This window comes from Ictidomys tridecemlineatus, chromosome 10 (genome assembly GCF_052094955.1).
Source record: "Ictidomys tridecemlineatus isolate mIctTri1 chromosome 10, mIctTri1.hap1, whole genome shotgun sequence".
In the NCBI taxonomy this organism is placed as follows: Eukaryota; Metazoa; Chordata; class Mammalia; order Rodentia; family Sciuridae; genus Ictidomys; species Ictidomys tridecemlineatus.
In genome coordinates this window covers 124674221-124806877 of record NC_135486.1, presented here as the reverse complement: position 1 = coordinate 124806877, position 132657 = coordinate 124674221, and the positions used below count along the sequence as shown (strand labels likewise).

Sequence of the window (132657 nt, the reverse complement as noted above, 5' to 3'; positions counted from 1 at the left end):
TTTTTCCTGTAAAGGTTTATGAGTTTAACAAGTACAGAAAATACAGTACTTTAACTTGAACTTAAAATGGTTACGATACGACATCTATTTATTTTTGGTACTGGGGATTGAACACAAGGGTGCTCTACCACTGAGCTACATCACAAAGTTTTTTTGTTTTGTTTTGTTTTGGTACCGGGGATTGAACCCAGGGGTGCTCAACCACTGAGCCACATCCCCAGCCCTTTTTATTTTGAGACAGGCTCTGGCTACATTGCTTAGGGCCTAAATCGCTGAGGCTGGCATAGAACTTGCAATCCTCCTGCCTCAGCCTCCTGAGTTTCTGGCATTATACGCATGAGCCACCAAGCCTGGCAGGGTTTTTTTATTTTTTATTTTGAGATGGCCTCACTTTGTTGCTAAGGCTCTCCCTGTGATCCTCCTACCTCAGCCTCCCAAGTTGCTGGGATTATAGGCATGTGCCACTGTGCCTGGTTTAGCAGGCCTATTTATAGGCAAATGTTCAAAATATTCACCATCCATCAGCTTCCATAGATTGTTGAAGAGTGATGAAACCTGAACTGATGAGTTCAAGTTCTCTGTACTTTGCCTTCTTGATCCCGTCTTTTCAATAAATGAGTACCCTCATACACTCTCTATTTTAGTTCTCTTATGTCATTTCCAGGCTAGTAAATGAGTCTCACATTCCTGCCGCCAGCCTCACTAAGCCAGGATCAGGCTCAGTCTTGATACCCAACTTCCCCCCGCCCCCCTGTAGCTGGTGTGATCATATGACATCACTAACACCCTCTGAAACAGCACAAATTATCACATTTCGTCTATATTTGTGAATGTCTTCATCAGCATTCCAATGTGTAAATGTTTGGCTGCAACACTCTGAAACTGAGTAACATCATAAAATGTTCTCATTCTTCCTAGCAGAAAATCTGATCTTCTGTTCTATCCATCAGGAGTTTTTATTGTTGTTTGTTTTGTTTTATGGGGGTTGGGGGTGGCGGTTGCTTGTTTCATTAAACATTTCTTCAGGGTTTCTTAATGTTCTGCCCTCCATAGTCTTCTCCCTCCACTCTTGTTCTTCACCCCTTCATTTCTGGCAAGTTTAGTGTGTCCCACTTTTGAAATTTCTCTTGTCTCCCTTTTATCTATCCAAACCAGCCCATGTCAATATTTTCATGGAGCTACTCCTTCTTTCTCTGAAGTTCTAAACAGCTTATTAGGAAGCAAACAATTTAGGCATAAACAAATTTGATGTCTCCATGTTTTACTTCAAATAAAGCTTACTTAAAAGAAAAAAGAAAAACTGGATTTGGATAGTGGTGCACATCTGTAATCCTAGCAGCTTGGGAGGCCAAGGCAGGAGGATAGCAAGTTGGAGGCTTAGTAATTTAATGAGGCACTGACTCAAAAGAAAAAATAAAAAGGCCTGGAGATGTAGCTCAGTGATGAAGCACCCTTGTGTTAAATCTTCAGCACAAAAACAAAAAAAGAAACTGGACTGCATTAGATTAAAGATGGTAGGTTAATCATATATAGTTCCTGCCCGAATCATAATAAAATGTCAGTGAGAAGATATGTCTAAGGCCACAACCCACAATAACCACAGAAAGGCAGACAAGACAATAGGAACATTATTTTTTTTAAGTCAGGTAGTAGATGAACATGTGGTAACTTATTTACTAGAACTAGTAAAGCAGAACCTTGAGCTGGCATTGGAAAAACTGAGACATCAACAGATATCTTCAGGTAAAAGATTAGAAAAACCTTCTCTAGTGAATGTGACCAACCCAAGAGGAAATACCCAAAGGCACTAACATCAGGAGCTCCCTGAGAGGCCTCCAGCTGGGACACCCTACAGCCCGGGCCACAGTGGATCCACCTTCCACAGGTGGAGATTTTTCAATCAGCTTCCAGTAGCCTCATGCTTAAGTGTTAATGGACCCGCAAGAGTCACCGGAGCCAGGCACAGAGGCGCACACCTGTAATCCCAATGGCTCAGGAGGCTGAGGCAGGAGGTCCACAAGTTCAAAGCCAGCCTCAGCAAAAGCAAGGCACTAAGCAACTCAGTGAGACCCTGTCTCTAAATAAAATACAAATGAAGGCTGGGGATGGGGCTCAGTGGCCAAGACCCCCTTAGTTCAATCCCTGGTACCAAAAGAAATAAAATTAATAAGAGTCACCAGACATTAGAGGAAAGCACCCAATGTCAAATTTCTATGTACAGTTTAACAAAATCTCAGTTTCATCCCCATCCCTCTGTTTGAGAGGTGGGGCTTAGTGAAAGGTCACTGGTAGCATTGCCACCAAAAGGGATTAATGCAGTTCTCTTGGGACATTGGGATCCTATTAGAGTGGATCTTGTTATGAAAATAGCAAGATTGGCTGGTCCCTGGTCTCTGTCTGGCTCCCCATCTTGCCACATGATCTCTCCTCTCATACAAGCTTCTGCCATTGTGGTGTCACCCACCATGAGGTCCTCACCAGAGGCTGAATAGATTGTGCTGCTGGACCTTGGCCTTTTGGCCACTAAAACTCAAAAAAAAAAAAAAAAAAAACTTTTCTTTGTAATATATCTACCATCAGAAAATGGATTAATATTTCAGCATGATGGGCCCATGCTTGTAGTCCTAGCACCGTGGGAGGCTAAGGCAGGAGGATCTCAAGTTTGAAGTCAGTCTTAGCAACTTAGCAAGGCCCTGTCTCAAAAAAATTTTTTTAAATAAATTAATTAAAAGGATGGAGAGTGAAGGGCTGGGGTTGTGGCTCAGTGGTAGAGCACTCGCCTCGCACATGTGAGGCCCCGGGTTCGATCCTCAGCACCACATAAAAATAAATAAGTGAAATAAAAGTGTTGTTTCCAACTACAACTAATGAATAAATATTTTTTTAAAAAAGGGATGGAGAATGAATATAGCTCAGGAGTAGAGCCCCTGGGTTCAACCCTCAGTACTGACTCACCTAATATTTTCATGGTTGTGACCAAAATATCTGACACAACAACTTAAAGGAGGAACGATTTATGTCGGCTCATGGTTTCAGAGACTTCAGTCCATGGCTGGCCACCTCCATTTCTCCAAGCCTGAGGTGAGGCAAAACGTCATGCTGGGCATGGAGTGGCAGAAGAAAGCCACCCAGCTCATGGCAACTGGGATTCAGAAAGAGAGAGAGAGGAGGGGGTCAGGGCGAAGGCACAGTCCTCCAGGGCACATCCCAGGGACCTGCTTCCTCCAATCACGCCCACCTGCTTACGGTTCCCACCTCCTCTCATGAGTTCATCCAAATCATTAATCCATCCAATGGATGAAGCCACTGATGAGGTTTCCTCCCTCTTAACCCAATCATTCTCTAAACATCCCACCTCTGGACATTGCTACTTGGGCACCAAGTCTTCAACACACAAGATTCTGGGGAACACTGCAGATCCCAACCGTAACAAGGAGACTCTTATGAAGACAACCATGCAGCAGGCCTAGAAAAGAACCATTCTAGAAGGAAGCAGGCCAGAAGGCTACAGAGAAGTGTCTTTAAAAAAATAAAACCATGCCAGGCACAGTGGTGCCAACCTGTAATTCCAGCGGCTACGGAAGCCGAGGCAGGAGGATCATGAGTTCAAGTCCAGCCTCAGCAAAAAGCAAGACTCTAAGCAACTCAGTGAGACCCTGTCTCTAAATAAAATACAAAAAAGGGCTGAGGATGTGGCTCAGTGGTCAAGTGCCCCTGATCTCAATCTGGTACCAAAAAATAAAAATAAAACCAGGGCTGGGGTTATAGCTCAGGGGTAAAGCACTTGCCTAGCATGTGTGGGGCACTAGGTTTGATTCTCAGCACATAAAAATAAAGGTCCATGAAAACTAAAAAATATATTTTAAAAAGAAAATAAAAGCAGCTAGGTGCAGTGGTACATGTCTATAAACCAGGAACTTGGGAGGCTGAGGCATGAGGATCACAAGTTCAAGGCCAGCCGCAGCAACTTAGTAAGGCCCTAAGCAACTTAGCAAGACCCTGACTCAAAATAAAAAAAAATGAAAAAGGGCTAGGGATGTGGCTCTGTGGTTAAGCACCCTTGGGTTCAATCCCCAGTAATTAAAAAAAAAAAAAAAAAAAAAAGCTTCAGCTTTCAAAATGACAATAGATACACACATGAAGCCTTGGATTCCAGCCCCAGCACTGCAACTCCCCTGACACACACACACACACACACACACACACACACACACACACACAGTAGAGAATGCTTGAAACCAAAAAATGAAGAAGTAACAGTATGAGCATGCTATTTAGAGATACAAGGGTAAGTACAAAAGAATCAGCTCAAGAGGTTGAATGCAGTGGCCTCTGGGGAACAGGAAATGGTGATAGGGGAGCCCATTTTTCATAATAAACCTCAGAGATTTCCTAACATGTGCATTTGTAAGTGTGAAAAAAACACAAATAAAACCCCAACTGAGATGAGAAATTTTCCCACTTTGATGTGTGAAGTATTTTCAGATGTGTATTTTTATATAAAAAGATATTTTGATGGATGAAAAGGAAAAAATTTTTTCCTAACACTGGCTTGGTAGCCTTCCAGGGCTCATACTTCACCTTTATAAACAATCATTTGTAAAGCCAGGGAAATTTTATTTTATTTTTGGTACAAGGGATTGAGCCCAGGAGCACTTAACTGCTGAGCCATGTCTCCAGCCCTTTTTATTTTTATTGAGACACAGTTTTACTGAGCTGCTTAGAGCCTTACTAAGTTGCTGAGGTTGGCCTCAAACTTTTTTTTGGGGGGGGGGGGTGGGTAACCAGGGATTGAACTCAGAGGCACTCAACCACTGAGCCATACCCCCAGCCCTATTTTGTATTTTATTTAAAGACAGGGTCACATTGAGTTGCTTAGCAACTCACTATTGCTGAGGCTGGCTTTGAACTTGTGATCCTCCTGTCTCAGCCTCCCAAGCAGCTGGGATTATAGGTGTGTGCCACCATACCTGACTCAGGCAATTTTAAAGTGGAGTCTTTTTTTTTTTTCTGAGAATTGAACCTGGGGGGCTCTTTACCCAGGTTCAATTGTACATCCCTAGTCCTTTTATTTTGAAACAGAGTGTTGCTAAGTTGCTGAGACTGTCTTGAATTTGTAATCCTCCTGCTTCAGCCTCCCAAATTGCTGAGATTACAGATGTGCACCATGTACTTAGTAAATATAATTTTTAAAAAAATATTTCTTAATTGTAGATGAACACAATACCTTTATGTATTTATATGGTGCTGAGAATCAAACCCAGGGCCTCACACATGCTAGGCAAGTGCTCTACCACTTAGCCACAATCTCAGCCAAATTTTTTAATGGCTTAAAGAAATAATCACAGGGCTGGGGTTTCAGCTCAGTGGTAGAGCACTTGCCTAGCACATGTGAAACACTGGGTTCAATCCTCAGTTCCACATAAAAAAGAAATAAACAAAGGCACTGTATTCATCTACAACTAAAAAATATTTTTAAAAAAATCAAGGGCTGGGATTGTGGCTCAGCGGTATAGCACTCACCTAGCATGGGCGAGACCCGGGTTCGATTCTCAGCACCACATAAAAATATAGGCATTGTGTTATGTCCATCTACGCCTAAAAAATAAATATTAAAAAAAAAGAAAAAATCATTTTGTTGAGCTTACTAACCTGTGGGACGACTGAACAATTCTGGGCCATAAGTTTTTTGACAGTCCTCCCATAAGAGATGGGGTCTGTGATGCATGCTTGAAATCCCAGCAGCTCAGGAGGCTAAAGCAGGAGGTTCAAGTGTTTAAAGCCAGCCTCAGCAACTCAGTGAGATCCTAAGCAACTCAGTGAGACCCTGTTTGTAAATAAAATACAAAAAAGCAGATCTGGGAGTGTGGTTCAGTGGGTAAACGTCCCTGGATTCATTCCCCAGTACAAAAAAAAAAAAAAAAAAAAAAGAGCAGGGAGAGATGGATACTGTTATTCCCTGCCCTTGACTCTGGGCTTCCATAAATGGAGTGTGGTACAAATGATGCTAAGTGACTTCCAAGGCTGGATCACAAAACACCTAGAAGTTTCCCCTGCTCACTAGACCACCTGTCCTGGAGTCTGGAACTCCCATATAAGCAGCCAACTACATGGCCACAATTCTACAGGTCAGAACATATACAGGCTCTGTGGTTGACAGAGCCCCTCTGATCTGGGCCCACCCTTCAGCCAACCCCAGTGCAGGTCACAGGCATGTGAGCAAAGAAGCCAGACTAGAACTGGAGCCCCCATTCCCAGCTGTCACTTACCCTTGTCTGTCCAATTGGCCCAGCTGACCTTAGAGCAGAGTATACCTTTTCTTGCTATGCCCTTTCTTTCTTCTTTTGGTGTGTGTGTGTGTGTGTGTGTGTGTGTGTGTGTGTGTGGTGCTGAGGATTGAACCCATGGCCTTGTGCATTCAAGTCAAGCACTCTACCAGCTGAGCTATATCCCCAGCCCTCTTGCTATGCCCTTTCTAAATCCCACCCACAGAATCAGTGGGCATTTAAAACAAGTTATTGTTGTTTCATACCATTTAATTTGGGGATAATATTTTTACATAGTAACAGATAACTGCTAAAGGAAAAAGCAGTTTGTAATTGTGGATTAGTGTACTCAGAGCAAACAAGAGAATGTCTCCGCTACTACCATGTAAATTAATCATAGGACGATAAGTTGATAATGCACAAATTAACCACTGGATGATAAATTAATGAACAACCATCTCATTGCATGTGCTGAATATTTATGTGCTCTAATATTGAACTAAAATATATCATTTTAGTTATCATTTCAAGAATATCTAATGAAGGGGGAGAAAACCACTTGTTTCCTTATTCCTTTTGAATCCTGTTGAAGAAGCAGCGGGAAGAGCATCTGAAGGCCCTGAAAGGCCTGCACAGGAAATGCTGGGATTAAAAATAAAAAAAAAATGTACCAAGAGCCACCTAAGCCAGGAACAAATGCAAAAGACTAGTATAAACCTATAAAAATAGTGTGCGGATGGCTGTAACTTGGAATGAGCTGAGATTACGAAACATGTTATCAACAAGAAGGGAGAAGGGCTTTGATAGCTATATTTGGAGCAAGAAGAAGGAAGAAATTGGCTCATTGCTTAGGGTAGATGGTGTAATATTAACAGATGACCAAGAGAAAGCAGAACCTCTCAGCTTGCATCTGGTTTGTCTTGTCTTTTCTCTCTGTTTCTTTCTCCTCCACCTCCTCCTCCTCTTTCTTTTTCTTTTTTATCTCTCCCTCCCCCCCTTCAGTACTGGGAATCAAATTCAGGTCATCACACTTACTAGGCAAGCACTCTACCACTAAGCTATGTCCCCAGTCTATTTGTTTGTTTGTTTGTTTATTTGTTTGTTTTGAAGCACGGTCTAAGTTGCTGAGGCTGACCTCAAACTTGAGATCTTCCTGCTTCAGCCTACTGATAGTTACAGGCACACCCCACCCCACCCATCCCAGGTTTTCTCTTGAAGCCCAAGATTGAAATGCTTCAATGTTGGAGTTAAGAGATGACCAAAACATCCAAAGAAGTAAAGAATAAGAGGACATCAACTCAACTAAAATGTTCTAGACCCCCGATCTGGATTTAGTCCATCCTCAAGAGCTTGAAAGAAACTGTACTTGTAGTTTTAGAACCATGGTAGACAACCTTTGAAATATTTTAGAAGGTTGGAGAAGTACTGGGGATTGGCAAATATTGTTCATGCTTTCAACAAATTCTGGAAAAAAAAGGAGTTTATAAAAGGATTTACCAATGATATCGGCATTAGTCTTCCTAACAAAATTCTAAGTCCCATATTCTTCAGATAATCTGTGAGCAACCCTGGGAACCACACATGCTAAATAAACCTCACTTCCTGTTTTCACAGCATCACAGTAGGATTACCACAACTGTTCAGATGACCTTTAGGTCTTGACTTGCTTTCTGCCTTGACGTGAAGGAAGAGCAAAGCCTTTCAGGAAAACTTTGCAGATGATACAAGAAACATGAGCACTGGAATAGTAATTTGGAGGGCTATGATAGTTTGAGCATTTATATTGATTAAAATAGCATACACAAAAATCTCAGAGTAAGGACTTATGAACATTCATTCACTCCTTCCTAAAAGCAAAGCAAAAAAAAAAAAAAAAAAGCACAAAAAATGGTCAGACCCAACTTTTTTAAAACTCTGGAAGTTAACCAAAGGCTTGTAGCAACTTGAGGAATACTTATTCAAGAAAAACAGCTGCATCTTGGTAAAAACAGGGAACTTTGTGACATTTAAAATTATCCCAGACCCATCCCTATTCTTCAGTTCTGTCGTAACCCTGGGGAAAAAAAAAAAAAAAAAAACCAGCCCACATTCTCAGTGTGACCTGGCAGCCACTAGAGGGAACAGGAAAGAGTTGGAGCTCTTTCAAATTTTTATTACAAAAAAATTGTCATTATTGCAGCTGTACTGAGGTCCCCTGGGAGGCCTCACCTGTAAGACTGTCCAGTTGACCTCACTTGGAGCATGCAGAGTGCAAAAAGCTCTCTCCTCGATGGGGATTTGTCAAAAACATTTACAGGCACCTGTTTTAATTTTGCAGCCACCTGAATTGGTGGTTAGGACAAAAAACAGACGAACCAAAAGGCTTCAAAGGAAAAAGTGGGGGAGGTAAGTTCTGAGATGACACTGTGGCGAGCTCTGGGGATTCACTTCTCAGCAAAACAAGTGAAACTGCTGAAGACGAACTTTTAAAAAAATAAACCAAATTTCTGGAATTGTCTTAATGGCATGTAACAAATGAAGATACACTTATTTTTAGAGAAAAATACTAAAAATCAGTTTTCAGGGAGATTCTGGGATTTGAAACAAGATCAACTCTCTCCTAAACTCCCTCTCCCACAGCTCAGCTTGGAGGAAGCTCCACCCTAAGTGGGTGGGGCCAAGAAACAGCCAGGCTCCTCCCCTCAGCTGTCAATCCAGGCTTACCACATCTCACCAGGAGCCCCAGGTTGCTTCCCTTCCTCTAACCCCAAACTAAAGAAGCTATATTTCTGGAGAGTATGGCAGAAAGGTAAAGATGCCTTTCCTTCTTCACCCAGGCACCTGACCCATAGGTTGGAGGTTCTACTTCAAGTGTGAGTCAGGCGTGCGGGGACCCTGATCACCTTCATCCAGTTTGCTTGTGGAGCAGAGATGCCTGGCTGGGAGAGGCAAGCCAGGAGAAGCTCTGTTCCAGGAGGTGCTCAGAGTGGTGACTCAGAGACTTTTCCCAAGGCCAGGATGTGGTGCACGCTTGTAATCCCAGCAATTTGGGAGGCCAAGGCAGGAGGATTATGAATTCAAGGATAGCCTTAGCTATTTAGTGAGACCCGGATGTGGTTCTGTGCTTCTAGGTTCAATCCCCAGTACCCAGGAGGAGGGGGAGGAAGGAGAGGAAGGAGGGAACAGAGAAGAAGGGGGGGAGGGTGTTGGGGAAGAGGAGATGGAGACCCAAGGCAAGCCCCAAAGGAACTGACTTTATTTGAAACATTGTGGGAAAGTTCACTGAGAAAACCAATGGTTCCTCTTATTTAAGAGCAATAAGACTAAACTATAGGCCACCTAACTCCCCAGAGAGAACCATGGCAGAGACAGCTAAGAAGAGCCATCTGGGGGTCAGAACAAACCTCAAAACCTCCCCTGGCCCAAATGTAATTGGACCAAACCACAGAGAAATATATGCCCCGAGGCATTGTCAAAAACAATACAGCAATCAGCCAATAATTAGTGGAGCCCAACAGGCCCTTTGCCAAGTGAAGCAAAAGCTTAATCCAGAAATTAGAGAAAGAGACAGTCCAAGGAGCAGCCAAAGACCTCATGTCGAGGGAAGCTGACTTACCTAAAATAGCCTACTCATAAAACAAAAAGCAGACAACAAGACAACCTCAAGATAGGGAGACAAAATGATACCTAAAATGCACTGTTTCTGACAAAAATTAGGAGACACGCAAAGATACAGGAACATGTGATTCATGCACAGGCGGAAAGAAATCAGACAAGAGAAACTGTAAGAGGGTCCAGATGTCAGACTTAACAGAGACTTGAGCATGCCCATGATGCATATGTTCAGGGAACTAAAGGAATCCCTTTTAAACAAATAAAAGGCGTGGTGATGGTGTTTCATCAAAGAGATAATATCAATAAAGAGATAGGAAAATATATATAGAGAGAGAGAAATTCTGGAGTTGAAAATATATTATCATGTGGGGCATAGTGGCACAAACCTGTAATCACAGAGGCTGGGGAGGCTGAGGCAAGAGGATCACAAGTTCAAGGCCAGGCTCAGCAATTTAGCAAAACCCTGTCTCAAAATAATTTTTTTTTTTTAAAAAAGGGCTGGGGATGTGGCTCAGTGGTTAAGAATCCCTGGTATCCAAAAAAAAAGAAAGAAAGAAAGAAAGAAAATACATTATCTTGGGCCAGGGGTGAAGCATGGTGATGGAGAACATGCCTAGTGAGCATGAGGCCCTGGAATTAATCCTTAGCACAGGAAGGAAGGAAGGAGAAAAGAAAGAAAAAAGGAAAAGCATATTATATAAGAAGAAAATTTTAATATAGTAACTGAACTGTTTATTTGAAATAGTAGAAGAAAAGTCAGGAAATTTGAAGGTGGATGGAGAGAGATTAGGCAATCCAGAGAAGACAGGGAGATCTGGGATACAGAGAAAGAGAAAAAGAAGGGAAGAAAGCAACATGAGTATTGAATCTGAAGTTTCAGATAAATTTTAGCAGGTAAGTGAATTCACAAATATATAAATCTTTGAAGAGATTAAGATCAACTTTAGGGCTGGGGATGTGGCTCAAGCGGTAGCGCACTCGCCTGGCATGCATGCAGCCCCAGTTCGATCCTCAGCACCACATACCAACAAAGATGTTGTATCTGCCGATAACTAAAAAATAAATATTAAAAAAAATTCTCTCTCTCTCTCTCTCTCTCTCTCTCTCTCTCTCTCTCTCTCTCTCTTTAAAAAATGTTAAAAAAAAAAAGATCAACTTTAGAGAAGGAATAAGATAGTCAACCAAGAAATCTTTTTTTTTTTTTCTATTTCTACATCCCCAGCCCTTTTTATTTTTTATTTTGAGACAGGTCTAATTGCTGAGTGAAGCTGGCCTCAAACTTGTGATCCTCTTACCTCAGCCTCCCAAGTAATCTTACATCCAACAAAACTATCTTTCACAAGAAGACATACGTTCTCAAAGGGCAGTGGACATAGCTCACTAGTAGAATGCTTGCCTAGCAATGCATGAATCCCTGAGTTTGATCCCTAGCAGAGGATGAAAGAGAAAGACAGACAGACATTCCCAGATAAACAAAAACTGAGAGAGCTCACTGCCAGCAGACCAGACTTATAAGAAATACTAAAATTAGTTCTTCAAGGTGAGAGCAAGAAATCCTAAATGGAAATCTGAATCCACTTGAAAAACAAAGAGCATCAATAAAGGTGATTATGTTGTACAAAAGACAATATAAATGTATATTTTTCTTTTCTTCCCTTAAATGATTTTAATGCAACTATAGGTGTATATAATAATTGTACATTCATATGTTTACATTATATATATTACATATATAATATATATACTTATATTGCTGAGTTTATAATATATATGAATATAATGCATTTGACAATGGCACAGGTGGGTGGGACCAAAGTATAGGAAGTAAACAAATGATTCAGATGGCAATAACTTGAACTACAGAAACAAATTATGAAAACCAGAAATTATGAGACAAATAAGAAAAAATATGTATAGACAATCACTCCTCCTTTTTTTCCCCTCAGTTTACAAACAGAAACTTAGCAGCTAGACATGATGAACCACACCTGTAATCCCAGTGGTTCAGAAAGCTGAGGCAGGAGGTTCACAAGTTCACAAGTTCAAGGCCAACCCCAGCAAGCTAGCAAGACCTAATATGTCAGGGCAGTTAACCAGAGGAAATGTCCACCAGACACTTGTTTACAGTATGAGAGCCATTCCTATTCACTAGGCTCTATGGACAGTGGCCCACACACAGCCCATGGATAGCTCACAACAGATGGCAATGACTTGAATCACAAATGATGAGACAAATAAGAAAAACTATGCATACTCAATCACTCCCCTTTTTTATCCCTCAGTTTACAGACAGAAACTTATCAGTCGAACATGGTGATCCACGCCTGTAATCCCAGTGATTCAGGAAGCTGAGGCAGGAGGATCACAAGTTCAAGGCCAGCCCCAGCAAGTTAGCAAGACGCTGCCTCAAAATAAAAACAAGAAAGGGCTGAGAATGTAGCTCGGGAGTAAAATACCCCTGGGTTCAATCGCTTCTACCACCAAAAAAATAAAACAAAAAATTAAAAACTAAAGCAACAATTATAACAATGTTATATATTCTGGGGCTTGTAACATGTAACAATATATGTAACAATAGCACAGAGCTGGGGAAGAGAGAAGGAGGGATATTCTACATCTCAATGGAATTAAGTTAGTATAAATTGGAAGTAGATTCTGAAATAGATAGATAACCCTAAAACACCTGTTAAAGAAATAACTAAAATATATTTTTAAAAATAATTAAGGGGCTAGGGCTGGGGCTCAGTGGTAGAGCGCTTGCCTAGCATGGGTTCAATCCTTAGCACCACATACAAAACTAAGCAAATACAATATAGGCATGCTGTCCATATACAACTACAAATTTTTTTAAACAACAATTTTTTAAAAAAATTTAAAAATGATAATTAAAAGAATTTAAAGGTTACACAAGAAAATATTCATTTAATGCAAAATAAAGCAGTAAAGGAGGAATAGAGAAACAAAAAACACCTGAGACATATAAAAATAAAACAAAAAAAGTGCTTATTAATCCAACCATATCAATAATATTACATGTAAATGGATTAAGCAATCAAAAAGCAAATATTGTCAGACTGGATAATCTACAGGGGACACACTTCAGTCTCAAAGATATAAATAGGTTGAAAGTAAAAGGAGGAAAAGTAAATATCATGCAAAAGCAACCCAAGAAAGTTGTGGTAGCACTACTAATATCAGCCAGGCATGGTGGCTCATGCCTGTAATCCCAGTGGCTCAGGAGGCTGAGGCAGGAGGATCTTGAGTTCAAAGCCAGCCACAGCAACAGTGAGACCCTGTTTCTAAATAAAATCAAAACAGGGCTCGGGATGTGGCTCAGTAGTTGAGTCCCTGAGTTCAATCCCGGTACCCCCCAAAAAATTACATAGATATAGATAGATAGATAGATAGATAAAATACTAATATCAGACAAACAGAGTTTTCAAATAAAAATATTACTACAGCCAAAGAAGGATGTTTTACAGTGATAGAAATGTCACTCTAACAGGGAGGGGAAAATGTAATTATGGGCTGGGGCTGGGACTCAGTGGCAAAGCACTTGCCTGGCAGGTGTGAGGCACTGGATTCGATCCTCAGCACCACATAAAAATAATAAAATAAAGGTATTGTGTCCATCTACAACTAAAAAATATTTTTTAAAATATAATTTTATGTACCTAACTATAGAACACCAAAATATGTGAAGCACAATCTGACAGAATTGTGTGGGGGTTGAAAATTCAATAATAGTAAGAGATTTCAATAGCCCACTTTTATTACTAGACAGAAGGACAAGGCAGTAAAAGAACAGGGAAACAGAAGACTTGGACAACAATGTCTACAAACTGGACCTAAGAGGCTTCCAGAGATTGCTCTACCCAACAATAGCAGATACATGTTCTTTCAAATTCTCAGGGAACGTTCTCCAGGACAGACCATATGCTAAGCCATAGTAAGCCTCAGTAAATTCAAAAGGATCAAAACCATATAAAGTATGGTTTTTAATCACAAGAAATAAAAATTGAAATTAATAATACAAAGAAATGTGGGGGATTCATGAGCATGTGGAAATTAAACAACACTATTAAATAACCAATGAGTCAAAAGGAAATCACAGTGTGGCTGTGCACTGCTGTAATCCCAGCAGCTTGGGAGGCTGAGGCAGGAGGATCGCAAATTCAAGGCCAACCTCAGCAACTTAGTGAAACACTATCCCAAAATAAAAAATTTAAAAAAAAAAATGAATAGGCTGGGGGTGTGGCTCAGTGGTAGAGTACCTCTGGGTTTCATTCCCAGTACCAGGAAAGAGAGAGAGAGAGAGAGAGAGAGAAAGAGAGAGAGAGGGAGGGAGGGAGGGAGGGAGGGAGGGAGAGAGAGAGAGAGAGAGAGAGAGAGAGAGAGAGAGAGAGAGAGACTGAGAGAGAAACAAGGAAGGGACTAGATAGACATCTCTCCAAAAAAGGTATTCAAATGGCCAATAAGCATACCCCTTCACATCTACTAGAAAGAATATAACAAAAAAGCCAGATAATAATAAGAGTTGATAGAGACTTAGGAAAATTGAAACTCCCATATTCTGCTGGTAGTAGTATAAAACAGTGCAGCTGGTATAGAAAATAGTTTGGCAGCTCCTTAAAAAATTAAACATAGAGTTAGCATACGATCCAGCAATTTCACTTGTAGATATACATCCGAGAGAACTCTAGATATATTTGCACAAAAATGCTTATACAAATGTTCATAACAGGATCTGGGTTTGTGGCTTAGTGGTAAAGGCTTGGCACGTGTGAGGCACTGGGTTCAATTATCTGCACCACATATAAATAAATAAATTAAACAAAGGCCCAACAACAACTTAAAAAAAAAAAAAACAACACAATGTTCCTAGCAGAGCCAGGTACAATGGTGCACACCCATAATTCCAGCAATTTGGAAAGCTGAGGTGGAAAAGTTGCAAGTCCCAGGCCAGCCTCAGCAATTAGGGTTTAATATGGTTTGCCCATGCAACAGGATATTGTTCCAATGTAAAAAGAAACAAAGTAGTGATAAATGTCACAACTGGGATTAACTCCACAAACATCATGTTAAGTGAAATAAGCCAGATTCAAAAGAATAGACAGAAGCAAATTAGTAGTGGTCAGAAGCTGAAGGACAGGGCGTGGGCAGTGACCACTGACAGGTATGTAAGTTAATTTAGGGAGTGATGAGGGGCTGAGGATGTGGCTCAAGCGGTAGCCCACTCGCCTGGTATGCGTGCGACCCGGGTTCGATCCTCAGCACCACATACCAACAAAGATGTTGTGTCCGCCGAGAACTGAAAAATAAATATTAAAAATTCTCTCTCTCTCTCTCTCTCTCTCTCTCCTCTCTCACTCTCTCTTTAAAAAAAAAATTTAGGGAGTGATGAAAATGTTCTGGAATTAGACAGTGGTGCTTATTGTACAGTCTTGTGAATGGCATATAAACTACTGATCTATTCATTTTAAATAGTGAATTTGGAAACTGGGGGTGTAGCTAAGTGGTAGAACATGTGCTTAGCATGCATGAGACCCTGAGTTCTATCCCCAGCACCAAATAAACAAGGGGTAAATTTTATGGTATGCAATTTATTTTTTATTATTATTTATTTATTCTAATTTGTTATACATGATGGCAGAATTCAATTCATTTCATTCATATATAGAGCACAATTTTTCAAGTCACTGATTGTACACAAAGTATGTTCACACCACTTGTGTCTTCATACATATACTTAGGGTAATGATGTTTAACTCATTCATGGTATGCAATTTATACCTCAATAAAAAAGATGATTTCAACAAATGAAGTATTAAGCCAGGCACAATGGCACGTGCCTATAATCCCAGCAACTCAGGAGTCCAAGACAGGAGGATCAAGAATTTAAAGCAAAAAAAAAAAAAAAAAAAAAAGAATTTAAAGCCAGGCTCAGCAACGGCGAGGCACTAAGCAACTCAGTGAGACCCTGTCTCTAAATAAAATACAAAATAGGGCTGGGGATGTGGCCCAGTGGTCGAGTGTCCCTGAGTTCAATCCCTGGTAAAGAAAAAAGAAAAGAAAAGAAAAGAGAAGAGAAGAAAAGAAAGAAAGAAAGAAATGAAGTATTAAGGTATGTGACATAGACGAATCTCAAAAATGTTATATTAATTGTAAAAATCAATCACAAACATTACATACCATATAAAATCTGGAAAAGCAAAATAGAGCTGAATATGGGCTAAAGTCTCCTACTTACAGCCTCTTTTTTTTTATTTAGTTATAGATGGATATAATATCTTTTTTTATTTATTTATGTGGTGCTGAGGATTGAATTCAGTGCCTTATACATGCAAGGCAAGCTCTCAACCACTGAGCAACAACCTCAGCCCTACAGCCTCTGTTTTAAAGTCAGACAGATGTGGTTTGAGTCCAAGACCTGAGGCTTATCAATTATATGGACTTTAGACAAAGGGAGATGAAGGGAAGGGATGGGAAATGGGAATATCAGACAGTAGAATGAATCAGACATAACTTTCCTGTGTTCATATATAAATACACAACCAGTGAAACTCCACATCATGTACAACCACAAAAATAGGAAGCTATACTACATACATGGAGTATGTATGTATAATACATGTATGTATGTATACATCCATGTATGTATAATACATCAAAATATATTCTACTGTCCTATATATCTAAAAAGAACTAATAAAAAAAACTTTTTTAAAAAAATATGTGGACTAGAGTGCAAGTCACTCAAATTTCCCACTTTAATTCCTTGTTAAAAGAGGATATCTATTTCATATTTAATTTAAAATTTAAAATTTCAAGTAAAGCCAGGTGTGGTGGCACATTCCTTTAATTCCAGCAGCCCAGGAGTCTGAGGCAAGAGGATCGCAAGTTTAAAATCAGTCCCAGCAACTTAGGGAGGCCCTAAGAAACTTCTTAGTGAGATCCTGTCTCAAAAATTTTAAAAAACCCTCATCTTCCAAGTACTGGCTTTTGAGTGGCGAATGGCCCAGTAACATGAGCTTATTCAGAAAGGGATTCCCATATGAAGGGTATGAAGACCATGCCATAAATATTCAATCCACCATGGAACAAAATACTACTTGATATTGAGGAGGTTTTAAAAGAAAAGACACCAGCTTTATGGCCTTCAAGAAATTGTACAATCTAGCCAGCTGCAGTGGGGCACACCAATAATCCCAGCGACTCAGGAAGCGGAGGCAGGAGGATTGCAAGTGTGAGGCCTGGAAAACTTAGCAAGACCCTATCTCAAAATTTAAAAAATAAAATAAAAAGGGCTAGGGGTACATCTCAGTGGTAAAGGACCCCAGGTTTAATCCCCAGTACCACACTCCCACAAAAAATACATTCTAATAGGGAGGGCAGAATGAGTACATAAGTAAATATAGTACAAATTTGCCGCTTGTCCTACAGCATGAAATAGGTGCAGAAATTGGGAGGATATCAGGAAATGCTTCAGGAGGAAGTGGCATTTGAGCTAATTCTACCAATGCAAAGGATTCCATTACTTGAGATGCTCCTGCAAAAGGAATCCAAAATAACAGAAACAGAATAATCAAAGGAGCAGAAACAGGAACCAGCATGATAGGCAAGCTCTTGAGCAGTGAGTCTGTTGGGCTACAGGAAAAGTTTCATCTAGGAAATGAGCCTGAAAAGATCTGGATCCAAGTCATTGGGCCTTGAATGATAATAAAGGAATTTGGACTTCATTTCATAGTCAACTGGAGGAATTAAAAGTTTCTAAACAGAAAAATGTTGTGACAGACACTACTATGTCATCTGACCAAGACTTTATGGGAACAATGTCCCAATTTTCCATGAGTCTGTAGAGGAAACCACCAAGCCCACACTGATCCAGATTCAAGGATTTGCCCAGGCTCCAAACAACTAGTAGCTAGGCAGAAATAAACCTGGGACTTTAGTTACAAGAAGACAGAGAGACAGAAGGAAAGAGTCAAAGAAAGAAGAGTTTTCCCCCTGCTGAGTTCCTGAAAAATAATCATGCATGGATCTGAAAGGTGCTGGCAGCCATCTTGTCAGAGAGAGAGGAGGGGCTACCTGAAAAGGAATCAGTTCAGAAAAGGAAGCTAAGAGAGACACCAAAGTCCTAAAGACATTGTTTGAATCCTTGAGGCCAACAGTGCCTTCATATTTACCCCTGACCTTTTCAGTAAATGAGCTGACAAATTTCCTTTCTTGTTTATGTCAATTTGAACTGGATCTTTGACCACTTGTTACTGAAAGATTCCTGCCTAGTACAAACCTAATCAGGGCTGTGGTTTAGGCTTGTCTGAGGAGACTGAAGGAGAGGAGTTGACTAATACTAATAGTACAAAGCTGGGCATGGTGATGTGTACCCATAGTTCCAAATACTCTGGAGGTTGAGGCAGGAGGAATTCAAGACCAGCCGAGCAACATAGCACGACCCCATCTCTAAAAAAAAAAAAAAAAAAAATTGATAAGGGGAAATGAAGTAGAAAAATTACAAGGAAACAGACAAAACCAAACTGAGGTATATTCTACAAAATAACTAGCTTGTAATCTTCAAAAGTGTCAAGTTCATAAACAATAAAAAAAAATAAAAAAAGATGAAGCCTATAACCCCAGTGACTCAGGAGGCTGAGGCAGAAGGATCAAAGTTCAAGACCAGCCTCAGTAACCCAGTAAGACCCTGTCTTGAAGTAAAAATTAAAAAGGGCTGTGGTGGTGGTGTATACCTGTAATCCCAGAAGCTCGGGCAGCTGAGGCAGGAGGATAGCAAGTTCAAAGTCAGCCTCAGCAATTGAGCAGGTCCTAAGCAACTTAGACCCTGTCTCTAAATAAAAAATAAAAATGGTTGGGGATGTAGCTCAGTGAGAAAGTGCCCCTGGGTTCAACCCCCAGTACCAAAAAAAACAAAAACAAAACCCTGTTACATTTTTCTTATAACACTTCTTCACATATTAGAGAATATAAGAAGACTGGGCGTGTATCTCAGTGGTAAAGCATGTGCAAGGACCTGGCTTTGAACCTCAGCACTGAAAAACAAAAAGTTATTCTTTCCTCCCCAAACTGTATTTTTCCTGCCTGAACTCTTTAGGTTAATATCACTATTATTCTCTTAGCATCATTCATTCTCTTCTTCAACCTGCCAGACCTCCAAATCATAAAAAGATAAGTAGTTTAAGATTTAGTCTAAGCCGGGAGCTAGGGAGGCCGAAGCAGGAGGTTTGCAAGTCCAAAGCCAACCTCAGCAAAAATTGAGGCACTAAGCAACTTAATGAGGCCCTGTCTCTAAATAAAATACAAAATAAGGCTGGGGATGTGGCTCAGTGGTTGAGTGCACCTGAGTTCAATTCCTAATACCACCCCCCTCAAAAAAAAAAAAAGAAAAGATTTAGTCTAAGTTTATCCAAATGACAAAGGAGAAGGGAGAAGGCCAAACAGGACCTGTTACAAAAACTTTGAAAAATGCAGTGAGCTGTGAGATAACGAACCACCTGGTGAAAAATTGATTCCCAAGACCCTTCCATCTCTAATTCATTAAGTGGCTGCTATTTCCCACTAAAAGGTGATAGCATCTGCTTCCTATGGCCACTGTGAGGATTATAGGAGGTAATGTACATAAAGTCACCTGGCACAGAATTGGTTGAATATGAAGTAGAAATCCCAATCCCCTAAGGAAATACCAACCTCAGCCACTAGAGGGAAATCTCGGTCACACTCCTTTAAAGAGGCCCTGGCAGCATGAGGTGGCAGGCTGCCTGCTCCGCGACATACCAGCCTTTCCCATGCCGGTAAACTCACTCCCACTCAGGAAGCCTGGCTCCAAGCTGAACTCCATGGTGCTTTCTCTGAGTCACTATATTCTCCCGCGGTTGCAAAATGATCTGGCAAAAATCCCTCAAGGGCTTTTACTGCTTACTGAGTAACATCTAAACTCTGCCAAAACCCAAGGCCTTCCTCAATCTGGCCCCAGCCTACCTCTCCAGCCTGATACTCCCCTAGATCTTTTTTTGTGCAGCTACTCTGGACAAATTACACTCTTGACTTTGTATCTCAGCATGTGCTGTTTCTTGTCTTTGATGCTCTTCCTCTATTCCAACCTCCTGCAACCTAATTTATCTTTCAGTGGTTCAAAGGCCACCTCCCCCAACCAGACACAATGGTGCATGCCCGTAATCCCAATGATTTGGGAGGCTGAGGCAGGAGGATCGAAAGTTCAAGGCCACCCTCAGCAATTTAAGGAGACCCTGTCTCAAAATAAAAAATAAAAAGGGCTGGGGATGGAGTTCAGTGGTAGAGCATTCCTGGGTTCAATCCCTAGTATCACACACACACACACACACACACAAAGCCACCTCCCCATTACCCTCCTCACTTCTCCAGAAAGAACAATCTTGCCTATCCCTGAATTCACATATTATGTATTTACTATATTCATTCATCTACCATTAACTTGATTTATATATGTGCATGTTAAATAGATTAGAAGCGCCATGAGTACGGAATCTGGTAGGTAATTTGTCCAGGGCCACACAGCAAATAAGTGGCAAAAATGAGATTTTAATCCAGGCAATCTATCTCCAGTGAGCTCTTCCTTTTAGCAATAAATCCACACTACAGTAGTCTTCATCAGCCATAGTGCCTAGCTCAGAGCTTGTTTATAGGGCCATTTAATGGTTTATGAAGTAGCCAGGTGCAGTGGCCAATGCCTGTCATCCCAGCCGCTTTCTTGGGAGGTTGAGGCAAGAGGATCGGGAGTTCAAAGCTAACCTCAGCAACTTAAAGAGGCTGAGGTTAGCAACTTAAGTAACTTAGTGAGACCTTGTCTCAAAATAAAATATAAAAAAGGGCTGAAGATGTGGCTCAGTGGTTGAGTGCCCGGGGGTTCAACACCCAGTACAAAAAAATAAGTTTATCAAGTGAATAACTAAAAACATCACTGATCTAATTAGTACTTTTTAAACCTTTAGTGAGTTATAAGCTACTGGGAATCAGCAACTCAGTCTCATTAATCTGAGTTAGAGTGCCTAGCCATGGATCTAATTATGAGCAATTTCAGAATCATAATTACTGTTCCATTTTGTCTCTTGATCTGTAATGCGTACAAGGACCTACTCCCAGCTTCCCAGGGAGAAAAAACAATGTGATTACTTACTAAAACAAGGATTTGTGTTAGTGAAGCTTCCAGCTCATGTCTTCATTGGGAAATGATGGGGATGGACTCGGTGGTCTCTGAGTTCCCCTTCTTCAGTTTGAACTATCTGATCCTGAGACAGTATGGAATTAGAAAGGGCCTCTATCTCTGTGTCAGAAAACATCATTTTGAGTCTCAGCTCTGTCACTATTACAGTGGCCTTACTCCAGTAAGTCAACCTAAATCTCAGATTTCCGGTCTATAAATCAATTCATTCATTCAAAAGAAGATTTTTAACATCGGAGTCCCAGGCACCACAGGTACAGTACCAAGACCATGAAAAAGACTAGGCCTCTGCTCTTGGCAGCCACAACAATCAGATGAGACCTGTATTGTTGGGTTGTCTAAGTTACAGAAAAAAAAAAAAAAAATGATGATCTTAATAGGACCCCAGTTTTGTCAAATCCAACACAAACTCTGAATCTTTTTTTTTTTTTTTTTAAAGACTGAGAGCATGTTTTAATTAAATGCAGCCAACATCGAAGCTTCTGCATTTCTCAGGTGAGGTGGGCTGGAATTCTGGCCTCCAGGCAAAAAGACAGAGGACCTGTGTGGCAGAGTGGTTGGCAAGATTAGGTTCCTTATCCCACTTCTGCAGGCCTCTTGTCCGAAATACACTAGGCTGGGAGTCCGGACCCCTGGGTTCACCAGCTCTCAGTAGAGCCGAGTGACTTCAAGTCATCAGCCACCCGCCAGGCTTGCATTGGCTCATCTACAAGAGGTCAGAAGCAGGTCTTCCAGGGCCACTGTGAAACAGGGATGAGGTCACTTATCACTAGAGCAGAGCTGGCTCAGGGAGGTAAACTACAAAGACCGTGTGGAACCGCTGGGCGGCTGCCCCTGGGGCTGCAGCCCTCGCTCCACAGGCCAGGCTCCGTCTGGTTCTGTCCTGGCTCCAGACACTTTCGCTGGGTGGCTCTGGCATAATCGACTGCCTCGCCATCTAGGGGAGGATGTGGATCGGCTCCCGGGCCGCCCGGCCGAGCCTCCCTCGCGTCCGAATGGAGCACAGAGAGCGGGAGGAGGACGCGGACCCGGGCACCGCGGCGGGAAAGCCGGGCGCGCGCGGGGCGGGTCGCGTGACGGCCGCGAGCCTGCGCGGGGGCGGGGGCGGGGGCGGGGCCTGGCGCGCGCGGCCCCGCGGGTGACAGGGCGGGCGGGAAGGGGCGGGGCCTCGGGCGGGGCCGCCGGGGAGGGAGGGGAGGAGTGGAGATGGCGGCGGCGGCGGCGGCTCAGGGGGGCGGGGGCGGGGAGCCCCGGGGAGCCGATGGGGTCGGCCCGGGGGTCCCGGGGGAAGTCGAGATCGTGAAGGGGCAGCCGTTCGACGTGGGCCCGCGCTACACGCAGCTGCAGTACATCGGCGAGGGCGCGTACGGCATGGTCAGGTGAGGGGGCGTTCCGGGGGAGGGGGCCTTATGGGGAGGGGGCTTCAAAGGAGGGGAAAAGCACGTCCCTGTGTTTTCTGGGACATGGAGGCTCCAGGCGTCCCGAAGAGACAGGGGACTCTGGGGGCTCGGGGAGTGTCCCAGGGAGGGGGCCTTGGAGTGCTTGGGGGGGGGACGTCGCCTACATCCCCCCTTGTAGGGGCTTGGAGGCTTTGAACCAGCTCTTCTATAATGAAGTGAGGGGCATCTAAGTGACGTGGGGGAGTTGTGAGCACCTTGGGGACCTTAGGGACACGAGATGAGGCTAAGAGCATAAGTATTGGTGAAGGGAGAGTGAAGGACCGTTTTTTGGGGGGAGAGATGCCTTGGGTTCTTGTAGTGAGGCTGGGCCAGGGAGTCTGGGAGAGAAGAGCAGGGCTCAGGGTGGGGCATGGCTTTGCACCCCCCCTCCATCCTGTCCCACCAGGGGCCTGATGAAGGATGAGGGTGTCAGCAGTGCCTTCCTGCATCTTTTGGTTGGGGTCTGTGACTTCTCCCTGCCAGGCTGTGTGCTCTAGGCCTTTTGTTCCTATGAGAACAGCTCTGCTGTCCAGCTATCCCACCCTGAAACCCACCCCTTCTTATCCTTTCTTTCTGCCCCCCACCAACTGCCTCCTCCTCCTCGCAGTTTTTGCCTCATCTATCTCCTCCACTCATCTCCCACCCCTGGACTACCTATCTAGAGTTGAGGGAGCCCAACTTGGGAAGGGCAGAGAAAGGGTCAGGGCAACTAGAATGGAAGCGGGTAGAGGAGAGGGGAAGTCAGTGAGTGGTCAGTCTCTTCCTCTGTTTGTGAAGTCACTGAAAGGCCGCCTGGCTGGTCCCCAGCTTTCTCCCTGGAGATCCCAGGCTTTCACAGCAGGAAGGAACCAGCATTGTTTATGATTTGGCCAGAGCCCTCTCCTGCTCCCTCGCCTCCCTGCCAAGGCTTGGGTGGGGCCACCAGGCCTGGATTCCCCCTTTGTAAGTCCAGCAACATCTCCCTGACCCCTTTTCAGCTCAGCTTATGACCATGTGCGCAAAACTCGAGTGGCCATCAAGAAGATCAGCCCCTTCGAGCATCAGACCTACTGCCAGCGCACACTACGAGAGATCCAGATCTTGCTGCGCTTCCGCCATGAGAATGTCATAGGCATCCGAGACATTCTTCGGGCACCTACACTGGAAGCCATGAGAGATGTGTATCCTTCACCTTGGCCAGCCTGGCCAGGCACAGCCTCAAAGCTGGGCTGGGGAACATTGGCTTTCTTTCTTTTTCCATCTTCCCTACCACCCTCCAAAACAAACCCAGCAAAAGAAACTTTTCAGCAGAGGAGAGGCCATAGAGCAGAAGAGGGCTCAGGTCACTCCTGGCCTGCTGTAGCCTGGCAGGGTGGCCTTGGACAAGTCCTTCTCTGCCCGCTGCCCCAGTGGGGTGGAGGGTGGCTGGGCAAGATGGTCTGTATGGAAGCTTTGTCTTCTGACATCTATAATTCTGTGATATGACCCAGCCTCTGCCCACAGTCAGTTCTTGCTTAACAGACTGATGATTCTTTCCAGTCTGGGTCCCCAGACTGGAAGGAAGGCAGTAGGAAAGAAAACTGCCTTTTCTGCTGGCCTACTCTGTGACAGGTACTGTGTGTGGCAAGTGTTTTGACAACTTTTATTCTATCTCCCAGCTGCCTTAGGAGACGGACCTTATTTATCAGTTCCATTTCAAAGATGAGGAAACTGAGGCCCCAAAAGCCTAGAATCAGGTGTTTCTGTTGCTGCCTTCTCCCCTCCCCCAGATGGGAACTGGTCCTTCTTTCCCTGAGACTTCCCTCTCAGAGCCCCACCTTAGTCACCTGTGGACTTGCACCTTGCCCTGGGAGCTACAGCCCAGCCTTTGTTACCCTCCCTCAGTATTGCCCAGCTAGTCTACTTCCTGCCTGGCTTGGTTGTTAGCAACTTGTAACACCCATCACCTCTTCCCCACCCACCCCTGCCAGTCCCAGGCCTCCACCCGAAAGTAAGGATTTGTTTCACAGCCTCTGCAGCCCTCTACCGTGTAGACAGAAAATCTCCACATCCCAGCTTGCTTTGTGACCTTGAGCAAGTCCCTGCATCTCTCTGGACCTCCCCATCTATAAAACAGCAGGATTGGTCTAGATGTTCTCTCTCAAAGAAAGTTCTGACTTATTCTTCCAAAGGCAAGCCAAGTGGCATTTATTTCTTTATTTATGTTTAATCTTTGTTTTATCTTCAAGTATAAAAGGACATTTACTCCTCCATCTTCTGATGTATGGCCAGGCACTCTTATTTGAGTAGGAGCACGCTGTTGGGAGTGTCTTCTCGTTTTTCTGGCACAAACCATTCCCATAAGGCAGGCATTTATTTTTAAGCAAACATTTATTGCATGCCAGATGGTGTTCATACATTATCTCATTTAACCCCCTCAACAGCCATGTGGCTCAGGCTTTTATATTAACAATAAGAGTTGATGTTTGCTGAGCACTTCCAGTGTGCCAAGCTATGGACTGACTGCTCTAGAGAGGTCATCTCCTCTAATCTTCACATCTACCTTCTAAAGAACAGTTACTTCCTCTAGCCAGGTAAGGAAACCAAGGCACAGACAGGCAAAGATCATAAAGCCAGCAAGAAGCAGAATGGGGATTTTGGACATCAGTGGGTTAATTCCTGAGCTGCTGCTCTTTACAGTTCAAGTTCTTCTGCCTCCTGCAGTTTATTAGTATCCTCACTTCCCCATTAGGGAAACTGAGGCCACAGAACAGAAATGCCTTGCTCAGGGTCACCAGCTGAGATGCAATAGAGGCTCTGAGCCTTGCCCAGCTGGTGAGTCCAAGGGGCCAAGGGTCCCCTGCAGGATGGGATGTGTGGCCTACTCACCAGAGCATGCTTTCCTTAACAAGTGCCTCCTGTCACCCCCCACCTGGGGGTCTCTGGAGCCATCCTCAGCTATATTGTGCAGGACCTGATGGAGACAGACCTGTACAAGTTGCTCAAAAGCCAGCAGCTGAGCAATGACCATATCTGCTACTTCCTCTACCAGATCCTGCGGGGCCTCAAGTATATCCACTCAGCCAATGTGCTCCACCGGGATCTAAAGCCCTCCAACCTGCTTATCAACACCACCTGCGACCTTAAGGTCAGAGGGCTGAGTGCCTTCCCTCCTCCCCTGGGGCTGCCAGGTGACCAGAAGCTTTGGAGCATGGCAGGCAAGGGAACAGCATAGATGAGGCGTAGCGGGGTGACTGCTTGGGCCGTGGCAGTCTCACACCCCAGCTTAATAGCCTGGGTTTGATTCCAGATCTGCGATTTTGGCCTGGCCAGGATTGCTGATCCTGAACATGACCACACTGGCTTTCTGACGGAGTATGTGGCGACACGCTGGTACCGGGCTCCAGAGATCATGCTTAACTCCAAGGTAGGAGAGCTCCTGACCTGTGAAGGGAAGCCCTGGAGCCATCTCTGACCCAGGCACTGGCCCCTGGCCCCTGTGACACAGGACACCTACCCTCTGGGCGTTGGCCTCCAGAAAGAGCAGAGTGGTTCCTCCAGGTCTCTGCACTCTGCCCTCTGCCTGGTATTTGGCCCAGACAACAGAACCTTGCTGAGGGCAGCCCAGGAGCCCACTACTTTCCCTCCCCAGGGCTACACCAAGTCCATCGACATCTGGTCTGTGGGCTGCATTCTGGCTGAGATGCTCTCCAATCGGCCCATCTTCCCCGGCAAGCACTACCTGGACCAGCTCAACCACATTCTGGGTGAGGGAGCCCTGGCTAGCTGAGGGGGATTAGCTTATCAGAAGTGAGATTTCTGGAGGGGTCGAGGTCAGAGGTGTCACAATGTGTGGAGTCCTTCCAGCATCTGACATTGTTACAGCAAGGTATCCCCATTTGACAGATGGGAAAAGCAAGGCTAAACCCAACACCCAAGAAAGTGTGGGAGCCAGGATTTGAACCTAGGGCTACATAAGTCTCAACCCCTTGCGCTTCTCCACCATACTGTTGGCTGGGAGGTGACTCTGAGGAGTTGGGGCAGGGGGGTGGGCTGGGGCTCTTGTCCTGCTTCCTTGGCCTGTTCATTCCCAGGAGAAGGAGGTTTCTCACCAAGACCCCCATCTTACCCACAGGTATCCTGGGCTCCCCTTCTCAAGAGGACCTGAATTGTATTATCAACATGAAAGCCCGAAACTACCTACAGTCTCTGCCCTCCAAGACCAAGGTGGCCTGGGCCAAGCTTTTTCCCAAGTCAGACTCAAAAGGTGAGAGAGACTCAGGTGCTGGAGTGGGCTAAAGCCTGGATGTGGAGAAGAGTGGGTGATCCCTACAGCTGTCTGAGTTGACAGGCTTCTGGGAACTGGGCAAAGTGATGCTTCTGGGAGCTCCTCCAGCCTTTCTTTTGACCCCTGCCTCCTGTGCTTCCTTAGCTCTTGACCTGCTGGACCGGATGTTAACCTTCAACCCCAACAAACGTATCACAGTGGAAGAAGCACTGGCTCACCCCTACTTGGAACAGTACTATGACCCCACGGATGAGGTGCGCCAGCCACCAGCAGCAGGGCAGGCAGGCAGGCGAGGGAATAGCTATCCCCTAGTGCCCGTGCTAAGCTTTACTGTCTTTGCTACCCCAGCCAGTAGCCGAGGAGCCGTTCACTTTTGACATGGAGCTGGATGATCTACCCAAGGAGAGGCTGAAAGAGCTCATCTTCCAGGAGACAGCCCGCTTCCAGCCAGGGGCCCCAGAGGCCCCATAACCTGGACAGATGTCCTTACCCCCTGGGGCCTGGTGAGTGGCCTCACTGCCCATACACAGCCTCACCTTAACACAAGGGTGCCCAGCATGCCTCAGAAAAGTCACAAATGTGCTTTACACTATGATCCATATGTATGGTGGTGACAGAAGGCCTATGAGGCCCACCAGTCCTTCGTGACCCAGCCCTGTTCTCCAACCCTATATGTTTCCCACTTGTTAACACCCAACCCAGAAACCACTTCAGACCCCCATAAGTCACTTGGCTCTGAGGAGCCAAGCCAGCCTTTGACGCTCCCTGTGTGGGCAAAGAAGCAAGTGATGCCATGATTGCTTTGGGAGGAGCCCCACAGCACCTGGCTATCCCAGATGCCAGGCTTCCTCACACCTGTTTCTCAGGTCAGCAATTACACACCTGAGGGGAATCTGCTGGGACTACCCCCACCCACACTGCACTCCTTCCCTCCTCCAGCCTCTTCCTTGGCCAGCTACGGCTGATGGAAGGAAGGCAGACACACCGGGGCCCAGGCCTCATCTCTTGCACTTAACAAAAACTGTGAGATGTCGTGCAAGACACCTTACCTCTCTATGCCTCAGTTCTCGGAGGCCATCTGATTATGAGAGCCAGCCCCGCAGAACCCTAACCACTGTACTGAGAGGTTAATGAGCACCCACTTACGCACTTAGCCCTAGCACCCTGTGATGGGTGCTGGTGGTATTCCCACCTGCAGACAGGGAAGCAGACACATTGCACCAGGTGTGAGGGTGAAATGGGAGGTGCCTGGGTCAGGGTGCACTGGGTTCTCTCCCAGCACTAACAGCTCTTTCCTGCCTGCTTCCTCCTCCAGGCCCTGCCTCCTGCCTGCCCCTTCCCCGCTGGACTGTTAGAAAATGGACACTGTGCTCAGCCCAGACCCCTGCAACCCAGGCCAAGGGTGGGCCTGGCTACCTTCTCTCCCTCTGCTGGGGTCTCCTGCTTCAGGCAGGCAGAGGTTCCCTCTTACCTCTATCCCTGTTCCCTTTCCCCACCCCACCCCACCCCATCCCACCCAGCCGTGGGCCTAAGGGGCTCAGTGGCCCTAGAGCAAATCTCTCTGCTGCTCTGCCTCCATCTTGCCCAGTCTCTGGAAGTTCTGGAATAGAAAGGCCCTGGCTGCCCCAGGATCTACCGAGGGGCAGGGGCACTAAGTAGGGCAAGCCCTGTCCCAGTCACCTCATTAAAACTCCACCCGTTTTCCCTGAAGGAACATTCCTAAGTCTCAAGGGCTAGTATCCCTGAGGAGCCAAGCCCAGGCCTAAACCCCCTCCCCCATCAAAGCTGCCACATTTAACGCCCTTGCTGCTTCTGTGTGTGGGTGAGTGGAACTGGAGGCGGGGGCACGTGGAGAGTCCCGTGCCCCTGCCCACCTCCCCGTGCCTGTATCTAATATATAAATATAGAGATGTGTTTATGGATCACCCTGGTCTGTCTGTGTGCGCCGCCGCCCTCTCCTAACCAGCACTGCCTGAAGACTGAGAGCTGCAACCCAGCTGCTTCCCAGCTGTGCCTTTACATGGCCCTGGTGACCTTTGGTACCAGTGGCCAGGGTTGAGGATGGGGTGGGTATAAGGAGCTCCAGACTCCTAGAAAGAGTGGGGTCCATTTTCCCCTTAGTCACTGTCCTCTCCCTCTCTAATGGCTTCCTGTCTAACTGGCTGGGGGGTGATTCGGGGGTGACTCAGGGGCACCCTACACACCCCCAGATTCTCTGGAAATGGCAAGGGCCAGTGTGTTGTGTACCCTGGCCACAAGTACCTATGAAAGGGGTACACTCGTAACAGACCCTGAGGTGTGGGGACATGTTATTCCCCTCCCGGCTAAGGACAGAGGGGTGCCTGGGGCTATAAGGCCTGGGCTGCCTGGACTCTTACCTCTACCCCAGCCCCAGGGAGCCCTGCAGCCTGGCTGCCTGCCAGCTACACAGCAGCAGGCTCAGCAAGTCCCAGGGGCGTGGTGTCGGCCAGTAGCAGAGCCGGCCTACACCAGCCAGGCAGGCAGCAAGGCTGCAGTCCATTGGGACAGCTGCAGTCCATTGGGACAGAGCATCGGGAAGGCAGACAGGAGTGTGGCCATGAGTCCTCTGCTGTACTATGCCCTGTCTGCCCTGGGCGGCTACATCACACTGTCCATCTTCTTCCTGCGCCGGCCCCGCCTGCTGCACACACCCCATGCCCCAGTCTTCTGTCCCCGCCTGGTGGCCCACCGAGGAGGTGAGCTGGGAGAAGAGCTGGCAGCTACTGGGGGTGGAGTGAAGCTAACAAGACAGGTGCCACCACAGTGGGCAGCACAGAGGGGCAGGATGCTGGAGGCAGGGCCAAGACTCTGGTAGGAAGAGAGCTGGGGCAGGGCCGAGCAGGGAATGGGGAAGGAGAGGCCAGCAAACCTGGGCTGGCGGTAGATGAGACTGAGGCCGAAAGAAGGCCAGCAACTGGGAAGGTGGCTGACAAGGTCGGGCCAGGACCAGGGACCCATCTCAGCCACCCCCCACAGGCTCTGGAGAGCTGCTGGAGAACACCATGGAGGCCATGAGGAAGTAAGTCCACCTCCCGGCCACGTGGCCACGTAAGGTTGTCACAGTTGTGTACTGTGGGACACCCAAGAGTGCCATTCCTGTCCTAATCTGGGTGTCTGGAGCCCCCTAGAGGTGTGCAGGTGTGCATAGGAGCAGATAGATCCCCCTTCTCACTTCTGTCCTGGCCTCCCCAGAGCCCTGAGATTCCTGCCATGAATTCTGCCCACATGTGCCCACACCTAGTGTGGCCTGTCCCTGTCCCTGCACCCCTCTGATCTTTGCTCCCATAGCGCCATGACCCAGCGAGCAGATCTCCTGGAACTCGATTGCCATCTGACAAGGGATGGTGTGGTGGTAGTGTCACACGACAAGAACCTGTCCCGCCAGTCAGGCCTAAATAAGGATGTGAGCAGCCTGGACTTTGAGGTAGGCCACGCCCCCACGCCCAGAGTTGCCATTTCTCCAGTGTGCACCCCTGACCACATGTTGCCTGTTCTCCCAGGAGCTGCCCCTCTACAAGGAGGAGCTGGAGGTTTACTTCTCACCAGGTGAGAGCAGGTGCTAGGCGAGCTGGGGCCACCTTCTTGGGTCCTCCTTGGACTCCTGCCCCCATCCCACCAATGCTTTTCTGATCCTGCTTCCCATGTCCTCATTTCTAGGCCACTTTGCCCATGGGTCAGACCGGCACATGGTGAGTCTGGAGGACATGTTCCAGAGGTTTCCACAGGTGCCCATGAGTGTGGAGATCAAGGAGAAGGATGAGGAGCTCATTTACAAGGTAAAAATGTAGTTGGGGTAGGGGCACAGCCCAGGCCCGAGAGAGAGACCTGGCTCTGTCATCCTCCCTCTCATCCTCCTAGATCGCAGACCTGGTGAGGCGCTTTGACCGCAATGACATCACCATCTGGGCCTCAGAGAAGAGCTCGATCATGAAGAAGTGCAAGGCTGCCGTGGGTCCCTCTTCTTCCCTGCTCCATGGCTCCTCCTCCCAGAAGCTGGAATCCAACCTACCCAGGAGGCTCTAAGCTGGAGGGGTCTGGGAAGCTCCTTAAAAACTTGAAAAGGGGACTCCTTAACAGGATTTGGAGAGGTGGGGCAGTGGGATTGTGAGCCCTGGACTAGTAGTTGCAATGAAGAGGGCACCTTCAGGCCTCCAGCATTGGCCAAGAGGTGATTAGGGCCTCCTGAGTGTCCAGCATAGTTCTCCTGCAGCCCATGCCTCCCCCCTGCTCCCCCAGAAGCAGATAGATCCCCTTCTCACTTCTGTCCTGGCCTCCCCAGAACCCTGAGATGCCACTGTCCTTCACGATAAGCCGAGGATTCTGGGTGCTGCTACTTTATTATCTGGGGGTGCTGCCCTTCATCCAGATCCCTGAGAAGTTCCTCTTTTGCTTCCTGCCAACCATCATCAACAGGTACCAGTGGTGGACCTGGGCCCCAGAAAAACAGGCCCCATTCAAGCCACATTTGCAACCCTGAACCCAGCTCAGAGTCTGCTATGGAGGAAGAGCCCCAAGCTCCTTTGATGGTTCCTTGGATACCATTCATTCATCCAAATTCATCCAAAATATTTCTGGACAGCCTTTTCTGGTCCTGTATCAGTTAAGCTAGTAAATAAGAATCATGGGTAGGTCAGGCCTTTAGTGAACTTATAGTCTGGTTTATTCAACATCTTGGTATTCAGATTCTCAGAAGGAAAAAGTAAGGAGCTTCCTCAGGCTGGAGTCAGGATTAACAAAGGAGCAATTGGGCATAGTGTCCAGAATTGGGTACTTCCCTGGCTCCCAGGCCTGGCCCCTCCCTTTGCTTTTTTTTTTTTTTTTTTTTTTTTTTAACCAGGGATTGAACTCAGGGGTGTTTAACCACATCCCCAACCCTTTTTGTGTTTTGAGACGGGGTCTTGCTGAGTTGCTTAAGGCTGAGTAAATTGCTGAGGCTGGCTTTGAACTCACAGTCCTCCTGCCTCAGCCTCCCCAGCCAGTGGGAATACAGGCCTGCACCACCACACCTGGTTTTTCCTTTGCTTTCTAACCACTCTGGTGGTTCCCCAGTGCTCTCTGCTACCTTCCAGTACGCTCAGCCAACCCCACAATCCCTTGCTACAAAGCTTTGTATATGTAACTTTTTATACAGGATTTGCAAAATGTTTCCACATCTTTTGGTGTATTTGATGCTTACTTTGCAATGCCTCTAGGAGGTATAGGAGTCATGGCCCCCATAGTATCCATAGAGAATCAGAGGCTCAGAGAGTTTGTCCAGGGTCACACAGCTGTAAGTACAGATCCCAGGTGCGTCCTAGGTCTTACTCCATAGCTTGCCTTGGAATGCTGTAACCCTCTAACTCTAAAGTCACCTCTGGAGTGGGATAATTATCGACAAGTAGCCAACCCATTAAGCACTATTTGGCCTCAAGAAGCTCACCAGATACCACCAGGAGGACCTCCAAGTGGGTTGTCCAGCTTTGGAATCCAGCTGTACCCCAGCCCTGGCATCAGTCCCACCACTGATTTGCTTCGTGACCTCCAGCAAATCCCTTTAGTTTGCTAAGGCTCAATTTCCTTGTCTATAAGACAGTAGAACTAGGCGTCATGGCACATGTCTGTGATCCCAGCAACTCAGGAGGCTAAGGCAAGAAGATTGCCAAGTTCAAGACCAACCTTAGCAAATTAGTGAAGCCCTAAGCAACTTAGCAAGACCCTGTCTCAAAATAAAAAATAAAGCTGGGCACAGTGGTACATGCCTGTAATTCCAGAGGCTTGGGAGGCTGAGGCAAGGAGACCATTAGTTCAAAGCCTGAGTGACTTAGTGAGGCCCTAAGCAACTTAGCATGACTCTGTCTCTTAAAAAATAAAAGAATTTTTTTAAAAAAGGATTGGGGATATGGCTCAGTGGTTAGGTGCCCCTGGGTTCAATCCCCATATCAAAAAAAAAAAAAAAGTGAGATGGGGGGCTTACCCTTGAAGCATGGATTTGGGGATCTGAGAGTAGCATCTTGCTGAACAATGGGTGATTATTCCTTTGGGCAACTGCAAAAGTTCTTCTGCAGGGACAGGGCTGTACCCCCATGACAGAGGGAGATCCAATGGGCTGACCCCATCCACCTTCTCTTCACAGGACCTACTTCCCATTTTCCTGCTCTGGGCTGAACAAGTTGGCAGCTGTGGTTTTAAAATGGTGAGATGGGCAAGAAGACTGGGTGGAATGTCCCAGTAACAACCTGCTACCACCCTCTCCTTTGTCCTGTCTCATCATCACCTTTGCCATGCCCCCATCCCCAGGATCATCATGAGAAAGAGTCTGATCCAACACTTGCAAGAGCGAGGGGTGCAGGTGAGAATATGAGCACCACTTTGGCACAGGCCTGGCATCAGGGTCCCAATCTCTGCTGCTGATGGTGGCATCACTTGGGCAAGCCATATTATCTCCAGAGTCTGTTTCTTTATCCACAAAATGGGGAGAATGGTATACATAACCCTCCTGGGTATGTAACTGCTACTAGGAGACGCACTGTGAAGATGATGCATGGGAAGATGACCATACTGTCCTGATCCCTGAGGATCAGCTTTAACCAGGTCACTTAATTAGCAAACCTTGTTGAGCACGTTCCAGACTGGGGATGAGAGCTTCCCATCAAGCGCAGGGGAAGGAAACAAGCAGGCCAAACCTGCTTTACATCACCTGTTGAAAAATGGAAGCAGAGGGCTGTGGGCTGTGAGATCTTGAAGAAGAGAGGTGTGAGCAGCCTAGGAAGTATGGGAGGAAGCTGGGTCTCAGGGAGCAGGAAGGCCTGCAGGTGTGAAGGGTGGAGAGGCAGAAGACCAGGCTGGCAGAGACACTGGGAAAGCTCCCAGGCCACAGCCTGGAGGAGGTGACCAAGAGTGGCCCAGGCTCAAGCAGGCCTGCTAAGCTCAGAAAGGAGTGTGGACTCCAGTCACAGGGAAGGGAAGCTTTGGGGGGTCTTCTAAGTAGAGAGGGCTGATCCAGTTTTGGTTTTCTGAGTTTTGCCTCCATATGAAGAAGATGTTGTGGCGGGGTGGAGTGGAAGCAAAGTATCATAGGAATCTGATGCTACTCTGGACAGGTCTCAGGCTTAGGTGGCAGTAATGGAGACAGGTAGAAGAGGACTTGGCTAGTGACTGGATGTGGGGTGAGTGAGGCCCTGGGATAACAAGGCTCTTTCTGATCAGCCCTCTTATGTCTCTGATCTTCACTACCTCTTTGTGAGTTTGGACCATCACCCTCGTTTGTCAAATTAAGAAATCAACAGCCAGGCACAGTGGTGCACGCCTGTAATCCCAGCAGCTAAAGAGGCTGAGGCAGGAAGATCACGAGTTCAAAGCCAGCCTCAGCAACAGCAAGGTGCTAAGCAACTCAGTGAGACCCTGTCTCTAAATAAAATACAAAAAATAGGACCGGGGATGTGGCTCAGTGATCAAGTCCCCCTGAGTTCAATCCCTAGTACAAAAAAAAAAAAAAATCAACAGCTGGGCATGGTGGCATGCACCTGTAATCTGAGTTACTTGGGAGTTCGAGGAAGAAGGATTGACAGTTGGTCAACCTGGACAATTTAGGAGACCCTGCTCAAAATAAAAAATTTAAAGAGCCAGTGATGTAGGTCAGTGGCAGAATGCCTCTGGGTTCAATCCCCAGTACCTAAAGAGAAGGAGGAGGAAGAAGAGGAGGAGGAGAGAGGAAAGGGAAGAGGAAGGAGAAAAGGAAGGAGGAGGACTAGAAAAGAAAAGGAGGGGGAGCAAGGAGGAGGGGAGGAGGGGGAGCAAGGAGGAGGGGGAGGAGGGGGAGCAAGGAGGAGGGGGAGGAGGGGGAGCAAGGAGGAGGGGGAGGAGGGGAGGAAGAGCAGGAGGAAAAGGAAGGAGGAGGACTAGAAAAGAAAAGGAGGGGGAGCAAGGAGGAGGGGGAGGAGGGGAGGAGGAAAAGGAAGAAGAAATCAAGATATTTAGTGACTTCCTTGGAATAAAAATGCTGTCTGCACCTGCCTTTAGACCCACAGAAAGGCAGGGAAGGTTCAACATCAAGGGAGGGGGCAGGCTGGAGGCCCTGGTGAGCTGCCAAGTGTTCAACAACTGGCTCCCTAAGAGGAAAGATTAAAAACCTGATTTGAATATTACTTTCTCTGATTTAAGTAATCTCACAATGGCCAATGTCAGGCTACCAATGCAAAGTCATTAAATGTAAAATTAAGAAGAGATGTGCAATAGCACACCATTGTACAGTAGTCCCATCTTATAGATTCGGCAGATACAGATGACCTCAAGAACACAGGAAACAGAGCTGGCTGTGTGGTCCACAGCTGTAATCCCAGTGACTTGGAAGGATTAGGCAGGAAGATCACAAATTCAAGGCCAGCCTTAGCTACTTAGCGAGATCTTTTCTCAAAAATAAAAAATAAGGCTGGGGATATAGCTTAGTTGGTAGAGTGCTTGCCTCACATGCACAAGGCCCTGGGTTCAATCCCTAGCACCACAAAAATAAATAAATAAATAAATAATTTTAAAAATAAAAAATAAAGCACTGAGGATATAGTCAGTGATAAAGCACCCCCGGTTTCTAACCCTAGGATCCCCCAAAAAAATAAAAGAACATAGGAAATAGTAAAATAATAAGTAGTAAGTATTGAGAATTGATTGCCTTTGTTTTAAATATTTTTTTTATTTGTGAACTTGTACAGTTTAGCTTTTAATAATGGCTATACTTAAGAACAAGTTTGCAAAATTCTTGAAAGTGAATCAGCTTCAGCACCACTGCTAGGCCATCTGCAGAGGAGAAGGAAAGCTCCTACCATAGACTCCAAGATATCAGTAGGGTGTAAGGGGAAGTGTGAGGCATAAGAGGAAGTTCTGTGTAAAGTTATTTGGAAACTAATAAACCCCTCCCTCCACATTCAGGTAGTGTTCTGGTGCCTTAATGAAGAGTCGGATTTTGAAGTGGCCTTCAGTCTGGGGGCTACTGGTGTCATAACAGATTATCCCACAGCCCTGAGGCGCTACCTGGACAACCATGGACCCGTGGCCCCAGCCTCCTAAGTCTGAGTTCCTCTCCTCTGTTTCTCTTCCTGAAAAATAAATATTTTCTTTTCACTCACATAGTGGTCCATGGAGTGAGGGGGTGGAGGATGGCTTCTGGAACACTGTCAAGACTGCAGAGAGGGACAGAGCCTGGGGCTGCAGCCTGGGGCCCTAACCAGCCCAGCCACTGGTTCCACTACATTCCAGACCCAGAGTAATGCCACACCCAGTGCCAGCTTGGCCCTCCACTCTCAAGAATGTCCCTTACAGGGTCAACTCGGGTGCCCTGGCCCCTGGCCATGGCTAATGGTTCCATTCTCCTTTAAGAGCCCCAAGCATACAGCAAGGCACTTGACTTCCCCCAAGTTTTGCCCCTGTGGGCCTCAACAGGCTGCAGAGGGTGAACATGGGTGAGTTCATAGGTCTGTCTGTACCGCCATCTTACCAAGTTCCCATGCCCAGGTCTCCTCCAGTCCTGAAACCTTATTCATTCAATGAAGGGAGACTCCCACTGCACAAACACTGAGTGTGAACAAGTCAAAGCAAGGCAGATACATGACTTAAACAGACATTTTCACTAGAGGCGCCCTAACCCAGCCTGAGGGGTAGGGGGCACCCCAGGAGGCTGCCTGGATGGAGGAGGTGAAGTTCATCAGTAGGACATGGCTTCTTCCAGGGCCTGTGCTCCCAGGAGCCCAACAGCAAAAGATAACTTTAGCTCTTCCCTTCTAAGACATAGTTCATCTCTTAGAAGTCTGTTCCTGGTGGTATGGCAAAGGCCATGGAGTCGGCCAAAGTAAGTTGTTTTGCCTCTTACCAGCTGATCAGCTCGAGAGAGATGCTAGACCTCTCTGGGCCACAGTCTCTGGTAAAAGGGAGACAATAGGAGAGACTGCCTTAAAGGATTGCTGCAGAGATTACGGGTGAGGCGCCGGCCGTGGAGAAACGCAGATATGACTATTATTTCCCGGGACCGGACGTGCTGATACTACCCTTCTCCTAACCCTGCGCAGGGTCAGGACCCTCAGATCCTTGCCTCTTCAAACACCGCGGGATGCCAAGGAGGTGACCAGGCCGTGGCCGCCGAGGGCCGCAGCCGCATTTCCGGGCCGGCAGCAGCCGGGAGCAGGGGGAAGGGCAGCGCAGGCCTGCGCCGGCCGCCGTGTGACGCGCCCCCTCATTTGCATGCGGCACGCCGATTGGCCACGGAGGCCGCCGGGACTGGAGGCCGGCCCCCTCCCCCTCCCGCCGCAGCCGCGGCAGCAGCTGGTCTCGGTGTAAACAAGTCGAGGCGGCTGCGAACCCGGGCCGGGGGGGACGGCGCCCACCAGGAGCGCCCCCCACTCCCAGGCCAGGCCACCCCGCGGACCGGGGCCCCGCGCGCCCAGGCGAGGTGAGGCCCGCACCATCAGGGCTGCGCGTCACCCCGCGCCCCCGCCCCGCCAGCGAGGACTGCCCCTTTCCCCCGGCGCCCGCCCCCCACCCCCCGCGCCCCAGGTGAGCCCCGGGGTCTCAGGTAAGGCTCCGCGATACAGGTAAGATTCCCTCGGTGGAGATGAGGTCTCAGCGCCCCCAGGTGAGAGCCCCTCCGCTATTAGGTAACCTCCACCTTCAGCAGGGCCTCCTGCCTCCTCCAGGTGAGGGACCTTCTCTCCAGGTGAACTCCCTGGACCCCAGAGTAGCCCCACCCGCAGTCCAAATGAAGTCTTAAGGATCTGCCAGTTCCTAACTCCCTGATCTGGGACTGACAGTCCATCCACTCTAAAGCCCCTTCCTCCAGCTTCAACTGCCAGGTCAACAGGGGTGAAGCTGGAAGCAGGTGGGTGACTCACCTTGAGCTCCTCCTAGCCTCAGTTTCCCTGCTGATGCAACCTGAGGCCTCCTCACTGAGTCAAAACTGAAACGACTCTGGTCCCTGGCGAGGCTGCTGGCTCTGGGGAAAGGAGAGAGCAGCCAAGTGTGACAGAGAGTCCCCATGGCTCTGGGCGTGCCTGCATGTGTGTGGCCTGGGTCCTGACAGCCCACCTACTCCCTCCCTGGCAGGCACTGGGCTCCCTCTGCTCCCCGTGGGCCGCTCCCCGCGTGGGGCCACTGCCCCTGGCCCCCGCCATGGTGCGGATTTCAAAGCCCAAGACGTTTCAGGCCTACTTGGATGATTGTCACCGGAGGTATAGCTGTGCCCACTGCCGCGCTCACCTGGCCAACCACGACGACCTCATCTCCAAGGTAACCAGGATACAGTTGAGGCTGGAATGGGAGGCTAGATGGGCTGTCTGGCAGCTCCCCACCAGTAACCCTGACCCCCTCCTCTCCCCTTCCCATCCTTTAGTCCTTCCAGGGCAGTCAGGGGCGTGCCTACCTCTTCAATTCTGTGTGAGTATCTGGCCCCCTCCTTTCTTTTTCCTGACCTCTGTTGTGACCTATGACCCCTGGTATCATGCTGAGACTCCCAGAGTCCCCTGGGTCAGGCAGGATACCGTGATCACCCCTCTCTTGGAATATAAGGCCAGATGCAGTGGATACAAGCTGGAGGAGGGCTCTGCGATGGTGGGACACTTCCTGAAACTGCCCCATGTCCCTGCAGGGTGAATGTGGGCTGCGGGCCAGCCGAGGAGCGGGTGCTGCTGACAGGCCTCCATGCTGTCGCTGACATCCACTGCGAGAACTGCAAGACCACTTTGGGCTGGAAATATGTGAGTCAGTTATTTTTGACCCCATGGTAACCTTTGACCTGACCTCACATCACCTGTTTCTCACAAGTGGTCAACTGGCAACTTTTCAGAGTGCATAGGCCCTCAGAGAGAAGCCAAACTGTCTTTTCAGCTCCTGACCATGTTTTCTTCTTTTGCATTCTACAGGCACTTGTAGAATTTTTCTCATAACCCACCCCTTCTTTCAAAGGCATCAGCATCTCTGTTTTAGAGATGAGGAAATAACCATTTCCTCATTTATTGAATGCTTATATACTGTGCACTTTTATGTGCCTGGCATATATTTCCCAGAGATGTTAGGTAATTTGCCCAAGACATAAAACTGATCAGAATAGGAATCAGAATCCTATTCGGTTCTTTTTTGTTCTTTCTTCTTAACTCCAAATCCTTGCCCACTGGCTTATATTATCATTCAGAAGATCAAAGAAGTTGCTCAAGACCCCAGAGCAACATGGAACTTGGGTCCACAGGCCTTCTCTTCCATTGCCACATTGCCACTGCTGCTGTCCAGGATCTGATTTCACTGCCCTGAGTCTCATTTCCTTATCTGACATTGGAGGATAAAGCCACCACCTGGCACCCAAGATTGTAACAGGGATCAGATTAGACGTAGCAAAGGAAGATGCTCTTGGGAATCTGTAAGGTACTCAATTGGGCAGGCATTGTTTGGAATTCCTCTGTGAAGTGAGTACCCCAGATAAAACAGACAGTCTGACCTGAGCAGTTCAGCTCTTGTCCCTGCCACACATTTGCTGTGTGTCTCTAGACAAGTGGCTTGGCTTCTCTGGACCTCTGAAAAATAAAGAGGTAGCCTAGGCTAAAGATTAAAAACTCAAGTTTTTGAGGCCAACCAGATAATGTGGATTTGCAAAAGGAATAACAGAGAGGAAGAGCAGGCTAGGATAAATGGGAGTAAGCATGTGCGCCTATAGTATATTAAAGTTTTGGGGATTTTGTTTGTTTGTTTGTTTTGAGGCACAGGGATCAAGCCTCTCACATTCTAAAGTTATTTTCATGAAATTCTGTTATCCAAATAAAACCATGTGTAGGCTGAAATGGCCCTCAAGCCACCAGTTTGCTTGAGGACTATGAAATCTTTTAAATATTTCCATGTCTTCTCTGTTGAGACTGTCAGTGCTTAAAAAGTACCCATGATTCAGAGTTCTGTCTACTTCTTATTAGTGAGGAACAGCTCTGTGTCTGTGGGCAGGTAGCTTGGCTTCTTTGGGACAGTTTCCTCATATGTAAAATGGAGCCAATCAGATCCATTCCCCAGCCCTGTGTCTATGGTAAAGCTCTTGCTTCCCGCCTCCTTTTTCAGGAGCAAGCCTTTGAGAGCAGCCAGAAGTACAAAGAGGGGAAGTACATCATTGAACTCAACCACATGATCAAAGACAACGGCTGGGACTGACCCCTGCTCCTGACGCATGTGGCTCCAGCCTGGCCTGGCCGCCAGGGGGCGCCACTGGCTTCCCTCCTCCTGAAGGGAGCTCTGGACCTTCAGGGCCCCGCAGAGGAAGAATCCAGCTCCTGTACATATATTTTATTGCATGCACTGTGACCTTGGGGGGAGATCAGAAGGGGGGACGACACCCCCGCATTTCCCTGCGATCTGGCTGGCTTGGATCTCGTTTTTAACCCCTTCCAGTCCCGCCTGCCCCATAGATATGGCCTGTGTGCTGCTCTCTTGGCCCCAGTACACCGTCTGCCCTGTGAACTTCTCCCACCGAGCCCCTCTTACCCCACGCACGTCTGTTCCCCTCGTTCTGTAGCGTTTGTATATAATAAAACAATGAAGTGGCGACAGCCCCAGGCTCACGTGGAATCCGGGAGGGGGAAACTGGAATAAAGACTCCTGCCCCTATAGACCTGTTCCGTTCCGGACCCCAACGGAGCATGGTTCAGGCATGGCCTTCCAAGCTGGTCTCCACTACCTGTGGGATCATTGAGCCCACACTGGCCCTAGGCCTTGACCTCGAGTGATCTACGTCGTCTTGCGTTAGTGCTTGGCCGCCGCCTAGAGGCAGGTCTCCTGGGAGGATGCCAAGCTGCCCGCTTCACCGCCCCCCTCGTCCAGCCTACAACTCCCAGAGGCCCCAGCGCAGTCTACTTATCTCCTTAACGCGCGCCTTCGCACAGAGTCTTCTGGGAAGTGTAGTTCCGAGTATGCCGAGGTTGGACCTTATGGGCAACCCTGCGCTAGAAGTCGAGACTGTAGAGCTACATGCGTCCCTCAACTTTTGAGACTTGGTGAAGGGTAGAGGTTTTTCAGAATGGGGACCAGGAAGGAATGGGTTCAGTTCTCTGCTATGGACTCGTCGAGGTCTCCAGTGTCCCACGTAATTATTAGCTCAGGCCGCTTCCCTCCAACCCGGCACTTTCCCTCCAATTACGCTCCTTTCCTCCAAGCCCAGTTCTCCCAAATGAGGGCGTGGAGATTACTAGCAAGAAAATCTGGGACGCCAGGGTCTGCCTCAGGACTAAGGGCTAGGTCCCAAGGTCCAGGCCCCGCCCCCCGTAGCTTGTCCCTAGCCGGGGCTCCCCCCGTGGGAACGGGGACCAGCTGTCCGGAAGCGCCAAACTGCGTCCCTGTCCGAGCCCTGGGGATCAATCAGGCCGAGGAGTTAATTATGTAATGAGGGGGCAGGGGGTCGGGGCTAATGAAGCCGCCCATGGGGGAGGGGAAGGGGAAGGTACAGGTATCCGGCCCCCTCTTGGACCCCTTCGAGGCCCCAGGGGTTTCCACTCCAGCCCACCTCCAGGGCCTCAAAGAGGGGAGGGGCTGTGATCCCGGGTCTGGAAGGGGCTGAGCTGTGAGCTATAAAGGGGCCATCTCTCAGCACCGGGGACTATAGGCAGCGTGACCTGAAGCCAGAGGGACTACAACATGTACCATCCACGAGAGTTGTACCCCTCCTTGGGGACCGGCTACCGTCTGGGCCCCCCCCAACCCGGTGGGGACTCCAGCTTCCCTCCTGTCCTGGCAGAGGGCTACCGCTACCCCGGTGAGCGGTGGGACTTGCTGCTGGTTAGGGGTTTTGGCGGCTGTGACCCTCGGCTGGTTTCTCATTCTCCCCACATCTCCAGATCTGGATACCCCTAAACTGGATTGCTTCCTGTCCGGGATTGAGGCTGGTCCCCGCACCCTAGCTGCAGCCCCACCTCTGCCCCTTCTGCCCCCTACCCTGGGTACTGAGCCAGCCCCACCAGCTGCAGAAGCCCTTCACTCCCTCCCTGGGGTCAGCCTGAGCCTGGAGAACCAGGAGCTGTGGAAGGAGTTCAGCGCTGTGGGGACAGAGATGATCATCACCAAAGCCGGCAGGTGAGGGCTGGCCAGATCAATTTCTTCTGGGGTCTCTTGGGAAAGATAGATCCTGGACACCAGACTGGGTTTGGGAGTTTCTTCAGGGCTGGAGTTCAGCCCAAGTTCAGAATTTGACTATGGCCTGGGGCATGAGTGAATGTGGATGGAATCAGGACTATGGCAAGTGTCAAGGGTCAATTTTGGAGTCTGTGGTTGGGTTTGGGGGCCAATCTATTAAGGGTCACAGATCAGTCTTAACCAAGGTCAGGAAGTCTGACTGGTTTATAGGTTAGTGTGTGGCCTAGATCAGGAGTGGGTCTGTGGCTGGAATCAGGATTTAGACTATGTCTGGGATCTATCAAGCTGGTGGCCAGTCTCAGGGAAACCTGGATCAGCTCCATGTTTAATTTGAATAGGAATCAATATGTGACTAGGTAAGGGCTGACCTCTGAGGCTCAAGTGGTCAGTGTGTGGCCTGTGACAAGATCTTTATCTGGACAGGAGCTCAGGCCCTAGCATGGTAAATCTTCTCCTCTCTGAAGGTAGGGTCTTATTTTTTCTGAAACAAATTAACAGCTGTAGGGACTGGTGATAGAGATCAGATAAGGAAACCAAGGTGGGGAGCATGAGACTCCTGACAATATTGCAGGGAGAAAAGTTAGCCACAACTCCTTCAGCAAGTAGGCTCTGTTTCTAAACTGCTTTGTGATCTGGTCAGATTACCTATTTCTCCATCTGTAAAATGGAATCAGTCTTCCAACTCTGATTCTGCCTTTGGGTTCTAATTCCACCTCCCTTGATGTTTCTCTGCCAGAACTGACTACCTGATGTTCCCTTACTGGTGCTAGGCCGGCCTCTGGCCAGTAGGTAGCTCCTGGCCTCTCCCTTCTCTTGCCTTGTGCAGGCGCATGTTTCCTGCTTGCCGAGTGTCAGTCACTGGCCTGGACCCTGAGGCCCGCTACCTGTTTCTTCTGGATGTGGTTCCAGTGGATGGGGCTCGCTACCGCTGGCAGGGCCGGCGCTGGGAGCCCAGCGGCAAGGCAGAGCCCCGCCTGCCTGATCGTGTCTATATTCACCCTGATTCTCCTGCCACTGGTGCCCACTGGATGCGGCAGCCTGTGTCCTTTCATCGTGTCAAGCTCACCAATAGCACATTGGACCCCCATGGCCACGTGAGGCCCAAGCTGGAACTCCAGGATAGGGGTTAGGGGTGGTGCTAGGTAGAAGCTAAGGCTGGGTCCCCAGACAAGGAATCACTCCCATTTCTTCCCTTCCAGCTGATCTTGCACTCCATGCACAAGTATCAGCCCCGCATACACCTTGTGCGGGCCGCCCAGCTTTGCAGCCAGCACTGGGGGGGTGTGGCCTCTTTTCGCTTCCCTGAGACCACGTTCATCTCTGTGACAGCCTACCAGAACCCACGGGTGAGTGACTCTGCTTGAGGGGGTAACAGCACCCTGCCCAGGCTGCAGGAGCTTTGACCTGGATTTGTGCCCCCAGATCACACAACTCAAGATTGCAGCCAATCCCTTTGCCAAAGGCTTCCGAGAGAATGGCAGAAACTGCAAGAGGTGAGCATTGTCCATTCGCCGATCTGTTCAACAATATTTATTAATTGCTCACTAATGTGCCCAGCATTGTGTCAGATGTCAGGAATGCAATGGTAAATAAAAACATTTATTCACTCATTGAGTCAATGAATATGCTTATTTAGCACCTGCTGTATGCCAGCCACTGTTCTAGGCATGGGGGACACATAAGTAAACAAAGCAAATCAAAGCCCGTGTCCTCATGATGCTGACAATGCTAATGGGTAAGTAAACAAAATAAATAAATAAAGTACGTTAGCATTATGTTCTAAAGAGAAATAAATCAGAGAAGGGATAGGAAGGCTGGGGTGAGGAGGTGGATAAATGGTCTAGGAAGGTCTCCCCAAGGAAAGAACATTTAAGAAAAGACCTGAAGGAAGTAGAGGAAGCTGTGTGGTAAGTGGGAAAAAGCATGCTTGGGAGTGGGAGCTGTGTGTGCAAGGGTCCTGAGGCAGGACATACCTACCATGTGAGTGGAGTGGAGTCGGTGAGAAGGCAAGTCAGGGAGGTGATGGGAAGCTAGGTTAGGCTCCATAGCAAGGACTTGGGCATCTGAGTACAGCCCTCTCCAGGTGGACCCCTACCCTCAAGGAGCTTACCCTCTGTCAGAAGAGATAGACATGACCCACAGGATCATTCCATCAAATGTAAAAGTGTGACTGTGATAAACAGCATGAGGAAGGGTCTGTGGCACTGTGGGAGGACAGGGAGGTCTTTCTTGAGGAAGTTTTGCTTGACCTAAGACAAAAGGGATGAGTTCAGTAGGCGAAGAGCGGGTAGGAGATGGCAGCTGATGGAGATTGGGGCAGAGGGAAATGGGCTGGGGTCAGGCCATGTCTTAGATTTGCAGCTTGGGAGAGTTTCCACTGATTCTAAAAACAGCAGGACACTGAAAGTTCAAGTGGGGAATAAATCAGTTCTGCTTTCTAATCCCTTAATTCTCTGGCCTTTAGTTTCTTCATCTGTAAAATGGGTATAATAATGGCACCTGCCTGATAGGGTCCCTGGGAGGGTGAAATGCCTGGCACCTGGTAAGTACTAATAGTGCCATCATCATCATTACTATCATCATCATTATCATCATCATCATCATCACCACTGTTCCTCAGGGAGCGGGATGCCCGTGTGAAGAGGAAACTTCGAGGCCCAGAGCCAGTAGCCACAGAGGCCTATGGGAGTGGAGGTGAGTTGTCCTAATAGTGATGGGGCCAGGCCTACAACACTGATCCTCCCTGGCCCAACCAGCCCCTTCTGTCTCCCCAGATACCCCAGGGGGTCCCTGTGACTCCACCCTGGGTGGGGACATGCGTGAGTCAGATCCAGAGCAGGCCTCAGCTCCCCAGGAAGCTGTTCCTGCCCCAGCTCCTCCATGTGGTGGCCCCAGTGCTGAGGCCTATCTCCTGCACCCTGCAGCTTTCCATGGGGCTCCCAATCACCTACCAACCAGGTGAGTGGGACAAGGACACAGGGTTGGAATGCTCCTTCCAGGTGTCCCTTCTCTCCTGTTCTGACAGCTGTCTTTCTACTTCAGGAACCCTACCTTCCCTGAGGCTCCAGACTCTGGGCGCCCAGCCCCCTACTCAGCTGCATTTTTGGAGCTGCAGCCTGGGCCCGGGGGCTCAGGGTACCCAGCAGCTCCACCCGGAGCATCCTTTGCTCCACACTTCCTTCAAGGGGGCCCCTTCCCCTTGCCATACCCAGGCCCTGGGGGATACCTGGATGTGGGTTCCAAACCAATGTACTGAGCCGTCGCCCCTCTGCCTCATCTTCCATCACAATCTCCAGTTCCCTTCCCCCAGCACTGTAGCCCCCTCATTCCACTGTCCCCATCCCCCACACCAAATGGCTGCCTTGGGCCTGTCCCCCACCCCACTTCACACCTTGATTTCACTCCCACCCCCTCTGGCTTCAAAGCCCAAGCCAGGCTGCTGGGAGTCCAGCTGGGGCCAGCTTCCCCTTCCCGGCTCTCACCTCCGTGTGAATGGAAGGAGGCTCTGCCTGGCCAAATGGGGACAGCCCAGCATCTCCACCTCCTGTGGCCCCACTTGCCACCACTGCAAGCCACACCAGTCTGTTCTCAGGACCAGAGTATTTTTGTTAATAAAACTCAAAAAGACATCAGTGCTCAGGAAACATTGGGCTTGTGGTGTTGGCCCTGGGCAGCGCTGGGCCAGTGAAGGCTTTGTGGGGTAACCCAGGCAGATCCAGAACTGCCTGTTTCCAGCTCTATGACCTTGTGCTCACGAATCAACCTGCTCTGGGCCACTTTCCTCTTTAGGAAAATCGAGGAAATCTGAATTTCCTAATACTAGCTGTTTTGAGAATTAAACAAGGCTGCTCCTTTACCTGGCATGGAGAAGGCCTCTGGGAGTGGTCACTGGAGGCTCTGGGCAAGTGGACTGACCGGAGAGCTGCCTTCCTGGCAGGATTAGGGCCAAGGAGCGAAAGTCCTGATGCCCACCCAGGTCCCAGGCCATCATCTCTGCTCACCCCCAATCAAAACTGACATAAACCCAACAACCATTTTTTTTCTTTTATTAGAATTTTTTTTCTTTTTTTCTCAAAACTTTTATCTAAAAACAAACAAACAAAAAAAAGGAAAAAAGAAAAACAAAAAATTACTGGAAACTTCATGGTTCAAGTGGGGAGAAAGGAGAGGAGGAGCATGGAGCTAAGGCTCCAAACCTCTCCAGAGAAAGTCCTCACCCTTGAAACGCCCTCTTGGGGGAAGAGCAGAGCTGGGGACAGCCCCTCCTTGCCCAGCCTCCGACTGGGGAGAGGGCAGAGTCACAGTGGTCCAAGGGCCAGAAAGGTTGGAGGGGGCAGGGCCGAAGGGTCACAGGAAGTAGTCGGCCACCGGCTTCTTGGAGGGGATGCCCCGTGTCTCCTGGGGAGCAGCCTCAAAGATGATAAAATCTTTCTGGAGATGCTCATCCAGCTCCAAGATGGCTGCCACATTGCCACAGCTGGAAATAAGGGGCAGCAGAGTTAGGAACGGGTCAGCCTAGGTTCCCCATCACCACCCCGACCTCCCGGTCCCACCAGCTCACCGGTAGCAGTAGTTGGGTGCTGACCACACAGTGAGCACGGTCTCATTGAAGTGCCACTTGTAACCTTCCATCACTAGTTGGTGGGCACGGCAGATCATATCAATGTCATTGGCTGCGTTGAACTGGGCCACCACGTCACTGCCAAACAGGTAGCCGGCTCCACGGGGGCTCACACCCCAGCCTGTTGTATCTGAGGCAAATAAGGTAGAGATGGGGAGAGGAGGTCCTCAAGGCTTCTCCGGTTGCCCACTGCCCCTTAAAGGTGAATATCCTGTCACCTTCCTCCAATCAACCAGAGTCCCGGGCAGCAAGATTACCCTGGAATATATATGTTCTAGGGGTTTCTGAGGGAGAGGACTGCAAATGTTGGAGCGGATAAGCTGGAGAAAGAATGCTGGGGTCTGGTTCCACCTCCTAATCACAGTGACCATTCAATGGACTGTCCAAACAGGTGTGCATGCAAGTGAGAGGAGGTGCTCGTGAGAGCCACCAGCAATATCAGTGCGAATAAGCACTGTCGTGGCCCAGGAGGAGTGAAAGGTCGGTCACCCTAGACCTGGCAGGGCAGTCTGAGTGGCAGTGACAAAGGGGAGGCTGGGCCCTTGGCTGGTACTCAAGAGTCCTGACTGTAACTCTCAGCTCTACTCCACAGCAGCAGGGACTTCCACAACATGAGGGGTCCTTGGGGAGCTTTCATTCTGAGGTCTGACCTATGAAGAAGCTGCTGTCAGGTCCTGAAGCCCCTTGCCATGCAGGGAGCCAGTGATTTTGTCCTAAACAGCCTTCTGACCATGACCCCCTCTCTGGGATCCAGCATACCCCCCTTGCTCCCCACGGAGGGTCCAGCCAGCCTACAGGTGGAGGACAGAAGGCAGTGTGGACCAGCCCTGCCCTGCTCCTCCCTAGACCCTTCCCGTCTAGCCTGTCCCGTCAAGGTCCTTGCTTTAACCAGTCTCAACTAATGAAGGTACCGCCAGACTAGCCCTGCCCCACCTGCCCACCCCTCACCTTCAGGGTCAGACCAGAGGAGGTCACACATGGGTCCATCATGTGGCACTTCCTGCTTTCGATCAATTGTCCGGATCTGGTCCAGAGTCTGGATGGAGGGGGAGAGGCCCCCGTGCACACAGAAGATCTAGAGAGGAGAGCGAGACCAGGAGGAAGAAGGCACAGGTCCAGAGTCTCCCCCATCACTCCCGCCCCAAGGAGTCTCGTGGCCAGCCTACCTTGCCATCGATGATGGCTGACAGGCTGAGGTAGTCAAAGATCTCAGTGCAGTAGCGCCACACAGTCACCGAACCATATTTGCGTAGGCACTCATCATAGAAGCCATAGACCTGCGTGATCTGCCGGCTCTCATGGTTGCCCCGGATCAGGGTGATGCGGTCAGGATAGCGAACCTAGGGGTGGCCACCAAACCAGGGCTGGGATCCAAGCTCTGTTTCTCCACACGTCTGACAGCCTCACTCTGTGTTCATAACCTTTGTCCTGGCCTAGACTCATGTCATTTCTTGCATAAATCATACAGTGTCATCTGCCTCACAAGTCCCTAGCTCCTCTTTCAGAGGAAGTAAACAGACCCCTCCCCACTTCAGCTACAAACCCAATGGCTACTCTTCTACCTGCCAGACCCGGGTCCTCCGTGATGCTCAAGGCTCTCTGGCCCCTCCATCTCTTTCCACCAATGGATACTATATCCAGCCATACTCAGTGACTGCCACCTTCTCAACAAAGCCAGCCTCTCTTTCTCCCCCAGTACTGCCCCATTAGCCTCACTGTCCAAGGCTGGGTCAGATGGCCCTGAGTCAAGGCAACAGCCCACCAAACAGAATCAGTCCAGAGCCAGCAGCACAGCTCCAAAGTGGAAAAATGACAGTGGCCAGGATACAGAAAGGCTGGCCTGAGATGGCCCAGGCATGGGCTCTAGAAGCCAGGGGCTCCCACCTTAAGTGCCAGGAGTAGAAGGAAGGTTTCAACACTGTAGAAGCCACGGTCCACAAAGTCCCCCATAAAGAGGTAGTTGGTCTCAGGGACATCGCCACCCACCTGTGGGGAGGAAGAAGGTTCTGCTTGGTCTTTTGGACCACTGCAGCGGCCCATGTTCCTATCCAGCTGAGGCCCTTCTTTCACAAAAGGTCCATCCAACTAGAAGCTTCCTGCTCCCCTTCATGCCACCAAAGGAAGGACTTCCCTGTCAATAAGTGGAGCCTCCAGTCACTCCCAGCTCACAAGCCCCAGTTTTCCCTACACTCACTCTGAATAGCTCCTTGAGGTCATAGAATTGTCCATGGATGTCGCCGCACACCTGAAAAGTATGAAGGTGGGTTGGCACTCACGCAGTGGTCAGAGGGATGGCCCCTCTGTTCCCAAAACACCTCATGCTTTCAAGAGACTCATGGCTCTTGAGGCTGCCACAACTCCAGGCTGGACATCTACTATTTGCCCAGAGTCAGCCTGCTGTAGTGTCACCTGCCATCCCACCCTGAGTGCCAACTGCCCCACTGGCAGGGGCCAGAACTGTTTTTTTTTTTCTTTTCCCAATGCTACTGACTGCTCCTGGAGGACTTGGCCCCTCCCTCCCTCCAAGTACCCAGAATAAGACTACAGATGCAGAGCCACAGAAATGTGACCAGAGTCACTCACCAAACTGGATTCCCTCTGCCCTAGCCAAGAGCATCCCAAACAAATCAAAATTCCCAAAACATGCATTTCTTAGAGTGGGGCACTCATGAAGAAAGGAGAGGAGACAGACACCGGGCTCCCTGGGACCCCAGAAATGAGGGGTGGACTTATGGTGTTTCAAAAGATCAAGCCAGGGCTTCAGGGACAGAGTATACTCACGGTGACTGGGGAGTCCACCCTCTGCACATTGCTCTCCTCTACCAAGATCTCTCTGGAGACAGGAGAAGACCAGGGTCACCACAGCCAGGACAGCCCAGCCCAATTCCTGACCTTTTTTTGGGGGGAGGGGAGGACATGAGGTGGTCCTTGAACCGCCAGGGGGCAGGAGTGAAGTGTTCAATTTCCCCAGGATCAGCTGACCATGGCCCTCCACTGTTCAACCCCTTCCAAAGCTCCCAGTTGCCAACAGGACAAAGTCCCAGCTCTCATCCCAGCATCCAAGCCTTTCCATGCAGACTGTGACTTCCAGCCTTGACTCCCCTGCTACTTCCTCTCAGGTATCCAGTACTTACTCCTGGGAGACAGAGCCCCTTGTTCCCTTAGAGTTCTCCCTAACTGTCCCATAACTGAAGTCTGATATCAGTCTACCAGTCCCAAGACCCTTCTCCCAGACTGTCCAAAGACAAGGGTGGCATCCCCGGCAGGTCAACCATCAGATGCACCTTCAAAGGGAGGATGCACTATTCCTACATTTTCAACATTTATTTCAATGTTGTCCATGGATGTCCCTGCACACCTGAGAAGGTGCGGACTTTACTTCTGGAAATGCAGTCTACTTCCACTTGAGGATGACATAAATCACTTTGGCAGTTATAGGTGCCACGCTTAAGTAGCACCTATATTTCCAAATTTTGCTCCTGTTAAGAGTAGCACTGAACACTGGGGCTCACACCACAGGCCACAATTGTTTATAAGGAGCTATGCACAGATGCCCCCCATCAGTCACCCTCAAAGGCAAGACAATGTTTCACAGAGAGGATATAAAAGCTGAAACATGGGAGGCTGCTGGGTGGGTGGCAGAAGCAAAGGTGGGATTTGAACCAGAGAAGCCTGGCTCCAGACCTTTTTTGTGTGGGGGGGGGAAGGGTTAAAGGAGGGGGCCTGACTCTTTTTATGGAGCTATTTTGATGGGGGGTGGCCCCAGGCTGCTCCTCCTCCACCCCACTGTTTCTGCTAGTCTCTTCCCACTAAGGGAGTTCCCCAGGTACAGGGAATGGGAGGATTCACATCTGTCCCTCAGGGGACTCTCTGAGCACAAGGCAGGTATGCCTTAGCTTTCTCGAACAGGAGGCGGCACTGACGGTGGTCCAGGAGGCCAGAAGAGCAACTGGGCTCTCCCACCTGTACTGAATCTTGGGATGAATATCCTTCCATAGCAACTGTTTATAATGACCCTTCCGAGAGACTGGGTGAGGGGGTTCTTTTCATTCTCATCTAATGGATAAACAAAGCAAGGCTTAAAGTGGCAGAGTCAAGGCCACAAAGCTGGAGAGTGGCTAAACTGGAACTTGGGAGCTCAATCTCATGAGAATTTATGCCAGCCTCTTCAACTAAACCCAAGACACACCTGAAACCCAGCAAGGTCAAATGCAGGAGTCTTCCTCTCTGCAAAACCATAACTCAGGGGCAGCACAGTACTGGTGCACTCAAGAAACAAGAACCAGGTTCTCTGACACCAGCTATCACTTGCAGCACATCATTATCCCTACAGTGACTCACAACTGTTCCCCATTATTTCCACAACTAACAAACCTTCTGTAAGTTCCTAATAATGTGCTAGGCCCTGTTCCTGGATAGGCAGAATCTCATTCAGGACTCACAATGACTCGAAAAACTTATAAAGTGACTTGACTATGGTCACACTGCTGAGATTCACACCGAAGAGTGCCCAATTCAAAAACTTTTCAGTTCAGACTACTGCAGACCTCTGTGGTTCCATGGGTTTAATTTTTTTTATGTACCCTCTCAGTAAGCTGAAGCATTTGAAACTACTGGCTTCAGCCAGTCTCTGATGGGTCCCCAGGCCATGGCCAAGTGCTAAAATTGGTCCCCATTCTGACTAAGCCTAAGATAACAGGGGCCACCTCAAACCTCAACCTAGTACCTTCTAGCTACATTTCAGTCTCAATTAAGCAGGGTCCTCCCACCCCTCAGTCCTCCAGAGCTCCCTGCTGCCTATCATAACCCATATCGAAATGTCTCTGCCTGGCTATCAATGATCATGGAGCACAGTCAAGGACCTGGACTCAAAACTCATTTCCTCTCGAACTTGCTAACTTACTGTGTGACAAAGTGTAAGATTAGATATCTACACTAAGGTTCAATTTGATCTTCTATAAAATAGAGTAAATGCTTCCTCCTGTCCTGCATATTCCATAGGGCTGCTGGAATGGAGACTGCACACATAAATTTGCTTATTCTGAAAACTCTAGCATGCTATCCCAGCATTAGCTATAATCATTACCACACTGATCCAAGTCCTGTGGGGAAGATAAAATTTATGGGGAAAAAAGGTTTAAGTTCCTAAAAATGTCAATCAGAATCGAGGGAAGGAGAACTGAAAACATCCTAGAGCTGGTTTGGTCAGGGAGATTTTCTTGTTTCTTCTTTCTTTTCTTTTTGAGATGGGGTCTCACTTTGTTGCCACGCTGACCTTGAACTCCTGGGCCCAAGCAAACCTCTGCCTCAGCCTCCTGAGTAGCTGGGATTATAGGTGGTGTGCACTCCTGCACCCAGCAAACAGATTTTCTTGAGCTGTCAAAAGAGTAAAGCTCCATACAGGCATTTTAAAAGGGGCCTAGTCTGTTTATCAATCCCACACAGGTCCTGTCTGACCGCTAAGAGTCTGTCTTGAGTGGAGAAGAGCCAAACAAATAATATCAGGGGCATAAATTTAGAACCCAGCTCTGTTACTTCCTCACTAGGTGATCTCAGTCAAGTCACTAGGCCTCTAACTGTGCCTTTCTGTTCTTATGTAAAATGGAGCAAATTAGATTCCAACCTTATAGGTTTGTTGGATGGGAGGATGATGGGGAACCAGGTTACTAGTGGATCTATTGTTCAATAAACAGGTAATTCTCCAGCTCTTCTATAATTCTCCAGTCAAATAGTTCGCTAAAGAAAGCAGGAAAACCGTCTCCTCAATTGCTGCCCACATATCTTTAGTCCTCTGCTCCTCTCATCCTACTTGGAATGCCTTTTCTCACTGGCCCTGCCCCTATCAGATAACCAAACTTATCTTTATCCTTTGTGCCCGTCTTCTCTTAGAAGCCTTTACTGATAGTTTCAGCCCATATGATTCTTGCCTTTTCAAATAGCAATAATACCACCTAGTGTTTGTCAAGCCATTTACACTGGACCAAAAGTTCACCTCAAGCACCAGTTCACTGAATGTAGCTTCACAACCATCTTACTAAGCATGATCATCTCCACTTTACAAATAAAGAAACTTGCCCTTGTGGGTGTACTGATGCATGCATGTAATCCCAGCAGCTTGGGAGGCTGAGGCAGGAGAATCACAAATTCAAAGCCAGCCTCAGCAAGTTAGCAAGGTCCTAAGCAACTCAGTGAGATTGTCTCAAAATAAAAAAAATTTAAAAAGGGCTGGAGATGTGGCTCAGTGGCTAAGTGCACCTTGGTTCAATCTCTGGTACGAAAAACAAAAATTAAAAAAAAAAAAAAACAACTTTTTTCCTTGAGGCACCAGATCACCAACATTTGTAAGAGGCAGAGTTCAGATTCAAACCTAGAGTCACCGCATTCCAAAACCTGGACCCTTAATCACTACATCATTCTACTTCCCATAGAACTCTTAAGTGGGTGTCCATCTAGATCATGCTTAATTCTACTCTGGCTTATTTACCTCCTAGATTAAGCATGAGACTGATCCAACTCCACCTTACTGCATATGGCCTGAAAAATGTCAGGACACAAAATAGCTTCAGACTCCATTCCACACTTCCTGGAAACTCTGAACATCAAAGTCTTCACTTGTAAAATGGGGACAAAAACACCTCTTTTAAAGGGTTGTTGTTGGGATTAAGATCATTTCATAAGTCAATGCCTTTAACTTCTGTTCTTGCAAACACTCCTTTTACACCTCTTTGTATTCTTTTCCTGAGCTCAGTCCCTTCAAGAAGCTGCTTCTGTTCTCCCCAATGTTGTTTCCCTGAGTTTTCTAAGTACTTTCCGTAACTCTCCTTTATTCCACTCAAAGCATAAAATCTAATATTTTCAAGTTTTTACCCACATCTACCTTCCCCTGGCAGAGTAGGTAGTTCCTGAAGGAAAGCGGACCTATTCTGCTCCTCTCGGAAAAGCTTCCAGCATGGGACAAGCCCAAAGTTCTGAGCTGGGTCTGCCCCAGGCCGGAACCCCTGGGTGGCAGCTTGGCTTCACTTTTCTGGGGCTCACCTGGCCTTAGCGCACAGGGCCTTGACTTCGCTCTCCTTGATGAGCTCGCAGCGCCGTAGCTGCTCGATCTGCCGGTCCAGGTCGCTGATCTCCGCCATGGCCCACCCCCCCGGCGCGGGTCAGAGTCGGGGCCACCGCCCCCTCCGCACCGCACAGGGGTCTCCTGGGAGAGAAGACCAGCCCGCGGATGAGTGTGTCCGTGCGGGGCACGGGGGGGGCGACTAGATTCTGGGGCTGGCCCCCCCGCCTCCCCTCACATCAGCCCCGGGATCCCCAGCGTCCCACCGCTCAGGCCGCACCCCCCCCACTAACTCCCGTCGAACCCCGCGGTCCCGCGCTAAGGACGGTGGCCTAGAGGGGCTTCAGACTATTACCGCCGCTGCGACTCTGGCTCGGGCTCTCGGACTCGCTTGCTTCCCTCCTTCCCTCCGCTTTGGGCCGCCGCCACCGCCGCTTCTACTTCCGGCCCCGCCGCGGAAGCAAAGGGAGGCCAGTTCCGGCGCGCGCCGGATGTGGCGTCATACACACGCCTCCCCTCTCCCTTGCCGCGCCCTGATCCCCACCGCTGGAGGCGGAGAATGGGAGAGCTGAAGGAAGTGGGCGGCTGCGGCTGCGGACTGGGCACCTGGGCGCTGCGAGGTGTTAGAGACGCAGACCAACCCCCTACCGTTACAGTAAGAAAACCAAGATGAAGCTGGGCTCTCGCTAGGCTGAATCACTTCATATTACAAATTTTTTGTTTACCCATTTCATCGTGCCTCCCCTTCTACAATCCTGGGGGCTGTTCGCTATTGCAGCTTCAGTGCTTAGGGTAAGTCTTGGCCCAGTAGACATTTATAAGTATTCAGTGAAGGAAGAAATCCCAACCCATGTCTCTTCCCACTGCCCCAGAGAAATCTTTGTCGGGGAGGAGCTCCAAAGTTTGGGGCAGAAAGGATCGCGCCCTTCCCGCTCTAAGCCTGTGCCTCAGTCAGCACGACGTCCCTATTCCAAAATCAACCCCTGACACCATTCTATTGCCTGAACATTTTATTCCTTTTTTAAGAGGAGGAAACTGATTCAGAGAAGTTAAGTAACTTGGTTGTGGTTGCAGAGCTAAAAATTTGGAATCCAGAAAAGCTGTGTTCTCAGTTCTAGGTGTTTTTTTTTTCTCCTTTTTTCCTTAACTGCTTCTGGAACTCACATTGTTATAAAGATTAAAAAGACCAACACTCTCCAAACTGGCATTAAAACTCCTCTGCTTCCCTAGTCTTTTGCTGCAGGAAGAGGTAACTATTGATCTTTAAACAGTCTTTCCAGTCCCCTTGCCTTTATACATCATGCTGTCCTTAGTGTCATCTTCTACTGACCTTGTTTTCACTTGCTTTACTTCAGATTTTGTTTCCTCAGTTGAGTGAGGCCAAGAAGAGAAATGGCTCAAAGTTTTGAAGAGATGGATTTTGTTTTTTTTGGCTGGGGGCGGTGGGGCGCGGGGACACAACAGGGAGTACTGAGGATCAGACCCAGGGACATACACGTTAGGCAAGTGCTTTCCCACTGGGTAACACTTCCAGCCCAGGATTGGTTTGGTTTTGGATAAGCAGACAGAAAGGAGCGACTAAGTTTTTAAATTCCTAGAAGGTGGTAGATATCCAGTCAGTGCTATGTAGATCACTGTCGGAATTTTGTAGGATCAGGGAGATCAGAAAGGTCAAGATTTTTTTCTTGAGGGAAGCTTGGAATGGAAAGGATCTGCACCAGGAAAGGGTGGGAGTGAGGAGGTTGCAAGAAATATGTGAAGTGGCAGGACTACTCAGTTCCGTAGTTATGGCTAAGATCTGCAGCAGCTAGGAACTGGTCTAGTTTCTGCTACACCCAAGACTGGGTGATAGGACAGGATTCACAGCACGGCCTGGGGCTGAATGTGGGGCCCTCATTATGGCTTCTTGAAATGCAGCAGCTCAGTTCTTAACCTGGAACCTGAGCTCTGTAGTTCATTGTGTGTGTATTTGCATCCTCAAAGCACAGGTATGTGGGAGATTCCAGGTTTTTCAAGGCATTCTGTGGTCCAAAGAGGCCTAAGAAGCTATTTCTAAACCCATCTCCTGTTAAAATGAGGAAATAGAGCTCGATAGCATTGATTAGGAGATGGACATTAGATGTGTCCAACAGTGCATCTTGGGCAAGATAAGCATAAATTGGGAATATCAGCACCCATTTTCATAGTGGTGGCTACTTTTGTCATGGGGTCTTCTGTACCCTTGAATGCAAGACTGTAGCCTTATAAGACTTAGGTGGTGACACCTGTAGTCCCCAACTCTGAACCTAGTTAGACAGGAAGAAAATTTGACAAGCTCTCAGCCTTTCTCAAAGCCCTGAGTAAGTAAAAAAACAGAGGAAGGCCCTACCCCACCCCTTCTACCCTTTTCCTGCCCAGGACAGATCAACACAAAACTAGGGCTCTTTCCTCTTCTGTGCTCAGCCACCTCCCCTGGCCCACCCTGCCTTAGATGCCACAAGACACGGACAACAGACTCCCCCTTAAATAGTTGTTTATTGGCAGTGGGCTGGAAGGGGCGATGGAGTTAGCGCACACAAACACCACACACCAAAGTCACGAGGGAGGCAAGAGTGATGGGAAAGAGCCTGGAGCCCCATGTGGCCCCCTCTTGAAGAGTGAGTGTGAGCAGGGGCCTGGAGTGTTGAGGGGGCAGCCTGAGAATGCCTCAGCTTAGTAGGCATGGTTAGAGACGAAGAGGGACTCGCTGGCTGCAGCCCCGGCCTGACCACTTGGGGTGTACTTTCCTTGACAGGCGAGGCTGTTGGCCTAAGAGGGGAGAGGAGCCAGTGTGAGAAGGTCTCTTCTCAGAGTCCCTCCCATCCACCCAGACACACCCTGCCACCATCTGCCCCTGCCTTACCAGGGCTCGCTTGATGTACTCCTCCTGGGCGGTCTTCATGTTCTCCTTCTTCCCACCCCAGGCCTTCAGAGCAGAGGCCTGCAAGGCTCGGCCATAGGAGAAAGTCAGAGCCCATGGCTTCAGGAGGGGACACTTGTTGATGGCATTGAGATTGATAGATGCCTCCTCCTCACTCTGCCCTCCAGACAGAAAGGTGATTCCTGTAGAACAAGGGCCAAAATAGGGGTGGGGCTTTAGCCAGAGACCCAGGAAACAGGAAGAAGCCCTTAGACACTGCTCTGGAAAGCAGACCAGTTGGGCTCCAGGGTTGTAGGCACAGTTCATCTACCTCCGGGAGGCCAAGACAAGGGAGGTAGGCCTCACCGGGGACGGCAGGGGGCACTGTGCGGCGCAGTGCTGTGACAGTTGCCATGGCAATCTCTTCATGGGAGTACTTCTGGGTGCAGGCATGGCCTGGGGTGACCATGTTGGGCTTCAGCAAGGTGCCTTCCAGGTAAATGTGGTGGTCACTCAGAGCCTTGTAGACAGCAGCCAGAACCTAGAGGAGGGCAAAGTCAAAGTGGACAGGTAAGGTATGAGCCCAAGGTTTGGACTCTGCTGCCCATTCCACCACACCATCCCAGCTGAACAGACAGGCAACCTACCTTCTCAGTCACATACTGACAGCGCTTTAAGTCATGGTCCCCATCAGGAAGGATCTCAGGTTCCACAATGGGCACGATGCCATTCTGTCAGGGGAGGGACAGAGTAGCCACAAGGCCTCATCACCTAGAACCCCACCCACAGGTCCTCACAGCCATTGGCCAGGATCTTATCTTGATGATGATAGGAATGCATGGCATCAAAGCCCTCAGTAGATTACTGCTGACAGGCATCTCAGATCCACCCAGGCAATCCCTATTCTGCCCCTCTGCCTTACAGCATGTCCTCCCAGGGCCCAGCCTCATGTTCAGTGCATATTGGGAACAGCAACTTTGGGGGAGGTAGGTATCCTGGCAGATGGGGGACAAGCTAGCCCATACTGGGACCAAATGAGGTGGGAGGTGGCCTTTTGGGGACCTGCAGTCCCACCTGCTGGCAGATGCTGGCATAACGGGCCAGAACATTGGCATTTTCCATGATGGCAAGAGATGAGGGGGTGTGTTCCCCAATCTTCAGCACACAGCGCCACTTGGCAAAGTCAGCTCCATCCTTCTTATACTGGGCACAGCGCTCAGACAGCCCATCCAGCCCTGAAGAGAAAACGAAGGAGTCAGAGCATGATGGGAGAGGGAGGGATGCATCTCCACTCGCTGGCTGGCAGGGGAAAGATCCAAACAGTTCTCACCTTGGGTGGTGGTCTCGCCGTTTGTTCCCGCCAGGGGCACCACACCCTTATCTACCTGTTGGGATGGATGAGGGTAATGATCTCTAGTATCTTTTCCTCCTCCCTCAACCCCAACCTCACTTAATCTCTCACCGACCTCTCCAAGCTTGCCCATATTTTTACTTAGTTATAGCACCCAGACCTGTGAGGTGTGATGCATTGGAATATTTTTCCACAAGAATATTAATTGGATTGAGTGTCAGGACACCTGGGCTCTACCACTCACTAATGCCGAGCAAATGATTTTACCTCCCTGAACTTCTGGCTTTTCACCTGTAATGCCTTGCTTTTAGAATTATAAAGATTAAGAATGCCAGGACTGGGGTTGTGGCTCAGCGGTAGAGCACTCGCCTAGCACATGCGAGGCCCTAGGTTCGATTCTCAGCATTACATAAAAATAAACAGTACAACTAAAAAAAAAAAAAAAAAAAAAAGAAAAACCATTAAAAAAAAGAATGCCACTGTGGCTATAGTATCTGCCTAGCATGCAGGAAACTATGGGTTTGATCCCCAGCACCACACACACACAAACAAGTCCGAGTACACCATAAAGTCTGTAACCAAGGCTCCACCCTAGTCTTTAGACTCCCCAACTCAATATTCATCCCCTGTCCTATTAATCTGGATTCCTTTCCCTCACATTCATTCCCAAACTTAAATCCTGAGGCCCTGCTCCCTCACCTTGATGCCCACGACACCACCCTTGGATTTGATGACTTGGGGGAAGGAACGCCCATCATCCGCCTTCTGGTAGAGTGTCTCATGGAAGAGGATGACACCCCCAATGCAGGGATTCACACGGTCATCAGCAGTCAGCAGCAGCTGGCGGTAGAAGCGCCGATTCTCCTCAGTGTTCTCAGTGCCAATGGACTGCAGCCGCTTGGCAATGCTTCCTGGAAGGGAGCATCACATGGGAGAATAAAGAGATTGACCTGTCACTTCCAACCCTGGGCCCTCCTCCCACTCTTGTCTTGGGCCAGCACCGTACCCGTGGACTCATCTGCTGCCAGGATGCCCTTTCCCGGAGCCACAATGCGGCGAGCTATCTCAGACAGCTCCTTCTTCTGCTCCGGGGTCAGTGCTGGGTATTGATAGGGCATGGTGCTGGTGGTAGCAGGTTCCTGGGTAAAGGAGACAGATGGAGGTAGAGTAGTTAGCTGGGACTTCTCATGGTCGCCCAGTGAAAGAGGCCCCTTTCTTGGAAGTCAGGGGAATCGATCCCTACCTCCCCTGCCCCACACCCTGGCAGGTCCTGGGGCACTTCCTGTCCCCAACTCTCCCCTACACCCGACTTCCCTATACTAGGCCTGCCTCCTCCTGTACCTTTCCTAACTCTGTCTGTTGCTGGGTTTGCTCCTGAGTTTGTTGCTGGGTGTTTCCCAGCTGAGAGTGGGGTTGCCCACTGGCAACTGGGGGAAAGGAAAAAGCCATAGCCAGGGACAGGCGGGTCATGTTGAAGCCGGCCCCTTCTGGCTTGCGCCTTGCCATGGGGTCACCTTGCCTAGAAACAAAACCGAACCGAAGTATTTTAGAATTTAAAGGTCATGAGTAGGGCAGAGGGCCCCAAATCTCATGTGAAAGGTCCCAGAGAAGGTAAAGATCTGTGCATCCAGCCACACCACGGGGGGGGGGGGGGGGTGGGGGGGGGGGGGGGTCTGAGATTAAAAGAACCCAGATCTCCCGACTGCTATTAGGGTGTTCCTTCCAATCCGCCCAAGATCCCATGGCTGGCCTAGGCTCCAAGGCTTCAAGGACATCCCAAGGTCAGGCTTCTCCCCCCAGGGTGAGGGGAGGGTGTTAGGGAAAAAAGTAGGAGGTAATCGAAAGCCCAGGGAAGGGCAGCCCAGCAAGCCCAGTCGGAGGTGGAGGGAAGGGTAAGGTTCGCCCGTGCTCACTGCTCATACAGGGAAAGAGAATGTTGAGGGGAGGCAAGCGCCCCACCCCTTCCCTGAAAAATGCTCCTGTCTGTTTGCACGGCTGCAGCAGTTCCAGGCTTAGAATCAAGATCTCAAGGAAAGATAGGGAAAGTGTTAATGGGTCATGAGGCCCAGCTGAGGAGTTTTCCCCCAATACCAGGGGCTCAGGGTCTCCAGGGGCAGGAATCACCCGCCACCCAGTTGTGCAAATCCTGAGGCAAGTATAAGCTGCGTCCACCCCTCTTTGCCTTTCGGGATCTCTATCGAGGCAAAGGGACCCTACGACTTTGTACCGGGGGTCCCTGCAAAGATAGGGATTGGGGTAATGGTCCTTCATCTCGTCCTGCTTCCTCCCCCGCCATGACTCAGCGTGGTGCTGCTTCGTTGCGCAGCTAACCGAGGGAGCTAGAGCTGGAGAGGGTTGGGGAGTAGCGGCCTGGAGAGCAAGTCTGTGGGGTGGTAGTGGGAAGATACTGGCCACAATCCCCGGGTGGGGGCTCCGCGAAGGCGCCCCACCCGCCACTGCCCCAGGATCCTTCTCCATGGTTCCAGACCCTCGCACGTGGCTAGGGGCGCTCACCTGGCACAGAAGGGGGCGGGTTTGTGGGGTGCGGCGGCGGAGGGCGGTGGGCTGGCGGGTGGACTGAGATGCGAACGCTGCAGTCGTCACCGGAACCGGGTTCTGCGGCGCGTTCCGAGAGGAACGAAGCCTATTCAGATCCCAAGGGGGCGGCGCAGGGGGCGGGCGGGAGGAGGCGACTCTGGTCTTTTAAAGACACCGCTCCGCCCTCCACTGGGTTTTTTCCTTTACCGGGGACTGGAGGCGTCCAATTGCAGGCGAGGGACAGTGCGCAAGGCCGCCCAGAAAGGCGAAGCTAGGAGGCGGCTCTTGGGAGGGGACAAGGCAGCTAGAATACGATCCCACCCCCATCCCCCCAGGACGTGACTCGGGCCACATCCCGCGGGTCGCCAGGGCCCTCCCCTCCCTTATACTTCCCCCCCACTCAGTCTGGCGCGCTCTGGAGTGCGGTGACTCAGCCGGAATTTTGGCACGGGATGAGATGGGGATGGGGAGGTGGGGGAAAAGCGATAGAAGAAGAATCAAAAGATACGAAGGCTGGCTTCTCTCCTCCCAGGTACCATCCCCGCGCCAGGGCAGCCCCAGCTTCCGGCCAGCGTGGTTGCATTGCATGTCACATCATAACCAAATCAAGAGGTCGGGCGTCTGCCTGCCTCGCCCGTGGGCTGTCCTGCTCGGTGCGGAGCTGATCCCTCCCAGTCCTTAACTCAGGCGCAAGAGAGGCGGGGAGAAGGGCGGCGAACGGAAGCACTGGGAGCGGAAGAGAGCGGCCTGGGCTTGCAGACAGCCGTAGCGAGGCCTTCCCCTAGGTGTGGGGTCCCGCCCTGGCAAGGGGTTCCCGCGTCAGCGTAGAGTCGGGCCGGGAAGGCCAGCCTGGCCTGCTCTGGCACATGCGCTTTCGCCCGCTGCTGGTGCAGACTTGAAAACCAGACTGTGCGGAACTAACCGGCTAGGACTTGGCCTAAACAAGTGTCCCTGAACCTGAATTCCTTCTCCAATACAAAATCCACCCCCGCGCTGATCCGCAGATTTCCGATTTCCGCGCTCCCAGATATTTATTGAGCTTCCCGAATCCTTCCCCCATTCCGACCCCTTCGGCCCACCCCCACCCCACAGAGTTCGGCTAGCTGCCCACCTGCTGCGAGGCTGAAAGGGAGGCGCAGGCAGAGCGTGGTCGTGGTCGGCGGCGAGAGAGCCAGGCGGACACTGGGTTATAAGGCAGCTCCTGCCCTCCCCCCACACACAAATGTCCCCGACCTTCACGGTAACCCCTGCCCTTTCGCCGCCACGGATCCCCGGCAAAGGACCTATATTTAGGGAAACCTGAAGCCCCTGACATTCAAGCCAGCTGGGGCCCTCCGTGGGGGAAGGAGGAGGAAGCCTTGGGTCTGCCCTAGGGGGAGGAGGGGTCCCCTCCCACTCACCGGTACTTCAGAGGAAATTTCTTCCTTGGAGACCTAGACTGAAGCTCTTGGTTGTCAAGAGAAATCAATCTTAGACCCGAGGTCTGTGGGGAGGGAAAGGAGTACAGGCAGTTAGATGGGGTGGCCACCCTGCCTCCTCCCATGCCTCCTCTGATTCCCTCCTCCCCGTGGCTCTGGGACTCATGGTGGCTCCTTTTTTTTTTTTTTTTTTTTTAAGAGGGAGAGCAGATGCAGGCAAATACTCACCTCCTAAAATAACCAAGAGTCCATGAACGGGGTGTGGTTGGGCACCCCTAAATCCTGACACTCAAGGCCAGCTGAGTCCCACCCATCATGCAGTCTGTGGTGAGCAATGCTCCCCGCATCCTCCAAATCAAATACAATAGTTTACTTGGGGAGGGAAAGAGGGGCAGCCTCTCTCCCTCCCACCCTCCAAAGGAGCTGCAGTCCAGCTGCCCAAGGGCTCTCTGAGCCCTGCCTTGCAGGTAACCCGGCCCTCCAGTTGCCAGAGTGGTGAGCCATTTGTGGTTCCAATGGCCTGGAGAAAAAGTGTCTTGGGGGCCCTGAGGGAGGGGAGCATGTGGGCCCTGGGGGCTGGCTGCTCCCCAAAGGGCAGGGATCCTGGGTCCTCATCGGAGCTTGATCTCAAAGCAGAGACAGTTGAGGCTCTGGCAATCAGGAAGTTGGCAGGCACAGGCACAGTCACAGAGCGGGCAGCAGCGGGGGCACTGAGGAGCCCAACCCTAAGGAGAGGAGAGAGTGGTGAGGCAGGACCAGAGCCGCAGTCTGTTTCCCTCCAAGGGGAGAAGGAAACAGAGGGGCTGTGGAAGTTGCAACTGCTAGTGGTATAGAGAGTACCATCCACCCTGTAATCCCAGAGATCGGGAGGCTGAGACAGGAGAATCATGAGTTCAAAGCCAGCCTCAGCTAAAGGGAGCTGCTAAGCAACTCAGTGAGACTGGTCTTTAAATAAATATAAAATAGGCAGTTAGATGGGGATGCGGCTCTTTTTTTTTTTTTGAGATCCCTGAATCCAATCCCCAGTGCCAAAATAAAGTACTATCCACCATTCCTGAGAACAAAGCTATTCCCTGTGCTGCTGGGAAATCAGCAATGAGGCAGTGTTCTAGCATTTCAGCTCAGGAGCTGGAGCCAATTACATAAGGGTTCTCTCCTTCTTCCCATTGCTTATATAAGGAGGCTGAGCACCAGTGGGCCCTTGGTCTATGCTAGAATTGAGGTGTCCCAGTGAAGGTGGTTCTGCTACAACCTCATGGCCTTGTGCAATTGAGAGGCAATAGGAAGAGAAAGCATGCGTGTTTTTCTGTCCATCATGAAAAGAATTGCAGTGGTTATATGGACTTCTTTCTTGGCATGAGACCCAACTGCAGGATGTCATTCATTGTTGAGCCCAACTTTGTGTAGGGCACAGACTACATTCATGAATGATTTTTATTTTATTTTATTTTTTAATATTTATTTTTTAGTTCTCGGCGGACACAACATCTTTGTATGTGGTGCTGAGGATCGAACCCAGGCTGCACGCATGCCAGGCAAGCGCACTACCGCTTGAGCCACATCCCCAGCCCCACGAATGATTTTTAAAACTTTCTAGTTTTCTTTGAAAAATGAAAATTTCAATTTTTTTAAATTTAAGATTATATCTTTTAATTATCACAGTCCTGAAGAGTGGGCCTCTTAATAAAACGGAAATAGAGGCTCAGAGAAGGGAGTGACCTGCCCAAGAGAAACAGTAAAGCTGGGATGGACCAGGGTCTGCTAGTCTTTAGGCCTACGATGCCCCAGTCCCCACTATCTCCCAGGACTAAGCATGTCAACTTCATTCTGGGGTACAAAGGCAGGCCAGTTTTTCTCCTGTCCTCCACTGGGCCAGTGTAGGGAACTTGGCAGGTGTCCAATATGCAGAAAAATGTTGAATGAATGGATGAATCTAAACACTTCATTTTTCCCTCTTTATGCAAAAATAAGAGGGCTTCTAAGCTCCAGGAAAACAACGTCTGTTGGTCAGGGAAAAGGAACATCATGTCCTTACAGATAGGGAGACCTGACCCCTCCACTTACTGCTCCTCTGCCTGGGACAAGGATGATCTGCAACTGCCCCAGGCATGGACTGGAGGCAGGCCAAATGGCTGGAGTGGGACACACCCAGGATGGCTGTATGACAGAAGATTGGCTCCTTGAGGAGTAACAGTCACAGTTGCACTGTTCAATCAGAGACTGGGCCAAGCCAGGAATAGGGGAATGACCTTTTCAACAGCTGAGGTTTCGGGGTGCGGTGTCAGATGACTGGTGAGATCAGTGTCACTAGGGTTCCAGCAAGGGGAGGGGATTTGCCAACGGCAGGCAGAGGGGTCTGAATTGGGCTGTGCTAATGTCTACAGAGGGAGAGGGCTAGAGGTGTCACGGTGGAAGGGAGAAATGGTTTTTGTGTGTTTGATGAGGGTGTGGTTTAGGGGTGTCTCTGGGGAGTCCCAGTTTGGGGATGATGTTGGCTCTGTGGGTTTTGAGGACCACTCCATCATTCTGTACACAGAGCTGGTGGCTGAGAGCAACTATACTGCCCTTACCTCAGAAACAGGGTATTAAAAGCATTTCTTGGCTCTGTGCACTGAAGGGTTTAGATCCAGTCATTAATAACTGGCTAATGGGTTTCTTGACTCTCACAAGCAGCCATGTGGCTTCTGGAAGGAATCTGCTGTTTAAGTACATTAAACAAGGACTCCACAAGACTGTTAACCCTTGCATTTCTAGAACTAGGCTCTTTCACTTTGGAATTTCCCTTGATCTTCGTGAGGACCAGTCATCATTTTACAGATTACAGCTCAGGCTTGAAATTCAGAAAGGCCCAGGCTTCAGTCTCAGCTTGGCTAATTCATGTTCTGAACCTCAGTTTCTCCATCTCTAAAATCAACACAGCACCTGCTTCACAGGGTCACTTGGAGAGTCAGTGGGAAGCACTGAGCCTATACCTGATAGGAGCATTCTCACCACTGTAGTTCCAGTTCCCCTTAACAGTAATTCTCAACACTGGTGTGAATCAAAATTATGTGAGAGCTCATTAGAAGGTCACAAACTACAGTCCCACCCCACACCTACTGAGTGGCTTTCCCTTTAACTCCCCCACCTGCTTCTGATCACACACATGGCTGTCAATCAACCCATGATATCATACCCTCCTTACATTCTACGGTAATTGCCTATTTCTCTCTGTCCATGTAAGCCCTGGGAGGGGGACCTTGTCTGTGCTGTTTCTGCTGAGCCCCTGGGGTCCAGCACAAAGCCTCAACAGTGACTTCATAAATATTTTGATGAATTTTTAAGTAAAAGGATGAGATCCTCACCATTTGCCAGTGAAAGCAACATGGCAGGCAGGTTTTTTCCTGAGAAAGGAAAAGAGCCCTGGGTTTGTGGTCTGGCTGGCCCAGTTGTGTGACCTCAGGCAAGTCACTTAAGCCTCTGTGAGCTTAAATGTCCACAACTGTAATACAGGCAGAGCTCTGTCACCTTTGTGACTGTCATTGTTACTATAAGGAAACTAGCAAACACAGGGACTGCAGTGTACTTTGAGGAAAGAGCTCAAGGACAGAATGACCCTGCCTGCCCTTGGCTCTCTACATCCCTTCCTGCCCAGTTCCAGCAGAAGCTGGAGAGGTTCAGGCCCTAAAGTCTCCAGGTCTGGAGCCTTGCCAATCCTATAGCCTTGAATTGGCAGGTGGGGGGACCCAGTCCTTTTTTACAGTACATCTCACCCCACCCTCTCTCCTAAGGAAGAGATGCTTCCCTGTCAGTTTACCTCATGCATACAGACAGGCAAGGGGACTGTGTCCCCAGGACAGGGGGCCACAACTCACTTTGTAATTGGGCATCTCCTATAAGATAGGAGTTTCTAGATAGAACCCAAGGTCGTCTTTTTTCTTCCCCTTTCCCTCTCATCAGTAATGCTGGGGCCCTACTCCTGGCTATTCCTGGGGAATCAGAAGCAGATTATTTGAAAGAGGAGAGCTCCTTGTCCCACAGTTTATTTTGAAACTCAAAACATCTGCCAGAAATTTGCAGCAAGCCCAGTCAGCCCAAGTTTTGACTTTGCTGGGGCTTGTTCTTTTATCCCCCACTTTCTCCTAGGGAGGTCACCGCTCCAAGGGCAGAAGCTTTGCTGTCTAATTCTCTGAGCTCAAAATATCACTGTCTAGAAAGGTGGTCGATCACTAAACATCTTTAAACCCACAAATGTAAAAATGGCTTGTCTTCAGTGAGCCAGGCTTCTCCCCTGAGGATTCTGCCGCTGCTAGGACTGTGGAGCAATTTTCTAAGCAAGGCTTCGCTGGGTAACACTGAAAAGCCATTAAACTTTCCCAAGCCAGTTTACCCCCCTGCAGAAAGGGCATAATAATACTTATCCACCTACATGTTCAGGCATGGAGAGGCGGCCAAGGTATCATGTCAAGTTTAAAGGACAGGTAGCAGTTGTGGTGATATGGTCTATATGGTGTGACTCCATTTTTGCCAAATAATAGTAAGGTGCAGCAGTAATAGTACTGGATATTAGCATATGAGGGACATACACAAAATGTAGCCACTTTGGATTTGAGAATTTGTTTATAAAGTGATTTATATTTTGTGGTTTTACATGTGTGCTTTGCAAATAATACTTTTTGTAATGCTTTTTGAAATATTTTGTAAACATATATATAAGTTTTTAAAAATACCCAACTAGCCAGGTATGGTGGCACATGCCTGTAATCCCATTGGCTTGGGAGGCTGAGGCAGGAGGACCACAAGTCACCCTCAGTAACTTAGCAAGGCCCTAAGCAACTCAATGAGACCCTGTCTCAAAATATAGTATAAAAAAGGGTTGGGGACATGGTTCAGTGGTTAAGAACCCCTTGGTTCAATCCCTCTACAATAAATAAATAAATAAATATGCAATTCACATAACTAGCAATGTATCAATTAAAAGTTAAAAGTGAAATAAATACCTAGATCTCAGGGTTTCTAGGAAAAATAATAATGCCAATAAAGTGGTGTTCTCTGGGACATAATATTCACTCAATGACTCTCAGGTGCTCTGGGAGCTATTTTTCCTTTTTTTGTTTTTTTCAGTCCCCATAAGTGAGTTATGAGTTCCCAGACCCTTTTAAAAATTTTTTTGAGATGGATCTCGCTAAATTCTTGAGGCTGGCCTCAAACTTATAATCCACCTTCCTCAACCTCCTGAGTTGCTGGGATTACAGGCATGTGCCACTGTGCCTGGCTTAGCTATTTTCCTTTTAACTACCATTTTCAGAAGTGTTGATTACGTGCTGTGCATGTTGCACAGATCACCTTTCCCTGGCGGTTGCCCTATTTTCCTCAGGTAGCCGTCATCGTTAGACAGGACCTGATGTGTTGTTATGTTGTCTTCACATAGCTCAATACCTGAACCGTGCCTCACCTAGAGTTGGTGCTCAGTAACAAATGTGATTGAACAGAGACAATAAAGGCACAGATCATCCCTAGATCAGAGCTCTGCGGGGCAGGGTGAGAACTCACAGCTTCGCTGGGTTGAGGGCAGCAGGCATCCAGGTAGCGGCCAGGGCTGGGCAGAGGGAAGTCACAGGCTTCTGCACAGGTCCAGCAACAGTCTTGTAAGGCACCTTTCTTCCTGCAGGGGGAGCTGCAGTCTGCGCAGCAGCCCTGGGCCTAGGAGATGGGAGGGCTCAGGATCCTGAGAGCAGCAGAGCAGGTAGGTAGGGACGGCTGAAACTCCCTTTAGGGAGGGGGCGAGATAAGGATGGCCTGGGGACAGGGAGGAGGGACTCCTGGTCCCACGAAAAGGATCCATGCAGGGACTATAGGGTGAAGGTGCCTCATAGTAAAAGTCTGAGATGAGGGGCAGATTGACTGGCATCCCGTTTTCCAGAACCCACCCTTTATTCCTCACGGCCCCCTCACCAGCAGGAAGTGCCTAGTCAGCAGCACTAGGCCCAGCAGCAACAAGTAGATGCCCACCGCAATGAAGACGATGGCAGGAATGGGCAGCAGCAGGGGAGGGCTGCTGGCAGAAGCCTGGGTTGGATCCCATGGGCTAGAGGAGGCCTGGACAAGCAGAGGAAGGGGGGGGTGACAAGGAGGTGGGGGGGCAGCAGGAACACAGAAGGACACAGGGGTGGCTGGGGGAGGAGCAACCACTAGATCAGGGAGAAAGAGTCAATTGGATGACCCCTTGACTCACCATCTTGTCCCCCAAACCTGCCTTTTCCCCTGTCATCCCCATTTCACCGCCATCCAATACTTCTAGAATCTCCCAGGACTTAAAAAACTCTTCTCTTAAGTTCGCTTCTCCAAACAGACCCCATCTCTAACCCCATTGCCACCACTTCACCCTCTCTCCCTGATGACTTGGTAGACTCTTTATCTTGCCGGGAACACCGGAAATGTGCCCTCCAGCTGTTAGTCCATCCAGGACCCTGTTTTTCTCCCAGCTCTTGTCCTAAGCTGGAAGGGCTGGGTAAAAAGCTCCTTCCCCAGCCTTAGCTGGAGGCGAGCAAAGTCAAGGGGAGCTGAGGCGCGGAGGGGGCCGCAGCAGGGTAGGGAAGGGGCCTGGACTCACGTCCATGGGGCAGGGCTGCGCTAGTCACTCCAGGAGCTGCAGAGAAAAAGAAGGTCCTGGGCTCAGAGGCTGAGAGGGGCCGCTGGCCCGGGCGCCCTCTCCTCCTCCCATTTCCCGTGTGGGGAAACTGAGGCCCACTAACGGCTCTGGTCTGGACCGTGGTGGGTGGTCCTGGGATGCAGGGGCGGCGCCTTCCTCCCAGGCCCCAGCCGGGCCCAGGTCACGCCCCTCCGCGGTCCCACACCCGGGCTCCCTCGGTCCACGCATCCCCATCACCTGCACCCTCGGAGCCGCAGGCAGTTCACAGATTCCGCGCCCGCGCTGGGTCCAATCCGCCGTGGCGCCAGCACCGCCCGGGACCTTGCGTTGCTTCTTGCTGTTGCCATAGGGACCAGAGTGCCGCGCCTACGGCGGCCGCCGAGACTCAAACACCCTCTTCCCGCCTAGCTTTTCCCGCCTGATTTTCGGCCAAGGGTTCTGAACCGCCATCCTTTGGGCTTTCCGGCTGGAACTGAACCGGAATAGCGAACTGTCACCTGCCTAGGTCGGATCTCCTTCAGGCGCTGGCCGTTGGAGGTGCCGCCCTGGATTCTGGGTGCTGCAAAGGAAGGACTGAAACCCTGGGCTACTGAACCAATTTGCTGTGTGACTTGGCCCAAGTTAATGAGACTGAGTCTATTTCCTCATCTACAAAAAGGGGAGCCACCTGATTCACAGGAATATTGTGCAAATCAAAACTACTTGTTAATTGCGTGGAATTATCAATATTTTACCAACCTGACCTCATTTCTCCATTCTTACACCTATTTTTTTTTCAGCATTCACGTCATTGTCAAAGTTATTTCCCATCACACACAACAGATCTTGTTCCTTTTCTGCTTTCAATCTTCCAAAGGTTTCCTACTAGATCCAGGATAAAGCCACCACTGTGGGTCCTGGAGCTCTGACAATGAGGCCAATTTCCTGTCTTCACGTTGCTGGCATTCTACTGCAGGAGGGGAATCAGATAATATGTGTAAAACAAATCAGATTTGATGCCCAGTCCGTTCTTTTAAAGCTCCACATAAGATCTGTTGAAGGTTCCTGAGTTAGTGCTCAGGGTCTTACAGCTCTGTGGTTTTGCAGATACTATTCCCTTTGCCTATCACACCCTTCCCTTCATTTCCTCATGACAAACCTCAAGCCTGTGCTCAGTTGTGCCTCAGTGGGTTCTTGCTGCCAACCTCAGACAGAGGTGGATACTTTGGGCTCTGAGTTCCCACAGCCCTAGTTAGGCGCTGCTAGTCAAGCATCACCTTGAGGTATTTGACTTCTCCACTTCAGTGCCTGGCTTTCCAGGTAGACTGTGGGCTGGGGCCTAGTCTGATTCATCTCTGTAGCTCAAGCACTTGGCCTAGCCTCGGGGATCCCACAGTAATTAATACTCACTGATTCTATGAATGACCCGAATCCAACTCTGTCCATGAAGGAAGAAGTGTTGGTGCTGTCATCCAGGTGCCAGTGCTGCCCTGGCTGGCAAGGCCCTCAAGGATCCCCCTCTCACTCCTGGCCTTTGATTGCACACACATAAGCACACCTCCCATGGAGACCCCTGACTTCCTACGCGATGCTGCAGCCTGGTGTTTCCCCCCAATTGCAATGCCACACCATTCCCCCTTTTGCTCTTCACCCTGATGTACCTCCTGGTCACAGCTGCTGTCCCAGGAGGTTTCCTGTGCCATCAGGCAGCCACAGAAATTGCCAGGCACTGCGTCCCTGGCTTCCAAATTGCCCCTCCTACCTTCAACCACACCAAGGGGGTTCCCAACCACTCCCTCTGCCATCCTAGACCCCTGGGGGTTTGAGCCCAGAAAATAGGACTCTCCCCATGTCACCATTGTTGATTGGAAGGCAGGGTCTGATTGCCTTCTCGGGGCTGTCTTCTTACTTGATAGAGTCCCCGAGGATCAGGATGAGGCCAGTTCCCACCTTGGCCACAGGAAAGGCCTCTGGTGATACATATCCCCACCCTCTCTTCAGCCGGGGCCAACAGACACGTCAGCTTTGGCGAGGGTTCTGGACACAGCCATGGTCTGCAGTGGTCAGACTCACTGCTAATGGTGTTCTGTTCCTACTGTTGGCTCATACATTATGCAGGAAGGTGGACAGTGCACCAGGCCTTGTTGCCAGGCAGGCTAGTGGGAGGGGTGACGTATGCACCCCACTCTGCCAAAGCCCCACTTCTACCCACATCATACCATTTGTGGGAGACAGCGAGAAACTGACTTCACAATAGCTGGATAAACATCAGTGTCCCTCTCCCTGAAGGTTAAAACTGGGGATGTTGGATAGTATCACAGTTTTTTGTGCTGCCCTTAGGGAAGGGAGACATGCTCTGGATGATCCTGGGCCAGGTGGGAGACTGGCCACAGAGAAGGCCAGAGATGAAAGAAGCTTGTTCAGACTTGGGCCTGGGCCTGGGAAGAGCACCCGCAGATCTGATTTTGATCTAACCCTTCAGACCCCTCCTATGGCTAGCAGGCAGCATTGTCTCCTAGAGATTAAGCTCACCAGCCTCCTGATTATAAAAATGAAAGGCCTGTGCCTGGGTAATTACCCTGGAGGACCAAAGAGCTGAGCCAGCTTCAATAGAGGCCTCTCTGCAGACCTTATCTTATTTAATCCTCCCTGTAGACCTGGGTGACAGCAGCCATTATTTCCACTTTATAGATGGGAAAGAATGAGGCCTACTTTGGAAAACAGACCCTTTAGAATCAAGCAAGATCTGGCTATTGGAAATCTAGTTCTGACATTGTACCTGTGTGACCTCAGGCAGATCAACTGACCTCACTGAGCCTCAGTCTTCCTCACCTGGAAAGTGGGAACTTCCACAAGAAGCTGGCAGAATTTGTGATGGTTAGAGAAAGGGTTTGTAAAGTACCTAGCATGGAACAAGAGACCATTAAAATATCAAGAGAGCTCAGTGGTAGAGTACTTGCCTAATATGAGCAAGGCCCTGGGTTTGATCCCTAGAACTGCAAAACAACAACAAAACAATTAATGGAGATCACAATGGATACCTGGGAACTATGCTTTATGCATATCTTCTCACTTAATCATCTTGGCAGCCCTTTGTAGCAGCTCTGTTATTGTCCCCATTTATAGATAAGAAGCCCAAGGGACTCAAAGAAGGTGAGTCACTTATATAAGGACTCTTGGCTAGTGAGAGGGCAGAACCAGGATCCAGGTCCAGGCAATGGGACTTTGTGTATATACACAACAGGGGCTCAGAAAGGCACTGCAACTTGGCCAAGATTACACAGCCAACATATGGGGACTTGGGCCCTTGTTGTCTGTCTCCTTCTCCTCTGTTGTGCTTTTTTTTGGACTGGAATCACTTGGAATTGTACCTCACCTGGGACAGGTACAAACAAAAGTACTAAATAATAAATACCCAGGCACCCGGGCCAAGACTCTCCCCAGAGCACGAGTGGGGGGAATTGGGCCTTCTCTTGGTGTCAGGTGGGGAACAGGCCACTCTGACTGCTTATTGTTTACTTATTCACAGCCTGTGATGATATCACAGCTGCGCGCCGGCAGGCAGAGGCCCGCTGTGCCCAGGTAAAGAGGGTGAGCACAGCAGCCTGAAGCAACAGAGACCCAGGTAAACCAGTGGCAGGTCTGCCAGGACAGGATGCGGGGAGAGACTGGTGTGGGGAGCTGGGGGGAGCGGGGAGAGGGCAGTGCCACCCTACACTGCCCCTTTACATGCGGTGGTGGCCAAAAGCTTTCTGGCTGCACTCCCAGGCCAGGACTGGCTGGTACCATCTCCCTTTCTTCACAGGGGAGCCCACACACTTCTATAACACCCGACAAGTTGCAGTGTGCACAGTGCATCCCATCTTGGTTTATTTTAGGTGGTACAAACAGTTCAGCATCCACTTCCCTTTCAACACTTCTAAGATGGCTCCAGGAGAAAGTCTCCTTCTGCTGCCAGGACCTCTTAACACCTTTCTATCTGTGCTTATCTTTTTCTCTTTCTTTTAACCAAGAGACAGCAGCCTCCAGCTCAGAATATGCAGTGGGGACATCTTCTGGATAGAAGGTTATGGCCTGTCCAATTTATATATGTATATATGTTACTTGTCTATTTACAAGCGTTCTATTTCTTATCGTGATTAAAAACTTTCCTTTTAGTTAGACCCGGTGACAGTGATGCACCCCTGTGATCTCCAGCACACAGAGAAGCCCTGGGAAGAGAATCGGAAGTTCAAGGCCAGCCAGGACAACCTAGTGAGACCCTGTCTCAAATAAAATAAGAAAAGGTGGGTGTGTATCTTAGAAGTAAAGTACCTGTGGGGTTTCACCCCAATTTAAAAAAAAGTATCCTTTTAGAGTACATGGTTAAAAGTGGGAACCCAAGAATTCAGACTACTAGGTTCAAGTCCTGTCTCTGCCACTAACTACTACTTGTGTGACCTTGGGCAAGTCACATAGCCTCTCTGTGCCTCAATTTGTTCATCTGTACAGGGAAGGTATTTCTAAAGTTATTATGATTAGATAATATATTATTATTATTAGATAATATATGTAAAGGGCTTAGATTGGTGCCTGGCATCTGTCAATGTTGTATAATTATTTGCTATTATTAGGTCAAATAGTACAAAAACCAAAACAAAACCATTAACTGAAGTTCGGGAAACACTTCTTTGAATCCATTCCATCATTTTGCACATCAAGGAACAAAGGTTTGGAGAAGATAAGAAGCTAAGTGAGGACATTGGTAAGTTTTCAATTCCCAGTCTCATGATCAGTCATTTCAATAATGAATAAAAATACCTTTGAGTCTCGACTTATGCATTTGAAAAATGGAAACATCTCATTGGAGATTGGGAGAGTGTGTGTAAGGGGGACTCAAAATGTTTGTCAGTGTGTTGTTGCTCCTGAATTCTCAACTGGGGTACATTGCCCCTCAGAGGGCACAAACTGGTTCTTGGGTCAGGCACCATGGTGCATGCCTGTAATCCCAGCAACTCAGGAGGCTGAGGTAGGAGGATCCCAAGTTCAAGGCCAGCTTCAGCAACTAGCAAGGCCCTATGTAACTTAGTGAGATCCTGTCTCAAAACAAGAAGGGCTGAGGATGTGGCTCAATGATAAAGTGCCCCTGTGTTCAGTCCCTAGTACCCCTTAAAAATTGTTCTTGGGGCAAAAAATTCTTATTCTTTAACATATGAAGCACAGATATACATAAACAGATGTACAGTACATCTGTGTTATTAAAATTTTATGATGGGGGCTGGGAATGTGACTCAGTGGTAGAGTGCTCCCCTTGCATGTGTGAAGAACTGGGCTCAATCCTCAGTGCCTAAAACAATAAAAAAAAAATCACAATGGGCAGCAATTAGGAGGAAAAAATACACACACACACACACACACATTCAAGTTTTCTTAAAAGAGCAGTAATGGGGGGGAAAAAAAGTTGAGAAACACTGCTGTCAACCCAAGGCTGACCTACAAAGATTGTGACCCACTAGTGGGCTGTGAAATCATGACCAGCATTTGGGGGAACCACACAAAAGGCTGCACATAAGGACCAGGCAGTACTGAGAGAAAGTTCCCCAGGTGGAGGGAATTTTCCACTCTCAGTGGTAGAGCATATCTTAGCATACTCAAGGCCCTGGATTTGATCCCCAGAACTAATAATAATAATAATAATAATAATGATAGTAGTAGTAGTAGTAGTGGTAAAGTTTGCTTTCAGTTCAGTTCATAAAATAAAAGGTAATTCTGGGTGGGGGGGAGTCACTTTAAAAAAGTTGAAAGCCATTACTCTAAACCACTCTTTCTCCCAGATGCAGTGGTACATGCCTGAAATCCAGTGGCTCAGGAGGCTGAGGCAGGAGGAACTCGAGTTCAAGGCCAGCCTGAACAACTTAGTGAGGCCCTAAGCAACTTAGTGAGACCCTGTTTCAAATAAAAATAAAAGGGGCTGAGGATGTGCTCAGTGGTTAAGCACCCCTGGGTTCAATTCCCAGTACCTAATAATAATAATAAATGAATAAATAAGATTAAAATCGGGCTGTTGGTAGAGTGCTTGCCTCACATGCACAAGGCCCTGGGTTCAATCCCCAGCACCACACACACACACAAAAAAAAAAAGAAAGAAAAAGAAAAAAGAAAAAAAAAAGTACCTGGGGCTGAAAGATCAGTGGGTCAGTGGTAGAGCACTTGCCTAGCCATGTGTGAGGCCCTGGGTTTGATTCTCAGCACTGCATATAAATACATGCATAAAATAAAGGTCCATCAACATCTAAAAAATAATTTTAAAATAAGATTAAAATTTTAAATAAAGGGTTGGAGATGAAGCTCAGAGGTAGAGCGTCTCTGGGTTCAATCCCCAGAAAAGAAAAAATAAATAAATAAGCGAACAGGCAGACCACTGTTTCCCCTCACCCTTTAGTTCCCAGGCAAGCCTGCGCAGCCTCGGACTGTCTGGCTTGAAACAAGAAGATATTGACGACAGGAGAAAGAGCTGCAGGAGAGCCCGAATCCAGTGAAACGCGGACCTGACCTTTCCCGGCTCATGGCCCCAGAGCTCTCAGCCCTCCCTCACGCTGCGTTCCAGGGTAAGCCACACATCCAGGGCAACACCAGTACCCCTTAGCACCAGAGGGGGGCTGGCCCACTTACTCCTTCCTCTGCCTGAGCTTTCCTCCACCTGCCCTCCCCTCCCAACCTGGGAGGCAGCAGTCATAGCTCTGCCATTGACTGTGCCACCTAGGACAAGTCGCCTAGCTCTCCCAGCCTCAGTTTTCTCAGCAGTAAAATGGGAGCATGGTTTGGAAGGTGGTAGGGAAGGCAGAATGAGAGGGTAGAGAGATTTTAGCACACAGCCTTCTGGGTGCTCACAATGATAGTAACTGAATGCTGTGGGAAGTCATTTATGTACATTATCTCTATTTAATCCTCACAATGAACCTGCACAGAGGAGGGCAGACTCCAGAGACGGGTTGGCCTGGTTTCAAATCCCAACTCAGTGTTATCTTTCAGTGTGTGTGGGCTGAGTCATGAAAGAGAAAGTATCTCTGGAAATCTTTTTCTTTCTTTCTTTTCTCTTTCCTCTTTCTTTTCCTCTCCCCTTTCCTCCCTTCCTTCCTTTCTCTGTTTTTAGACATCATCTCACTGTGTTGGTTAGAACTCCTGAGATCCAACTCCTGCCCAGCCTTCTGACTAGATAGAACCACAGGTGTGCACCACCCACTGGGCTCTTGTCCTAACTTTTAAAGTCCATCTGGATTCCTTTCTTTGTAAGCTGTGCTGCCTTTTTAAAAAGGAGATTTCACTGGGCACAATGATCACACCTGTAATCTTAGAAACTCCGGAGGCTAAGGGAGGAGGATCACAAATTCAAGGCCAGCCTTAGTAATTTAGCAAAACCCTATTCAAAATAAAAAGGGCTGAGGATGTAGATCAGTGGGAGAGCACCCTGGTTTAATCCCTAATACCCACCCACCCTCACCCCCACCCCCACCCCCATGCACACACACACAAAAGAACTTTTCTCTCACTCCCATTTATAATGACTTCAGTTTACATCACATTGACCAGGCATGTAACTGCAAGAGTAGCTGGGAAATGTAGTTTTTAAATGGACACATTCAAAAGGAAAAAAGTGAGACTGGACACTGATCACTGGTTAGGCAATCAGAGGTCTCATCTTAAATAACTTTACCTTGTTCTTGGTTTAATCTTTAATCTTCAGAGGCCCATGATGGAGGTTGAGTAGTTAAGTAGCAAGAACTGGGGGCTGGGATTGTGGCTCAGAGGCAGAGCGCTCACCTAGCATGTGGGAGGCCCTGGGTTCGAACCTCAGTGCCACATAAAAAATAAATAAGTAAAATAAAGATATTATGTCCAGTTACAACCAAAAAATAAGTGTTAAAAAAGTAGCAAGAACTGTTAACAGACATAAGTTCTAAAAATATGAATTAAGATGTTTAAATTGTATTCGGGAGTATCTTTTTCCTCCTTAAAAAAAAAAAAAAAAAAAAACTCTCATATAAGTTCAATCCCCAGCAGCAAAACCATCAAAAACCCTTTAATTCCTTTAGGATAATGAGTTTTTGAGTTTCCTATATCTGCTTAACATTATAGAGACCAACAGATTCAGAAAATATGGTTGAAAGAAATACCTCATTCCCTTCCTAACTGTAACCTTGGGGTAGGTACCAAGCCTTTCTGTACCACTGTTTTCCCAACTGTAAAGTAGATACAATAATAATCCCTACCCACAAGGTTATTTGGAAAAAATGATTTCATGTTTTTAAGCACTCAGAGTCTGGCCCACAGTAAATGCAATATAATTAGCTGTCATCATTATGATCTCAATCTCACAGAGGAAGATACCGAGGCCCACAGAGGTTCTGCTCACCATCATTCAGGGAATGAAGAGCCACAATTTCCTTAGCATTTTTAATTTTTGTATTCACTTACCTGAGATACTGAGGAGTGCTCTGCCACTGAACTACATCCCAGTCCTTTATTTTTTTTTTTGAGACAAGGTCTCCCTAAATTGCCAGGCTGAACTTGCAATTCTCCTGTCTCAGCCTCCCTTGTCGCTGAGGTGCTCCAGGACCAGTTTCTCTACTGCCCCACACCTTCCCCCACCACCACCACCACCACAATCTGGACCTAGGGACGTTCAACCACTGAGCCACATCTCTAGGCTGTTTTTTTTGTTTGTTTGTTTGGTTTTTTTTTTTTTTTTTTTTTTTTTGCTTTCTTTGATTTTGAGACATGGTCTCACTAAATTGCTTAGAGCCTCACTAAATTGCTGAGGCTGTCCTTGAATTTCAGATCTTCCTACCTCAGCCTCCAGAGCTGCTGGGATTAGAGACATGAGACGCGGCAATGAGCTTCACTACTACCTTTTAAAGCAATTACCGACCTTTCTTATTCTCCCTCTTCTTCCTATTCCTTTTCTTCCAGCTCCCCCTCTGAAATGCGCTGTCCATCAAGTCGTCAGGAAACTCTAATTGGCTAATTCTACACAAGGTGCTAGAACGCCCTGCCCACTTCCGCCCCAGCAGAAATAAACGATAGGGCACCCGTGTCAAGAGGTTGGCCAATGGGAGGGCGATGCTCCTGGGGCTCCAACTGCCTCGGCTGAGCAGCCTCGTGCCCTTGCAGTTTGACATCTTCCTTGTAGCCTGAGAAGGTCCCTTCAGAAGCACTCCAGGGATGGAGGATGGCAGGCCCCGGCCACCTGCGTCCCTCCTGCGCCTTCCCCACTCCTCTCCTCCTCGGAGCGGGTGGGAGGGGAGGCTTTGCCAGGCAAAAATAATATCTATGTAAATATCCGTGTTTTCAGGGTTTCCTTTTTCTTTTTTTTTTTTTTTCGTTTTTATGGGGTAAAAAACACTTTGGCTTTTTTTTTTTATGTTATTTTAAAATTTCAAGTGTTTTGACAATTTGAACACCCCCTCCCTTCCTTTTCCCAAGTTTTGGGTGCTGAGGAGAAACATCAACCTCCCTCTCAGTCCTCCCACCTTGTCGCTGAGAGGTGAGACCCTGTGAGAAGTCTGAGCCCCTCGGAGGAGTCAAGGGTGACATAGGAACGGAGGATGATCAGGGTGGAGAAAGGGCAGGCACATCACTGCGGTGGAGGAGAAAGAGAAGCCATTTTAAGGTGTGAGATGGACTAGGAGGTGTAGGTCAGCTTCAGGGATGGCAGGGAAAATGAATTAAATAATACTAGATTTAAACAAAATGAAACAGAACAAAACCAAACACCAGGATGTTCAATTACCCCGGATGAAGGATGTTAGAAACGCAATGATTTTCAATGGCTGCAGCTGAGCGGATCTCACGGACCACCGCAAGGTTGAGGAGTTCTCACAACCATTTCTTTTCCCCTTCTCTACCTCAGACAGGCATGGCCCTGCTCTTTGTACTAGGTTGCGTCTTCTTCCCAGTATTCTTCGCTGTCCTCCGTTGGGGCCTGCAGAACTACACCAAACTGCAGATGGAGGCAAGAGAGGCTGTTTTGGTGGCATCCAAGTAAGAAGACCAGGGTGAGAGTATCTTTCCTGGGGGCCAGGGCTGCTGGAGCTGATCGCTTCATTTCAGGACTAGGTAGTGGCGGAAGCAGGAGAATGTGGGATCTGATGCAGCTCGGAGTTAGGAGGCAAAAGACACGGGCCATGGGTTGGGGATATAGCTCAGCTGGTAGAGTACTTGCCTCACATGCACAAGGATCTGGGTTCAATCTGCAGCACCACACACACAAAAAAGACACTGGCTATAAACCAGGCCCAGAGGTGCTCACCTATAATCCCAGCAGCTCTGGAGGTTAAGGCAGGAGGATCGCAAATTCAAAACCAGCCTCAGCAAAAAGTGAGGTGCTTAGCAACTCAGTGAGAGCCTGACTCTAAATAAAAATACAAAATAGGGCTGGGGATGTGGCTCAGTGGTCAAGTGCCCCTGAATTCAATGGTTGGTACCCCAAAACAAAAACAAAAGACATTGGCTATGGCTGGCCACTGTGGCACCCACCTGTAATCTCAGTGGCTTGGGAGACTGAGACAGGAGGATAGTCAGTTCAAAGCCAGCCTCAGCAACCGCAAGGCACTAAGCAACTTAGTTGCTAAATAAAATACAGAATAGGGCTGGGGATACGGCTCAGTGTTGAGTGCCCCTGAGTTCAAGCCAGTTCCAAAAAACACTGGCTATGGAATCTTTTGCAAGTCCTTTAGCCTCTGAGCTTCAAATTCCTCACTTCAAAATGGGTTTAATAATGATGACACTCCCTTTCCTTTCTTCATGGAGATGTTTAGGTGAGAGTCATGTGAATTAGCATCTCTCAAGGAGGGATTGCAAATTCCTGAAAATAACACAAAGATGTCTGAGCTGGAGGACTCCATCCAATGGGCATAACGGGTGCTCAACTCCAGCAAGACATTTTGGAGGCTGGGGGATGTGATGTACCTATAATCTCAGTGACTTGGGAGGCTGAGGCAGGACGATCATAAGTTTGATGCCACCCTGGACAACTTTGAAACCTTGTCTCAAAATTTAAAAAAATAAAATATAAAAAGGGCTGGAGATGTAGCTTGGTGGTAAAGTGCTGCTGGGTTCCACTCCATGTACTGCAAAACAAAACCCAAACAAATCATTATGTTACCTGTTCTGATTCTTTCTTAAACGAGGTTGAGATTTTTTTTTTTTTTTTTTTTTTTTTGCTACTGGGGATCAAATGTAGGGTCTCAAATATTTTAGGCAACTGCTTTATCACTGAGCTATATCCCCAGGCTAGAAGTTGAGCGTTCCTTTTTTTTTTCTTTTTTTTGTGGGGAGGGGTGGGTGGACCTCGGATTAAACTCAGGGTCACTCAACCACTGAGCCTGCATCCCCAGCCCTATTTTGTTTTTTATTTAGCATCTGAGTTGCTTAGTGCCTTGGTTTTGCTGAGGCTGGTTTTGAACTCTCGATCCTTCTGTCTCAGCCTCCCAAGCCACTGGGATGACAGCATGCACCACCGTGCCTAGCAAAGTTGAGCTTTTCTGTGAAATTTGCCAATTTTGGAACATTGACAAAAAAATTAGAAATTTAATTAATTAAATTAAGAAAATTCTGTACTCTGCTGACAACACCATATTGGTGAAACAATATGTTTGTGGACTTGACATGGTGGCACGTACTGTAATCCCAGCAGCTGGGGAGACTGAGGCAAGAGGATTGCAAGTTCAAGGCCAACCTCAGCAACTTAGTGAGGCCCTAAGCAACTTAGCAAGATCCTGTTGCAAAATTAAAAAAAAATTAAAAAGCTGGGGATGTAGCTCAATGGCAAAGGGTCCCTAGCTTTAATCCTGAGTACAAATAAATAAATAAGCCTGTGGGATCTGTTGAGTCCTCGAGCTGCAAATTTATGATCCATTTGACAAAACGTGAGCTATTTCAAACCATAGTTAGGACAGCGAGTATGCAGAAGGCAGAATTCATTAGGGTGTCCAAATGAATGCCTGGCAGAAAAAAAAAAAAAATCACACACGCAAAAAGCACAAACCCTTGTCTCTATTTGCTTTGATCTGCTTCATCCAAGGTAAAACCACAGTTCCTTGACCAAGTCTGTGGTCCTTAGTTTTGGTGTCCTCCTGAGTTCCTTTTGCAGTTTTGCTCATTTTTGACTCTGGAGTTAAGCAAACATTGGTTCAAAATCCAGCTTCTAACCAATTTTCATAGCTGTTTTATCTTGGCAAGTTTTTGTTTTTTAAACTTCTTTTAAACTGAGAATACCACCACCTGGGAAGATTAAATAAGAATCAACATAAGTCACCTCTCACTGTGCCCAGAATAAAAATGGTCAGGAAATTGGGCCTGAAGTCAGGAACTAAATCTACAAATTGTCTCTAAAACTGTTTCCAACTTATCCCGGTCTTTTCTAGGCCACTAGAGGGCAGCACAAAATTGCAAATTCCAGCCTTTGCCTCTTTAGGAATGGGCTTTGGGAGGGGGAAAGGCCAACTATAGCCCTGATTATTGAGCCACAGCTCAGGGCAAACCTGGAGACCAAAGTATGGTTTGGGTAGCAAGAGCCATGTCCTGAAGAAGTCCACAGAACCATTGGTTCAGGACAGAAGGCAGGACTCCAGAGGGGCCACTTGAAAGTGAGGAGCAGCTCTGAATTGGCCTAGTTGACTTTGACCAAGTCACTGGACCTCACTTTCCTAGTGATTGAATGAGGGGCTCTGTCCAGCCAATCCCTGAGACCCTTTTCCTCTCTGAAATTGGGCTCTTCTGTAAAGTGGCAGAGGAAGGGGAACCAGGAGCAAAAGAAAGCGGTGGGCACCTAGGGAGCCAGGGGAGGCCAGTGGCTGAGCCTCCTGGGCTTCAGGCGGGTTTTGAGTTCTTGCCATTTCTTAACTTTGTGACCCTGGGAGCATCACTCAGTGCTTAGGACCATTTCCTGACCAGTAGAAAGGGGACAAGCACAGCCACCTGGTACTGTTCCAGCAGTAGATAAGGACATGGGGCAGCCGTGCAGCTGAGTTGGGGACACATACAAGGTGCCTCATGCTTCTCAGTTCCTCTCTCTCTCCTGGGGGTGGAGCAGGGGCTCTGGGTCTGAAGGACTCTGTGTTGAGATGCACCACTTCCTACAGCTCCTTCCCCAGGGAACCCTCTCTTTGGCAGGAGTAGACGCCCCTAAGCTGAGAGCCCTGGCAGGCCACTGACAGTCACATCTTGGGAGGCATTGGCAGAGGAGGAAATGCCAGGCACTTCAAAGTGCTGATGGGAAATGGGGTCAGGCCCATCATGGGGGTTTAGAGCCCCCTCCCAGCTGGCCAGGGAGCCCCAGATCACCTTCTTTCCCTCGAGAAGAACCATCCCTTCCATGGCCCTTGTCCCCAGTAGCCCCCCTGTGCCGCAGCTGCTGTCTCTTTAAGGGCCTCCCCCTTCCTCTTTCCCTGCTCCCCCCATCTCTGTCGCAGCCGCTGCTGTGGCACAGAGCTGCATGGGAGACGCTGCTGCAGGTCCGGTTTCTTGGTGTCTGGTCGGTGCCATCATTTCCCCACCCTTCCCCCGCCCTCCCCAAGCTGGCAGCTTCCCCTCCCCCTCCCCCTCCCCACAGAGGGGGCAGGGGGCTGGGCATGAACTCTCTATAATGCCATGTGCCGCGTCCCTGCCAGGCAGCAAGGACTGTGGCGGCAGCCGAGAGGAGGCGGTGGTGGCGGGAGAGCAGTGCTGACCGCTGACCACTCGCCCCGCCGCTCCTCTGGCTCCGTCCCTCCCCCTCCCTCCTTTCAGGGCTGGCACCTCTCCCCCCAGCCCGCCTCCTCGGGCCCTCCCAGTCTCCCCACGTAACCCCCCCACCTGCCGCGGCTCTCCCTCCCCTCCCCCAGCTGCATCCTCCTCCTCCTGTCCCCTCTCTCTCGGTCCTCACCAAGTCCTCCCCTGTCGCCTCTTCCCATCCCTCATCGCTTTCTCCTGCTCCCTGCTCCGTCCTTGGGCTCCCTGCTCTGCCTGGCCAGCCCTCTCCCTGTGTCCCCAGTCTGATCCAGAGTCCCATTCTCTCTTCCTCTGGTCCAGCTCCCTTGTCCCATCCCGTCCCCGCCCTGTCCCCTTTGTGCCCCTTCCTCTCCCTCCCTCCCTCCCCGGGCTCGGCATCCCGGCTCCACCTCCAACTCCCCTCAGCCCTGCCTCTCTGCCCCTTCTTGACCCGCTCGTCTCCCCGCTCGAGTCCTGAGCCACCATGCTGACCCCGATGGTGGCTGGGGGGGTGGTGTTCCCCGGACTCTTCCTCCTCTCCAAGAACACGCTCCAGCGGCTGCCCCAGCTGCGCTGGGAGGAGGCCGACGCGGTCATTGTCTCAGCCAGGTAAACGGCATCCCCTTCCCAGCTCAGTCCCTTTCTCCTTCTCAGGCTTTATGGGGACAGAAGGGACCCCATCACCTCCCTGCACCCTTGGCCCCTGTGGGGACGGGGAGCCCCACGGTGGTCAGTGGGCTCTGCTGCCAAGCTCCCTTCCTTCGGGGGTCTTACCTTCCCAGGAGACCTCCCCAAACCAGCCATCTGGTCTACTAGTGTTCAGACTGCTTTTCTCCCCTTCTCCCAGCCACCCTCCCACCTCCCAAACAGGGCCAGCATGTGACTAAAACATTCCTATAAGATGTCAGGGAACAAGGGCTAGAGCACCATGTGTGAATCAGGATGAGTGTTGGGGACGAGGCACAGAGGAGTGAACAGTGGAACTCTCTACAACCCTGGAATTAGGGCCAGCACCCAGAGGGGAGCTCCGTGGCAGTCAAGGAGACAGTGGGAAAGTGGCCAGGGGGAATTTGGGTTCACGGCAGGGCCAGAGGCCCGAGTAATGGGTGGCATGGTGACTGGGCAGCCAAGTGGGGCAGGAACAGCACAGGCTCCCCTTGCCCTCCGGGGCGTCCCCTCCTGGGCAGAGGCTTTGCTCTCAGCCACACATTCCCAGCATTGTTTCACCTCAGGGTGACCTCCCTGTGTCCTGAGAGGAAGGCCACTCAGTATTCACAAGCCAAGGGAAGGGGAAGGCCACCAGGAATGGGGCAAACTGAGGGACAGTGGCAGAGCAACTCAGGACTCTGGAGGTGGTAGTGAATCTGGGAAAGCCCCGTCTTGGGAGGTGAGCCAGGAATGGCCTGAGAAGTGACCAAACCCAAAGCAAATAACTACTAGTGAAGAGGAGATGTCAAGGCACTCGCCTTCCCACCTGCCACTCCTCCCTCTGTCTCCCCAGGTTAGTGTCCTCCGTCCAAGCCATCATGGCCTCCACAGCTGGCTACATCGTCTCCACCTCCTGCAAGCACATCATCGATGACCAGTAAGTGTCACGCACCCACTTCTGCCCAAGTCCCTCCTCTGTTATGTGTGTGATCCCAGAATACCCGAGATCCTCCGGGGAGCCACCAGTGGTCCCCATGCTCTTCACTTGGGCCTGAGCAAGTTTTACTGCCACAGCTGCAACTCAACACCAGGGATAAATTTATCCTGTCTTGTCCTCAAAGGTCAGAACCCGGAGAGCAGAAGTAGGGATCAAAGAGAACCCTCAAAGCGGTTCCTGGTCAGCTTCCGGGCCTCTTGTATGGTAGTGGGCTCTGAATGTCACTTCCTCTGTCTCCACCTACACCACCCCTCAGACCCACCTTCCAACAAACTCATCTGCCGTGCTCTCCTCTCAGGCCGGGCTCACCCCTTAACTCCACCCAGAATTCAGGTGTGTCGCCCCAGCTCCTGAGAGAGGAGAGATGACACACGAGGCCACTGAGGTCAGGCAGTGGGGGAAGGGGAAGGGAGGGCGAACAGGCCAAAATTTGGCACAGGCAGCTGCTGCAGTGCCTGGTGCTTGCCAGAGAGGCCCAGGCTGGAGAGGTGGGGCAGGAGGAGGAGGAGGGCCCTGTCCATGGTGCTGACCTGCCTGTCCTGGATGACCACAGGCTGCTGCAAGTTGCCTGCGGCGAGGGTGCCCCTGACACCTGCCCCACTGGTTCTGCTCTCCTTCCCTCATGTCCCTGGAGCCCCAGGTGACATCGTCTGGATGACCCTGATCTAGAGGTGCCCCTGTTCTCTCTTTGCCTCCTCTTTTCCTGGGGGTGAGTTCTTCCTGAGTAGAACAGTTAGTTCTTGGCTTAACTCTTTCTTCAGACCCTGCCCAGACACTTGGCTTCTTCCCGCCTTCTCCATGCTCTTTCCTGCCACAGGGTCCAAGGCAAGCCTGGGCTTCCACGAGTCCCTTTCTCATGCCTTCTTACCCAGAGGTCACCTTTCCGTTCTTGCATTTCCTCCCCCTCCTCCAGGTCTGCTCCTGTCCCTCCTTCCCCCTTTAATCCTCAGGTAGGTAGGGAGGATCAGGGTTAATCCAGGGGCAACAGCTGTTCCTACTTCTGAGCACCTAATTGCTGAGAGGGTGGGGATGGGACTTAACACTCCACATGGCATCCCAGGGCCTGGGGCTCCTCTGCCTCCTCCCCCTCACTCCAGGGTCCCATCTGTCCCATCCCCATCACGTCCACTGGGCCAGCTCTCTGGGCCGCTCCCTGCTATAACTTCTCTGAGGCCAGTTTGGTCCTCTCCCACCTTCTCCCTGAACTACTTGTCCTTTGTTTCTGACCAGCTGCCTCTCCCGTCTCATGCCCAGAACCACCGCGCCATGGGTCTCAAGTCCTCTTCCCTGACATCATCCCGGTGCCAGTGGGCTGCCTGGCCCCTTCCCACCCAGCCTGCCCAGGGCCCACCCCCTGTCCTCAGCTGACCTCTACCCCAGGAGCTCCTCACGTGTGGCCCTGGCTCTTTCTCTGTGAAGTGCCTCTAGCTGACTTTGCGTTTGTCCCCTGGCTAGCTGGGCAGGCTCCCCCAGGCCTGCTTTTTGGACCTTCCACTCCCACCTTAGACCTGTCTCAGGACTGCAGAAAGTGCCACTGTGCTGACTCAAGAAGAAAAATGCAATGTTGCAGATCCACGTGCTTCTCGGGTTTTGTTTACTCTCAATATAAGTAGAACTTCTCTGTCCGCGGCACCTTTGCTCAGCATTTTCTTCTTAATGCTTGGCAGGACCTGAAAAAGCAAGCAATCAGGCCACCTTCAGGCAGAACAAGCAGCACTGGCAGCACCTCTACCTTGCCTGCGGGCTGAGAGAGAGTTTCCCGTGGTTATTCCTTGGCTTAGCCTTTCTGTGACTCGGTTTCCTCATCTGTGAAATGGAGATGAAAGCCATGCTTACTTTTTTATGGAAGGATTTTTGTTCGTTTTTTTGTACCAAGAAATGAACCCAGGGACACTTTACCAATAAGCCACATCCCCAGCCCTTTTTTTTAACTTTGAGATAGAGTCTTGCTAAGTTGCTTAAGGCCTCACAAAATTGCTGAGGCTGGCCTTGAGCTTGTGATCCTCCTGCCTCAGCCTCCCAAGTTGCTGGGATTACAGGTGTGTGCCACCATGTATGGCTTTTTGTAGGTTTTTTGTGAGGAGTAAATAAGTTTACACAATGTAGAGGTTCGGTATTAGTATAGTACTTGGCTGTACTACATGAGCAATTGGTCTTCAACCATAGGTCTTTACTTCCTGTGTGCTTTGTCCTAATCTGATTCTCTTCATATCTTGCATCTCTGCCCTTTGATCTATAGGTGTTTTCTGGTCTCCTTTCCTTTTCCCCCAAGTATATGAGAGAGAGAGAGAAAGAGTGCACGCACAAGTGCAACATGGTGGATTCCGAGGTCTGTCTGTTTGAATCCCAGTCCCAACACTTAGCAGCTGTGTGACTACATGACATTAAGCAAGTTTATTTCCCTCCACCCTTCTGTTCCATCATCCATAACTCACTGTGTTCTCACCTGAGACTTCACTTCCATCTCAGGGTTGTGGGCGTCCCTTGAGATCTGTCTCTGGTGGAGCATCGGGTGCTGTCCATTCCCTCTCCTGATCCCTCCCCCTCTCTTTGCCCCACAGACACTGGCTCTCCTCCGCCTACACGCAATTTGCAGTGCCCTACTTCATCTACGACATCTACGCCATGTTCCTCTGCCACTGGCACAAGCACCAGGTCAAAGGGCATGGAGGGGACGACGACGGGAGACGCGGAGCACGGGGCAGCACCTGGGCCGTGGTGCGCGGCTACCTGCACAAGGAGTTCCTCATGGTGCTCCACCATGCTGTCATGGTGCTGGTGTGCTTCCCCGTCTCTGTGGTGAGTGCTCCCAGAGCCAGATGGCCTGGTGGGGAGGGGGGTGGCGGGGGGCTTGTCCTTCACATCACACCAGCTGCAGGAGCCTGGGAGCCCTCCCAGCAGGATGGGGTGGAGGGACATTTCCTGGGTACCCGCCCAGCCCGGGTCACAGGAGGCACAAAGGTCTAGAATCAGCCTGGCCCAGCGGGACCGTGCCCAGCTGTGGCACTTCATGGAGCCTCTGCTGCATGTCCCTGAGCCTCGTCTCCTCCCCTGTGGTGTGAGGCGCCATCTTACCTGCAGGACTCTAGGAGGGATGCAGAGAGGCGAGGCGCCCAGCTTTGCTCCTGAGATTCTCCAGTTAAGTGACAGGGGAGAGGAAGGGCTGCCCTCACCCTCCTGCCTCTCCTCCCAGGTGTGGCGACAGGGGAAGGGAGATTTCTTTCTAGGCTGCATGTTGATGGCAGAGGTCAGCACCCCCTTCGTCTGCCTTGGCAAGATCCTCATCCAGGTGAGAGGGTACCTGAGGGCGTAGGAGCCTGATCCCAGGGCCCAGGCAGGGCAGGCACTTTCAGGGACCCTCTGGGGCTCTTTAAAGGCAACAGTGTCATGCATGTACAATGTCAGGTGCGGGAGGAGAAGCAGGCTGGGTAGAGGGGAGGCAGCAGTGGGGGGTGGTTCTGGGGCCTCTGACCTGCGGGAAGATGGGCAGAGGGTGCGCAGGGGGGACAGGGCCTCTGCTCCCCGCCCTGTCACCTATGCTCTGTCCGCAGTACAAGCAGCAGCACACGCTGCTGCACAAGGTGAATGGGGCCCTGATGCTGCTCAGCTTCCTGTGCTGCCGGGTGCTGCTCTTCCCCTACCTGTACTGGGCCTACGGGCGCCACGCCGGGCTGCCTCTGCTGGCCGTGCCCCTGGCCATCCCGGCCCACGTCAATCTGGGCGCCGCGCTGCTGCTCGCCCCCCAGCTCTACTGGTTCTTCCTCATCTGCCGCGGGGCTTGCCGCCTCTTCCGGCCCCGAGGCTCCCCGCCACCTTCTCCCTGTCAGACCCAGGATTGAGGGTGGGGCCTGGGGACCCTCCCCACCTGCACCCCCACACAGGGACAGGGCTCTGGGGCCAGTGGGTGGGGGTTGGGAGCCAGGGGCCCCTTGCCTTGACAGCCCCAGGACTGACCGATGGACTCAGAGGGGGAGGGGCATCTTCCCTCAGGGGCTAAGAACAGGAGCAGGTGACCGTAAGGCAGGGAGAGAGGGGACCTCTCTCAGGAGCCAGGCTGAGCCCCTTCGCACCCCCTGCGCTGGGACAGCCAGGAAAGGGGAAGGGAGCGCACTTCCCACCTGCCAAGGGCTGGGGGGCCTGTGGGGAGACAGGGACTCAAGGGGACCAGGAGTCAAGGACATGGGGGTGGCCTGCTGCCAAGGACATACATCCCAGCCCCTCTGCTGCAAACCCCTCTCTGCTCCCGGGTCACCTGGGAGAGAGGGGACACCCTGACTCACCCCGCGGGCCTCCTGAGGGCTGGCTGCTGCCTCACAGCTCCTCTCCAGGGAGGCCGGCCTGAGGGATTTTATTTTATTTATTCGCCCAAATTCAAACTGATTTGCTGGGGTGGGGGAGGGAGGTGGCTGCTACCCCCACCCCCAGCCTTCCCAGTGCTGAGCAACCCCGGGGGGCCGGTGAAGGGCACCCAGCCCCTTCCCATCAGGCTGCACATCTTGCCCTCCGGCCCTGGCATGTCCCTGGTGCTACAGACCTCTCAAGGCTTCCTCCAATCTGGGGTCGGGGGACCCTGGGAGGTGCTTTACAGACCGCTAATAAAGACGATCTGCGTCTGCGTGAACGCCACCTTGACTGTCTTTGCCCAGTTCTTTGGGGCCGGGAAGGAAGGAGGTGGGGACCTGGGGAATGTGGAGCAGAAAGACCAAAGAGAGGGCAGCGACCCCACCCCAGCTGGTCACTGAGCAGTCAGGGAGGGAGGAGGCCAGGACCTTTATTTATCAGCAGAGGAGGGTGGATTTGGGCACTCAGGCTGCGTCCAGGGCCCTTGCGAGGCTCCTTAGGCCCCTTTCTGGAAGCTCCTATGGGTATGGAGGTCATAGGAAAAGGTGATCCATCATACCACCTCCCCCAGACCTGGGTCCTCCCACCTCTCCTCTCCCTAGGAAGGTTGAGGGGGAGGGCCAGGGGCATGGGGCAGCCTCACATGTGGGTGCAGAACTGGAGAAGGAGGAAGAGGAAGGCCACCACCAGGGCTCCCACCAGGATGTGATTGAAGAGCCCAGGGCTGGAACCTGCCGGACAAGGAAGGTCAGGGGCAGCTCTCCTTTAGCCCCCAAGGAGGGAGGCCCCTGTCCCAAACTGGGTCATACCTGATTTAACAAAGACCACAGGCCTCTCTCCAATAAACTGGGCCACGGCCAGAATGCTGGCTTGGTCCGAGTCTGGGTAATCAAAGAAGTCAAGTCTGTCTATGAAGAGTGGAGGCTCTGATCCTGGGGCCAACTCTGGGCTGGGCGCTAGGGTCCAGAGCAAAGTCTGTGACAACAGCCAAGCAGACTCCTGCCCCTGACCCCAGAGGCAGAGGCTGACTCTCGACTCTCAATTTTGTTTCCTCTGGGGTCAGCTGCACTCCCATGAGGGGCGAACACTGGCTGAGACGGGGCGGATGGGAGAAGAAGGTGGGGGGGGGAGAGAAAGGCCCAGGGCTGGTCTCCAGTTCCTCGGGGGCATTGTCCCTTATCCCCCAACTGCTTTTCTCCCCTCCACTCACTGGGAGCTTCCCACCTGTTTCTATGGCCCCCAGTCCAGCCAGCCACACCCACATGGGTACCCACTGCCACCGCCTCATGACCCCTTCTTTTACAGGGTAGGGCTCTATGATGTCACAGCTCAGACCCTTTCTGATGTCATACTCTGGGGTGAGAGAAGAGGAGGGAGCAAAGTGCTAGGACTTGGACCATTCCCTCAAACCCTGAAGCAGAATGGGAGCAGTTGGGGCCCACAGAGCCTTCCTAGTTTAGGACAATGTGATTGATAAGACAGTAAGAGCGGTGGTGACCGCTGGGTGTCGTGGTGCAGGCCTGTAATCCCAGCAGCTTGGGAGGTTGAGGCAGGAGGATCATGAGTTCAAAACCAGCTCCACAACAGTGAGGCACTAAGCAACTCAGTGAGACCCTGTCATAGTAGGGCTGGGGATGTGGCTCTGAGATTGAGTGCCCCAAGTTCAATTCCTGGTACCACCACCACCACCAACAACAACAAAGAGTGGTGGTTAGCTCAGTGGCAGAGTGTGTGGCATGTGCTATGCCTTGGGTTGGATCCCCAGCACCACAAAAAATAATAAATTCACAGATAAAAAAATAATAATGGTGGCTCCAGAACTTATATATAGTTGGGACTGGGTGGGGCTATCTTTCCAAAACCTGGGGCCATGGATTTATATATAGGCACATTTTGGGTGTGGGAGACAAGGCTACACACACCTCAGTTGTCCCTTGGGTCAACCACAGGTAGTGTTCATTAATATGACAGGTACTTTACATAAAGCAACTCATCTAGCTACTACAATTTCCTTGTCCCATTAATGGAAGACCAAAACAGCACAAAAGGCGAAAGGAGTAGAGGAAAAACACACTTCCTAGGAGGTGTGTTTCTCTTTCCGGGGTTCCCCCTTGCTTGCATTGTGTCCCCAAGTTCAGGGACACAGGGGTCTTTCCCACCCACCTCCAAACCTTAGAGCTTAGCAGAGAATGAGTCTGGAATCCACGACCAAGAGAAATAGCAGGATTTGCCCACCAGGTGGCAGCAGTGTCCGGGCCTGCGGATCTCACCTCTTCTCACCAGGGAAGGCACAGCTGCACCTCCAGCCCCAGCTCCTGCCTCTTCCCACAGGTTGCATCTGGTGCAGTAGGAAAAGGGACAGCTGGGGACTGGTGGCTTGAGGGGTCGTCAGAAGAATTCCTCTGGCCCATTCCAAGGCAGGTCTCCTGGACATTCACAGAGCCTCTGAAGACTCCTCTGTATCTCTGTTTGCCCTTTGGTGGCTGGTGGGCCCCTCCACAGTCTTTCTTTGTGACTTTCCAACAGCCATCGTCACTCCTGTGCCCTCATCCTGGTTTATAAGAGTTAGCTCCCCTCTGATTGGCAGGTAGGTCGGTGTGTCACAGACATGTTCTAGCCCACCCTGGCTAAGGACATTTGAGGGTCTCCTTGGACTTAATACACAGATGCCTGTCTCTGCCAGTCTCTCAGAGACCCAGTTCCTTGGCTTGCCCCAAAGCCAGACGCATGTCCAGCTTGTGTGGGGGCCTCTGTCCCACAGATGGCACTCCTTCCTCTACTGGGTCCCTCTCTATCTTCCCTGCCTTGGGGACCTCAAAGTACCAGCCCGCCTGTTCCCCACATGGCAAGCTGGGAGTCTCTCACCACAAGAGCCTGTATTTCCTAAACAACAACAAAGCCCAGAGAGGAAAGAACAGGGAAAAGAGGAGAGAAAAATAACCTGAATGAGCCTCGTTGGAACTGGTTCCTATGGGCTGCTTTCCCCTACACTTACCTCTTCGAAGTCATAGGGCATAGGAGGGACAGTGGGGATGGTTCCTGTTTCCGCCCCACAGAGTACTGCTGCTCTCTCTACCAGACCTTTGAATGAGCGGATTATCTGTTCATCTATTTATCTAATCATTAAGTAAATGTATTGAAGGCCAGGCATGGTGCCTCATGCCTGTAATCCTAGCAGTCTAGGAGGCTAAGGCAGGAGGATCCCAAGTTCAAAGCCAGCCTCTGCAATTTAGTGAGAACCTACCTCAAAAAAGGGGGGATGGGTGGGACTAAGGCTTAGTGGTTAAGCCCTCCTAGGTTCTGGACTCCATCTCTGACTTCTATAGGAATCACCAGGACAGGGCTGGGGATATAGCTCAGTGGGTAGAGTGCTTGCCTTGTATGCACAAGGTCCTGGGTTCAATCCCCAGCACCACCAAAAAAAAAAAAAAAAAAAAAAAAAAATCACCAGGACGTGTTTCTTCCCCTTGGGATCACAGGAGAGAGAACCCATGGATGCACATCATTCTAGTAAAGGTCTACACTTGCTGTCTACACTCCTTCACCGTAAATGAATTCTTCAACCTCTTCTGATATGACTTCATCCCCACCCGTCCACTGAAGCCACTTTGGTCAAGTTCACCAGTGACTTCTTAATTTGCCAAACTTAATGGTTACTTCTTGATTCATTCTCTCTCTCTCAGCAGGGTGCCCCCATCCCTGACTCTGAGCACAGGAGCCACCCTCGCCAATTTTCGAGATTTCTTCTCTCGCCAGCTCAGCTTTGGGTCTTCTCTTTTCTAACTATATTCTCTCCCTAGGTGATCTCATCCAGTCTCATGGCTTTAAATACCATCTATATGCTGGTGACTCACCAATGTATATTTCCAGCCTAGACCTCTCCTGGGAGCTCCAGACTCCCATATCCAACTTCCTGCTTGAAGTCTTCTCTACGTCCAAAAAACATCTCGAACGCAATAGATCCCAAACAAGGCTCTTGATTCTCCTATTCCAGACCTTCTCCTGACCCTGTCTTTCCATCTCAACCAATGGCCTCACCATTCCTCTGAGATGATGTGCTTGACAGAAACAGAGATCCTTCCCTCTTACCTAACAAGCCCCAAATTAAGACCTGTGGACTCCATTTCCAACCGAAATCTCAAGTCCACCTACTTTGATCTGCTTCCAACCTTTTTTCCTTGTTCACGCCAAGGCCATGTCCTATCTGGCTTACCTCAACAGGCTCCGGGGGCGTTGTCCATACTTATAATCTCCATGATTTTGGAAGATGGAGGCAGGAGGATTGCAAATTTAAGGACAGCCTCTGCAAGTTAGAAAGATCCTGTCTCAAAAATATAAATAATAAAAGGTTGGGGATGTAGCTCAGTGGTAGAGCACCCCTGGGTTCAATCCTCAATACTGCAAAAAAAATTATATATATATATATATATATATATATATATATATATATGTGTGTGTGTGTGTGTGTGTGTGTGTGCACATGCATATGTATATATCTGAATATGTATACACATATGTATATATATTTCTATTTCCTTATTTATTTATTTATTTGGGGGCTGGGGATGTGGCTCAGTGGCAGAACAATTTCCTAGCATGCCCAAAGTCCTGGGATCAATCCCTGGCACACACACACACAAATATATACAATTTTAATGTATTCCTTGGAATAACATATGCACGTGGCATAAAATTCAAAAGACACAAAAGAATGTAAGTTGGAAACCAAGTGTGTCCTATTCTTGTCCTTCTCTGCCCCACAGTAACCTTCTCAGAGGTCACCATAATTACCATTTTCTTGTGCAGTCTTCTGGAAATAATTTATGCATAGAGAAATACAAATAAGCTTTTTTTTTCTCACCACTCAGATGGCAGCATTCCACACATGTCACTCTGCACCTTGCTTTTTTTTTTAAGTTAAAACAAGACTGTAGAGATGATTCTGTACATGTACATAAGCGCCTCCTTTTTCATGGCTACATACTATACTATTTGATTGTATGAAATCATACCATAACCGGGGTATGATTTAACCAGTTCCATCCCTTACACATTGTTGTTTCTAAGCTTTTGAAACATGCTGAAGTTAAGAACCTCAAACTGGGTGCTGTGGCACATGCCTGTAATCCCAGTGGCTCAGTAGGCTGAGACAGGAGGATGGCAAGTTCAAAGCCAGCTTCACAGCAAAAGGGAGGTGCTAAGCAATTCAGTGAGACCCTGGTCTCTAAATAAAATGCAAAATAGGGCTGGGGATGTGGCTCAGTGGCCGAGTGCCCCGAGTTCAATCCCCAGTACCCCCCCCAAAAAAAAAAGAACCTCAAATGGCTGGGCATAGTGGCACACACCTATAATCCCAGTGACTTGGGAGACTGAGGCAGGAGGATCATAAGTTCAAAGCTAGCCTCAGCAACTTAGCAAGGCCCTAAGCAACTCAGTGAGACCCTGACTCAAAATAAAAAAATGAAAAAGGTCTAGGGATGTGGCTCTGTGGTTAAGCACCCCTGGGTTCAATCCCTGATTAAAAAAAAAAAACTTCCAATATACTTCCAATGCCCTTTATTTTGCCCATGGGTCAGCTTATCTATAGGATAAAATCTTAGAAGTGGAATGTCAAGGTCAAAGGGTATGTGTAATGTGTGCCCTTGGAATCCACTGCCAGACTGACCTCTGCAGAAGTAGTACTCACTTGTCCACAGCCTCACTCACATTGTGTATTAACAGACACTTTGAATTTTGCCCGTTGGTAGGTGAAGGTGGTGTCTCAGTCTAGTTTGACTCTACATTTTTCTTACTTTAAAATACACTGTGATAAAATACAAACCCATAACATCTACATGTAACACAAGTTACCATTTTAATCTTTTTCTTTTTTCTTTTCCTACTTTCTCTTGATGTTGGGGATGGAACCCTCTTGAAAGCAAATAAATACTGCTCTACCACAGAGCCACATGCAGCATCCTTACATTTTTTTTTTTTTTTTTGGTACAGGGATGGAATGCGGGGGCACTCTACCACTGAGCTATATCCCCAGTCCTTTTTACTTTTATTTTTATTTTGAGAGAGGGTGTCATTAAATGGTTGAGGCTGGCTTAGAACTTGTGATCCCCCTGCCTCAGCCTCCCTTCCAGGTAGATGGGATCACAGGCACGTATCCAGCTCCCAGCCCTTAACTACTTTTAAGTGTGGAGTTAGGTGGTGTTAAGCATATTCACAATTGTGCAATCAAAATTCTCTGTTTTAAGTCTCAATATTGAGTGAGGCTGACAATTCCAGGACCAGTTTGGGCCACCAGGGACTCAGAGATGAATCAGCCCCTGCTCGCTTCGTAACTCCCTGGCTGATGGGAGACAGAAATGTAAACAGGCTCAGACAAAATTGTCAGCAGAGCAGAGTCTGAGGTATCTGGAAGCTGAGGGGCAGAAGGGAAGTGGGGTGCCACCGTGCTCTAGGAAGGTTCCTAGGGAAGAGTTGACCCAGAATGACCCCTGAAGGAAGGGCAGGTCTCCCAGGTGGAGTGTGACTGAGAGAAGTTCCAGAGGCCTGAGGGGTCAAGGTGGGTTCTGGGAGCTGCAGGTAAGGTTTCCAACCTGTGGTGGGTAGAGTGGGTGATGAGATCCTTGGAGGCCACTGTGAGGACTTTGTCTTTTGGGGTGGTAAGTTTGGGGCAAATGATCAAAAGCTACAGGATCCAGGCTGGTGGCTGGTGTGGGGCAGCGCTGGGTGGGGGTGGGGTGGCAGGGGCATTCAGGACAGAGTCCAGATCACTGCCCATCTTAGGGGCAGAACTGGAAATGGCAGGGGGGTGGGGTGTGAAAGGGTGGTTTTCCAAAGGAGATGCCATCCCTGAGAAGGAATCAGCGGTCCTGGGGGCTGGGTTGGGTCACTAGGAGAAATGCCAGTACAGCCAAATGGAGGAGGCATGGGGGAAGCCACAGTCTCGTCTCCTCCTTCAGACTCTGAGGTTCCCCAGCCCAGTTTGGCGACCCGGAGATGCAGGGCCAGGGACAGCAGGCGGACCAGACCCTCTTCCCCTGCCCGCCCCTAGGTCACTGCGGATCTCTAAGCCCCGCCCCTACGGCTACCAGAGGGGAGGACAGACGCCCTCTTCCCTCCCTCGCGAGCTCTCAGCTCGGCGGGGGAGGGGCGTGAGGATGGGGGGCGGGGGGGGGGGAAAGGAGCCAGTGTTGCCATGGCAACCAGGCTGGTGGTCTGGCCCCGGAGACCCGAAAGGAAGGGGAGAGAGCGAGAGAGGGGGAGGGAGGGAGGGAGGCGGCGCTGTGGGCTCGGCAGGCAGCGAGGGGGCGAGGCCGGGGCCCGGGTCTCCTGGGAGGAGTTGGGAAACACCCGGTAATTCTCGCGGTTGATTCCTGGTGGCGCAGGGAGCCCGCGTGTTGGCGAGTGTGTGTGTATGCGAAGTTCCTGGGTGAGTGTGCCCCTCGCGTGCCTTCGTTGGTGCATGTGTGTGAGCTTGCACACGTGGGGTCCAGGCGTGTGTGCACGGGAGTGCCCAGGCGAGATGTGTGTGTGTGCCAGCCTCCGTGCACACGAGTGTGTGCCAGCCCGCGTGCCCGTGCGGGAGCGCGAGCACACGTGTCTGTGTGTGCACTCGCGTGCGCTCCTGAGTGTGCCCGGGCTGCGCGTGGCGGGCGGCGGGTGTAAGCCGGAGAGTCCACCCCCTGCCCAGCCCGCGCCCCTCCGCCCCCGCTGCGCCGGCTGCATCCTCGCCTCCGCCCGCCTCACCCCCTCCTCCCGCACTTTCTCGGCTCCCTCCCGCTCGGCGTGGCGCTCGCAGCCCGACTCGCGCTCTTCTTGCTGGCCGCCCTGGGAATCGCCGGCCGCCGCCGCCCAGCCTGCGCCCGCCGGCTGCCCAGTGCCTGGCACCTGTTGGAGGCACAGAAACAGGTGCAGGGGGCTGGGCCGGCCGGGGGCGTGAGGGTGAGGGTGAGCGCCTTAGCCTGTGGGCTCCGGGGCTGTGCAGCTTTCCTGCGGCTGAATTTCTGGCTCCCTTTGGGAGGCACGGTCAGGAGGAGGCATCTGAGGCTGAGGTCCTCACCTTGGGCTGCGGGAAAGACAGGAGGCAGCGGCAAGGAGGACCAGGCAGACAGACAGATCCCGGGGCAGAATGAAGGCTCAGCAGGAAGTGGAAGCCCAGAGGGGTGGGTGACACCCGGACCAGACTTGCGCCTGATGCAGGGGATGGCCAGAGCTTAGAGGCAGGGACCTCTGGGGGTTGCTATGGGGTATACAGGGCTCAGGCGCAGAGGGGAGCCCAGCATGAGAGGACTGAGCCTAGAAGATGACAAAGGGACAATCTGGAGGTGGGGGGCAAGGTTGAGGGGAGCCAAGACCTGTCTGCTCTGTGTGCCAGGAGTGGCCTGGCAGCTCAACCCCTGTGGAGCCAGGCTCCTGGTCTGGAGGACCCAGGCCTCCTGCCTGCCCACTCACTGGCACAGGTTGCCCTCTCCCTTGACACCTAGGAAGGGCGGCCAGAGAGGGCCCCACAGACCAGGAAGCTCAGCCTGGCCCTCAGCCAGCAGGCATAGGTATGAGGAGTCAGCCAGCCAGCCAGCCGCCTCCAGCCCTCACACCCTCCTCCCCCAGCCAGGGGTGCTGCATGAGGGGCCGCAGGGGCGACCGCATGACCATCAATATCCAGGAGCACATGGCCATCAACGTGTGCCCCGGGCCCATCCGGCCTATCCGCCAGATCTCTGACTACTTCCCGCGCCGGGGACCAGGACCTGAAGGGGGGGGCGGGGGCTGCCGGGAGGCCCCAGCTCATCTGGCACCCCTGGCTCTGGCCCCCCCTGCGGCCCTCCTTGGGGCCACCACGCCTGAGGACCGAGCTGAGGTGGACAGCTATGATTCAGACGATACCAGTGAGTCTGGGGACTTGAAGGGCTCCTGGTGTTAATGGGGGGCCTCCAGGCTTGTGGGAGGGGACAGGCCCTGCTGGGTGTGCACTAGCGGAGGGGGGAGGAAGGATGAGGGATGGTGGGGCTGCCACCACAGCTGCAGTCCGGGTGGAGATTACAGCTTGAGCAAGGCTAATATTCAATATTTCTGCTGAGACACTCCACCACCCACACAGCCCCAGTGGCGGCCGAGCCAGGGACCCAGACGCACACATGCACATGCCTATTCAGCCTCTTGCACACACTCATGGGCCCACAGAAATGGAGACGTGCACATCCACATCCAGCCATGGGTCCCTCACACACACTTATCTTGGCATGCCGACTCATGCCACCTTTCCCTCTTCTGCAGCTGCCCTGGGCACACTGGAGTTCGACCTTCTCTATGACCAGGCCTCCTGCACTCTGCACTGTAGCATCCTCAGGGCCAAGGTGGGCACTCCCTGCCTGCCAGACTCTGACCCTGTGGGGTCCCAGCCTTCCTTCCCTTCCCCAGGGTGGACCCCACTCCTTCCTGCCTCCTTGGCACCTTCCCTTGGGTGCTGCACACCTTCAGAATCCTGCTTTGCAGAGGGCGGGGGAAGGGGCTGGGAGTCACCATCCTCTTTGCTGTCCTCCCTCCAGGGCCTCAAGCCCATGGATTTCAATGGCCTGGCTGATCCCTATGTTAAGCTGCACCTGCTGCCTGGAGCCTGCAAGGTAACAGTATCCTCTTTCTCCCAATTTGGTCCTGTCTGTGGGTCCAACCCAAATTCTCCCAGCCTCTGCCTTTTTCTAGGGGCCTCAGGGACAAGTATCAGAACCCTTTTCTCCACACCCCAGGCCAATAAGCTAAAAACGAAGACTCAGAGGAATACGCTGAATCCTGTGTGGAATGAGGACCTGACCTACAGTGGGATCACAGACGATGACATCACTCACAAGGTGCTCAGGTGAGGGCTCAGCCTCCCTGCTGCCAAGGATTCCAGCCTGGCACCTCCTCTGGGACACCTGTTATTGTAACCTTCTTTGGTTGGGTGACCTCTTTTTGTCCCATTAAGCCCTTACCTTGCTGATGCTCAAGATCAATCGGTGGCTCTCCAGCCCCATCAGCAGCAGGCTGAGATATTTTCCTGGCCTTGCCTCCCCCAATGTACCTCCTGCTGTTCCTCCCATAGAGGACTACCTAGCGTCTTCTGGTTGTCAGTTTTATAACTCCTGACTTTGTTGGAAGCTCTCGGCTCCCTCTCTGCCAGCCTAAATCCCACTCATTTGGAGCTCAGTCCAAATTCTGCCTCCTCCAGAAAGCTTTTATGGGACCCCTTGTCAGAAGCTCTGACCAAAGTTGGATCTGTGTGCTTTGGTCTGCCTTCCCTGTCTTGTGTTTACTTAAAACCTCTGAGGGAATTTTTCAGGGTCAGAGAACTTGTTCTGTCATATTCTCCAAAGAGATGGAGATGTGGGATGCAATCCCTCAGGGGTAATGAAAGCAGTGATGCCTGAGTTTTTGTTCTTGGACAAGAGTGAGCCACAGAAGGGAAGGGGATATGGTCAGGGCTGTTTTACAAAGATCACTTTGGGGGAGTGAGGGACAGAGGCAGAAACCAGAAAAGCTGGCACCATGTTTGAGATGTGAGAACGGGGCCCGAAAATTACTGAGAACTCACCAGTGAGCAGTTTTTCCATTTCTTTGTCAGTTGACCCTCAGCATAGCTTCCAGATTTGGGTACCCATTATCTCCATTTTACAGATGGAAACTGAGGCTAAGGGAAGTTAAGTGACTTCGCAGGTAGGTAATAAGTGGCAGGACTGGGACTTCAACATGCCCACATGCCACAGCTGCTCAGCACAATAGCTGGTCACAGCAGCAGCAGCATGAGTACAGAGTGGGCAGATGGAAATAAAGACCTTCACTTCTTAATTGCTGGGTTGACATGTCTCTGCCAGCTTGATGCCCTGCTCCAGGTGGAAAGGACAGGAGGGCCCAAGGAGGTGAAGGGTCCTTGGTTGCCTGTCCCAGACTCCTCAAGGCCCTTCTAGCTCTCACAGCCTGCACCTATGGTCACATCCACCAACACACACCTGCGGGGTTTAGACAGATCTTGCCTCCTGGATGGGGATGGGGGCAGTCCCTAAGATTTGTGAGGGCTTTCTGCAGATCCTGAAGGGCAAAGGACACTGGAACAGGGCAAGCTTTAGGGCAGAGCTGAGACTAGTCTGAGAACCCTTCTCCCACACTGGAGCAGGGCTCAGGTACGGGGGCCCTGACCCTGAAGTTCCCTGCCAGGATCTCTGTCTGTGATGAAGACAAGCTGAGCCACAATGAGTTTATCGGGGAGATCCGAGTGCCCCTCCGCCGCCTCAAGCCTTCGCAGAAGAAGCATTTTAACATCTGCCTTGAGCGCCAAGTCCCGGTCTGTGTGGGAGCTGTGGGGTTCCTGGGGAGGGAGCTCTAGCGGCCAGATTGCCAGAAGCTTCTCTTTGCCCCCTCAGCTGGCTTCACCCTCTTCCATGTCTGCGGCACTAAGGGGCATCTCCTGTTACCTGAAGGAGGTGAGGAGCCTCACAGGGGCCACAGTTGGGTGGGAGGTGGTGGAGGACCCGGATAGACCCCTGTATCTGTCCCCTGCAGCTGGAGCAGGCAGAGCACGGACCTGGGCTGTTAGAGGAGCGCGGGCGCATCCTGCTGAGCCTCAGCTACAGCTCTCGGCGCCGGGGACTGCTGGTGGGCATCATGCGCTGTGCACACCTGGCTGCCATGGACGTCAACGGCTACTCTGACCCTTATGTTAAGACGTGAGCCCTCACCTTTGCCGGAGCCTGAACCTGCCGGAGATCCTCTGGGGCATGGCCTGTTCCTATAGCCCACTGTCTCCTCCCCAGGGACCCTGAGCCTTGCCCTAGATTCCTCTGGGTCTTGGCCTATCCCTAATCACATTCCCACCCCCAGGTACCTGAGACCAGATGTGGATAAGAAATCCAAGCATAAAACACGTGTGAAGAAGAAGACTCTAAACCCGGAATTTAATGAGGTAAACACGGACAAGTATCAGAACCCTTTTTTCAGGGACAAGTATCAGAACCCTTTTCTCCACACCCCAGGCCAATAAGCTAAAAACAAAGACTCAGAGGAACACGCTGAATCCTGTGTGGAATGAGGACTGAAATCAGAGTGGACTGGGGACAAGAGCAGGGGTGAGAAAGGGCCTCACTGGAGGTGTGGTTCATCTTGTCCCCAGGAATTTTTCTACGAGATGGAACTCTCCATTCTAGCCACCAAGACTCTGGAAGTCACTGTCTGGGACTACGACATTGGCAAATCCAATGACTTCATAGGTGAGGCGAGCCCAGCGAGGTGGTACCCAGGGTGGACTAATGGGCAGGAAGCCAGGCCCTGACTCTGTCTGCTCTTCAGGTGGTGTGTCCCTGGGGCCAGGCGCTCGAGGAGAGGCACGAAAGCACTGGAGCGACTGTCTACAGCAGCTGGACACAGCTCTGGAGCGCTGGCACACCCTGACCAGCGAGTTGCCCCCTGCGGCTGGGGCTCCTCCCTCCACCTGAGTGGACAGCTGCTGCCCTGCACAGGCCCCTCGGGCCAGGTCCAGTACCCAACCCTCGCACGAGTGTGTTGCACGTTTACACAGGGTGGGATGCCCCCACCCTACGCCACCTTATTTGTGTGAGAGTCTCTGTGACCGTGGGTCTGTCTTGTGAGGGACTGTGGAGATCTATATTCACATATGCAACTTCCTCTTGCCTGACTCGCTATCACCTGCAAATATGCAAACCACCCCGCCTGCACACCTGCGGGGAGTGCTGTCAGAGCCACACCCCAGGGACCCCTGCTCCTTTCTCCAGCCTCTCCAGGCTGCCCCACCCCTCTCCGCACGGGAGGAGGTTGGATTCGGGGAGGTTTGGAGGAGGAGAATGTTCCCAAAAGAGGACACGCAAGAGAAGAGCCACTCCTTTAATACACAAAAGTCCTAGCCCTGTACAGCTGCCCTTCTAAAGGGGTGGCCATCACTGGGTCTCTGCCTCCCTGTGAGGTAGCAGATGCTTCTGGCCACTCATTTAAATAGCTGTCCCCTAGATGGGGCTGGGATGTGAGGGCAGGGCCCCTGCCACCTTCCTGGGGGACACTCGTGCATGTTTACGCCTTCTCTGATTGTGTCAGTGGCCGAAGCATGGCAACTGGGCGTCAATAAACATCTCTGAGGAAGCTGGGGCTCATGTGTGCTGGCACAGGGAGGGGGTGCTGGCCAGCGGTTTGGCAGAAGACGCTGGGTGGTCACTCCGGGATGTCAATCACCAGGTCATCGTCCCCGTCCAGGGCATCATCTCCACTGCCTGCATCGCTGAACATCTGCCGCGGGACGGTGCTCAGGATTGTGTGAGGGGGCATCTTGGGAGGGGGCAGGGGGGTCAGGGCGGCTCCAACCCCAGCTCCAGGACCCCGGGCAGGGAAGGTCAGTGGCCCGCCCACAGGGCAGTCAGGGGGTCCCACCGCCATCTGCAGCAGGGGAAAGAAACAGAGGGAGGACTTGTCAGTTCTCCAGGAGGCTAGACGCCGCCCCTTAAGGCAGTTCTGAGGGGTGGGGAAGGGGCAAAGGCTCATTCAAGGGACAAAGGACACAGCTAGTCAGCCAGTGCTGCAATCAGGGACCTGCCCCACCTTGGCCCCTTCAAATTCCAAACCAGCAAGTGCCTGGGAGTGAGGGGCAGTGATGCAAGGTGTGATGATGGGGGAGGGTGGGGTGACTGATAGGAATCTGGGAAGGGAGGTTGGGCCCTGCCCTCTCCAGGGAGGCACCCTGGATGCCCTGTAACAGCAATTAAAGCCAGTCACAGCCAGAGACAGCACGGAGTGCCTACCTCCTCCTGCCTCTGGGCCCCTCAGGTTCCACCTGCCACCAAGGCCTGTTCTCCCCCTCCTCCTGCAGGACTCACTGGTTCAGTGGAGGGTATCACAGGCCACCCCAGCCAGGAGCCTGGGAGGCTTCTTCGCCCCCCAGAAGTTTTCTATTACATCTGGGACAGGCCCCTCCGTGGGATCCCCGCAGCCACTGGCCTGGGCCAGGCCTCCTCTCAGCTCACCTGTGCTAGGGGACCAGCCTCCTAACTGGACTCCCTGCCTTCAGCCTCTCCCAGATCCAGATCCTCCTCCACACTGCAGCCAGAGTGCTCGCTCTAGAACACAAACCTGAGCATGTCACTCCTCCACCTGAGGGCCCTGGCCCTCCTGCCCTCAGGACAGGCAGTGCAGTGTTCCTGACAACAGGCCAGCCCTCCACCTGGAGCATCCTTCTCTATTAGTCACAAGTCCTGCTTTATCCTGAGGCTGGGAAGTGGCCTCTGTCCTGACCAACCCTCCAGTCCCACCTCGGCAGGTCCTCAAAAAGCCTCCCCAACAACAATTCTCTGGGTATGGGAGGCAGCCCTCATGCTTAGTAGGCACAACCTGAGCACCTACAATGTGCCAGGTGACTTCAGTCAATGATCTCCAATCCTTAGGGCTACCCTGGGTGGGAGGAGGGTTACCTGACAGGGGAGAGAACTGAGGCTTAGAAATGGAAGTTTTAAGGAACAGACCTACCAGGTCCTCACTGGGCAGTGCCTAGTGTGGCCCTGGACTGGATATGGCAGGAAATAGTCACATGTCGACTCCATGGTGGCCTCCCAATTGCTTTAACACATCTGGCCTAATGGCCTGATCTCTGCTTCTCAAGGAGCCTCACCCTGACTTCTGCTCCTGGGGTGACATGGAGGACTAGAGTGAATCAGGCCGCAGGCACAAGAGCCTGTCAGAACAGATGGCAAACTGGAGGCCCAGCTCTGAAAACCAGACTGTGCTAAGCTCCCACAGGACAGACACACAGACACTAAAAAGAGCAGCTATGTGAGCCTCCCTCCTCTGGCTACTACCTCTTGATCCCTACCTGTTCCCCATATCCTCCCCTGGCCTGGACTTCCTCAATGGCCTCCTCGGTGTGACCAAGAACTAATGTGGTTCTGGCCTGCTGGGGCTCAGGCACTATGCTGCAATCTCCACGCTTTTACTCATTTAGCCTCTCATGATCCCAGGGACACTGAAGAAAGTGAGGGTCACAGAGTTAACGACATGCCCAAGACCACATGGGAGGTAGAAAAGATAGGATTCCAACCCGGGGCCTTGTGCACACTAGGCAAGTGCTCTACTACCAAGTTAGACCAGGCCCCAGCGTTTTTTTTCTTTTTTTGAGTCAGGGTCTGATTATGTTGCCCAGGCTGGTCTTGCACTCCTGAGCTCAAGTGATCCTCCTGCCTCAGCCTTCTGAGTAGCTAGGACTACAGGCATATGTCACCCGCCTGGCCAGGCCCCAGTTGAATGTGCCACCTCTGCTCATACTTGCCACCTCCCATCTCTTTCTCACCCACAATCTTCAGAGACTCCAACTCCCTTCACAGTAACGGACCACCTCCTTTTCCGGGCATCCAATCCTTCTTTCTATAATCCCACTCCACCCTGTTGTTTTCCCAATATTGTTCTCTAGTTACTCCTCCTACAGGCCACAATTTCCACTTGGTCTCCATCTCCCTTCTTACTAGCCTGGACTATCCAGATCTCACTTACTCTCCACTCAAATGTTCTCTCAAATCTTCTCTCTCCTCTGAGCACTTCCCTGATCTCTCCCCTCCCCCACATGCGGCAACTGACTTGGGCCTCTCTCTCAACCATTATGTTGTGAGAGGAAAGATCCTGTGAATCTAGAACTTAGCTCCGGCATTGTTCTGCTTCAGGCCCCAACTCCTAGCAGAAGCCTCCTACTGCCCACACTTATGCCGTTGCCACAGTCCCCCATCTGCTCCAGACTGTCCTGGTTACTTTCTCCACTCCTGCCTTTCAGGCCAGAAGTAAAAAACCTTCAGCAGGGGTATTACCAGCCCGCTGTTGTGTTGGGGAAGGGACCCAGGGCCTCGGGCATGCTAGGTAAGTGCTGCACCACTGAGCTGCACCCCAGCCCCAGAACCCACTCTCTTAACCACTCGACACAACATCCTATTTTGCTTCTGACTTCAGAGCCAAGAGCCATCCACCCTGGTCCCAACTCAACTTTGATACCAATCTGAATGAACAATGTAACTTTGGGCCCTCAGTGGGCTCCTCATCACTCCTGAGGCTCCCTCTCAGCCCTCTTCCCTTCCCCATCCACCTCTGTGTTGAAACTTCCAGTGGCATCCCTGAGAACCCCATGCTCATGTATCCGAAGCTGACATTTCCAGGTGGCCTTTTAACACCAAGCTCATCTTCCCTCCAGATTCTGCTCTTCCCAACCCTCCCCATCTCAGAAAAAGGCCGCTCCACTTCTCCGGTTGCTCAGGTGAGCATCCTGGAGTCTGGCTGGGCCCTCTCTCCCTGTTACAGCTACACTTGGTCTCCCAGGAAACCTGTGGCCCCTGCTCTAAAACCTGTCTCACTCTGTACTCTCTCCACAGCTACCAGGTTTTCTGTGGGTCACTTCATCACTGTCATCCTGACTTGTCCCCAAACCCTGCACCCAGGCTGGCCTCCACACAGCAGTGTTGGCAAGGTGACCAAAATGTAAATTGGAACAGATGCCACCTTTGCTCAGCCTCCTCCAGTGGCTCCCATTTCAGTCACTGTACCAGCCACAGTCTTTCAGAAACTGGAAGGCCCTTCACAGTTGCCTACATCTTGTCCTTCAATTGCCTACGTCTTTGACCTGCTCTGTGATCACTCTCCTCCACTTCCCTCCCACCAAATCCCTGAACAAGCCAAGCATGCACACCCCTGGGGCTTTTGCCTGGTTGTCCCTGACTGAAACCCTTTCCCTGGGATCCAAGTGGCTTGCTCTCACTTCCTTTAAGTCTCTGCTCAAGTACATCCCAGACCACCCACCTTGGAGCTCCCCCCCCCCTTTCTTGACTGTTTTCTCTCCTGACACCTATTCATCTTATTTATCTTCTGTCCATCTTGCTAGAATGTGAGTTCCACAAGGGAAGGGGTTCCACCTGCTTTGTTCACTACGGTAATGTAGCACCTAGGATGGTGCTTGGCGTGAAGCAGATGCTCCACCAACACTTGGTGATTCCATCTAGTTTTATCACTTACTCTACAGATGCAAAATCTAGAACACTTACAGAATCAGAGAGACCTGCTCAAAATTGTATAACCATGTTATACTGGGGCAGTACTAATTGAATTCTAGATCCCACAACTTTGCCCAGCTCTGAGGCTGCCTGGTGTCATACAGCACTCACGACCTGTGCAAATGCACCCTGCCTGGGACCACACTGCAGACCCTGGGCATGCTGCCACTGTGTAAGGGCAGGACCCCAGGCATCCTCACTCCAAACCCCCCAAGGCTGGTTCTGCCCCAGATTTGTCTCAAAAGAAGTCTGAGTCAGGACTTCTTGGATCCGCCCCTTAGTGCCTAGTCCTGGGCTGGACTCTCAGCAGTTCCAAATAAAAAATGGATACCCAGCCCATCTCGAGCCTCCCTCAGACAGCTGTCCTGCTGATGGGGCCCCTCCCTAACGTCCCCAAATCAGGGTACCTTGAGTTTCCGGGGCAGGCGGGGTCGTTTCTCCCGCTTGGGCCTCAGGGGGCTGGGCTCGGGCAGCTGCAGGGCCAGGTAGTCAGAAGGGAATGGGGGGTAAGGGGGAGAAGCCAGCTGCTGGTGGGAGTGGGGGATGGAGATGGGAAATGGAATGGGTCAGGGTGAGGGGTGAAGGGAAGAAATGCAAACAGGAGGAAGAATGGAAAAACAAAAGAGATGGTGATGAGTGTGGCTCCCAGGGCTCCTGAGAATAGAAGGGGAAGGGACAGCAGCAGGACTATGTCCTGGGATCTGCTCTCCTCAGTCATTCTGTCCCCTGTTCCTAGACCAGAGAGAAGATGGGCAGCCCCGACACTCCCTCCAGGGATGCTTGCTGGCCATACCCAGACAGATGTCCCCAGAGTTAGGGTGACTGTATGTGGAGGCCTGGCCCCTTTGCCCAAATGATGCCCACCTTATTCCCAGGCATCTTAGTCCACCACTTCCTACCCTTGACCCCAACTCACCGAGCTCAAGTATGGGGAAGGGGCTCCAGAGGCCTGAAGGGGAAACCCTGTTGAAGGAGGCAGGGAGAGACTGGAGGGGGAGGGAGCACCCCCCAGCGGAGGGCTTCTTTTCCTAGAGAAAAGACAGAGGAGGAAGTCAGAGGCAGCTGGGAGGCCCAGGTCCACCCCCCACCCCCATGGCTGCTTCTTACCTTTTGGGGGCTGGTGTGTCAGACAACTTAGGTGTTCCCTCTGTCTCGCTGTTCTCTGAAGATGCGGTGGCATCTGAGTCTGTGCAGGAGAAGGGCTGGTCAGTGGGGGCTGGGGGCTCCCAGTCTACTTCAGAGGGCTGTACCCTCAACACTTTAGAAGGAAGCTGACACCCCAGCTGGCACACACATACGTACTATTCTGGGGAGACCCACAGCTTTCCCAGCTTTCACAATCTGTTTCCTACTCTGGCTTCTTCATAATACATTTGCCAAACATGTACTACGTGCCAGGCTCCTTTACACTTACTGCCTCTGGTCTTCATAACCATCACCTCCACTTTCCAGATGTCACTGAGGCTCAGAAAGTAAGGTACAGGACTGGGACTTGAATTAACTGTGATTCCTTGACTATTTTACGTAACTCTCTCCTATATGCCTCCAAGATGCCTTCAGCTCCTGCCTGCTCCACATTCCATATTCTGGGTCCTGTTAATCTAACCCTATCTCAATAAAACTGTCTTTTCTGTGTGTGTAGTCCTGGAGATCTAATCTAGGACCACACTCATGCTAAGCTCATGTTCTACACTTCAACTCCTAAAACTGTACTCTATCATTCTAACATCTTTACTCAAAAATATAATTTTTTTGTGTTCAATACTTCTTCCTAGAAGACCCATCATTTACTTCAAAAGTGATGAATATGATATATGCAGTTGCTGATTTCTCTGCTCAGATTTCTTTTCTTTTCTTTTTTTTTTTTTTTTTTTGGTGGTGGTTCTGGGAATTGAATCACAAGCCTCATGCACATTAGACAAGCACTTTACTACTGAGCTACATCCCCAGACCCTCAGACAAATCTTTTGAAATAGTGGATTCAAGTCAGGTAGAGTAGCATGGTCCTGTAATCTCAGCTTCTTGGGAGGCTGAGGCAGGAGGATCTCAAGTTTAAAGCCAGCACGGGAATTTAGCAAGACCTCCGCTGAAAAACAAAACAAAATTAAAAAGGGCCAGGTATGTAGCTCAGTGATAGAGTATTTGCCTTGCATGTGCCAAACCCTGGGTCTGATCACTAATAAATACTCCCCCACCTCCTTTCACACAAAAGCAAGATTGAATGCCACCTTCTCTCAGAAGTCATCTAGAATCTCAGGCCCAGTTAATTGCTGGCTCTCAGAACCCTCTACTTTCACTTGTCATGGTTTCCTCACACTCTGTGAGAAGTATCATGTATAGACATCTCCTTGAACAAACTATGGGGTTCCTTTAGGATAAAAGTAGAGGCTTACATCTCTGGCAAAGCTCCCCAGATTTAACCCCCTCTGATCATGAACATGCTGGGTTCTCTCACGGCCCCATCCTGAAGTTTCAGGAAATTACTGAAAGACTTTAGGGTGGGGAGAAGCACGGAATGAGGAGCTAAAATAAAGCCAAACTTTCTGTCATGACCTATGTACGCTGGTCCCTGCCTACTTCTAACATTATCTACAATTTTCCTATAGTAGTAAATGAATAATGGGTGTTGTAGTCCAACAGAACATTATTTTACAGCTTTTTCAAATTATGGGTTTCAATCCACTAGTGGTCATGAAGTTTGCAACCAGTGTCAAAAGTAGGGAAAAAAGTAGTCTAAAACACAGGGTTGAACTACATATAGTGATATTAAAAATGTTTTGTTAAATTTGATTGTATAAGTGTATATGTGAAGATTTGCTCAAAATGTAAAATATGTTAACAGTATTGTAACATTATTAATTGTTAAAACTAAAAAAAATATGAAAAACAATGCCCTACACTCTTCATCCCTGTTACTCAGACAAGCCTGGCTGGTTCTTAGCTTAGGGCCCCTATATTTGTTATTCTGCCTAGGAAGCTCTAACCCTATACTCAGAAAATTGGCTGCTGCTTCTTTTCTTTTTTTGTTAGTGGGGACTGAATCCAGGGGCACTTTACCACTGAGCTAACATCAGTCCTTTTTCTTTCTTTCTTTCTTTCTTTTTTTAAAGACAGTGTCTTACTAAGTTGTTTAGGGACTCACTAAGTTGCTAAGTCAAACCTGGAACTTTCGATTCTCCTGCCTCAGTCTCCCAAGTCACTAGTGTTACAGGTATGTGCCACAGTGCCTGGCGGGCTTTTAGATTTTTAAGTGATTAAAAAAGCAAAAGAAAAATCATACTTCATGTGGAAACTAAATGAAATTCACTTTTCAGTGTCCATAAAGTTTTATCAAAACACAGCCAAATATGTCAATACTGGCTGAGGCTGCTTTCACACCAGCTGAGTAACTGCTTAAAGAAAGGATATTCCACAAAGTCTAAAACATTTACTATCTGAGGCTTGATTAAAAAAAAAAAAAGTCTACTCTTGTTCTACTTAAATCATCACTGCATTATCCTGTTTTTTATCTAAATCCTTATTGCTACCTAAAATTCTAGATCATTTCCTCTCGACTAGAATAAAAGTTACAAGAGACCAAGCGCTTTGTCCATCTTTGCTACTGTTATATTTCTTGCGCCAAGCACAGAGCTTGAAACACAGAGCTTGAAACACAGCAGATGCTCCATAAGTACTTGAATGAAAGAATGGTAGAGGTGGAGGCTTAAGAACCATTGGAGGCTGCATCAGTTTCCAATGCCTAAGAAGATGGACCCAGGAAGACTTGCTTAAGTGCCAAAAGCCACGTCTACCTCCAGTTTTTCATGACCTTGCTCACCAGAGGAGTCTTCATCCACATTCTCATATTGCAGAAGTCGGTCTAGGAGAAAACTGAGGGAAGAAGTGCGAAGGAGAGTGTTTATTCCCATCTCAGCAATATTCTCCCGACCCTCCTAGAGGGTCCAAAGGATTCTACTAAGAGCCCATGCATTTGTGGTCCTACTCCAGGATGGGGCCACAAGGTGGATCCCTAGGAGTCACACTGCCATCATCCCTGCAACTTGCCTCACCTCTTGTCCCGAGAAACCTTCAGTAATTTCCTCTGCGCCTTCCTCAGCTCCTCCTGGAAGCACTCGTGTTCCTGTATCACGAGCAGGGCGGGCGCTGATCAAGAGCGGTCGATAAAGGGGCCGGGAACCCGAAGACAGCTCGCCCCACCCCCTTTACACATGGGTAAACTGAGGTCCTCTCAGCGCCAGGCCTCGCACTAGGCAACCTCCCACACCAGCACTCACGTAGATGAGAAATTTGAGCTTCCGCTTCAGATTACGATATTTCTTTTTGTAGTCCACTTCACCGTCTGCCGGCCCGTTCATGACCCGCCCCAGAGCAGCACCCCAGCGTCTGGCGTCCAGCTACAGCGAGCCGGGTCCGTCGGGTCTCTCGCGCCCCCACTTCCGGAGACTCTGCAAAGCAGTACCTTCTCGGACTACTACTCCCGGCGTGCCCCGCGCGCAGGCAGCGTGTCCGCACGGACCGCCCTCCTGGGGAACACCGGGAAAGGAACGCGGCTTCCAGTGGCTGCGCTGAAGATGGCGTAGCAGCGGCGCGATAACGTCATAAAGATGGCGGACGCTGGAGGGCGCCGTTACTGATTCTAAATGTGCTTAGGGTTTTGGAGCCAGGGAAAGAGATTCCTAGTCTCTTGGAGAGTATGCCTTTTTTCTTCTGATCTTCATAATAACAGAGGTCTAGTCGGTGTCCGCGGCCACGGTGGAAGGGATCGTCGCGAGTTGATTACGTTACAACCAAACGCTGTCGGCGCCGAATCGGTTTCTAACAAGAACTTTATAAATGATTAATTTAAACCAAGGGTAGGAGTCGAGAGACCCTTCAGTTTCTCAGAGAAAACAAGTTTTGTGTGCCAAAGTTCTCTGCCCCAGCGGTCTCTCACCGAAGTTCAACCGGCACCTGGTCTTACGGTGCCGCGGCACTGCGCGTGCGCGAGCTACTGTCAAACGCGCTGACCAAGGCGGACAGGAAAAAAGGCGGGAGCCGCCAGTCCCAAGTGGAGCAAAATGGCGCAAGAAAATGAGATGCAGGAGTTCACGCGGAGTTTCTTCCGAGGCCGACCTGACCTCAGGTGAACAAGGGACAGGAGTTGGGGTTGGAAAGGGCAGGGGTGGAGCGGGGACTGCGCCTTGACACTTGTCTCCATAGCACGCTCACGCACTCCATCGTGCGGCGGAAGTTCTTGGCCCAAGTGGGCCGCAATCATCTGAAACCCGAAGAGAAGCAGGTGCTGAAGCGGCTGGTGGAGGAAGAGCTGCTGAAGATGCAGGTGAGGGCACAGGCATAGGCCACCAGAGGTGGGGTTTATTGCCCGGGTGGGGCGGGACACAACCTTAATACTTTTTGCTCTCAAGGTGGATGAAGCTGGTTCTAGGGAAGAGAAGCTCAACCTTAACAAAAAGGTGAAGAGGCCTCCCACCCCCTGCAGTGACCCAGATAGCAAAAGGTTCCGCTTCAATTCAGAGTCAGGTTAGTGCTTCTTCCCTCCTATCTGTGCCTTCTGCATCACTGGTTCATTCAAAAGGTATTTGTTGGGCTGAGCTGGGCTGTAGCTCAGTGGTAGAGCTCTTGCCTAGCACGCGTGAGGCACTGGGTTCAATTCTCAGTACCACATATAAATAAATTAATAAATAAAAATCCATCGATAATTTTAAAAATGTTATTTTTTAAAAAAGGTATTTGTTGTATATTATGTCCCAAGGCATTATATGGGCCCAGGCATCTGGAACCAGAAACTGGGGCGTAGTGATGGCTGTTTCCTACTGCCCTTCCATCTATCAGAGCAGGGCTGGAGGTAACCAATCCCAAATGGAGGGAAAATGGACAGGAGAAACCTATACCAACCCTCTTTTCTCTCCACATTGCAGAGTCCAGCTCTGCAGCCTCCAGTCCTGACTCCTTTGGATCCCCATCAAAGAATGGGACAGCAGCAGCAGAAGTCAGCCCAGCCAAGGAAGAGAAGGGTCCAAGTCGAGCCTTAAAGAAAGTGGTTGAGAGCAGTGATGAGGAACAGCAAGAAGACCTGACTGCAAATATGAGAATAGAGAATAGTGAGGAGGAAGAAGGTTCTGTCAGAACAAGTAAGGTTTGGAAGGAAGGGAGCAGTGAGGAAGATGAGAAAAAAGAATACAAGGGAAGGACTAGGAAGAAACCTGGGATCAAGAACAAACAAACATCAGGCAAGGCCTCGGCCAGGAAGAAGCAGGCCAGAGAAGAAAGGGAGGACAGTGAGGAAGAACCTGTCCAGAGAATATCAAAGAAGGCAGGGGGAAATAGAGGGGCTCCAAGCCACCAGGAAAATGAAAAGGAGAGTGAGGAGAAAGAGATTGTGGCCAAGAAGAAAGAGAGCAGGGAGGAGAAGGAGGTAGAGGAGGAGGAATGGAAGCCTAGAGCCAGAGGCAATGGAGGGGAAAGATCAGCTTGGGAGGGGAGAAGCTGTAAGCAGAAAAGCAGGGCAGGGAGGCAAACGAGAGACTGGGAGGACAGCGGGGATGAGAAAGAGGCAGTGGACAGTGAGGATGAGAAAGAGGCAGTGGACAGTAGGGAGGACAGTGGGGAGGATGAGGAGCCTCTAGTGCATTGGAAGAGCAAAGACAGGACCCAGTGTAAGGGTGGTCAGAGTCAGAGCAGAAGCAATGAGGATGGAGAAGACAAAGGGAAGGTGCAATCACCAGCCCAACTGGGCAGTGTCAACGGTGAGGAGAGTGACTTGGAGAGGGAAATGAGTGACAGCGAGGCAGGAGAGAGCCCCAAGGGGGAAAGGAAAAACCGCTCATCTAAGAAGAGCTCCAAGAAAGGCAGGACACGAAGCTCTTCTTCCTCCTCGGATGGAAGTCCAGAACCTAAAGGCAGGAAGGTGAGGGAACAGCTGAGGCAGAAGGCCACCACCAGTAAAGAGGGAGACTCTGACTTCAGGGTAGCAGGCTTGGTCTTCAGGTACTCTTTCCTTGATAGGCTGCCTCTGGTCGCCGTGGAGAGGACCACCCAGCTGTGATGAGGCTAAAACGCTACATCCGGGCCTGCGGTGCTCATCGAAACTACAAGAAACTGCTGGGCTCCTGTCACTCACACAAGGAGCGTCTGAGTGTCCTCCGGGCTGAGCTGGAAGCCCTGGGAATGAAGGGTGAGGCAGTGCGTGCCCTGGGAGGTACAAGGGGGTCTGGCTGCTGGGGAGAAAGGGACACAAGCTTCTTTTGCCCCAGGTAACCCTTCCTTAGAGAAGTGTCGGGCCCTGAAGGAACAGCGGGAAGAGGCAGCAGAGGTAGCCTCCTTGGATGTTTCCAACATCATCAGTAGTTCAGGTGAGTCTTCTTCTCCAAGCCACCAGGAAAATGAAAAGGAGAGTGAGGAGGAAGAGTGATGAGGAGCAGATGGGGTTGGATTTTCACAGACAACTAATCTTCCGTCCCTGACCCTGGCCTTCAGGCCGGCCACGCAGACGTACAGCCTGGAACCCTTCAGGAGAAGCAGTCCCGCCAGGGGAGCTGTACCGCAGAACACTGGACTCAGAGGAGGAGCGGCCCCGTCAGGCACCCCCAGACTGGTCACATATGCGTGGCATCATCAGCAGTGATGCAGAGAGTAACTAAGCTTCCCTGTCCCCCAGGAGGAACCCTTTTATGTGTACAAAGTATGTGTGGCACCTCCTACTCTAAACCTGCACAGACCAGGACCAGAGAAGACTGCAGCCCCCATGGACATAAGTTATTCAGACACTACTTCTCAGCTTCACATTCTTGGTTTAAAGTGTTTACAGGGGTTTATTTTTTAAAAGACTCAATAAAGGAATATTTGTAATTACCATTAGAACCTGTCCCCCACTCTTATTCCCTATATCTTAGGACCAGAAAGCTGGTACTATTAGTAACCAGGGGTCTAGCTCCCTTTCATCTCTCCCAGGTTCCCCAAAGTCATCCCAGCCTCTAGACTCTTTCACCCGAAGTCTGCTACCAGGCCATATCTGAGAAGTGTTTGGCCTAGCCTTCCTCCAACCTGTTGGTGGACCCCTCTGGTGACCCTGCTTTTAGCTAGGTCTGGTAATGCCCACTTGGGAGAAAGATGGCCTTAAGAATATAAAGCACAGCTGGGCACAGCAGGGCCCACCTATAATTCCAACAACCCAGGAGGCTGAGGCTGGATTGCAAGTTCTAGGCCAGCCTCCATAACTTGGCAAGATCCTGACTCAAAAAAAAAAAAAAAGGGGCTGAGGATATCACTCAGGTACAGAGTCCCAGGTTTCAACCCCCAGTACCCCCCCCCCAAAAAGGATGTGAAGCACAAATGGATTTGGGGACAGTTGGTGTTTATGCCTTCCACTTCACAGGCACTTTTTCCAGGAGCTGATTCTGTCAGCCTTAAAGGGGTAGGTACAGGACTTAGACCTGACTGATTAGTGAGGGCCCTGCAGGCATCTGTCAGAAATCTCCTTGTTGAGGCCGCTAAGTAAAATATAAAAGTGTGAGCTGCCAGGGGTATGTGTGAAGTGGGGCTTTCTGAGAATTTTTGCCAAAGGAAAGCAGAGAATAGTGACATCCCTTGAAATCCTGGATCCAGTCATTAAAATCACTGGAATTTTGCTGGGCGTAGTGGTGCACACCTGTAGTCCCAGTGACTCAGGAGGCTGAGGTAGGAGGATCACAAGTTCCAGGTCAGTCTCACCAACTTAGTGAGATCCTGTTTCAAAATAAAAAAATTAAAAGGTCTGGAGATGTAGCTTAGTGATGATGTGCCCCTAGGTTCAATCTTCAGTATCATAATCAATCAGTTAATTAATTAATTAATGGGATTTAGTTACATAGCCCAATAAATTTTCTTTCTGGTGCTGGGGATTGAACCCAGGGCCTTGTGCATGTGAGGCAAGTAATCTACCAACTGAGCTATATCCCAGGCCCATAAATTTTCTTTTCAAATACAAGTTAACTGGTGGACATGATGGCACATGCCTGTAATCCCAGTGTGAACTCAAGAGGCTGAGACAGGAGAATTGCAAGTTCAATGCCAGCCTCAGCAATTTAGCAAGGCAATTTATCAAGATCCTGTCTCAAATAAAAAGGGCTATGGATGTGGCTCAGTGGTTAAGTGCCACTGGGTTCAATTCCTGGTATCAAAATAAATAAATTACAAGTTAACACTATCAGTTGCCTCTGAACAGGCCTTCTCACGAAACTAAGACAGAAAGGGTGAGTCCTGGGATCTGTTAGAATAACCAACAGTTTATTAAAAGCTTGCCCTGGGGCTCTGTGCCAGCCCCACAGCTGAGAGGGGCTCCCATGACTGCCCCCAGGCCCAGGAGCAGCCCTTTTCAAGGTCCTTCCCTTGTTCCCCGCCCCAGCCCTGACCCCAATTAAAAAAAAAAAAAAAAAACAGGACAAGACGGCACAGGACGTCAGACAGCAACGGGGGAATGGAGAGACCCAGGCATCCTGACCCCAAGACCCCATCTTGATCCTTCTTTCCAAGGAAGGCCTTGCCTCCTATTCTCCCTGCTTCGGGTCCCAGACCCGCTCTGCCACTTCCCAGGTCTGGGGGCCCTGTTGTCCCCAGTCCATGGCCCCATTGCAAGGGTAGTATAGTTCTCTGAATATAATATATCTAGACCCACCCTTCCCCTCCCCCAGGGGACTAGATGAATATTTGACACGCACATCTCCCTCCTTTCCCAGGCGGTGATGGAGGGAGACCCTGGCACCATGGTGGGGAAGCAGGGTTCCCGGTCAGCCTTGGGGCACCGATACCCAAGCTGGCCTGGGGCCACTGGCCAGCCCCAAGAAGCTCATGAGATGAGGAGGTTTGAGGGGAGCTGGAGCCAACATCCTGTCCCCACCACCCTTGGGTGGGCCTCAAGCTTACTGCCTGCCAGGATCAGGCTCTGCCCACCCCTGCCCTTGCCCCACTCCTCTGCTCATTCACTCTACACTTCAGGAGTAGAAGTGGGAAGAACCGTTGAGGATGTGGGAAGCAACACTGGTGCTGCGACTCAGAGGACCAGGCACTGCCGCAGCAGGGGGGCCCACGTTCTCACTGCCACTGCCCCCTGAGGCTGCCCGCCGCAAGGGCTGGGGGCTGTTTCTTAGCAGCAGCAGGGCACCACCACGGGGTGTCCCACTCTGTGTTGGGGGCCCCAGCCAGTTTGGGGGACCTGGAGGAGCCAGTAGCGACGGCTGACGCCAGGCTGGCGGGGGCATGCCTGGTGGAGGAGGGCCATGGCTCCAGTGTGCCCCTGAGCGAGGAACTGGGCGGGAGGGCCAGGCAGGAGCAGGGGGTGGAGCTGGATAGCCCTGGGCAGCAGCCTCAGCTGGGATGCCCCCCAGAGCCATACTGGAGAAGCCCAGCCTCATGCTCTCAGCATCGAAGGCCTCGATCTCACGGGCCTGCCGCTCAAGCAAACTCCGGATTCGCTCGGAGCGCCCTGTCTGCAGGGCTAGCAGCTCTTCTTCCACCTGGGGCACCCAGAACAGGGGTTAGAGTCCCAGAGTAGGGAGCCTGCCCTCCCTACCGCATCCTGGAGGCCAAGCCCCTTACCCGTTGCTCCAGCAATGCCCGCCTCAGAGCTACTCTCTGCTCCAGTTCCCGCAGCTCCCTCTCATGCTGGCTCTCTGTGCGGATCTTGATCTTACTCTGGTAAGCATTGAGCAGCTCCAGCTCCTGTTGAAGCTGCTGCCGAAGAGCCTGGAATTCTGCCTCTTGGGTCTCATCAAGCCGGAGCTGGAGGATAGGGAGAACGAGTTTTAGGGACCTCCTCTCCCACCCCCAAAATCCTCCCCTGCCCCAGGTAGGCCTGGGCCCTAAGGTTGCAAGAAGCAGCGGTCTCAACATCTATCAAAATGGAAGATGGTCATACCCTGTGCACAGCAATTACACTTGCAGGAATCTATCCCCCAGGTATACTTGCACATGTGCTCGAGATGTTCACGGAAGCGTTGTGATAGCAAAATACTGGAAACAACCTAAATGTCCACCAATAAGGGATGGGTTAAACAAATTATGGTACAGCCATACCATGGAAAATTCTACACTGTAAAAAAAAAAAAAATGAGATGTGTACTGACATGGAAAGATGTCCAAGAAATATTAAGTGGACAAAAGAGGTTAGAGAACTGTATGTAAATTGATTCCATTTGGTTAAAGTATTTATATAATTTTCCAAAAATGCCTTGGAAAAAAATCTAAATACACTTAATCATTAACAAGTCATCTCTGAGAGGTGGGACTGGATGACAGAATGGGGGACCGATTCTTTGCACTTCATGTGCATTTTAAGCAGCCCACTCCAGTGTTGTGTGGGGTCAGTTTTTAGAACTGCAACCTTCCAAAACTGAAGTTTGACTAGTTGGCCTGAGGGCCACACTCATGGTAAATTGCTCCTTGTGTACACATTAAATTAACTCAGGCCCAGGAAAAAAAATCAGAGCCATTTTCCTTGGTGGTTCTTGGTAGAGTAGGCAGGATGGCTTTGTTAAGACCTTAAGAAAATACTAAAAGAAATAAAACCATTGAGAAGAATATGAAATAACATAAACCATTGTTAGTAGAGTTTACAAACAGTAAACTTACAAACGTAAGAGTATCCAGGTTTCCCATGTACACAAAGCCCCAGCTCTGTTCACACCTCCTACCTTCCATTGCCCATAACTAAACTTGAAATAGGCCAGCCTCTACTGTGCTCCCTCCCAGGCCCCCAGGCCTCACCGCCTGTGAGCTGAGCATCTCGGAGATGGACTGGTCATACTGCTCGGCCAAGATCGCCAGCTTTCGGGTCTGTTCTTCCTTGAGCCGCTTAAGGAGGCTCTTGTGCTGAGCTTTGGGCGTAGTCTCCAGCAAGTGTGCCCGCAGAGCCTTGTACTGCCGAGTCTGGATCTTACACGTCTCCTGGAACTGCTTCTTGATCTGCAGCTCCTTAGACTGTGCAGTGGATGGATCAAGGGGAAATGGGGGCAGGGAGAGGGGAGAGGAGGAGAAAAAGGAGGAATAACCAGGGGAAAGGGGGAGAAGAGAAGGAGGAGAGGAGACAGAAGCAGAGACAGGGAGAGGGAGAGAAACAGAAAACATGTTAGACAGAGGGGGCGGGGGGAGCTGTATACAGACAGACATGGAGAGATGGTATTGTATTGAGAGAAATCAGGAAGATCTCAACGGGCAAGAGATGTGGAGAAAACAAGACAGGTTTCAAGAGCTCGACCAGAGTTGGGTGGAAACCAAGAGGAATGTCAGAGTTCGCAGACAGGGAATCTTGAGAGGACTGAGTGCACAAAAGCAGCTTTGACCATGCAGAGGGAGAAAACATGACTTTGGGACAGCTTGTGAGCAAATACAAGAATGTGCAAAGGAATGAGGAGACTGAGTAACACAAAACACCCACAGGAGGCAGCAACACAACTAAGAACAGACAGGAGGTCCCAGGTCCAGCACCTCAAGAGAGAAGGAAGGAAAGGAGAAGCACTCAGCGGAGAAATGGATAGAAGGGACTGGGACTGCTCCGTTTTGAGCCACAGAAGGGAAAGGGGAAAGGGAGATGACCAGAAAGGGCCTGACAAGTTCAACAGGCCAGCAGCTGCCACCTGACCAGATCCACATTCCAGCCCAGCCCCTATGCATTCAGGTCCCGTTCCAAGCCCACAACCAATCCCAGTCCCAGAGCCCACATAGCTCTGCCTGGCCCCTCGGCTCACCACCCTCAACTGTGGAGGGTTTCCAGCACCATCCCCCAACCCTCTAGGCTAATGCCTGATGCAGGAGAGAGATGCAGCTCCCGAACAGAAGGGAACATGTAGGCAGTGGGTTGGGAGAAAAGGCAGGGAACAAGATGACCAAAGGACCTGGACCCTAAGGGCTCTCTGGAAGGGACCCACAAACAGGAGAACTATGGGACCAACAAGTTCTGTGGAAGTTCCTCAGGGGCCCAGAGCCCAGGGCTGGTGGTGGTCATGGTGCATGAAGCTATGAGGCAGAGAGGATGAGACTGAGGAGTGAAAGGGTTTGAGATAACGTAGATGGGGTGAAGAGGTCATGGAGCTGGGGGCCAAGGGTCCAGATTGGGGGCAAACCAGGGAGGCTAGGCGGCAGGACAAAGCAGACAGAGGCAGCCTGGGCCAAAGGTATAGTTCCGCTCAGATATTTTATTTGTGTTTGTCTTTTTTTTCTTCTTCTTTTTTTTTTTTTTTTGGTGGGGGAAGGGGACAGGTTGGAAGGGAGACAGAAAAACAAAATCAAAGAGGAGAAAAAAAAACAAAAACAAAAACATGACTCTTCCCACCCAGCGCCACCCCTGGCCCCAGGCCTGCGTTGATGAGGGTGAGGATGAGCACACACACAGCAGGAGCACAGCAATAACTTAGGGGGGCAGAACACAAAGTGTGACTTCTGGACTCTGCAGTGGAGGCTGGCTGCCTGTCTAGAGGTCAAAGGGCTGGGCTTAGGGGAGGGAGGGAACATACTGAAGGAGGAGGTGAAGGGAGGGAAGGACTAGGAACTGGAGAAACGTCACTGAGTTGTGGGAGATAAAGTGCTTGATGCTCTAGATTTGGGCTGCAGTTGGTTACCTCCAAGGAGGCAGGGCCCGGAACTGGCGGGTCCGGGATCTCCGCCCAGCTACAGTGCTTGGAGGTGGCTGGCGGGAGGCAGGGGGCCCAAATCTGCGTTGGCTGCGTGGTAGCAGCCGAGGGATCCGACTGGGCCTTTCACCCCGAAGTAGCCCCCAGCTGGCCAGTGTGTGGATGGCCCAGGGAGGCAGGCGGGAGGCTAAACCCTGGCTGGCCCGAGCTAGGCGCCAGTTCCAGCCTTTGCACAGAGCCCAGACCTTTGCCAACAGTGCTAGTGGGTGCTGAGCAGTGCGGGGATTGCCCTTCCGAGGCCCAGGGATAGGCAGACGGCTGCGGAAGCCATCCTTGTTGGTTTTGGGGTAGAGTGCAAATAGGCCCCGGTCCCCCACAGCCCCACAGCCCTGTAGGGCCCGGAAGGCCATGGGCGACAGGCGCAGCAGAACCCGCAACCAAAGACGAGAGATGCCCCGGCGCATCCGGGGGCCCTGCTGCCGCACCCACTTGCCCCCAGCTGCCAAAGCTGCAAGAGGTAGAGCCAGGCCTGGCCAAGCTAGGAGCCAGGCAGCCCCAAGGCCCAGAGGCACACCCATAAGGCCTCGGCGCCAGCTCAAGCCCAGAACAGCCCCTAGTGCAGTTCCCTGGGCCAGGAGTAGGAACAGACTGGGGGGCAGGTGCAGGGCTGTACAAAGGAGCAGATAAGAGGCCCCTAGGCCCACCAGGCCCACCTCAAGGGCCAGCAGAGCTGCTTGCAGGCCACCTCCCCCCTGGGCTGCCAACAGTGGGAGTAGAAGTAGTAGCAGTAAGGGCAGGAGGCCAGAGGAGGAGCCCACTGCAAAGGAGAGGCCAGCCAGGAGGCCGTGGGACAGGAGTCCAGGGAGCTGGCTAGCAGGGCCAGGCCTCAGGTGTGGTGGAGGAGGCTCTGGAGGGATGTCTGGGGAAGGACAGCCATCTCCAGGATCCCTAGGGGTTCCAACTGGAGCCCCCTCTTCCTCCTCCTCCTCCTCCTCAGGGACTGGAGTGAGTGCTGGGCCCTGGACCCAGCCTAGCTCAAACTCCTCATCCAGAAGGCTCCCATCCTCCTTCCCCCACAGCCCCCACACCCCAGCCTCCTCCTGGCCAATAATGCTTCTCTCCTGGGATGTCAGTGAGGGGACTCTAAGCTCCTCTATCTCCTCCTCAGGCAGATCCCAATATTCCTCATTAACTGGACTCCTATGTTTTTGTTGACTAGGACTAAGGGTTCCTGATTCTTCCCCCAAAATCCTCTGCTCCTCTGGCTCCAAGATGGCCCCTTCCTTTCCCAGAATCCTTCTCTCTGGCACTGCTTCCTCCTCCTCTCCCAGAATCCTTTGGTCCAGGACTGCCTCCTGGCCAGATGAGCAGGGCTGCTCTTGACTAGGGGTGCCTGTGCTGGGTGGTCCCAGAGCCCCAGTAATGGGGAGGCCAGGGGGGCGCTGGCCTGCACGTACTTTGAGGCTCTTGGGTTGCTGGCGAACCTGGGCTGCATGCTTCTGCCGCAACTCTTGCTCACGTCGCTTGTTATACTCCAGTTGGTTGCCCAGTTCTGTCTGATGCTGTAGGCGGGTGAGCTCAGCCCGTGTGCGCTGGACGGCTTGGAGCTGCCGTAGCTCCAGCTCTCGGGTGGCCTCATGCTGCCGCAGCAGCAGTGCACACTCCAAGTCCTTCTGTGTCTGTTTCTTGTTCAAGTCCTGAGGCAGAAGGGAGGCAGGGCCCAGGGCCTGGTCAAGGAACCTTGCTGGTGTTTAGGAAGTAAAAGCCCAGCACTGCCTGGCATAGGGAGCTGGGAGTAGGGTAAAGATGAGGGCTGTCAGCTCTTGTCTGATCTGGGAACACAGACCTAAGGACATTCTAGTAGGATCTGTGGGGATGGAAAGCAAGAGAAGTACTAAAGAGAAGCTAACCCATAGCACCATGAGGGCAGAGGGGGAAGAAGACTCAAGAGTGACAAATGAAAAAGGAGAGGTTCTGGGAATCGTGACTGGGCTAGAGGAAGGGCAGGTGGGGTACCCTACCTCTCGCAACAGGTCCTGGTCCAGGCTGTGACGGGCCAGTAGCATCTTGCGCTTGTATTGTCGACACTGCAGCTCAAAGTATTGGCGTTGTCGCCTTAGCAGCCCTGCTTCCTCCTCTGCCTGGCACTGTTGTAGCTGCTCCTTCTGCCGCAGCAGCCACTCGGCCTTCTCCCGCTTGGGTGTGCTGGGGTTCTCCTGGAGCTCCTGGGTGAGATCAATAGGAGAGCAGGGTCACAGCTGGCCTGCCTGCCCACTTGGCCTGCCATCAGCCTGCCCACTGTGGCAGTCTTAGCCCACCTCCTTTAGCTGTTCCTTCCGAAGCTTGTAGGTGCGCTTCTGTGCCTCCAGCAGAGCAGCTAGCTCCTTCTTCTGCTGTCCAAGGATGTGCTGCTGGAACTTTCGTTCCTCAGCCTGGGCAGCTCGTGCCTCCTTCTCACCAATGGCCTGGTGCCGCCGGGCCAGCTTTTCAGCCTCAGCTCCAAAGCCAGCCCGCTGTGCCTCAAGTTCCCTCTGCAGCCGTGCACTGTGCTCCTCACGTTCACCCCTCAGCCGGGACTCCAGGGCCAACAGCTGCTTCTGGTGCTGTCGCCGCATCCGCTTGTAGCCACTCAGCTGCTCCCGCAGGGCTGAGTCCTGCTCATGCTCCTGGATCTGACGGCTGACCTGGGTGGGAGAGAGAATAAGTGGAGGCCAGCCCCGGCCCCATCACCTTCATGCTCCCAGGAAGATCATGGATTTCAGACTCACTGGATTTGTTCTCATTGAGTACCTTCCTCACACTTAGCTTCTCTCAGCTGTTTCCTCAACAGGATAATGGAGACATTATCAACTCATGGGTTAGTGAGATCATATGATAAAAGGCACAGGACCTCCCTCAAAAACATGAACAATTAAAAATAGTTCAAAAAAATGAATAAGACAGCCAGGTGGAGTATGGAGGCTGGGGCAGGAGGATGGCAAATTAAAGGACAGCCTCAGCAACTTAGTGAGACCCTGTTCTCAAAACTTAAAAATAAAACAACACAGAATAACACAGACCTGGGCTCAAATCCCAGTTCTGCCATTTATCAACCATATGATCTTAAGCAGGTTAACTTCTCAAAGCATTCTTACCTTATCTGCTACATGGGGCAATAACACATCCTTACAGGGGGCTGTGTAGACAAATTTGATACATAGGGAAAGCATCTCAAATACTTGGGAATATGAAGTATTGGCATCTTCACCTTCAGCAACACAAGGAGCCAAGTATGGTCCCAGGAGCTAAGCTGGGATATGGGTCCTGAGATGCCGGAACAGGAATACTGGTCCTGAATGTCTTCTCCAAAGTTTGACCTCTGGTCCCATCCTCAACTGCTCTTTAGTTGGCCGAGACTTTAAAAGTCACAGACCCCTCTGTATGGTCTCACAAAACAACAAGCACTCCAGGAGCTGAATCACCAGCCACAGGGAGAGGATATAAGAACATATCAGATCTACCAACTGGCTGGCCTCTAAGGGGATTATCAGTACTTAAATTAAGCTTCAAGGGAATGTGATCCAAAGGTTTATTAAAGGCATGAATGAAAAGCTAGGTTTTATGAAAACTCTAACACCTTATCCTGTGAACTGTGAAAAAGATTGCCATGAATTGACTTTAGGAGAGGACCAAGGTTTTTCTAATAGGATTTGAGACCCACCATAGGTGCGTAGGGAAGCAGCACCTCTGAACCACAGTAGCTCATTTCCCAAATGGGATCTGACCCTCTCCCTCCAAGACAGCAGGAAACATTAAATGCAGGGGTATGGGTGGGCCTGGCATCCAATCACCGAAGTGAAGCAGATCCACCTTCCCTCTGTGGCAGAAATTCATCAAGCTAGCCTAACACCTTTCAGGAGTACCACAGCAGGTTGGATGTGACTGTGAACAAGGGCATGAAGCGTTTGACTGGCTAATAAAGCCTGGGAACACCCCCAGATGTTAATTCAGCCAGGCCACAAAAAACAGAAGTAAGAGTTTGCTAAGCTATGAATACCCAGACTGGGTAATGGGACCAAAACAGTGTGCTGGTAGAAGAGAGCAGAAGGGCCAACAAGAGAAGGCAAGAGACAGTAATAGAGAGTAGAATCTGGATTTAATCATGGGACACAATGAGCAGCCCTTGCTGGGCTTAATTTGAAACATCCAGGTGTTAGATAAAAGGACAGTGAACCAGATGAGTGAGGATGGCCACACTTACCAGGGAGGCAGTACGGATGGTGGCAAAGTGGTCCCGGTTGCGGCAATAGGCTCGGCGGCGGGCAGAAGAGGTGGTGGAGGTGGGAGCAGGGGCTGCAGGTGGCTGGAGCGGGCCTGGGGTTATCTCTGGCTGGTAGGGGTCATCATACAGGTTATCAGAGCCCTAGAGTAGTGTAAGGTGGAAAGGATAGCTGAGGTTCAGAAGACACTAGGCCCAAAGGTTATCAGATGGGGACTTGTTCAGACTTAGAAAGGAGGAGCAATCAGGCTGAGAGAGGAAGAGCTGGGAACTCAGCCACTTGTCCCTCAGGCCTGCTACATACCGGCAACCTGTGAATGATGGAGCTGTGAGAGGTGACTGTGTGTTCCCCCTCCTGCATCATGGCCATCTCTCGGGCTTCAGGGCCTTCCTCTTCTTCCTCTTCTTCTTCCTCCTCTTCCTCATCCTCCTCATTGTCTGAGGCATCTGCTAGGCTGTTGACTGAGCTGCTCTGGCTGGAGGCGCTGATGGACATGCTAGGCACTGAGTGGCTACTCTCTAGACTGGTCAGTGTCCCCGCCCGGTGCATGTAGGGCTCTGCTTCCTGTGAACAGGGCATGGGCTGTTGGGCAGGGAAGGGGAAGGACAAAGGGAGTGTGCATGGAGGTAGCACAAGGAGACAGAGGGTCTGAAGAGAGGTGGGGAAGTGGGGCTAAGCCCAGCATGGGGGTTAAGGAAGGTGGGAGGGCAAGCTGGGTCACCTCCTCTTCTTCTGGGGCCTCAGTGCCAGGGCCATTAGGTGCCTCTTGGAACAGTATCTTCTTCATCTTGCGGTACTGCAGGTTGTCCAGTTCCCGCACAGCATCCTTAGTCCTCTGGATTAGGTCCATGATGACTGTAGGTGGCCGCTCCCGGAGCACAAAGCGGTGCTGGGGAAAGAACACGAACACTGAGGGCTGCTGCTAACTCCCCCATAAGCCATGGTTCTTGGCATTTCCTCTGCCCCGAGGCCCATACCCACTAAGGGATGATGCTGGCCTTGTCTCAACTGCTCCTCCTCCAACAATTTTCTCCACCACCCAGTCTACTCTCCAGTCTCAAGTTCCTCCAGGAATGGCTGATAGGTAAGTCAAGAGATCTGGATTCTAGTCCAGCTCCAATAATCAAAATGCTATGAAACCTTAGACATGTGACAAGGTCTCTTTAGGCCTCATAAAGTTTCTCACAATTATAAAACAAGTAGGTCAAATTAGATAGTCTAAGTCAGTTCCCAAGTAGGGCTACTAAGGTTCCCCTAGATCTGTGAAAGCAAAGAGACTCTACTAATTTTGCCAATTCAAAACCTAAGGGAAATCATACATTTACCCATGATAAGGCTACACGGGCTTTGGGTTTGAATTAGAACAGATCAGTGTGGTAACCCTTGTTATCGCATGCTGACCAGAAATTCTGGTTGGCAATTATATACATCTTTGATTAATAAAAGATGGGAAAACAAATTATTATTTAATAAATTAAGGTATTAGTTAATAAACTAAGGCACAATTATTACTTCATAAATTAAGGAGGACAAAAGTCTATCAGGTATAGGGGCTAGAAGTGGAAACTCATAAAAAAAGTCCTTGATACAGAGGAAGAACTGGGAACCACTAGTTTCACTGAGGGTTTCTACGGCTCTACCAAGCTACAGTTCTAGATACTGTAGGCCAGCAAACACTCACCTTCAGAAGAACCTCTGAGGTTGGTCTGTCTTGAGGGATTTTCTGAAGACAGGAGTCAACAAAATTCCGGAAGTACTCAGACCTAGATGTCAGAGAAAATGGAAGACAGGTAAGGAGGGCATAAGCCAGGCAGCGTAACTCCATGGTTAACCCCTGGGCCCAGGAATCCCAGTCCTCACCAGTGTCCTGACTGGAGCACGGGGGACTCATTCTGTGCAATGTGGTATAAGGCACTCATCGCATTCATGTTAAACAGTGGTGGTTTCCGTTCCGCTAGAAAAAGGTCAAGGGGTAAAAGGTGAGAGATGGCATGTGAGCAAAGGAGAACACAGAGAACTTGGGGTCAAATCCCAGTTCTCTTGCTACATGACCTTGAGCAATGCTCATAATCCTATTCAGTCTCAATACCTTCATCTAACATCTAACATGTAAAATCCAACACTCCACACGGGTGGAGCAGGGATCAAAGAAAATAACCTACACAAAAGCACCAAAAACAGGCAGAAGGGAGCCCATTCACTTACTGGCCTACTAATACTTACTGGGTACCAAATAAGAACAAAAAACTTGCTAAATATTATGGTACAGGAAGATAAGGAAATACAAGATTCAGGTCTTCAAGGAACTTCCTTGCCTTCAAGGAAACTTCCAATCTAAAAAGATTAATTAGAACTGAACAAGTAACACTGAGTTAAAGGTGTTAACTAGAGTAAGGGAGAAAAAGGTGAACATCTGGAAGGTTGACAGTGTAATGGGCCTTTGAGCTAGTACCTTCCAAGAGAATTCAGGGAATGTCTTTTGGAAAAAGGGATGTTGGGAGGTAGACTTTATATTAGAAATTGTGACCCAGAAAAATGTTTTGTTATTTATGCTTTTGGCCTTAACAGTGATTTTTAAAAATTAATTGCAAATAATACCTCAATAATAATCTAAATTTTTCTTAAAAAATTTGACCTGGTGAAACTGAGTCTACATTCCTACATTAACAATGAGCTGGAGCTAAGCCTCCCTCCTATGGGAATGCCAGTTTCTAGTGTGCCATACCTTCTTCCACAATGCTTCTCTGATACTAAGCATGCTATTTATAATTAGGCTTGATGTGGTTCCCGCCCCACTAACAGTAGAACTATTTCTCTGGATCCATGTCTCTACCAAAAGGTAGGAATACAATGAATTGATCTAGCTTTTTCTTCTATGTGACCTGTTTCTATGACCCACTGACCCCGGCCACAAATAGTAAATGGACTGTGGAAATGGAGGGAAATGGCACATCCAAATATCTGATCTCAGGCACAGGGCTTGATATAAACCAAGGCAAGAAAGTGGGAAATTTCACAACCAGGGGATAGATCCTGTGAAGGAGAGAGCCAGCTTCTAGGAGCAGAACCCCTTGTCTGGTATAAGGAAGGACCCCATCAATGATCCCCACTGGCTTCAGTCTTGCAGGCAATGAGGAGTCACTGATGGCTGAGTAGGGAGTGAAATGACTGCACTGAGCTTAGGCAAATCTCTCTGGCACCAGTATTCAAGACAGACTAAAAGGGAGAAGAAACCAGTAGTAGAAAAGAGCACTCCAGGAAATTATTGGTAAGAGCAACTAACAGCAACTCTTGGACAACTGGCAATAAGTTGGAAGTTTTTACCTCATTTAATGGTTGCTTCAGTAATGTGGGATGCAGGGATGAGAACCTGACATGGCTTTAATAAGTGCTCATGAACTCACTTGGGCCTAATTCTTGAGCCTTCTTACTCTTCTGCATTACATTGCTTCAGTCACCCGTGCTTGCTGTTCTCTGTACATGCTGCTCTGGAACCTTCTTCCCTCTACCCTTCCAGCAGCTATTATTTGTCTTGTGGGTCTGTTTAAACATCTCTGCTATAAGGAGGCCTTCCTCAGCCCTAAACTAGGTCAAATCCATTGTTTTATGTCTGTACCACTCCTGGAGCTTCACTATTCAGCTTTCATCACACAAAGAGAAAACATGTCTGGCTTTCTCAACTCAAATGTAAGTTCCATGAGGGCAGGAACCTCATTCACTCCCATGCCCTCAGAACCTAGCACAGTGCATGCCACACAGCGGACACTCAAAGGAGTGATGACTACTACAAAATATTTAGGTCAAAAAATTGGCAGAATTTGAGAGTTGCTTGAATTGGGAATCCATGGTAGAATCAAAATGTACAGAAACTTGGAAGGCCTTGGGATCCCATCCTCCTAGGATGGGGATAATAACACAAAGGAGAAGAAAGAGGATAAGGGAGCAGCTAGGAGGACATCCTTACCCAGCTCGATGCAGGTTATCCCCAAGGACCAGACATCTACTTTGCCATCATACTGCCCCTCATCCATTGCCAGGATTACCTCCGGAGCCATCCTGGGAGAATTGTCAGGAGAGAAAGGCTTTAACAACCCAGCAACACCTACTCCCAACACCCCAGCTTTCTCTACTTACCACCACTCTCACTCACCAGTATGGGGTGCCCACAAAGGAGTTGGCAGGTGCCATGATGGACGCGGAGCCAAAGTCCCCCAGCTTCACTAAGCCTGGCTCTGAGAGAAGGATGTTTCCAGCTTTTACATCCCTGCCAGAGGCAAAGTTCAGGGATGAAATATGTGTCTCAAGGCAGGGGATTTAGCAGTTTCGAAGAAGATTATAACCCAGTAAAATGAGTGGTGTCAGTCAGATGATGGTACCCAGCCACTGTCAGTACTCCTATACCTATGAATCATGTTGTGGGAGTGCAGATACGCCAGGCCCTGAAGTGCTCCATGGGTCACAGCTGCAATTTCTACCTCCTGAAGGGGCTTCTTGTGTACTGATGAGGGAAGGAGGGAAAATATCAAGTTAAGGAAGCTCACATTTAGGACTGGAATAAACTCCCTTTGTCCCTCCCCTATAGCTTCTCTGTTCTTTTTGATCCCCATATATTTGCTATCTTGTCACTTACCTTCTAGAAGGTCTGAAGCTGAGCCCAGGCAATATTCCATCACCAGCTAAGGAAGGGGTAAGCATTAGATCAGAAAATCCTGACCATTCCTGGCCCAGCTCCGTTAGGCAGAGATTCAAAACAGAGCTTCCTTACCTATCTCTGACTTAGGCAATACCCCATGAGGAAGGACAACCAGAGAAAATGAGATGGTAGTAGGAGAGATCCTACAGTCAGGCCTTTCCTAGAAAGAGCCCAAGACACTCACCACTTACTCCCATCTGGATCCCTTTAAAGCCCCATTCAATCTCTACCTCCTCAAGCCCATATGCACTTTTCTGGCTGCTAACAGTCTATTTCATTCCTTGGACCAACCTCTCCTTTTAGATCAATCCTGCTACTCAGGGCTGGCCTTAAGAATACAGTAGTCAGGAAAGACTTTCTCCTTCCAAAGATCTTTGAACAGGGCGCACTTAGACTGGACCAGGACAAGACTGAGTAGGGATAAACATTAGGACAGAGTACAAGAGCCAGCTCACCCAAGCCGTGTGCTCTCTCAGGTAACAGCCCCGGTACTGAATGGTATTGGGATGCCGGAGCTTCTGTAAGAACCGCACCTCCTTGATGATGTCCTGCCATTTCTAGGAAGAGGCCAAAGTAGAAGGAGGTCACCCAGTATGCACCTTGCAACTGGGGTTCCCTCCTAACCAAGATGGTCTTAGTGAGCCTGACTCACCTCATTTGACTGCTTTCCGCTATAGGACATCTTCTTGATGGCCACCACCTCACTATTCCGGACATCCCGGGCCTAGAGAATCAGACCAGAGGGTAGTGAAGACCCCCACTGAGCACAAGGCAGAGAAGGCTTGCTGGCTGAGTTGAAGAGGGCAGGGAAGGTTAGAGTGGCGTAGGAAGGCCGTCTAGAGGTCTATAGAGTTAAGAATAGAGTCCTCTCCCCTGCTTTACCCTCTCAAAACCCCACTCACAAAGTACACAGCTCCAAAGCTGCCATGGCCAATTTCCCGGAGGTCAGAGAAGAGCTTTTCAGGGTCATCCTTGAAGAAGAGTTCAGCTACATCTGGGTCCTTCAGGCTCCCAGCCCGGCCCCCAGCTGGCATGGCGGCCCCTGGGGCCCCTGAGAGTGGGGCCTGGCCTAGAGAATAGAGATGGGAATCTTAGAGCAAGGACGGGGCCTTCCGGAAGAGGAAGGAGCCCCCTCAAGTTCCTGCTTTCTCCTCCCCTCATTCACTGATGAGGGGGAGGCACTGCTGAGGAAGGGCAAGGGGAGATTAGGAAGAACATCAAAGCTCCAAAAAAAATGAAGTTGCCCTGGCAACCAGATCACGGGGGCCGGGTCCCTGGAGTCCCTAAAACTGGTAGGAAGACTCTGGGAAGCTAAGCATCCTCTCACCACTCTCAACAAGTTTCCATTTCCCTATACCTGTTATTTTCCCTCAAAGAGAAACAGGCCTCCCTGCCAGATCCCCACATGTCCTGTCCCAAGTCCCAAACCCCACTGATTTCCATGTACCTTCCTCTTCCCCTTGATGTTGCGGCCCCCTCCTCCCTCAACCTCTCACACCCTGAAAAAGAACAGGAAACAGCCAAGCCGGAGATGGTGGAAATCCGGCCATTGTTGTAAGTGGGGACTGGCTCATGGGGGCCAAGAGACTCACTCTTAAAAAAGGGTAGAAGACACTGCAGCAAGGAGGAGTTCTAGAACAGGAAAGACAGTAATATAAATGATATCTGGCTTTGAGGGCCTCTCTGGGATCTGGATTGCCCCCCTTATCCAGTAACTGCTTGAGCAACACACCCAAGTACAGGCATTTACTGGGTACAAACAACATTTACTGGGCATGGATAGTAAATGCCTCACACACATCATCTCATTCAATCCTCGCCATAGCCTTATGAGGGAAGTATTATCATTACCCCTTTTTTACAGATTAGGAAACAGGCTCAGAAAGGTTAAGGGACTTGCCCAAAGTTGGTCTACCACCACCCCACCAGGCTTTCAGAACAGCCCTATGAAACCAGCAGGGCAGGATCAGGATCACCATTTCCCAGGTGAAGTCACCGAGACACAGAGGAAAAAAGAATTCTCCAAGGTCAGAGAATAGGACCTTCTCCTCTTATCAGGCCTGCATGCTCAATATTTTCTCAGCTTGCCACTCCAAGCTCAGCCACCCTCCTGTAGGAAGCCTCCACTGACCAGCTTTTGGGGAAAGTTCCCAGAGTACTCAAACACCCAAAGAGAGTTCCTAGAGGGCATTCGAACCAGGACCTTAGAGGGGCTTCTAGGGGAAGTTCCTAGCTAAACACTTATCAGGATTTAGGCACAAAGAAGCTTTCAGCAGAGCTGGACTCCCAGGGCAGAATTTTAGTTACTTAAAAGCACCCAACAATTTTAGCATGTAATTATATTCTGTCATGCATTGTTTCCTGTTGTGTTGTTAATTTTGTCTCCTCAGCCCAACTGGAAGCTGGAGGGCAAGGAGGGAGCCTGACTCTCCAGTGGGCCCCCAGGGTGCTGAGGGCTCAGAATAGCCTGGGAGATTGATTGATTGCCCTCAGCCCAGCCCTCAGCAGCTTCCAGGCTGCTCAAAGCAGGCCCCCTTCTTCCTTCTGCCAGCAATGGTGCCAAGCATCTCTCACCCCACCGCACACCCACACGCAAAGGCAGGTGCTCACAACTTGCCAAGGGAATCTTCCTGACCTCTTTACCAGCACTGAGCCCAAGACTGCCAATCCAAAACCCCAGGCCACACGAAAGGGGTGCCAGCCATTGGCAAAACATCACACAGGTCCTCTTCCTCACAATAACAAACATTTGAGCAATCATCAAGATCTGTGCTAAATCACAACCACCCTTTAAGACAAATAACGTTATCTCTGCCCTGCAGACAAGGAACCCCAAATCTGCCTGTGTTTAAGCTGTGCCACTAGCACATCCCATCTGCAATGTACAGCAACAGGGCTTTGAATAAGTTCCTAATACTTCTTGGTCTTCTCTTACATTAAATGGATTACAGCATGGGACTGTTGTGAGATTTTAATGAGATCTTATACTTAGGAACACTATGCAGACACTCAACATATGGATTTTTCCTTCTCTGCCCCCAGGGTTGCCACAAGGCTTTAATCCTTTGGGGGATTTGGCTTTAACTGTTAAGAGAAGCCACTATGGCCCTCATTTATTAGAACAGAGAGCCTTCTTAGAAATCCAAGCCAAAGACTGGGATCAGGGTAAAGATGAAGGTCACAGTAGATACAAAAATCCATAAGGCAGAGGCAGGAGTCAGAGCCTCCAATCAGGCAAAGCTCCTGAGTATAGCCCTCCTGGAAAGGAAGCTCATTTCATTCCCATTTTTAAATCTCACCTCAATTCATTCTCCTATGGATCCCTGGCCAAGCCCAGGTCAGAAGAAAAGAGATAGCAAGAAACAGGTATAGATCAGGGGAGCAAGACTTGATGGAGTTCTTGGGTAAAAATCCCCATTCTGACACTATGTGACCTTGGGCAACCTCTCTGGGCCTCAGTGTTCTTAACTGTAAAACGGGAAGACAGCAATAAAGGTGAATGGTGATGGTGTCACATGAGAATGGATGCAAAAATACTTTGTAAAGATAAATCCACTGACAAATATATGAGATTATACCATCATAATAAGAGGTAAAAAAGAAGGTAACTGTAGCTGGGGGAGTATTGCCAAGCGCCCCCTCCCACCCACACTTCTTTGCAAGGACGAGAAACCCAACCAGACCAAGCCTGAAAAGCAGATAAGCAGACCCACCACGGGATTCAGAGGCATAGGAATCAACACCCCAGAGCAGGAAAAAGGGAATCATGGAGGAAAAGAGGTGGCTGGGAGAGGCAAAGTGAACAGGGTGAGGGGACACGAAGGCTGCAAACCCATCTGATTAGCTCAATCACCCTAGGGCGTGACCCCTGCTGACATCAAAGACCCTGTCACCCACCTGGGTTCCCCATCAACCAGGCACAATGAAGGAAAGAGGAAGTGGCAGAGGGTGGCAACAGAAGGCAAGGCTAGGCAGAAGCTGACCACTGACCAGCCAGGCTTCCCCATCCTGAGAGCCCATCCAGGCCCAGCTTCTCAGAAAGGATCACCCTTTCTTTTCAGTGCTAGACACAGGGACCCGCGCCCCTGCACCCCATGTCTCACCTGGTAGGGGTCACTATGGTGCCCCAGCGCCTCCGCTTCCGCCTGGAGTCCTCCAGCGGCTCTGCCAAGCAGGGAGAGGGGCAAGGAGACCTCTCCCCTTGCCACCTCTTCCTCGGCTTTCGCCCTTCCTGAGGGGCGGACCCGGGAAGCCTCCCCTGGAGGGGAGGGGGTGACAACCTGATCTGACCTCGCGGTCCAGTCCTCCCCCAACTCGAGGGCGACAGTTGCTGAATCCCGGATTTGATTGTGGGGTATGAACCCCGAATATTTGCACGGGGATAAAATGAATCCGATATTTGAACACCTGGGGAATGAACCCCGAATAGTGGTGCACGCGGGGGCCTGAACCCCCAAGATACTTGAAATTCTATAAAACAGAGACCCAGGTTTAAAGAGGTTGGGACTCGAGTTCAAGCTACCTGAAATATGAGAACTGATACCTGGGTATCTGAGAAGCAAGGGACCAAGCCCGGAAATTTGGGACCCAAGGGCCTGAGCCCCAGGTCTTCGGCCACCTACAGGGGGCCCACCCCTAGGACGTCCGGCAGCACGGCCCCACTCACGCCGGGGTCCGAGAGTGACAGCCCCCACTCCCGCCCTGGACTCCTCCCTCCCCCCTCCTCTCTCCGGAGGACTACTGAAAGACTGTAGCTAAGGCGCTGATGACGGTCCCCGCGCCCTCTCTCCCTCTCCTCTTCTCCGTCTCAAGCCTCTCTCGGCACCACAGCCCCGGTCTCGTCCCGGTCTCCCTCTCCCTCTTCCTCCCAATTCCAAGATGGAGACCGGGCGGGAGAGCGCAGGCGCGGTAGGGACGCAGGGCCAGGGAGGGCGGGGTCCCAAAGAAGCAGCCCCGCCCCTCTTTCCTTAAGGCCGGTGCCCG

General features: G+C 50.3%; 13 protein-coding genes, 1 long non-coding RNA gene and 1 other non-coding gene across 37 annotated transcripts; 9 read left to right on the top strand and 6 right to left on the bottom strand.

Annotated features, from left to right (window-relative positions):
* Positions 1 to 22259: 22259 nt before the first annotated feature.
* On the top strand, positions 22260 to 28682 carry Mapk3 (mitogen-activated protein kinase 3). The gene is made up of 9 exons (XM_078024095.1): positions 22260 to 22454; positions 23492 to 23674; positions 25431 to 25620; positions 25783 to 25899; positions 26125 to 26239; positions 26608 to 26739; positions 26905 to 27014; positions 27109 to 27263; positions 28076 to 28682. Exons 1-8 carry the CDS (start codon positions 22282 to 22284, stop codon positions 27229 to 27231), a joined length of 1143 nt encoding a protein of 380 aa, XP_077880221.1. The 5' UTR covers positions 22260 to 22281; the 3' UTR covers positions 27232 to 27263; positions 28076 to 28682.
* A 151-nt stretch (positions 28683 to 28833) lies between these two features.
* On the top strand, positions 28834 to 35878 carry Gdpd3 (glycerophosphodiester phosphodiesterase domain containing 3). Its single transcript, XM_021725492.3, has 10 exons — positions 28834 to 29477; positions 29758 to 29800; positions 30070 to 30205; positions 30282 to 30327; positions 30439 to 30557; positions 30640 to 30729; positions 31061 to 31194; positions 32894 to 32953; positions 33058 to 33109; positions 35683 to 35878. Exons 1-10 carry the CDS (start codon positions 28982 to 28984, stop codon positions 35818 to 35820), a joined length of 1314 nt encoding a protein of 437 aa, XP_021581167.3. The 5' UTR covers positions 28834 to 28981; the 3' UTR covers positions 35821 to 35878.
* A 690-nt stretch (positions 35879 to 36568) lies between these two features.
* Positions 36569 to 40319, top strand: Ypel3 (yippee like 3). The gene is given in 7 exon segments (XM_078024096.1): positions 36569 to 36598; positions 36816 to 37164; positions 37167 to 37195; positions 37846 to 38028; positions 38132 to 38175; positions 38387 to 38495; positions 39835 to 40319. Coding segments are annotated over 7 exon segments (831 nt in total). The 5' UTR covers positions 36569 to 36571; the 3' UTR covers positions 39925 to 40319.
* Positions 40320 to 40459: 140 nt separating this feature from the next.
* Positions 40460 to 45539, top strand: Tbx6 (T-box transcription factor 6). 4 transcript variants are annotated; one of them, XM_078024093.1, is made up of 9 exons: positions 40460 to 40852; positions 41354 to 41518; positions 41601 to 41835; positions 42722 to 42989; positions 43095 to 43241; positions 43318 to 43388; positions 44516 to 44589; positions 44670 to 44853; positions 44938 to 45539. In XM_078024093.1, the coding sequence occupies exons 2-9, from the start codon at positions 41401 to 41403 to the stop codon at positions 45149 to 45151; spliced, it is 1311 nt and encodes a 436-aa protein (XP_077880219.1). In that variant the 5' UTR covers positions 40460 to 40852; positions 41354 to 41400; the 3' UTR covers positions 45152 to 45539. The 4 variants fall into 4 exon arrangements, with proteins under 4 accessions (XP_077880219.1, XP_021581168.2, XP_077880220.1 ...); XM_078024094.1 differs by lacking the exon at positions 40460 to 40852 and adding an exon at positions 40859 to 41145; XM_021725493.3 differs by lacking the exon at positions 41354 to 41518.
* Positions 45540 to 45925: 386 nt separating this feature from the next.
* Positions 45926 to 54074, bottom strand: Ppp4c (protein phosphatase 4 catalytic subunit). Of its 3 annotated transcripts, XM_005323822.5 has the most exons (9): positions 53926 to 54074; positions 53552 to 53714; positions 49298 to 49349; positions 48711 to 48761; positions 48401 to 48502; positions 47683 to 47856; positions 47465 to 47591; positions 46457 to 46646; positions 45926 to 46372 (listed from the first exon to the last, which is right to left on the bottom strand). In XM_005323822.5, exons 2-9 carry the CDS (start codon positions 53647 to 53649, stop codon positions 46243 to 46245), a joined length of 924 nt encoding a protein of 307 aa, XP_005323879.1. In that variant the 5' UTR covers positions 53650 to 53714; positions 53926 to 54074; the 3' UTR covers positions 45926 to 46242. The 3 variants fall into 3 exon arrangements, with proteins under 3 accessions (XP_005323879.1, XP_077880212.1, XP_077880211.1); XM_078024086.1 differs by lacking the exon at positions 48401 to 48502; XM_078024085.1 differs by lacking the exon at positions 48711 to 48761.
* Positions 54075 to 56065: 1991 nt separating this feature from the next.
* On the bottom strand, positions 56066 to 61877 carry Aldoa (aldolase, fructose-bisphosphate A). Of its 4 annotated transcripts, XM_013357910.3 has the most exons (10): positions 60314 to 60458; positions 59141 to 59318; positions 58806 to 58938; positions 58499 to 58710; positions 57779 to 57833; positions 57523 to 57683; positions 57096 to 57179; positions 56815 to 56989; positions 56452 to 56651; positions 56066 to 56357 (listed from the first exon to the last, which is right to left on the bottom strand). In XM_013357910.3, the coding sequence occupies exons 2-10, from the start codon at positions 59303 to 59305 to the stop codon at positions 56262 to 56264; spliced, it is 1281 nt and encodes a 426-aa protein (XP_013213364.2). In that variant the 5' UTR covers positions 59306 to 59318; positions 60314 to 60458; the 3' UTR covers positions 56066 to 56261. The 4 variants fall into 4 exon arrangements, with proteins under 4 accessions (XP_013213364.2, XP_013213365.1, XP_005323880.1 ...); XM_013357911.3 differs by lacking the exons at positions 59141 to 59318; positions 60314 to 60458 and adding an exon at positions 61738 to 61877; XM_005323823.4 differs by lacking the exons at positions 59141 to 59318; positions 60314 to 60458 and adding an exon at positions 61449 to 61593.
* Positions 60602 to 74404, top strand: LOC144367502 (uncharacterized). Its single transcript, XR_013426951.1, has 7 exons — positions 60602 to 60869; positions 67406 to 67480; positions 71895 to 71990; positions 72379 to 72431; positions 72524 to 72651; positions 72979 to 73109; positions 74179 to 74404. It is a non-coding gene; the product is annotated as an uncharacterized LOC144367502 (long non-coding RNA).
* On the bottom strand, positions 61735 to 72538 carry LOC110597981 (uncharacterized). 2 transcript variants are annotated; one of them, XM_021725497.3, is made up of 6 exons: positions 68624 to 72538; positions 68348 to 68383; positions 67690 to 67833; positions 67288 to 67437; positions 61984 to 62480; positions 61735 to 61820 (listed from the first exon to the last, which is right to left on the bottom strand). In XM_021725497.3, the coding sequence occupies exons 2-5, from the start codon at positions 68351 to 68353 to the stop codon at positions 62367 to 62369; spliced, it is 414 nt and encodes a 137-aa protein (XP_021581172.1). In that variant the 5' UTR covers positions 68354 to 68383; positions 68624 to 72538; the 3' UTR covers positions 61735 to 61820; positions 61984 to 62366. The 2 variants fall into 2 exon arrangements, with proteins under 2 accessions (XP_021581172.1, XP_077880216.1); XM_078024090.1 differs by lacking the exon at positions 67690 to 67833.
* A 391-nt stretch (positions 74405 to 74795) lies between the features above and the next one.
* On the top strand, positions 74796 to 88364 carry Tlcd3b (TLC domain containing 3B). 4 transcript variants are annotated; one of them, XM_021725495.3, is made up of 6 exons: positions 74796 to 74952; positions 78255 to 78385; positions 83595 to 83678; positions 86300 to 86537; positions 86932 to 87027; positions 87290 to 88364. In XM_021725495.3, the coding sequence occupies exons 2-6, from the start codon at positions 78261 to 78263 to the stop codon at positions 87575 to 87577; spliced, it is 831 nt and encodes a 276-aa protein (XP_021581170.1). In that variant the 5' UTR covers positions 74796 to 74952; positions 78255 to 78260; the 3' UTR covers positions 87578 to 88364. The 4 variants fall into 4 exon arrangements, with proteins under 4 accessions (XP_021581170.1, XP_077880214.1, XP_005323883.1 ...); XM_078024088.1 differs by lacking the exon at positions 74796 to 74952 and having other exon boundaries at positions 78246 to 78385; XM_005323826.5 differs by lacking the exons at positions 74796 to 74952; positions 78255 to 78385 and adding an exon at positions 81683 to 82702.
* Positions 88365 to 88371: 7 nt separating this feature from the next.
* C10H16orf92 (chromosome 10 C16orf92 homolog) lies at positions 88372 to 89367 on the bottom strand. The gene is made up of 3 exons (XM_078024091.1): positions 89304 to 89367; positions 88889 to 89035; positions 88372 to 88810 (listed from the first exon to the last, which is right to left on the bottom strand). Exons 1-3 carry the CDS (start codon positions 89365 to 89367, stop codon positions 88719 to 88721), a joined length of 303 nt encoding a protein of 100 aa, XP_077880217.1. The 3' UTR covers positions 88372 to 88718.
* Positions 89368 to 91424: 2057 nt separating this feature from the next.
* Trnat-ugu (transfer RNA threonine (anticodon UGU)) lies at positions 91425 to 91497 on the top strand. The gene has a single exon. It is a non-coding gene; the product is annotated as a tRNA-Thr (tRNA).
* Positions 91498 to 94433: 2936 nt separating this feature from the next.
* Positions 94434 to 101192, top strand: Doc2a (double C2 domain alpha). Of its 4 annotated transcripts, none has more exons than XM_040276704.2 (12): positions 94435 to 94632; positions 95872 to 95981; positions 96681 to 96958; positions 97347 to 97426; positions 97619 to 97693; positions 97817 to 97926; positions 99261 to 99387; positions 99467 to 99526; positions 99606 to 99769; positions 99924 to 100005; positions 100213 to 100309; positions 100389 to 101192. In XM_040276704.2, exons 3-12 carry the CDS (start codon positions 96694 to 96696, stop codon positions 100532 to 100534), a joined length of 1206 nt encoding a protein of 401 aa, XP_040132638.1. In that variant the 5' UTR covers positions 94435 to 94632; positions 95872 to 95981; positions 96681 to 96693; the 3' UTR covers positions 100535 to 101192. The 4 variants fall into 4 exon arrangements, with proteins under 4 accessions (XP_040132639.1, XP_040132638.1, XP_040132637.1 ...); XM_040276703.2 differs by lacking the exon at positions 94435 to 94632 and adding an exon at positions 95379 to 95502; XM_040276705.2 differs by lacking the exon at positions 95872 to 95981 and having other exon boundaries at positions 94434 to 94632.
* Ino80e (INO80 complex subunit E) lies at positions 100927 to 109620 on the bottom strand. Of its 5 annotated transcripts, XM_013357978.4 has the most exons (8): positions 109396 to 109620; positions 109171 to 109241; positions 108939 to 108991; positions 106229 to 106307; positions 106038 to 106149; positions 105529 to 105645; positions 102068 to 102160; positions 101377 to 101483 (listed from the first exon to the last, which is right to left on the bottom strand). In XM_013357978.4, the coding sequence occupies exons 1-7, from the start codon at positions 109474 to 109476 to the stop codon at positions 102089 to 102091; spliced, it is 585 nt and encodes a 194-aa protein (XP_013213432.1). In that variant the 5' UTR covers positions 109477 to 109620; the 3' UTR covers positions 101377 to 101483; positions 102068 to 102088. The 5 variants fall into 5 exon arrangements, with proteins under 5 accessions (XP_013213430.1, XP_005323886.1, XP_040132643.1 ...); XM_013357976.4 differs by lacking the exon at positions 102068 to 102160 and having other exon boundaries at positions 100927 to 101483; positions 105529 to 105648; XM_005323829.4 differs by lacking the exon at positions 102068 to 102160 and having other exon boundaries at positions 100927 to 101483.
* A 106-nt stretch (positions 109621 to 109726) lies between these two features.
* On the top strand, positions 109727 to 112981 carry Hirip3 (HIRA interacting protein 3). Its single transcript, XM_005323832.5, has 7 exons — positions 109727 to 110243; positions 110321 to 110441; positions 110527 to 110641; positions 111040 to 112028; positions 112127 to 112295; positions 112375 to 112473; positions 112598 to 112981. Exons 1-7 carry the CDS (start codon positions 110179 to 110181, stop codon positions 112759 to 112761), a joined length of 1722 nt encoding a protein of 573 aa, XP_005323889.2. The 5' UTR covers positions 109727 to 110178; the 3' UTR covers positions 112762 to 112981.
* A 1383-nt stretch (positions 112982 to 114364) lies between these two features.
* Positions 114365 to 128714, bottom strand: Taok2 (TAO kinase 2). 4 transcript variants are annotated; one of them, XM_005323837.4, is made up of 18 exons: positions 128577 to 128714; positions 128327 to 128398; positions 128130 to 128231; positions 127612 to 127657; positions 127383 to 127479; positions 127132 to 127245; positions 126946 to 127037; positions 124842 to 124935; positions 124663 to 124744; positions 123703 to 123870; positions 123285 to 123563; positions 122963 to 123124; positions 121041 to 121406; positions 120744 to 120947; positions 120180 to 120419; positions 116861 to 117073; positions 115694 to 115876; positions 114365 to 115611 (listed from the first exon to the last, which is right to left on the bottom strand). In XM_005323837.4, the coding sequence occupies exons 1-18, from the start codon at positions 128706 to 128708 to the stop codon at positions 115090 to 115092; spliced, it is 3168 nt and encodes a 1055-aa protein (XP_005323894.1). In that variant the 5' UTR covers positions 128709 to 128714; the 3' UTR covers positions 114365 to 115089. The 4 variants fall into 4 exon arrangements, with proteins under 4 accessions (XP_005323894.1, XP_005323895.1, XP_005323891.1 ...); XM_005323838.3 differs by having other exon boundaries at positions 123285 to 123545; XM_005323834.4 differs by lacking the exons at positions 114365 to 115611; positions 115694 to 115876; positions 116861 to 117073 and having other exon boundaries at positions 118268 to 120419.
* Positions 128715 to 132657: the final 3943 nt, after the last annotated feature.

Excerpts from the sequence above, each read along its gene's own strand:
- Mapk3 (XM_078024095.1), top strand. The coding sequence starts at position 22,282 with ATGGCGGCGGCGGCGGCGGCTCAGGGGGGCGGGGGCGGGGAGCCCCGG. Across the intron at positions 22,455-23,491 it reads GGCGCGTACGGCATGGTCAG|CTCAGCTTATGACCATGTGC; the intron begins GTGAGGGGGCGT and ends ACCCCTTTTCAG. Across the intron at positions 26,740-26,904 it reads TCCCAAGTCAGACTCAAAAG|CTCTTGACCTGCTGGACCGG; the intron begins GTGAGAGAGACT and ends GTGCTTCCTTAG.
- Gdpd3 (XM_021725492.3), top strand. The coding sequence starts at position 28,982 with ATGGCAAGGGCCAGTGTGTTGTGTACCCTGGCCACAAGTACCTATGAA. Across the intron at positions 29,801-30,069 it reads ACCATGGAGGCCATGAGGAA|CGCCATGACCCAGCGAGCAG; the intron begins GTAAGTCCACCT and ends TTGCTCCCATAG. Across the intron at positions 30,328-30,438 it reads GGAGGTTTACTTCTCACCAG|GCCACTTTGCCCATGGGTCA; the intron begins GTGAGAGCAGGT and ends CCTCATTTCTAG.
- Tbx6 (XM_078024093.1), top strand. The coding sequence starts at position 41,401 with ATGTACCATCCACGAGAGTTGTACCCCTCCTTGGGGACCGGCTACCGT. Across the intron at positions 41,836-42,721 it reads ATCATCACCAAAGCCGGCAG|GCGCATGTTTCCTGCTTGCC; the intron begins GTGAGGGCTGGC and ends TGCCTTGTGCAG. Across the intron at positions 44,590-44,669 it reads AGAGGCCTATGGGAGTGGAG|ATACCCCAGGGGGTCCCTGT; the intron begins GTGAGTTGTCCT and ends CTGTCTCCCCAG.
- Ppp4c (XM_005323822.5), bottom strand. The coding sequence starts at position 53,649 with ATGGCGGAGATCAGCGACCTGGACCGGCAGATCGAGCAGCTACGGCGC. Across the intron at positions 46,647-47,464 it reads CCTCTGGTCTGACCCTGAAG|ATACAACAGGCTGGGGTGTG; the intron begins GTGAGGGGTGGG and ends TATTTGCCTCAG. Across the intron at positions 46,373-46,456 it reads GCACCCAACTACTGCTACCG|CTGTGGCAATGTGGCAGCCA; the intron begins GTGAGCTGGTGG and ends CCTTATTTCCAG.
- Aldoa (XM_013357910.3), bottom strand. The coding sequence starts at position 59,305 with ATGGCAAGGCGCAAGCCAGAAGGGGCCGGCTTCAACATGACCCGCCTG. Across the intron at positions 58,711-58,805 it reads GGCAGCAGATGAGTCCACGG|GAAGCATTGCCAAGCGGCTG; the intron begins GTACGGTGCTGG and ends GCTCCCTTCCAG. Across the intron at positions 57,834-58,498 it reads GTGGTGTCGTGGGCATCAAG|GTAGATAAGGGTGTGGTGCC; the intron begins GTGAGGGAGCAG and ends CCATCCCAACAG.
- LOC110597981 (XM_021725497.3), bottom strand. Across the intron at positions 67,438-67,689 it reads TGACTAGGCACTTCCTGCTG|GCCCAGGGCTGCTGCGCAGA; the intron begins GTGAGGGGGCCG and ends CCCATCTCCTAG. Across the intron at positions 62,481-67,287 it reads GCCCTCAACCCAGCGAAGCT|GGTTGGGCTCCTCAGTGCCC; the intron begins GTGAGTTCTCAC and ends TCCTCTCCTTAG.
- Tlcd3b (XM_021725495.3), top strand. The coding sequence starts at position 78,261 with ATGGCCCTGCTCTTTGTACTAGGTTGCGTCTTCTTCCCAGTATTCTTC. Across the intron at positions 78,386-83,594 it reads GCTGTTTTGGTGGCATCCAA|GTTAGTGTCCTCCGTCCAAG; the intron begins GTAAGAAGACCA and ends CTGTCTCCCCAG. Across the intron at positions 87,028-87,289 it reads TTGGCAAGATCCTCATCCAG|TACAAGCAGCAGCACACGCT; the intron begins GTGAGAGGGTAC and ends CTCTGTCCGCAG.
- C10H16orf92 (XM_078024091.1), bottom strand. The coding sequence starts at position 89,367 with ATGAGGCGGTGGCAGTGGGTACCCATGTGGGTGTGGCTGGCTGGACTG. Across the intron at positions 89,036-89,303 it reads ACTGGGGGCCATAGAAACAG|CGCCCAGCCCAGAGTTGGCC; the intron begins GTGGGAAGCTCC and ends TCTGGACCCTAG. Across the intron at positions 88,811-88,888 it reads TGTGGTCTTTGTTAAATCAG|GTTCCAGCCCTGGGCTCTTC; the intron begins GTATGACCCAGT and ends CTTGTCCGGCAG.
- Doc2a (XM_005323831.5), top strand. The coding sequence starts at position 95,488 with ATGCGAAGTTCCTGGGTGAGTGTGCCCCTCGCGTGCCTTCGTTGGTGC. Across the intron at positions 95,982-96,680 it reads TGTTGGAGGCACAGAAACAG|CCAGGGGTGCTGCATGAGGG; the intron begins GTGCAGGGGGCT and ends CTCCTCCCCCAG. Across the intron at positions 99,388-99,466 it reads GCCTTGAGCGCCAAGTCCCG|CTGGCTTCACCCTCTTCCAT; the intron begins GTCTGTGTGGGA and ends TTGCCCCCTCAG.
- Ino80e (XM_013357976.4), bottom strand. The coding sequence starts at position 109,476 with ATGAACGGGCCGGCAGACGGTGAAGTGGACTACAAAAAGAAATATCGT. Across the intron at positions 109,242-109,395 it reads AGCTCAAATTTCTCATCTAC|GAACACGAGTGCTTCCAGGA; the intron begins GTGAGTGCTGGT and ends CTCGTGATACAG. Across the intron at positions 106,150-106,228 it reads GACACACCAGCCCCCAAAAG|GAAAAGAAGCCCTCCGCTGG; the intron begins GTAAGAAGCAGC and ends TCTTTTCTCTAG.
- Hirip3 (XM_005323832.5), top strand. The coding sequence starts at position 110,179 with ATGGCGCAAGAAAATGAGATGCAGGAGTTCACGCGGAGTTTCTTCCGA. Across the intron at positions 110,244-110,320 it reads CGAGGCCGACCTGACCTCAG|CACGCTCACGCACTCCATCG; the intron begins GTGAACAAGGGA and ends TTGTCTCCATAG. Across the intron at positions 112,296-112,374 it reads GGAAGCCCTGGGAATGAAGG|GTAACCCTTCCTTAGAGAAG; the intron begins GTGAGGCAGTGC and ends CTTTTGCCCCAG.
- Taok2 (XM_005323834.4), bottom strand. The coding sequence starts at position 128,708 with ATGCCAGCTGGGGGCCGGGCTGGGAGCCTGAAGGACCCAGATGTAGCT. Across the intron at positions 127,038-127,131 it reads TTTGTGGGCACCCCATACTG|GATGGCTCCGGAGGTAATCC; the intron begins GTGAGTGAGAGT and ends CAATTCTCCCAG. Across the intron at positions 120,420-120,743 it reads ACCAGGACCTGTTGCGAGAG|GACTTGAACAAGAAACAGAC; the intron begins GTAGGGTACCCC and ends CTTCTGCCTCAG.